The following is a 144179-nucleotide window of genomic DNA, read 5'->3' as shown; positions in this document are numbered from 1 at the left end:
CTGGGACTGTGGGGATGCGGCTACTTCACATACCTGACCCATTTGGATAGTGTGAAGATAAGTGGTGATAATGTTTCATCTGAGAACTCCACAGCACATTACAAACACTATTCCTTGAAACATTTCTATGTAGTATGAAGACGAGTAGTGTTATTGCCCCCACTTGAGAGCTGTAGGAACTGAGTCACAAAGGGGTCACAAAGACCTGTTCAAGGTCATGTGTCCTCAACATGGAGTGGAACCCGAAATGAGCACAATGTTTCTGCTTGTCATCACTGGCAATGAGCTGCCTCAAACTTCCTCTTCAGTCCTCCTTCCTCAAGTCTGGCTATTTGCCAAGTGCTTGAGCTCTTTAGTTCCAGAGCTTTATCTAAACTCAAGGTTTTATTATTAATTACCCTAATCTGCATTAATGCATAATCTGTGGATGACACTGGAGCAAGCAAAGGCGTGATATGTCGAAGAGGAACTACCTGCCTCAGGGTGGCGATGTGAAGTTTCACTGAATTAATTAACATGTGTGAAACATTTAGCAACCCCTAGATGAAAGGGTCTAATATAAAGATACAGGGTCTCCCCATTAATTACAGAAGACAAGAGCAGGTTAACACTGCCTCTACTGCTCAGAAGCATTGCTCTCAACTATCCCTGCTTGGCACTGGGTTCTGACCTTCTTTAGGGTGGCTTTGGGGGGCCCATTGGTCCACCTTCAGAAGAGCCCCCCTTTTGTAAAAAAAAAGCTTTTTGTAAATAGCTTTCTGTTATTCACAAAAATAAAAACTAAAAAGCTCCTTTCTGGAGGTAAGGCAGCTTCCCTTCTGTGAAGCGTATTTTATTCAGCAACTATTATGACAATCCCAGATCATTAAGGACAGTCTACAAAAACAAAAGCCAAAGAGTAAATTCTCAGGCAGAAACTTCATGCCAGTGTACTTAATTTTGAGAACTTCTAACCTGAATTTTTTTTTTTTTGCAGCACCGCAGTATATGTGGGATCTTAGCTCCCTGACCAGGGATCGAACACACGTCCCCTGCATTGGAAGTGTGGAGTCTTAACCACTGGACTGCCAGGGAGTCCCCTAACCTGAAATTTTGAATGTACAAAACAATGCATGTTAAGGTATAACTATTAGGAATCACAGACTGTTACAGCTAGACTGGACCTAAGAAATTACTAAATTACCTTCACTGTTTCTCAGGTGAAGAAAAAGTTCCCGGAAGACTGTATAATGATTTTCCGAGGTCACAGTCTATGAGAGGTGGGCCTCAAATACAGAACTTGTCTTATATAAGGTACTTTACACTGCACCATATTTCTACCCACTTTTTGTAAAGGAATCAGAATAGGATTCTTTGAACAGTCTCTCTAGCATATTTAAAAGAGGATTTCATTTGGAATGTTCGATTTAAATAGAATGTTTGCAGAATCCACTAATTGCGTAAAGTCATAGCCATATCACTGAATTGTAGGGTGTATCCAACTACCTAGGCAAGATAGAGGGGATGTGGACACACCCAATGGAGTAAATATCTGTACTTGGGGAACTGATGGAATTACAGGTGCTAACAAAGTAAGTTCAATCTAGCAGTTGAAGTTTATGGCAATCTTTGCTTACAGCTCAGAAGAGCAGTTGACCAAGAGAAGGGAGGCCATAAGACAGAAGTGTAAGGGACTCTGTGCTTCCAATGCAGGGGGCTTGGGTTCGATCTCTAGTCAGGGAACTAAGATCCCACATGCCGCGTGGCACTGCCAAAAAAAAGAATAAAAGACAGAAGTGGAAACATTTCCAACAAGCAGTTAAGTCCAGCCATGAGGAATATGGGGCAGGTGATATTTGGAAATCCAAACAGGAAGCTGGCTCTGGAGTCTGTCCTCTAGTGGCCAAGCCCAGCCAGAGACTTTGGGCCTGGGGCAGTGTTCCAATTCCGGGTAGGAGCCTGGCAAGAGAAAGGCTAGTCCTTACTACTAGGAAGGACCTGGGGGGTCGAGGCAGGCTGCCAGACAGGAACTCGGGAACAGTAGTACCCACAGGGGATCTTATGTTTGGGAATTAGACAGAAGCCCAATTTGCAGAATCAGGACACTGCCTCCAGTCAGGCTGGTGGGGAGTGTGACTTGGGGCTGAGTGGTGGAGAGTGAGGCTGGGCTGGGTTTGGTACCCCTGCCATGGGATGACCCAGGAACAGGGCTGAGCCTCCTAGTGGGAATCAAGAACAGGTCCTTGCTGGAGATGGAGAGAGAGAGGCAAAACTGGGACTGGCTATTAGGGCTCCCTGCTTACCATCCTCCCTTATGTCCACTTTAGGATGACTTGTACTAGTTATCACTTTGGTCATTCATCAGCAACTAAGACCCTGCACAGACGGGAGGACACTCTCGAGTGGATCAACCAGTGATATGTGGGGAGGGAGAAGAGACTGAAATGAACGCCTCATGAAGTTCAGAGCTTTTATTTGTCCATCTTACATATGTCTTCCAATGCACTAAGCAAATCGGTGATGGAAAGTGTTATTTCCTGATGGGAACATGAGTGGAAATTGGAATGGATGCACTCCCAGTACTCAGACCCGCCCCTCCATAGCATGGCATCAAAGGAGGCTCGCTGAGGTCTTTATCTCTCCCAAACCCTCCACTAACACTGCCCAAGCAACTCAAATTAACTATCTGAGGAAAAAGTGAGTTTTCTATGCAAATGCAACTTTAAAATAAGTCGCCCAGCTTCCAGCTCGATCTCTGTTCTAATACAGGTGTTTGGGGTCTGTCCCTGTCTTGTTGCTGCCCTCCTGTGCAATGCCCCGTGAAACACCACTTTCTTCCCACGTCTGCCACAGGAACGTCCCTGTACCTCTCCTCACAAAGGGAACTGAGTGGCTTTTTCTCCCTTTAGTCTTTCTCTGGCCCCAGGACACTTGTCATTGGCTGCCTGCTTTGTTGTTGCTATGTTTGTTTATATCCCATTCATCCTATAGGGGGCACCTACAAGAGCAGAAGTTCTTTACCAGGGGTGCCTGTTGTTTACCTGGGAACTCTTCTAGACTCCCTGCAGCCTCCCAGCCCAGACCTACCGAATCAGAGTCCCTGGGAGTGGAAGCATCTACACTTTTGGCAAGTAGGGTTATGTTGGGCTTGTACTACTTTTTTTAAAAACGGAAAATAAAAAATAAGGTAGACCTATTGTCATGGCAAGCTGTCTATGATACATAAACTGACAAGTTAAGTTATAGAACACTATGTGGAACTTAATCCTGTTTTTGTAAAAGCAGAAAATATATATATTTGTGTGTGTGATGTGATGTATTCGAAGGTATTTAGTCAAAGAAATCCTTGCACCTGGGATTTTAGCCACTGTTTCCTGTTCTCCTCAGCCACTCACCTCCCAAATCCTTAATGCACTGAAATTAGTTCCAGCCATAGAATCAGACAACTTATATTATGAGTCTACCCTGTAATAGCGATGGAAAATTTGACAAGTTACTGAATTACCTTAAGCTTCAGTTTTTCATCTGTGAAATAGAATGCTACTACTACTCTGTTCTACAGGGTGCTTGTAAGGATAAATAAGATAAAGTATACATGCCCAGTCTAGTGTCAGACAAATTATAAGAATATTTTTAAAGGAAAAATTAGTGGAAGTTGAAGATAACTGTACTTGGGAAATTTTTCTTCCCTAAAAAATTTTTTATATGGAATACATGTATATATAAATACAAAACATATTTATAAATATTATTTGCATATTTATTCCATATACATACATAAAATTGGAAAAAAGACAATTGAATAATTTTATTTTAGCAGGGAAGGGCAAGATAGGGGTACAGGATTAAGAGATACAAACTGCAATGTATAAAGTAGATAAGCAACAAGGATATGTTGCACAGCACAGGAAAATACAGCCATTATTCTGTAATAACTTTAAGTGGAATATAATCTATAAAAATACTGAATCACTATGCTAGACAGCTGAAACTAATAAAATATTGTAAATCAACCATACTTCAATAAGGATAAAAAAATAATAAAATAAAATAATTTTATTAATCTTTCTAAAATAAACACAAACAAATTGATTGTTTGGTTGAAGGATATCAGTCTATTAGGACGAGAGCATTCAGAGCAGGCCAGGCTAAGACAGAGACATCTGAACCCTGGCCACTGGACCTGCCTACCTGGGCCTTGCTGTGGGCACTGCTACCTGTCACCTACAGGCCTGGTCCCAGACTGTGTACTCTGTGACAATAGCTGCATGGCTTTTGGCAGATTGAAGAATCATCCAAATATCCAATTACCTGGGCAAAATACATATGGGAGGGTTAACAAGCTGATAAGAGAAACTCAGCTATGTCCCATGAAATGCATTTGCAGAAACTCATAGAGGTGCTTGAGGAAGCACAAGTGGGTCATCTTCAAATATCTGACTGCTTGTCATACAGGATGAGAATGACACTGATCTAGTGAAGCCAAGGGAAGGACTAGTATTAACAGGGAGAAGCTGCTGCCTAGTGGTTACGAGTTAGGGCTTCAGTCCTCTTGATTGTGGTGATGGTTTCACAGGTATACACTTGACATATTTTATAATTTATATGTGCTCAGTTTACTGTAATCCAATTATACATCAATAAAGTAAAAAGCATATTATCCTTTATGTCCAGTGGTTCGGCTCCAATTATTGCCTTGCCACTTACTATCAGTGTGATCTAAAACAAATTCCTTAACCTCGGGAACTTAAAGATGGCAGAGGAGTAAGACGTGGGGATCACGTTCCTCCCCACAAATACAACAAAAATACATCTACATGTGAAACAACTCCTACAGAACACCTACCGAATGCTGGCAGAAGACCTCAAACTTCCCAAAAGGCAAGAAAATCCCCACATACGTGGGTAGGGCAAAAGAAAAAACAGAGATGAAAGAATAGGGACAGGACCTGAATCTCTGGGAGGGAGCTGTGAAGGAGGAAAGGTTTCCACACACTAGGAAGCCCCTTCACTGGCGGGGACAGGGGGTGGGCAGGAGGAAGCTTCGGAGCCACGGAGGAGAGCACAGCAACAGGGGTGCAGGAGGCAAAGCGGAAAGAATCAGTGCCAACCAGCACTCACCAGCCTAAGAGGCTTGTCTGCTCATCCACCAGGGCAGGTGGGGGCCAGGAGCTGAGGCTCAGGCTTTGAAGGTCGGATCCCAGGGAGAGGACTGGGGTTGGCGGCGTGAACACAGCCTGAAGGGGGCTAGTGTGACACAGCTAGCCGGGAGGGAGTCTGGGAAAAAGTCTGGAGCTGCTGAAGAGGCAAGAGACCATTGTTTTGGAGTATGTGAGGAGAGGGGATTCCTTCCCCATTTGCCCACAGAAGGCAGAGCACTGCCTAAACCAGCTCCAAAGACAGGCGCAAGCCATGGCTATCAGTTCAGACCCCAGAGACAGGCGTGAAACGCTAACACTGCTGCTGCAGCCACCAAGAGTCCTGTGTGCGAGCACAGGTCACTATCCACACCACCCCCTCGCCGTGAGCCTGTGCAGCCTGCCACTGCCAGGGTCCCGTGATCCAGGGACAACTTCCCCAGGAGAACACACGGCGTGCCTCAGGCTGGTGTAACGTCAGGCCGGCCTCTGCCACCGCAGGCTCACCCTGCATTCCAATTATGACTACCATACCCCTCCCTCCCTGTGACCTGAGTGAGCAAGAGCCCCATGACCAGCCACTGCTGTAACCCCCTCCTGTCTGGGCAGGAACAGATGCCTGAGGGTGACCTACACGCAGAGGCGGGCCAAATCCAAAGCTGAACCCCAGGAGCTGTGAGAACAAAGAAGAGAAAGGGAAATTTATTTGTGCAGCCTCAGGAGCAGCGGATTAAATCCCCACAACCAACTTCAGGTACCCTGCATCTGTGGAATACCTGAATAGACAACGAGTCATCCCAAAATTTAGGCAGTGGACTTTGAGAGCACCTGTAGACTTGGGATTTTTTTGCCTGCGGCTGATTTGTTTCTGATTTTTATGTTTATCTTAGTTTCATTTTCAACGCTTGTTATCATTGGTGGATTTGTTTATTGGTTTGGTTGCTCTCTTCTTTTTTTATTATTATTTTTTAGCTTATTATTTTAATAATTTTTTTATTCATTATTTTTGTAATTTTTTTTCCTTTCTTTTTTCCTCCGTTTTCTTCTGAGCCATGTCGCTGACAGGGTCGTGGTGCTCTGGCCTGGTTCAGGCCTGAAACTCTGAGGTGGGAGAGCTGAGTTCAGGACATTGGACCACCAGAAACCTCCCAGCCCCACATAATATCAGTCGACAAGAGCTCTCCCAAAGATCTCTGTCTCAGCGCTAAAACCCAGCTCAACCCAATTGCCAGCAAGCTCTGGTGCTGGACGCCCGATGCCAAACTACTAGCAAGACAGAAACACAACCCCATCCATTAGCAGAGAAGCTGCCTAAATAAGTCCACAGACACCCCAAAACACACCACAAGACACAGCACTGCCCACCAGAAAAACAAGATCCAGCCCCACCCACCAAAACACAGGCACCAGTCCCCTCCACCAGGAAGCTGACACAAGCCACTGAACCAACCTCACCCACTGGGGGCAGACACCAAAAACAACGGGAACTACAAACCTGCAGCCTGCGAAAAGGAGACCCCAAACACAGTAACTTAAACAAAATGAGAAGACAGAGAAATATGCAGCCGATGGATGAACAAAGTAAAAACCCACCAGACCAAACCAGTCTCAGACACCTCTAGGACAACACTAAACGTACCAACATTTGAATTATAGGGGTCCCAGAAGAATAAGAGAAAAAGAAAGGGTCTGAGAAAATATTTGAAGAGATTATAGTTGAAAACTTCCCTAACATGGGAAGGGAAATAGTCAGCCAAGTCCAGGAAGGACAGAGAGTCCGATACAGGATAAATCCAAGGAGAAACACACCAAGACTCATATTAATCAAACTATCAAAAATTAAATACAAAGAAAAAATATTAAAAGCAGCAAGGGAAAAGCAACAATTAACATACAAGGGAATCTGCATAAGGTTAACAGCTGATCTTTCAACAGAAACTCTGAAGCCAGAAGGGAGTGGCAGGACATATTTAAAGTGATGAAAGGGGAAAACCTACAACCAAGATTACTCTACCAAACAAGGATCTCATTCAGATTTGACAGAGAAATTAAAACCTTTACAGACAAGCAAAAGCTAAGAGAATTCAGCACCACCAAACCAGCTTTACAACAAATGCTAAAGCAACTTCTCTAAGCAGGAAACACAAGAGAAGGAAAAGACCTACAAACACAAACCCAAAACAATTAAGAAAATGGGAATAGGAACATACATATCGATAATTACCTTAAATGTAAATGGATTAAATGCTCCAACTAAAATACATAGACTGACTGAATGGATACAAAAACAAGACCCGTATATATGCTGTCTACCAGAGACCCATTTCAGACCTAGGGACACGTACAGGCTGAAACTGAGGGGATGGAAAAAGATATTTCATGCAAATGGAAATCAAAAGAAAGCTGGAGGGCTTCCCTGGTGGCGCAGTGGTTGAGAGTCCGCCTGCCGATGCAGGGGACGTGGGTTCGAGCCCTGGTCTGGGAAGATCCCACATGCCGCAGAGCAGCTGGGCCCATGAGCCATGGCCACTGAGCCTGTGCGTCCGGAGCCTGTGCTCCGCAACGGGAGAGGCCACAACAGTGAGAGGCCCACGTACCTCAAAAAAAAAAAAAAAAAAAAAAAACACAGAAAGCTGGAGTAGCAATTCTCATACCAGACAAAATAGATTTTAAAATAAGGACTATTACAGCAGACAAAAAAGGACACTACATAATGATCATGGGATCAATCCAAGGAGAAGCTATAACAATTGTAAATATTTATGCACCCAACATAGGAGTACTTCAATACATAAGGCAAATGCTAACAGCCATAAAAGGGGAAATCGACAGTAACAAAATAATAGTAGGGGACTTAAACACCCCACTTTCACCAATGGACAGATCGTCCAAAATGAAAATAAACAAGGAAACACAAGCTTTAAATGACACATTAGACAAGATGGACTTAATTGATATTTATAGGACATTCCATCCAAAAGCAACAGAATATGCTTTCTTCTCAAGTGCTCATGGAACTTTCTCCAGGATAGATCACATCTTGGGTCACAAATCAAGCCTTGGTAAATTTAAGAAAAGTGAAATCACATCAAGTATCTTTTCTGACCACAATGCTATGAGACTAGATATCAATGACAGGGAAAAATGTGTAAAAATTACAAACACATGGAGGCTAAACAATACACTACTAAATAACCAAGAGATCACTGAAGAAATCAAAGAAGAAATTAAAAAATACTGAGAAATAAATGACAATGAAAACACAACAACCCAAAACCTATGGGATGCAGCAGAAGCAATTCCAAGAGGGAAGTTTATAGCAATACAATCCTACCTCAAGAAACAAGAAACAGCTCAAATAAATAACCTAACTTTACACCTAAAGCAATTAGAGAAAGAAGAACCGAAAAACCCCAAAGTTAGCAGAAGGAAAGAAATCATAAAGATCAGATCAGAAATAAATGAAAAAGAAATGAAGGAAACAGTAGCAAAGATTAATAAAATAAAAACCTGGTTATTTGAGAAGACAAACAAAATTGATAAATCATTAGCCAGACTCATCAAGAAAAAAAGGGAGAAGACTCAAATCAACAGAATAAGAAATAAAAAAGGAGAAGTAACAACTGGCACTGCAAAATACAAAGGATCATGAGAGATTACTACAAGAAACTATATGCCAATAAAATGGACAACTTGGAAGAAACAGACAAATTCTTAGAAAAGCACAACCTTCTGAGACTGAACCAGGAAGAAACAGAAAATATAAACGACCAATCACAGCACTGAAATAGAACTGTGATTAAAAATCTTCCAACATGGGCTTCTCTGGTGGCTCAGTTGTTAAGAATACGCCTGCCAATGCAGGGGACACGGGTTCAAGCCCTGGTCCAGGAAGATCCCACATGCCGTGGAGCAACTAAGCCCATGCGCCACAACTACTGAGCCTGTGCTCTAGAGTCCACAAGCCACAACTACTGAAACCCACGTGCCTAGAGCACATGCTCCGCAACAAGATAGGCCACCAGAATGTGAAGCCTGAGCACCGCAAGGAAGAGTAGCCCCCACTAGCTGCAACAGGAGAAACTCCACATGCAGCAACAAAGACCCAACACAGCCAAAAAAAATAAAAAGGTGAATTTACTGTATGTAAATTATACTTCAATAAACCTGACTTAAAAAAAAGAAAATTTCCAACAAACAAAAGCCCAGGACCAGATGGCTTCACAGGTGAATTCTATCAAAACATTTAGAGAAGAGCTAACACCTATCCTTCTCAAACTCTTCCAAAATATAGCAGAGGGAGGAACACTCCCAACCTCATTCTATGAGGCCACCATCACCCTGATACCAAAACCAGACAAAGATGTCACAAAAAAAGAAAACTACAGGCCAATGTCACTCATGAACATAAATGCAAATATCCTCAACAAAATACTAGCAAAAAGAATCCAACAGCACAATAAAGGGATCATACACCATGATCAAGTGGGGTTTATCCCAGGAATGCAAGGATTCTTCAATATACATAAATCAATCAATGTGTTATGCCATATTAACAAATTGAAGGAGAAAAACCATACAATAATCTCAATAGATGCAGAAAAAGCTTTCAACAAAATTCAACAGCCATTTATGATAAAAACCCTCCAGAAAGTAGGCATAGAGGGAACTTACCTCAACATAATAAAGGAAAACCCACAGCCAACATCATTCTCAATGGTGAAAAACTGAAGTCATTTCCTTTAAGATCAGGAACAAGACAAGGTTGTCCACTCTCACCACTATTATTCCACATAGTTTTGGAAATCTTAGCCACTGCAATCAGAGAAGAAAAAGAAATAAAAGGGATCTAAATCGGGAAAGAAGAAGTAAAACTGTCACTGTTTGCAGATGACATGATACTATACATAGAAAATCCTAAAAATGCTACCAGAAAACTACTAGAGTTAATCAATGAATTTGATAATGTATCAGGATACAAAATTACTGCACATAAATCTCTTGCATTCCTATACACTAAAAATGAAAGATCAGAAAGAGAAATTAAGGAAACACTCCCATTTACCATTGCAACAAAAAGAATAAAATAGGTAGGAATAAACCTACCTAAGGAGACACAAGAACTGTACTCAGAAAACTGAGAGACACTCATGAAAGAAATTAAAGGTTATAGAAACAGATGGAGAGAAATACCATGTTCTTGGATTGGAAGAATCAACATTGTGAAAATGACTATACTACCCAAAGCAATCTACAGATTCAATGTAATCCCTATCAAACTATCAATGGCATTTTTCACAGAACTAGAACAAAAAATTTCACAAATTGTATGGAAACACAAAAGACCCCAAATAGCCAAAGCAATCTTGAGAAAGAAAAAGGGAGCTGGAGGAATCAGGCTCCCTGGCTTCAGACTATACTACAAAGCTACAGTAAGCAAGACAGTACGGTACTGGCACAGAAACAGAAATATAGATCAATGGAACAGGATGGAAAGCCCAGAGATAAACCTACGCATATATGGTTACCTTATCTTTGATAAAGGAGGCAAGAATACACAATGGAGAAAAGACAGCCTCTTCAGTAAGTAGTGCTGGAAAAGCTGGACAGCTACATGTAAAAGAATGAAATTAGAACACTCCCTAACACCATACACAAAAATAAACTCAAAATGGATTAAAGACCTAAACGTAAGGCCAGACGCTATAAAACTCTTAGAGGAAAACATAGGCAGAACACTCTATGACATAAATCACAGCAAGATCCTTTTTGACCCACCTCCTAGAGAAATGGAAATAAAAACAAAAATAAACAAATGGGACCTAATGAAACTTAAAAGCTTTTGCAGAGCAAAGGAAACCATAAACAAGACGAAAAGACAACCTTCAGAATGGGAGAAAATATTTGCAAACAAAGCAACTGACAAAGGGTTAATCTCCAAAATATACAAGCAGCTCATGCAGCTCAATATCAAAAAAAAAAAAACCAACCCAATCCAAAAATGGCCAGAAGACCTAAATAGACATTTCTCAAAAGAAGATATACAGATTGCCAACAAACACATGAAAGGATGCTCAACATCACTAATCATTTGAGAAATGCAAATCAAAACTACAATGAGGTATCACCTCACACCAGTCAGAATGGCCATCATCAAAAAATCTACAAACAATAAATGCTGGAGAGGGTGTGGAGAAAAGGGAACCCTCTTGCACTGTTGGTGAGAATGTAAATTGATACAGCCACTATGGAGAACAGTATGGAGGTTCCTTAAAAAACTACAAATAGAACTACCATATGACCCAGCAATCCCACTACTGGGCATATACCCTGAGAAAACCATAATTCAAAAAGAGTCATGTACCAAAATGTTCATTGCAGCTCTCTTTACAATAGCCAGGACATGGAAGCAACCTAAATGTCCATCGACAGATGAATGGTTTAAGAAGATGTGGCACATACATATAATGGAATATTACTCAGCCATTAAAGGAAATGAAATTGAGTTATTTTTAGTGAGGTGGATGGACCTAGGGTCTGTCATATAGGGTGAAGTAAGTCAGAAAGAGAAAAACAAATACTGTATGCTAACACATATATATGGAATCTAAAAAAACAAAACAAAAATTGTTCTGAAGAACCTAGGGGCAGGACAGGAATAAAGACACAGACGTAGTGAATGGACTTGAGGACAAGAGGAGGGGGAAGGGTAAGCTGGGACGAAGTGAGAGAGTGGCATGGACATATATACACTACCAAATGTAAAATAGCTAGCTAGTGGGAAGCAGCCACATAGCACAGGGAGATCAGCTCGGTGCTTTGTGTCCACCTTAGAGGGGTGGGATAGAGAGGGTGGATGGAGGTGCAAGAAGGAGGGGATATGGGGATATATGTATACATATAGCTGATTCACTTTGCTATACAGCAGAAACTAACACACCATGTAAAGCAATTATACTCCAATAAAGATGTTAAAAAAAAATTCCTTAACCTCTAATAAATCTCTTGTAGTTGATAAGAAGTCAGGTGAGATAATGCATATAAAGTGCTTAGCACAGAGTCAATGTGGCAAAAATTTGCGTAGGAGCCCCCTAGTGACTTCACAGAAGGCCTTCTGCCAGGCTTAGGAGGGCAGATTCAGGGTGATGGGTTTTCAGGGACTTTGGAAAGGCCATCAGAGAGCACTGCAGAGAGGGGGAAGCCCAACCGACTTTTGTCAGCCTCACTGTATAAAGTGGGCAACCCCAGCTTTTTTTTTTTTTTTTTTTTTTTGGCCATATGGCACGTGGGATCTAGTTTCCTGGCCAAGGATCAAACCTGCACCTCCTGCTTTGGGAGTGCAGAGTCTTAACCCCTGGACCACCAGAGAAGTCCCAACCCCAGCTTTTTAAATGAGCGGAATTCAGAGTCAGATGATCTTGCCAGGATTTTCTTTGCTTTGATCTTTTTAACCCCTATGATAGAATAGATGGTCTCCAGCTTATACCTTCTCCACAACAGAATATTCCATCCCAATCTGGACAGCAGCTGGCCTGCCTCCTTCCTCAAGGCACTGGTGACCCCTGTATTCTGCCCTCAATAATCTGTGGCTGCTCCTGGGTCCACAGCCCCACACTTGATCTGCTGGGGAGCCCAGCCCCAGGAAGACATTAGGCATCACAAGAGCCTTGCATCTCTTTCCCTCTAGCCCCACAATGTCACACACGCATATACACACACATGCACGCACACACACACACACTATCGCAGCGTGAGCCCTGGTCACATTTCCATCAGATACAATGGTGACATTTGCCTCACCATTCCTTTCCATGGTATTTCTCACACCTTTAACCCACTCTTTGGAAGGCCTATTGCTAATTTTTTCAAGTCCCTTATGCCAAAACCCCATCTCTTACCCCAGATGTCATCACAAAGCTTAGAGTTGTGGTTCACAATATTTTCAATTACTATTAAAATATTTAATGACCTGCTTATGTTAAGAATGAAAAGGAGTCTTCTGGAAGATTATTTGTTGATATTTATCAAGTAGAATATATTTTCAACAATCATACCTAACATTCATTGAATGCTTGCCATGTACCAAACACTGTTGTGAGTGGTTTAATTCATCTGATCTTATTTTCCTGACATCAGCTCTCCGGAACACATACTTTTATTATCACCACTTTATTCCAATTCCAGAAATTTTTTCTAAGAGAATAATCTTGCCTATATTCAAAATGTACATATACAAAAATTTATCACAGTATATTTCAAACTGAATATATCCAATACGATGTAATATTATATATCCATGAGATATCAGATTTTTCAGGAATACTTAATAAGATGAAACAGGTAATCAAATATTAAGTGAAAAACAAGATGTAAATTTTTACACCTAACATGAGCCTGATATTATCCATGGATGCGTAGACAAGAAAAAATAAAGGAGAAATACAACAAAAATCTAAGAGTAAATATCTCTAAGTTGGAGGATTCGTTCCTTTATTTGCTTGTCTGTATCGTCTAATTTTCCACAGTAAACACGCTTTAATGTCATAATCAGAAAAAAGTAAATGTTATTAAAAATATTTTTGGCTATAGCATAATTTCTTCAAGTTCTAGTTAACTGCTACTAGAGTCCAAGTCTCTTGCTTGCCCCCAATGAGAACTTTACAGTGTCAACCTCTTTGAGGGGGCCCATCTGCTGCTAGCAGTTAATATCACCAAAGATAAGGAACTAGAAATGTAATGCAAGTTTATTCCATTTACACAGAAGATATCCAAATAAAAAACCTGTGCGCCTCACTTGGTGGCATGAAATTTATCCTCATTAAGGAGCTACCGAAGCTCCTAATCTGCCCAGAGAAATGGAAATTTAGCTACCATGCATTAGGCCTTCTCTTTCCCGCCAGAATATTTCCTTCTTCCAGTATTTTTCATCTCAGTGATGTTCTTTGTTTCTTTCCTCCCCACCAGCCCCTGCCTCTCCAAATCGGATTGGCTCCGGTCCTGTTCAAAGCCTGCCCAGGGTCCTCCAGGAAGGCTCCCCTCCCTCTAATCTTGTGAGCCAGGTCAGGACAGCCCATCTGAGGTTCTGGGTCATGGTGGCTCCCTCAGTTAATTAGGGGCGCCAGAAGGATCACCACTTTCCTTTGACTGCCAGAGAGCTTCAGCAAACAATTGACTCCAAGACAAATTCTTTCTCTGGGGGGAAACAAAAGTAAAGGCAAAATCTTTCATCCAATTGCAGGGAATAATGTATACTCCTCTTCCACTTTAGCCATTATTTCTGGGCATATTGAAAGGAACACGAATCTGTAGTCACCTCAAATCTGGACGTGAGGCCAGGGTCTACTACTAGCTGGGGGAGATTTTTCATGGCTGTGAAGAAAGCTCATCCATAAAATAGGACTAATAACTTTACAGGGCAGTTGGAAGAATAAAATTATACAAAATGTATAGCTAAGTGAACATAGAGCTAGCATCCTGATCTTGGTTTCTAATACCATTCTCCAACAAAGGGGACCAAGGCTCCTTGGGAAATTAAAAAAAAAAAAAAGGCTGATTCCAGGACTAGGGCAGCAAATATGAAAGATGAGCTTGGAGCCTCTTTTAGGGCCAGAAAGGTAGGAAGTGTTCACAAAAACAAAGACAAAAAGAACAATTATGGGGGTATATGAAAAGGGCACTGGAGAAAATGAAAGAGTTCTCAAGGGCCAAAACAGTCTGAGCAACAAAATTTTAAAATTGGATTTGGATTATAACCCAAAGTATAAAATAACTATCCATGAGTCCACACTGATATAAACAAAGGATCGAGTAAATAAATAACTGGGGGAGAAGAGACAAATCTCCTAAGCAGAAGAATCCAAATAATGTATGTAGATACTGCCCCCTCCAGGAGGGTTACGTAACTCCCTACTCCTTAAGGGTGGGCTGCTCATAGGGACTGCCTTCCACAAAGCACCACATGGGAAGGGGTCGAAAGAGAACTTCGCACTGGAGAAGCCTGACCAACACTAGCCCGGCCAGGTGATCAAGGTCAACATCAACAGTCCTAAATCATGGTGCTAGGATGTACCCTTAATGATGAGATAAGAATGGCACTCTACCTCTGTGATATTCTTCTCTCAAACTCATAATACCAGTCTAATGATGAGGAAAAAAAGTTAGCCAGATCCCCATAGACGGATAATGTACGAAATACCTGACCAGTACTCCTCAAAACTACCCAGGTCATCAAAACAAAGAAAGTTTGAGAAACTGTCACAGCCAAGAGGAGCCTAAGGAGACATGACAACTATGTGTAATGTGGTATTCCTGGAACAAATAAAGAACATTTGGTTAAAACTAAGAAAACTTGAATCAATTACAGACTTTAGTTACTAATAATGTGTTCATTAGTTGTGATAAATGTACCATACTAATGCCAGATGTTAACAATAGGGGAAGCTAGGTTTGGGACATATGGGAACTCTATAGGATTTTCACAATTTTCCTGCAAATCTAAAACTATTCTAAAATTAAAAGTTCATTCTTTAAAAAGAAGTGTGAATACAAAGTATTTGTTAGAGTAACTGGAAGCTGCTTATTTTAAATATATATCAGCCCAGCCTTTATCACCTCGTTAAAATAATTGAAGCCACCTTGATGACAATGTCAGGATTTAGATCTAAATTGACGGTATAAACTAGCTTGGATTTTCCCGAAAAATCCTGGTTTAGTGGGATAGCTCTGCCCTCTAGTGGATTAATATTTAATCTATATTTTGTGTCAAAGGAAAGCCTTCACGCTCCAAGTTTGACGTTTCAAAGCCTAGATAAGAGTCACACTATACTCAGAGCCCTTAACCTGTTGGACCGTACCCCACTTTGTTCATATACATAGAACTTTACCCTCCTGAGCGGTCTCTGAAAAAAGGGACATCCACATGAAGGAATCAGCTAATGGGAATGTAAATGGTATGGCTAGGCAGGAGGGCTGTTGGACGATGTGAATAGGAAGATTAAAAATATTTATATACCTTTACCCAGTAATTTCATTTTTGGAAATTGTTCCCCAAAAAGTAATTAAAGTTATAGGAAAAGATTTAAACTGTTAAAAAAAAATGTTTCAGGGGCTTCCGGGAAGATGGCAGAAGAGTAAGACACGGAGATCACCTTCCTCCCCACAGATACACCAGAAATACATCTACACATGGAACAACTCCTACAGAACACCTACTGAACGCTGGCAGAAGACCTCTGACCTCCCAAAAGGCAAGAAACCCCCCACGTACCTGGGTAGGGCAAAAGAAAAAAGAATAAACAGAGACAAAAGGATAGGGACGGGACCTGCACCAGTGTGAGGGAGCTGTGAAGGAGGAAAGTTTCCACACACTAAGAAGCCCCTTCGCGGGCGGAGACTGCGGGTGGCAGAGGGGGGAAGCTTCGGAGCCGCGGAGGAGAGCACAGCAACAGGGGTGCGGAGGGAAAAGCGGAGAGATTCCCGCACAGAGGATCAGGGCCGACCAGCACTCACCAGGCCGAGAGGCTTGTCTGCTCACCCGCTGGGACGGGCGGGGCTGGAAGTTGAGGCTCGGGCTTCGGTCGGAGCGCCGGGAGAGGACTGGGGTTGGCGGCGTGAGCACAGCCTGAAGGGGGTTAGTGCGCCACGGCTAGCCGGGAGGAAGGCCGGGGAAAAGTCTGGACCTGCCGAAGAGGCAAGAGACTTTTTCTTCCCTCTTTGTTTCCTGGTGCGCGAGGGGAGGGGATTAAAAGCGCTGCTTAAAGGAGCTCCAGAGACGGGCGCGAGCCAAGGCTAAAAGCGCGGACCCCAGAGCCGGGCATGAGACGCTAAGGCTGCTGCTGCCGCCACCAAGAAGCCTGTGTGCGAGCACAGGTTACTATCCACATCCCCCTTCCGGGGAGCCTGTGCAGCCCGCCACTGCCAGGGTTCCGGGATCCAGGGACAACTCCCCCGGGAGAACGCACGGCGCGCCTCAGGCTGGTGCAATGTCACGCAGGCCTCTGCAGCCGCAGGCCCGCCCCGCAGTGCGTGCCCCTCCCTCCCCCCTCGGCCTGAGTGAGTCAGAGCCCCCGAATCAGCGGCTCCTTTAACCCCGTCATGCGTGAGCGTAGAACAGACGCCCTCCGGCGACCTACACGCAGAGGCGGGGCCAAATCCAAAGCTGAGCCCCTGGGAGCTGTGAGAACAAAGAAGAGAAAGGGAAATCTCTCCCAGCAGCCTCAGAAGCAGCGGATTAAAGCTCCACAATCAACTTGATGTACCCTGCATCTGTGGAATACATGAATAGACAACGAATCATCCCAAATTAAGAAGCCAGGAGTCGGTGCTCTGCCTCTGAGGTGGGAGAGCCAACTTCAGGACACTGGTCCACAAGAGACCTCCCAGCTCCACATAATATCAAACGGCGAAAATCTCCCAGAGATCTCCATCTTAACACCAGCACACAGCTTCACTCAACGACCAGCGAGCTACGGTGTTGGACATCCTATGCCAAACAACTAGCAAGACAGGAACACAACCCCACCCATTAGCAGAGAGGCTGCCTAAAATCATAATAAGTCCACAGACACCCCAAAGCACACCTCCAGACGTGAACCTGCCCACCAAAAAGACAAGATCCAGCCTCATCCACCAGAACACAGGCACTAGTCCGCTCCACCAGGAAGCCTACACAACCCACTGAACCAACCTTAGCCACTGGGGACAGACACCAAAAACAACGGGAACTATGAACCTGCAGCCTGCAAAAAGGAGACCCCAAACACAGTAAGATAAGCAAAATGAGAAGACAGAAAAACACACAGCAGATGAAGGAGCAAGATAAAAACCCACCAGACCTAACAAATAAAGAGGAAATAGGCAGTCTACCTGAAAAAGAATTCAGAATAATAATAGTTAAAGATGATCCAAAATCTTGGAAATAGAACACACAAAATGCAAGAAACATTTAACAAGGGCCTAGAAGAACTAAAGATGAAGCAAACAATGATGAACAACACAATAAATGAAATTAAAAATACTCTAGATGGGATCAATAGCAGAATAACTGAGGCAGAAGAATGGATAAGTGACCTGGAATATACAATAGTGGAAATAACTACTGCAGAGCAGAATAAAGAAAAAAGAATGAAAAGAACTGAGGACAGTCTCAGAGACCTCTGGGACAACATGAAATGCACTAACATTCGAATTATAAGGGTTCCAGAAGAAGAAGAGAAAAAGAAAGGGACTGAGAAAATATCTGAAGAGATTATAGTTGAAAACTTCCCTAATATGGGAAAGGAAATAGTTAATCAAGTCCAGGAAGCACAGAGGGTCCCATACAGGATAAATCCAAGGAGAAATACGCCAAGACACATATTAATCGAACTGTCAAAAATTAAATACAAAGAAAACATATTAAAAGCAGCAAGGGAAAAACAACAAATAACACACAAGGGAATCCCCATAAGGTTAGCAGCTGATCTTTCAGCAGAAACTCTGTAAGCCAGAAGGGACTGGCAGGACATATTTAAAGTGATGAAGGAGAAAACCTGCAACCAAGATTACTCTACCCAGCAAGGATCTCATTCAGATTTGATGGAGAAATTAAAACCTTTACAGACAAGCAAAAGCTGAGAGAGTTCAGCACCACCAAACCAGCTTTACAACAACTGCTAAAGGAACTTCTCTAAGCAAGAAACACAAGAGAAGGAAAAGACCTACAATAACGAACCCAAAACAATTAAGAAAATGGGAATAGGAACATACATATCGATAATTACCTTAAATGGACTAAATGCTCCCACCAAAAGACACAGATTGGCTGAATGGATACCAAAACAAGACCCATATATTTGCTGTCTACAAGAGACCCACTTCAGACCTAGAGACACATACAGACTGAAAGTAAGGGGATGGAAAAAGATATTTCATGCAAATGGAAACCAAGAGAAAGCTGGAGTAGCAATTCTCATATCAGACAAAATAGACTTCAAACTAAAGACTATTAGAAGAGACAAAGAAGGACACTACACAATGATCAAGGGATCGATCCAAGAAGAATATATAACAATTGTAAATATTTATGCACCCAACATAGGAGCACCTCAATACATAAAGCAAATACTAACAGCCATAAAAGGGGAAATCAACAGTAACACATTCATAGTAGGGAAATTTAACACCCCACTTTCACCAATGGACAGATCATCCAAAATGAAAATAAATAAGGAAACACAAGCTTGAAATGATACATTAAACAAGATGGACTTAACTGATATTTATAGGACATTCCATCCAAAAACAACAGAATACACATTTTTCTCAAGTGCTCATGGAACATTCTCCAGGATAGATCATATCTTGGGTCACAAGTCAAGCCTTGGTAAATTTAAGAAAATTGAAATTGTTTCAAGTATCTTTTCCGACCACAACGCTATGAGACTAGATATCAATTACAGGAAAAGATCCGTAAAAAATACAAACACAGGGAGGCTAAACAACTCACTACTTAATAATGAAGTGGTTACTGAAGAAATCAAAGAGGAAATAAAAAAATACCTAGAAACAAATGACAATGGAGACACGATGACCCAAAATCTATGGGATGCAGCAAAAGCAGTTCTAAGAGGGAAGTTTATAGCAATACAATCCTACCTTAATAAACAGGAAACGTCTCGAATAAACAACATAACGTTGCACCTAAAGCAATTAGAGAAAGAAGAACAAGAAAACCCCAAAGTTAGCAGAAGGAAAGAAATCATAAAAATCAGATCAGAAATAAATGAAAAAGAAATGAAGGAAACGATAGCAAAGATCAATAAAACTAAAAGCTGGTTCTTTGAGAAGATAAACAAAATTGATAAAACATTTGCCAGACTCATCAAGAAAAAATGGGAGAAGACTCAAATCAATAGAATTAGAAATGCAAAAGGAGAAGTAACAACTGACACTGCAGAAATACAAAAGATCATGAGAGATTACTACAAGCAACTCTATGCCAATAAACTGGACAACCTGGAAGAAATCGACAAATTCTTAGAAATGCACAACCTGCCAACACTGAATCAGGAAGAAATAGAAAATATGAACAGACCAATCACAAGCACTGAACTTGAGACTGTGATTAAAAATCTTCCAGCAAACAAAAGCCCAGGACCAGATGGCTTCACAGGCGAATTCTATCAAACATTTAGAGAAGAGCTAACACCTATCCTTCTCAAACTCTTCCAAAATATAGCAGAGGGAGGAACACTCCCAAACTCATTCTACGAGGCCACCATCACCCTGATACCAAAACCAGACAAGGATGTCACAAAGAAAGAAAACTACAGGCCAATATCACTGATGAACATAGATGCAAAAATCCTCAATAAAATACTAGCAAACACTATCCAACAGCACATTAAAAGGATCATACACCATGATCAAGTGGGGTTTATTCCAGGAATGCAAGGATTCTTCAATATATGCAAATCAATCAACGTGATACACCATATTAACAAATTGAAGGAGAAAAACCATATGATCATCTCAATAGATGCAGAGAAAGCTTTCGACAAAATTCAACACCCATTTATGATAAAAAGCCCTGCAGAAAGTAGGCATAGAGGGAACTTTCCTCAACATAATAAACGCCATATATGACAAACCCACAGCCAACATTGTCCTCAATGGTGAAAAACTGAAACCATTTCCACTAAGATCAGGAACAAGACAAGGTTGCCCACTCTCACCACTCTTATTCAACATAGTTTTGGAAGTTTTAGCCACAGCAATCAGAGAAGAAAAAGAAGTAATAGGAATCCAAATTGGAAAACAAGAAGTAAAGCTGTCACTGTTTGCAGAAGACACGATACTATACATAGAGAATCCTAAAGGTGCTACCAGAAAACTTCTAGAGCTAATCAATGAATTTGGTAAAGTAGCAGGATACAAAATTAATGCACAGAAATCTCTGGCATTCCTATACACTAATGATGAAAAATCTGAAAGTGAAATCAAGAAAACACTCCCATTTACCATTGCAACAAAAAGAATAAAATATCTAGGAATAAAGCTACCTAAGGAGACAAAAGACCTGTATGCAGAAAATTATAAGACACTGATGAAAGAAATTAAAGATGATACCAATAGATGGAGAGATATACCATGTTCTTGGATTGGAAGAATCAACACTGTGAACATGACTCTACTACCCAAAGCAATCTACAGATTCAATGCAATCCCTATCAAACTACCACTGGTGTTTTTCACAGAACTAGAACAAAAAATTTCACAATTTGTATGGAAACACAAAAGACCCCGAATAGTCAAAGCAATCTTGAGAATGAAAAACTGAGCTGGAGGAATCAGGCTCCCTGACTTCAGACTATACTACAAAGCTGCAGTAATCAAGACAGTATGGTACTGGCACAAAAACAGAAAGATCAATGGAACAGGATAGAAAGCCCAGAGGTAAACCCACGCACATATGGTCACCTTATCTTTGATAACGGAGGCAGGAATTTACAGTGGATTAGGACAGCCTCTTCAATAAGTGGTGCTGGGCAAACTGGACAGGTACATGTAAAAGTATGAGATTAGATCACTCCTTAACACCATACACAAAAATAAGCTCAAAATGAATTAAAGACCTAAATGTAAGGCCAGAAACTAACAAACTGTTAGAAGAAAACATAGGCAGAACACTCTATGACGTAAATCACAGCAAGATCCTTTTTGACCCACCTCCTAGAGACAGGGAAATAAAAGCAAAAATAAACAAATGGGACCTAATGAAACTTCAAAGCTTTTGCACAGTAAAGGAAATCATAAACAAGACCAAAAGACAACCCTCAGAATGGGAGAAAATATTTGCAAATGAAGCAACTGACAAAGGATTAATCTCCAAAATTTATAAACAGCTCATGCAGGTCAATAACAAAACAACAAATAACCCAATCCAAAAATGGGCAGAAGACCTAAATAGACATTTTCCCAAAGAAGATATACAGCCTGCCAACAGACACATGAAAGAATGCTCAACATCATTAATCATTAGAGAAATGCAAATCAAAACTACAATGAGATATCATCTCACACCAGTCAGAATGGCCATCATCAAAAAATCTAGAAACAATAAATGCTGGAGAGGGTGTGGAGAAAAGGGAACCCTCTTGCACTGTTGGTGGGAATGTAAGTTGATACAGCCACTGTGGGGAACAGTATGGAGGTTCCTTAAAAAACTACAAATAGAGCTACCATATGACCCAGCAATCCCACTACTGGGCATATACCCTGAGAAAACCATAATTCAAAAAGAGTCATGTACCAAAATGTTCATTGCAGCTCTATTTACAATCGCCCAGAGATAGAAACAACCTAAGTGTCCATCACCAGATGAATCGATAAAGAAGATGTGGCACATATATACAATGGAATATTACTCAGCCATAAAAAGAAACGAAATTGAGCTATTCGTAATGAGGTGGATAGACCTAGAGTCTGTCATACAGAGTGAAGTAAGTCAGAAAGAGAAAGACAAATACTGTATGCTAACACATATATATGGAATTTAAGAAAAAAAATGTCATGAAGAACCTAGAAATAAGACAGGAATAAAGACACAGACCTTCTAGAGAATGGACTTGAGGATATGGCGAGGTGGAAAGGTGAGCTGTGACAAAGCGCGAGAGAGGCATGGACATATATACACTACCAAACGTAAGGTAGATAGCTAGTGGGAAGCAGCCGCATAGCACAGGGAGATCAGCTCGGTGCTTTGTGTCCGCCTGGAGGGGTGGGAGAGAGGGAGACTCAAGAGGGAAGAGATATGGGAACATATGTATATGTATAACTGATTCACTTTGTTATAAAGCAGAAACTAACACACCATTGTAAAGCAATTATATTCCAATAAAGATGGAAAAAAATGTTTCATAAAACAGTAAAAAATTAGAAACAAAGTACGTATCTAACAATCAGGGAATTATGGACAGAAGGAAGGAAGGAAAGAAGGGTAGAAGAAATGAAGAAATGGAGGAAAGAAGGAAGGGGAAGGAAAACTATACCCATACAATGGATTTGTTATGCAGTCAGTAAAAACATGTCCAGGAATATTTAATGACATGGTTAAACTGCTCATGATACAATGTTTAGTAAAACTCTATAAGAGGGTGATCAAATCTTTAGGGAATAACGTAGATGACCATATATACACATACACACGTAAACGACAATAATATTTCTTAGTTCACAGCGTGCAGAAAATGTAACTTTATTTTTTTAATATCTCAACTTAATTTTTCTTTTATTCCCTCATTTTGCCTGATGACAGGAAATGAATCTAGTCAACTGAGAGGTAGCTAAGTCACCCTGGGATATTCCCAAGTACTTTGTATTTAAACAATCAGTTAAGCGTTTCCCCCTTCCCTCTTACTTCCGTTAGATTCCATTCCCCGGTGTGTATCACAGAGTGTTGGTGTCACAGAGTGCAGAAAGACTAGCCTTTCGCTGTCCTCTGTCCCTCACGGGCATCAGCTGAGTCATCATTTGTTTACTTGGTCGTCTGCATTTACTAGGCTTGCCTCCGTTGAGATACCTGTGGCTCCACCACGGTTTGTACCCCAGCCTCCTCTCAGCCCTTCTCCACACTTTGGGGCACATGAAACTCTAGGGTATTTTCCCAAGCCTCCTGGGTCACAGGCAACGTGGGGTCCCTGATTAGGCTTTTCCTGCTTCATCCACTTCTCCGCGACTTCTGTGACATGTCAGTACGCAGGACTTCTGTGTCAATGTCACTGTCCCTTCAGATTTCCCCAGGAGTCAGGATCCAGGTCCCTGCTTGAGGTCCCCAGCAGCACTGCTCTGAAATATCTATCAATTCACAACGTATGGGAGTGTCTCCGGGACCTACACCACACCGAACTCAATCATACTTCCCAAATCTCTCCTTCCTCAGCTGTGCAATGTTTAGCAAATCCATGATAAAGTGGATTTGAAAACTGGATCTTACATCATTCATTCTTCCAAAGTCTATTATTTATAAAATGAAATTTAGCTTTTGTACACAAAAGTCAGACTTTAAGACTCAGAAATCCTTTTTGTCTAAGTAAAGTATTTTCTGGGAATTTCAAGTCTATTTTGAAAACTTAAGTACTGATAATTGTCTCATTTCTTTCTCTTTGCTTTCCTATTGTAACCTTACGCTGAGTGCCCATAGAGAAGTTTTGCTGGTGACTGAACAATTGAAGAAAGGATGGGAGTAAAAAGGAATGAATATATGTACACATAGACAAACATATATGCGTGCACATAAGCATACATATTTATATAAAGAATAGAAAAATCAATTCAACAGAAGGTTTTAGTGGTTGTCTATACATTTTCCCCCATATTTCCTAAATGCCTAGAAGGATCATGTTTCATATCATCAGAAAAAGAAAACGATATATAAAAATAAATCAGCGAGCAAGGTCTCTGAAGCCCATCATCACCACCCACAGTGAAGGAGGTAGAGGAAGGGACCCAAGCCTTCTGCTGGCCTCACTCAAGAATCTCCTCTCCCCAATCTCTGTGTTACATGATCTTTGACGCTATTGACCACTCTCTTCTTGAAACCCTCTCCTTTCCTCGGCTTTCAGAGCACCAAGCTCTTTTAGCTCTTTTCCTAGTTCTCTCATCTATCTAAAACCTAGACCTCAAGTCTGAGTCTGATGCTGTAATAAGATGAGACATTTGCGGGTCCTGGGAGGGAAATAGGGTAATTTGCATGAAGGAGTAATGTCAAAATTTGTGGCCAGAGGATTTACAATGGTAATAAAGATGATGACACATTTTCTTGAATCTGACAGGCTCTGTGACTACTTTGACAGATATGGCAGAAGTGACACTGAGGGCTTTAAAACACTGGCAGCTTCCATTTCTGTCAGGAGGAGCTCTTTCTTTAGGAGCCCTGAGCCACAACGAGAAAAGTGAACTAGTCTGAGAATAGATACTCTGCTGCAAGGAGCCCAAACTAACCACAGAGTATGCCATTTGGAGAGAGATAGTATGAAATGGTGGTTATTTTAAGCCACTAAATTTTGGGTAGTTTTTATGCTGTAATGGATAATTAGAACAGATTCCCCCCAATAAAAGGGACTAATACTACTGTAGCTCACTAGGAGAAGCTATAGTAAGAATTATCTTCATAACATGTTCCAGAATTTCTGTGAGGGAGGGGACTTTTTTGTTTAGGAAAATACCTTGATAAGCCAGTTAGGACTAGAAGGTGAGAACCTAAAGGGATGAGTTGGTACAGAGAGATAAAAAGATATAACTAAACCACTTTGAATTGAAAATTGCCAGGAATTTGGAGGCAGGGAAGAGCAATAGAGAAGTACACAGTGTTAAGGGAAGAGAAACAGAAGAGGGGCAAGTAATGTGGCCGGAATTTAGAACCCAAGTTGCAGAAATGACTGAAAGACTTTAAATACATGAGCATCTAAGAAATTTGATTTGGTTCCATATTTGTGATGAAAATCTCTCCATTTCTGCAGAACTTCCATCAAATGTGCTACCAGTATTAGATACCTTTTGTTACATTTTTTTTAAAAAATGGTGGAAATTGAGAAAAATGTCTGAGTGCCACACTCAGGCAGATTTGGTGAGAACAGAGACAACAGGGACCAGTTCCTACACTGAATTACTTTAGGATAGTGGTTCCCAACAGGGAGTGATTTTGCCCCCCAGGGAACATTTAGTATTGTCCGGAGACACTTGGAATTGTCATGGCTGGGGACAAGGCAGTCATGACATTCAGACTGACATTGGGTGGGCAGATTCTGGGGATGCTGCCAAAAATTCCTACAATGTACTAGACAGCCACCCACAATAAAGAACTGTCCTGCCTAAAATGTCAATAGTCCCAGGGTGGACAAATCCTGATTTAGGGGACACAAAAGTTCTGAGTCAGATGTGTCCGTGAGAACCCGAGTCTCCCACGGAGTTTATAGAAACCTTGGAGAAGATGTTAGACTTTCTACAATCCATGGAATATAATTTGAATCAGTCTTACCTAAATTTTCAGGGCAGGATTGTTCTATTCAACATCTGGGTTATGGCATCAAATGAGAAAACTGAATTAGTTATGGTTCTTATTTGCAAGTAACAGAAACTAACTCTGGGGAAATTGAGCAGGAAAGGAATGTATCGAGCAATAGTGAGCAGCTCATAGAATCTCTAGAAGAGCCTGGGAACATGGCTTGTTCTTTTCTGAAAAGCATACTGCAGAGCCGGTCCGTGGAAACAGTGGGGCTCTCATCACTGGCACAGACACTGCTGGAATGAAGGAAGTATGAATGTACTAGAAATTATGATAGGATGGAATTTTCAAAAGAAGAAGGGAAAAAGAAACAACAAAGAAGTTTATTTTAAAAATATATAAATGTCTTTCAGCCTTAACATTTAAAAAATGAAAACTCAGGCATTTGGGTTTAAAGCTTCTTTGCCATCTTTGACCCCATAATCACAATCCAAGTCAGAACACATTTGGATAATTACACTTCCTCCTAACCGGCTCTCTGCTTTCAGTCTCCCACCTTTAACTAATCTTACTCTCCACTGGAAGGTTAACCTCCATAGAGCACCATTTGGATCATGGTGCTTTCCCACAAAGAAATTACACGTAAGTCCTTTCGCCAAAATAAAAATATCCAAATATAATTTGACATCTTCAAAACACTCTGTGATCTCCTCTAAACCTACTTTTCAGTTTTCTCTTCCATTACTCTTCCAAGCAAATGGTTTGCAAATTGAGCCCTTACTATACCATACATATCCAAATTACTGTGTGACCTGGAGAAAATTAACATATTTCTCTGAACTCATAAGAATAGAACATGGAAATCATATAGTCTACACTGCTCATTGGTAGAATAGTACATGGAAGTCATATGGTCTTCACTGCTCATTGGTAGCACTGGTAGCTGTAAACCTAGTGTCCTGAGATAACTGGAGGGTAAGCACTAAAGCACAGTCTTTCTCATGTCTTTTTGGCTGATGCAGTGGGATTAATTTCCAAGTCCAACCCTTTATCAAACAGATCTCGGAGATGCAACCCAGCATGTAGAAGGCTTGTAGAATTTTAGTCTCTCTACATAGAGTGTATATTTTAATGGAGCAGGTATGAATCTCAGACTGTAAACTTAGCTGTGTGATAAATATTGCCTTTCTTTAAATCAACTGAATTTTAACTCTGAGCCCTCATTTAGCTGGTGTCTGGGAAATTCAACCTCTGCCAATACGGTGGTTCTCCTGTTAGGGAGAATAAAATTAGGTTACTCTCCCATTATGGAGAATAAAATAAAAGTAGGGGGACTTCCCTGGTGGTCCAGTGGGTAAGTCTCCACACTCCTAATGCAGGGGGCCAGGATTCAATCCCTGGTCGGGGAACTAGATCCCACACGCACACTGCAACTAAGAGTCCGCATGCCGCAACTAAAATATCCCGCATGCCACAATTAAAAGATCCCACATGCTGCAGTGAAGATCCCACGTGCCACAACTAAGACCCAGTGCAGCCAAAATAAATAAAAAATAAATAAATGTTTTTTAAAATAAATAAATAAAATAAAAGTAGGTTTCATGGTGTTTTAGAAACAGATGGCCATAAGAAGTAATCTAAAACTGTAAGTTCAATGGAAATATAGATAGTAATACTTAAATAGAAGAAAATATCTCATTCTTAGAGAATAATAACGTTGTTATTGTTATAGCTAATGCTTATAACGGGAGAGACAGGCAGTCAGAATAACTGTCCACCTTCTCTGTAGTTCTCAGCTTTACTGGTGGTTATATTGGCTGCAGGACTAAGGTTCTGGCCAATAGAATGTGGGCAGAAGTGAACTTTGACCCTATTGACCACTAGTGGTCACACTCTCCAGTCATTTCTAGCCCTTAAAAGTCATACCAGACAATCCTCCACGCTCACCAAAGTGACCTTGAAGGTCACATGTTTCAGATGGTATAGGCTCAGGCGGGAAGCACCCTGGGTGTCCAAGTCAGCTGACTTCAGGAGAGACACCCACCCCAACCAGTGCACATCAGACTGCCGTGTGAGAAGGGAATAACTCTATTGTGATTAAGTCCTTGAAATGTGGGAGTTTACCTTCTAGAGAAGCCTATCCCATCCTATCTCAACTAATAGAATTATTAAGTGCTTACTATGTACCAGGCACTGTTTTAAATGCTTCATGTGTATTAACTCATTTTGTGATGAGTTAGACATATTAACAGGTATTGTAACGTCATGGTAGTAGAATGATGCAGAAGTACAAATCTAAAATGGCCATTGACCTCCATATTCATCACACACATCCTTACAGTATTTCTTCCCCCATCCTTTCTGCTGATCTAAATCTCACCCATCCCCAAGGAGGGAAAAAAATAGCAAGCTGGGTAGAGTAAAGGAAACAAAGGCAGAAGAGGTTCTAATTTGTGTTTCTTTAATACAAATAGGTCAATCTAATCCTGCTTGTTAAGAACTTCTTGGGGGTTGTGCATGCCTGTCATCTCTCCTCCTGGTGTACCCCTGTAAATGAATCACTGTGTGCACATTCTTTTTGCCTTCTCTAAATGCAAGCACCATTGCTGCTAAAGTGGCTCTCCAGACTGGGAGACGGTGGATCTCACTCTTCTGGTGGTGTTTGTAAACCAGATCAGGATTATAGCAGTTGTAGCGGGCTGCTGTGTCAACTGCTCATCTTGGCCCTTCCCACTACAAAGGAAACTAAGACCACCCAAGGTATGAGGGAGTGAGGAGGCTGTCAACAGCAAGAAGGATGTGAGAGCTAGCTCCTCTTCAAGGCACACAGTTCAATCTTCTCCTGCTGAGGAGGTTGCCAGCAAGCTGGAAAGGCATCTGGTGCAGATACTACAAGAATGGATTACCATGCAGTGTTACTTAAAGGCAAGTAAATGTTTTATATCTTGAACAGGCCACACTTGGGTATAGGGTGGTGGTAGAGGACATGTTATTGATCTAAAAGGGAAGCAAGGAGGAAATGTACCAAATTGTAGAGAAAAATACATCTAAGCAGGGGTAAGAAATCTCAGAACCTGAGGAGTGGAGAAAGGGATATTCTGCAGGCTTTGGACATGACATTGGGCCAAAAGAGGACATGGTCAGGGACTTCCCTGGTGGCGTAGTGGTTAAGAATCCACCTGCCAATGCAGGGGACGTGGAGTTCGATCCCTGGTCCAGGAAGATCCAACATGCCGTGGAGCAACTAAGCCCGTGCACCACAACTACTGAGCCTGTGCTCTAGAGCCTGTGAGCCACAACTACTGAGGCTGCATGGCACAACTACAGAAGCCCATGCGCCTAGAGCCCATGCTCCACAACAAAGAGAAGCCACAGCAATGAGAAGCCCGCGCACCGCAACAAAGAATAGCCCCCACTCGCCGCAACTAGAGAAAGCCCATGACCAGCAACAAAGACCCAACACGGCCAAAAATAAATAAATAAATTTATTTAAAAAAAGAGGACATGGCCATATAAGTGGTCAGAGATATAGGAAACTTCAAAACAAAGAAAAAAACTAAATGGCACAAGTTTTCAATTATGGAAAGGTAGAAGAAGAGAAGTAGTGTGTTACTCAAGCATATATGTGCACACCAGTGTTGTCCTGGGAAATGTTTAGCCACTAGCTCTACCAAAAAAGTATGCATCCATATGCATAGTATCATTATAAACTTTACTAGGAATAAGTGCTTGATTATCTTGATTACTATCAATACTAAAGAACTTACTATCAATTACTAAAGATACTAAAGAAGTTGCTCACATCACTGGCCTATGAGTTTACATCTGACATGAATATAAGGTGATACTCTCTATACATTAACAAGTAAGAGAAATGTGAAGCAACAAAGACGTATGTCAGAACTTGAATCATCCATGATGATGTTCAAGACATCTTTCATGAATCAGATAACAGATTTTTAAATACTGGAAGAATATTTCCTCAATGTTCTGTGCTATTCACAATGGAACAGGCACAGATACAACACACTTTTAAATTGAGCCTACAGTATTACCATTTCTCCATCACTTTCTTAAGACTAAACAGTCAACAAAATAATAAATCAAGCCTTGATTGGTAGAGTTTGCTGATTTCTGTGGTGGTAGTAGTAGATTTTTTATTAGGGGTAAACTAATTACAGACTACCAACAAGGTGTCACTGAATGCAGAGTTGGGAAGAGATACATAGTAGCACACTATTATATAGTATTTCCACCAGACGGATGTAGTAGACATAATAAATAACTATACGTGTAGAAAATAGTTCTGTACAATTAATGGTCATAGGTAATTTCTGGAGTTCACCCAAATCTCTAGTCTTCATGATCCTTTTGAATCTGATGGATCTGCTATTTCTGATCATGCTTAGGTGGAATTTTACAGCAGCTGAGACCCCTCAGAGGTCGTAATCTCTCCCAAGTACAGGACAGGTAGTTAGGGGAGAACATTCTCCTCTGTCTGGCCTCTAGGATCTCTACCCTCCAACTTTTGCTTCAATTCTAGGAATCTCTACTGTCCAACTTTTGCTTTTCCAAGGCCCTTTCTCTACTCCAGGCCTCCTCGCAAAATCCTAACACTGGACTTAAGCTTTCATAGAAAGCTTTCACCAGGAGAGCCTTTGAATTCCCCATACTTCCTTCCTCCTAATATATGTGAGGCAAGGAAATTACAAAAGCTGCCTGCCTTTTCAATGGCAGAAGGGAAATAGAAGTCTGGGAAAAACAGTATAAGTTCAATTTTGGGAAAAACAGTATAAATTCAATTTTCAAAAATGTATTCCACCTCACAGTTTGTCCAACTAAAGCAAGGCTTCAGTTTGAATATCTACAAGGGAGCCACATTTTCTCAGCCAGTAAGGTCTATATTTGACTATCCGTCCTTGGTGCAGTTTATTTCTAATTAATTACTAAAATACCTGTGAAAATGCAACAAAAATATGAAAATTTATAACAGTGACAAAAAAACACAAACCTTTAGCCAGAATTCTGGAGGAATAACCACTAAGTACAAGGTATATGCAGCAGAATTAGAGATTTTAGTCATTGGTTAATACATAATTTGTGATAGAAAACAAAGTAAACCCGCTGGCCTAGAAGAGCAAGGAAGAAAACACAGAATGAAGCCTGTGAAAAAAAAAATTATAGAAAAGAATGTACGGAGATATATGTAAGGAGGGAGCATGGTGCCTAGCACATTTGATGAGTGTCCACTGGTGATAGTAATCACAACAGCACAACAGTTGTAATAGAAAATCCAGAGGAAATCATATCCATGATTTTACTGTCTATGAGTTTATTTACTATAGGGACAAGAAAAAAATTTAGACAATAATTTTGCATCTTTAAGATAATGAAAAAACTTGGCCTCTAAGGTACAGGCAGAGAAAGCAATAAAGATAAGTGAGGGAAATATAACAAGATTTACAGGGCAGAAGAATATTAAAAAAAGTACTTAGAAGGCAGGAAAGGCAGCAGTACCACTGCAGAAAATGACATTTGTGGACATGGAATGCAAATTTGAGATTTCTTTTTAGACAGCAGGAAAAAATGACAAATGTATAAAAATCATTAAAAATAAGAAAATGATAAATATGAAAACAAAGATTAGAAGTACAATTTTAAAACTACAGCTATTCCCAGGTGTGGCTGGGTGGGATAAACTTGATACTTCAGACACACACACACACACCCCTTAGTATCAGAGAGATCGGTCAAAAGAATTTAAATGGAGCTGTCTGGTAGGCAGGATAATGCCTCCCACAAAGAAGTCTACATCCTAATACCTGGAACTTGTGAATATGGCAAAGGGGAATTAAGGATGCAGTTGAAATTAAGGTAGTTAATCATTTGACTTTAAAATAGGAAGATAATTCTAGATTACATGGGTGGGACCAATGTAATCACAAGGGTCCCTAAATGTGGAAGAGGGAGAAGAGTTAGTGTCAGAGTGATGCTCTGTTAGGAAGATTCAGGCAGCTACTGCTGGCTTTAAAGGCAGAAATGAGCCAGGGCCAAGGAATGTGGGCAGCCGCTAAAAGCTGGAAAAGGCAAAACCAACAGGCAAAACGGATTCTTCCCTAGATCCCCCAGAAAGAATCCAGCACTATAGACATTTTGTTTTTAGCCCAGTGAGACCCATTTCTTACTTCTGACCTCCAGAATTGTTTGGAGTAATTTATTACAGCAGCCATAGGAAACTAATACAGCTGGAATAACTTCTACACAGCACATAGGCTATTTGCCTTTCATAGTCATTCTCTGCTCCTCATTTTTACACTGATGAGACTGCCTGTCAAATGCATTTCATTTCCCTTCTTGTATTATTTTTACAAGAATCATATGATACAGTTTAAAACATTTATAATGAAAAATTTTAAACACATACAAAGTGAACAGAAAATTATATAAATGAATTGTGTGTATATATAAGGACTCATACCCACGACACAGCTTCCACAATTATCAACATTTTGTTATTCTTGTTGCATCTAATCTCCCTGCTTCAACCTTCCTCACTCAATTATTTTTTACAGATTTATGCAAAATGTAAATGTATGTATCTGAAATTTGAAATGCACAAATCTTAGCTGTACATTTTGATAAATGGATACATCCAGGTCATCTAGACTCCTATCATATGAACATTTCCATTTCCCTAGAAAGTACCCCAATGTTCCTTTCCCACTCTCAACACCCATTTTCCATGTTCTAGAACATCACATGAATGAAACATCCTCTTTTGAGTTCAGCATGTCTGTTAGACTCATTCATGTTGTTACCTGTATCGATAATTCATTCCTGTTTGTTGTTGAGTAGTATTTCCTTGTATAAATTTGCTTATCCATTTTCTTGTTGATGAACATTTGGTTTGGTTCCAGTTCTTGGCTATTGTAAATAAAGCTGCTGGGACATTTTTGTACAAGCCTTTTTTGCATACATGTGTTTTTATTTCTCTTAGATAAATCCCTAAGAGTGGAATTGTTGGACAAAAGGGGAGGTGTATGTTTAGCTTTGTAAGAAACTGTCAAATATTTTTCCAAAGTGGTTGTACCACTTTACATACCCATCAGCAGTGCCTGAGAGTTCATCAAACTTGGTATTGTCATTCTTTTTCATTTTAGCAGCATAATGGAGATATATTGGTATCTTGTGGTTTTAATTTGCATTTCCCTGATGACTAATAACGTTGTGCACTTCACTTATGTGTTCCTTGGTTATTTATATATATCTTCCTTTGTTCAGTGTTTGTTTGAATTTTTTTTGCCCATTTTTAATTGGGTTGTGCCTTAGTCAATTAGGGCTGCTATAACAAAATGCCATAAACTGGGTAGCTTATAAGAACAGAAATTCATTTTTCATTGTTCTGGAGGCTGGACAGTCCAAGATCAAGGTGCCAGCTTGGTCTATTTCTAGTCGGTGAGATCCTCCAACCTCTGCCTCCATCTTCACATTGCCTACTCCTCTGTGTGTACCTGTGACATCTTCCTCTTGTAAGGATACATGTACTGGCATTTAGGGCCCACCTGGATAATCTAAGATATTGTACTATTCACATCTCAAGATCCTTAATATAACATCTGCAAAGACCCTTTTTCCAAATAAGGTAACAATTACAAGTTTCAAGGATTAGGACCTGATATCTGCACAAGAGTTTTTGCAAATATATAGCAACACAATTATTTTTTTATATTCACCTTGTATTCTGAGACCCTTCTTACCTCATTAATTATATCTAGTGGCTTATTTTTTCTTATTGATTTCTTAAGGTTTTCAATGTGAACAATCATTTGAAAATGTTATGCCTTATATTTCTTTTTCTTGCATTATTTCACTGCATGTAATACCTTTAGTCTTAAAATATAAACATTATAAAATAATGTGGATTTAATCATTTGTAAACAATTTCAAGTTCTTGCACAGTTTTCCAAAGGTTAATTGATTCAGTTTGGGACTTCCCTGGAGGTCCAATGGTTCAGACTCCACGCTTCCACTGCAGGGGAATTAAGATCCCGCATGCAGCAGCCAAGAAATAAAAAGGTTTTTTAAAAAGTGATTCAGTTTCACCTTTATAAGGACAATTCTCAAATCTGTATTGCAAGCCTTACCTCCTTCTGGAATTCCAGGACTTGATTTCTAAGAGCCTCATAGATTTTTCAACCTAGGTAATTCATTAATGCCTCAGCATTAATCATCAATCCAAAACCAGCATTATCATATCTCCACTCCAAATTAGCTTCCCTATATCTGTGGCTGTCACTAGCACTGTTGATTCACTACAGCTTGAAATACTAGTCATCTTTGATTCCTGTCCCTAGTTTCTGCATTTAGTTTTCCATTGCTTTAAATATTTAAAAATATCCTTTTAAATGATCTCTCACCTCTACCCCCATTGCTGTACTTAGCTCAGACCCCTCACACTTGACTTTCTCATCTAGCCTTCCCAACCTTCAATCTCTCTCTTTACAAATTCATCCTTTTCTGTTTTTTTTTTTTCCCCAGAATTATCTTCCTTAAGCCCACTTGATTAAGCTATAGTTCTGCCCTGTAGCAGAACTTCCACCCCTTACTAGGTCCTCAGTATGTACTCAATCATTGTTTACCTTTGTAAACATTATTTACCTTTTTAGGTATGTGCCTCCCTAGCCAGACCATGGTTACTTGAGAGCAGGGCTGGGTTTTACTCTTTTTAAAAAATCTATCCATGTACATATGTGTGTGTGTGTGGCTGTGTGTGTGTGTGTGTGTGTGTATATATATATATATATATATATATATATATAAAATCCAAATGAGGATTTTTAGGAAATCATTTATAATGTTTGTTGACGAGGATTATGACATGCTTTTCTGAAGGGTGGGAAGAGTCTGATAACCCTGATGGTGCAGCTATGTGTGACTTAGCTAGTTTCCCTCTCCAGGAAACCACAGAGGAAAAGTGCAATGTCAGGGAACTTGGGCATCTCCCAGGAAGAACTTGGCAAAAACTTCTATTGTAAAAATTTTAATACAAAACTTAAGAAAACAAAGGCAAATATTTCAGTTTCCATTAATATCTCCCTTTCTGAAGATCCCTGATTCTCTGAAAAATGTCTTTTTGCAGGTAAATATATTAATAAATGTTTTGGGATTTTTAACTGGTGCACTGCTCAATTTCCATCTGAACCTGAGAGTTTAAAATAGTAAAATTATTTCATGACTACTGAACCAGAAAAACATTTTTAACATCTATTTCCTTAAGTAAATAATACACATGTTAACAAATTCAGAGTATAAAAGGATTTACAGTGAAAGCAAGTCTCCTTTCCCCTCACGACTCACCATCAAGTCCTTCCTCAGACCCTTACTGAAAAGGAAAAAGAGTCCTCCTGTGTCTACTCTTGATACTCTCTGAATCCTCTGCTTTATTTCTGACACTTCTAGTCACCAAAAGTCAGTGAGGGTGGTGGGGATTGGGATGGTTCCCTCACATCAAGCAATTTTCAGATTCTCCAGACACCGGCTGGGTGTTCTATAATTTAATTCAATTGTGACACTATCTACTTGGAGATAGCATCAGATCCTACAGGTTAGGGGCTCAGCCCCACAAGACTGGTTCCCTACCCCCTCACTTCAGATCCAATCACAAGTCCAGGTTGTTACTGTTACCAAACAAAATTTGGGTCCACTTGCCTGCAGTGCAACAAAGCCAATCTACTGACGCCAGGTTCTGGTGAAGGAAAGTATAGCATTTATTTGCAGGGTGCCAAGCAAGGAGAACAGGCAGCTCATGCTTAAAAGACCCAAACTCCCTGATGGCTTCCAGGAAGGTTTTTAAAAGCAACATCTGGGTTGAGGGTTGCAGCTCGTGAACTTTAATCTGATTGCTGGTGAGGTAACAGGATGAAGTTTCAGGAATCTTATTCATCATCCTTCTGGTTGCAACCAGTCTGGGGTTCACTGCTTGTGGTCAGCATGTAGTTCCCATTCTCCACCTGGGTGAGGGTCTTAGTTTCTGCAGAACAACTCAAAGATATGCATCAGATGGTTATGTGTATCCCTTGAGGATGAAATATGACTCTGTTTTATCACTGAACTATTTGCTTTTCCTTTGTTTCTGTATTCCCTCACTTCCCTAATTAGTAATTGCTTGAGTCTGCAAAGTAGAACTCAGAGAAGGCCGGGAGACTAAAGCCTTTTTCTATAAACAAGAAACAGGGGCACAGAGAGGCTTTTGTACCCAGGAGGGCCTCATTGGGTTAGGTGTTAAATCTAGGTTTGGTATCATGGGATTTAGCATAAGTGACACTGTTTGGGGCCTGTGGTTTTTCTCTTTAACAGCAACTAGTTCAATATTATTTTTAAAACACCAAATAGTCTAACACAAGCCAAACAAAACAGGTCAGGGGGATGAATTTGGACCAATGGTGGCATTTTGATTACACAATATTCTGCCCCTTTATTCTCATGTGATACTATATATTGGAAATTGTTCCTTATCAGGACAAAGAGATCTAACTCATAGACTTTCATGGCTAGTATGAATATAATTTATTTAACTATTTCTATTTCTGGCTATTTTTCTTGTTAAATTAATTAAACAAAAAGGTCATTAGACGAGATGGTTCTAATGTCTTGGCAGTGTCGAGGAGGAAGAAATTTTCCTCTACCCTTCTAGCTTCTTCTGTCTGGCCTTGAAATGGAGCAGGATGCTGTGGGGTCCTCCTGGTACAAAAGCCTTTCTATATCCCCCATTTCTTGTTTGTAGGAAAAAAGCTTCAGCCTCCTAGACCTTCCCTGAGTTCCAAAGGGCAGGTTCAAACAGTTTCTAATTAGGGAAGGAAGGGAATGCAGAAACAAAGAAGGAGCAATCAAGAGACAAGAGTGCAGCCATAAAGCAAGGTCCTGGTTCCTCCTCAAGGAATATATATAACTTTGAGTTCTTCTGTAGAAACTAAGGCCCCCACTCAGGTGGAGACTGGTAACTACAGGCTGAGTACAAGATTCCTGGAACAGGGTCCTGTTACCTCACCACCAACCAATCAGAAAAAAGTCATATATCCTGCAGCCTTCATCCTAATCTTGTTTATAAAATTCTTCCCCCCAAACCATCTGGGAGTTTGGGTTTTCTGAGCACAGGCTGCCCATTCTCCTTTCATGGCCCTTTCAAGAAACCTTTCTCTACTCCAAACCTCTAGGTTTGTTTGGCATCACTGTGTGTTGGGCATGTGAACTTGTGCTCAGCAATAGTCTAATAATTAAGTTGACATGAGACAGATAAATAGGAGACAATCAAACAACAGTTCAATAACATGTATACATGGGAGAGACCCGGAAAAACTGTGAATCGCCAAAATGACTGAAGCCTTACCTTAAATATCAGTACCATCCTCAGCTAAAGACAAAAGAAGATGTTGGGGATAGGGGCTTGGGACTTCAAAGGGGAGAAAGGACATTCACATGGAATTGGAAAAGTAAATATTTCCTAAATAAATGCTGGGCCATTCAGAGACAATTGGATGGAGAGTGGATTCTGATCACTAAGAGTTTCCCCCACTGCACTTAGTCCATATCTTTTACAGATATCTCTGGTGATAGCTCTATTCCTACAACAGGCCCTCTATCTAAATTCCTTAGGCAGCTAAGGGGGAGGTAAAAAGAAAGACTTCCTGAGTCCTCTGTTTCTTAAAAATAATCAACTTAAATTAACCTCATGCCAAACAGACACATTTTGTGGTGGCAAATTTTGTTCCCCTATAGCAGCCTACTAAGCAAAACAAAACCTAAGCCTCAAGGTTAAGAAATCAAAACCTAAAACAACCAATCAGAACAAGGTTAAGAAATCAAAACCTAAAACAACCAATCAGAAACAGCCAACTAGGCTTTCCCAAATAAGGTAACCACTTAAACTGCAGCCAACCAAATAATTTCCTTTCTTCACTTCTGTGTCTTCTCCATAAAAGTGTCAATGGATGGATCACTTCTAACCAATACTAGCTTTGTTACCGAATCCAATCTCACTCTGCTCGCCACACGACAGGCCAATAAATTGGGAGATGAGGTGTTGACGCAAGGAATAACGACTTTATTCGAAAAGCTGGCAGGCTGAGAAGATGGCGGACTAGGGTCCCCAAAAACCGTCTTATCGGGGTCTGGATGCCAGTCTCTTTTATAGAATCAGAGAGGGAGAGGCGGTGAGGAAGTAAAGTAAAAAGGGCCAAGAGTCTTGCAAAACATCTCCTCCCATGGCCTGCATAGAGGCAGGGTATGTTAATTTCTTCTTTCCTGCAGCCATTCACAGGTGGGCAGGGTCAGATTGTCTCCCTGTGAGCTGAACAAAGGAAGGCACTTCAGTTTAACATTCAGGCACAGGGGCAGGGTTCCCTGAGGCAGGCCATTATGTATGGTTATAATAACAAAACCAATGAAAAGTAAAGGTCAAAGAAACAGATCCAGCATGGAGTCAAAATTGGCTCTTCCCTGTTACAGCTTGGTACTGCTTGATTTGAATAATTTTTGATCCAAGTAAACCTTTAAAATTTTTATTGAGTCAGTTTATCTTTTAATGATGTTGATTCCGATCTTTTGCTACTTCATGCAATGCAGAAAGAAACAGCATGTATACATCTTTGCATGACTTGTAAGCAGATGAGGTAGAGGGTCTGGAGAAAGAAAACTACGTATGGCTTTCATGGCATTAGAGAAGGCATTTTGGGCCAAAGCCATTGTGTGATCTCAGCCTGGCCACAATGCTTGTCCTCAGGTCTCAGTAATTAATGATCTTAAGGGAACAAAAGAATGCAGAAACAAACAACTGTTACCAGGCAAGAGAAGTAACAATAGCAAAGAGAATGTATCAGTTGTAAAGACTCCCAGTTCTGCTTCTCTGGTAAAGATTAGCCTGAAGCCTCAACCACCAGATCAACTGGCACCTAAGGGATGATGATGTTGACCTTTTCTGACCTGTGTGACTCCAATCAACTCAAGCTTGTACTCTGTTGACTGCCCAAACCCTTCATAAACATGCACGTTCCCTTAGCTTACAACTTCCCAAATTTTGCTGTTGGAGGAATCACTGCTTTGGGAGATTCCCAGTTTTCTCCTCACTTGCTGCAAGGAATAAATCCTTCCTTCTCCTGAACTTTGGCTTAGTTGTGTCTTTTGGCTTGACACCCACCAAGAGGAGAACCCAGTTTTTCGGAGAACAGATTCAGTAGGCTAAATACCTAGACATAGAATCACAAAACAAGGACTTTGTAAGATGTAAAGATAACCCATATATGAAAGGAGTTGCCATTATTTGGTTTCCACTTTTTTTCCCATAAAACAACTGGAATTAACAGGAACAAAGGAATTTTTGCATAAGTCTACAATCCTGGGAAAACCTACATTTTGTACAGATCAGTATAGCAAGTTACCATTTGTACTTGCCATTAAAACAGTCACCACACTAAATATAATAAAGAAAATCCCAGAGTCCTTCATTTGGGAAGTTTACTACCATAGGCTGGGGCTATATTTGGTGTTACTGTGAATGGATGCACACTGTCTTATGAGTCTGATGATTACGGGAAAGGAATTTTGTGTGTAGCATGTGCCGGGGGTGGAGTTCTTAAAATGAAGCGGGCATACCCAGCCCTCTGATATTGGGCCACTAATTAATTGACTTCACTACCTTCCACAGGCCACATCCCTTGTATGGGTCCGTTTCCACATAAAACATAAAATGATAAGAGTTGGAATGGGAAAAGCGTATTTAAAGTCATAGAACTGACTTAGACTACTTAGATAATGAAGACAGAGAAGAGAAGGGGTCCAGGATCTCAAGAGATCCTACGTTTAGAGGCTGGGAGGAGGAAATGGCAAAGGAGACTGGGGAGTAGCAGGTCCTTGAGAAAAGGTGAATGTGATGTCCCGAAAGCCAGGAGAGGGAAGACGATTAAGGAGTGTGCTAAGATCCAATATTCTGAGCTGAACGCGGAGCGGTCCAGTGACCACTGGCAATATGGAATTGTTGGAGGCTTTGACAACAGCAATTTCAACAAATTAGTGCGATTAAAAGCCAGATGAAAGCCGGTTAAGGAGTAAATGAACAAAATCATTTTTGACGCCTTTATAAACTGCACAAGCTCGTCCCAAGCCCTTAGGTCTCCTAATTCATGACCCCTCTTAGATCTGACCTTCAGAGATTCTAAAGCATTTAACTTGTCCAGTACTTCTCCAGCCTCCGGAGACTGCTCTAAGAATATGAAAGTACTTCGTAAACAAAGAGGCCAAACAAAGGAGCAGGGCAAAGGGGCAGCCGTGGGTTTTCATTACTCTGTTCTATTACTCTATCCCTGTACTGCACTCATTTTGTATTCCCTAGTTTCCTCTATGCTCCTGCAATACCAAATTTTCCAAATGGTAGCCACCCAGTAAGAATTTATCACTCCGTATTTCTCGCCCTTCAGCCCCTGCCCCACACCTCGACCCCTCCCCTCCCCAAGTCTTTAACCAGAGAGGCACGAATTCACCATTCCACTCTGGAAACAAAAAGGGAGGGGCGGGGCGGGGCGGGGCGGGAAGAGGGGAGGGGAGGGGAAAATACTGCGGTTCCTACAGAGGCTTTGAGCGCATGCGTGAGTCCTCCCCCGGACCGTTTGTGCTGCCCTCCTAGGAAGAGGGGTGGGGTGGAGGTTTGCCTGATGGACCGAGTACGGGTGCCGAGCAGGCTCTCACGGAAGTCCATTCGCTATTGGGAGGTCCGCAGTGGCTGCTCTGTGCCCTTGTTGCCGAGTGCCTCTTCTTCGGTCATTCCTGGAGTAGGAGCCGGACTGGGGCTGACACCGGGGCTCCCCCCGGCCGCCTCGGCGCCTGTGTGACCTCCTCGCTGGCGGGATGTGGCGACTACGCCGGGCTGCCGTGGCCTGGTAAGTGCGGGCTCCGACCTGGCCCCGTTATTTCCGGGGCCTCCAGAAAACGAGGTTGTCCCATCACGACATACAGAATGTGCAGGTAACTCTCAGGCCAAGCAGAGAGCAGTTGGAGGATTCCGGGATATTTTTGAGGACCCGGAGTGACAGGAGCCCTGACTAGGCTTACCTAGGTACTGGCCCCTGTCTGTGTTCCCATGCCCCTCGGAAGATTCTGGGCGCTTTTCAGTCTTGGCCTTTTCTATTGTCCTTTTGTGCCTGCCCCTTTCACCCTTCTGTCCTCGCTGTTATCTCTGTCTCTGGTGGCTTCTTGTTTCTGTCCGGGCTCTATGACTCTAACCATGTGTCACCCTTGCCGCGTCTCTTAATTCTCACTGTCTTTGGCTTCTGCCTCCATGCCAGCTTACATTGCTTTTGCAGGTACCTGAGCTCCTCTCTCGGGGTGAAGGGGACTTTGCCTCTTTCCTTAGTACGCTGAGTGAACATGATTTGGAGTCAGATCTGGAGCGGTGACGCATACATGTAGTGTCAGGGATGGTGATTAGAGATATTCTCTAAATAGCAGCTTTTTTCAGTGTTTAGGAAGGGAGACTTGCTTTTTGGATGTGAGGTGGTGAATGTAGCACCACCTTTCTAATCACTGTGTTATTGTTGCCCTGGTCTGTGTTAATCCTAAACCGAAAATCATAGAAGTATTTACATTTCTATGGGTTACTATGTGCATTTTAATGAAATTAAATTTGACTTTAATCTTTATACGTAGCTGTGTTCTAGTATCCTTAGATATCTTCAGGTTTAACTCATTGTTGCAGGCATTTGATGAGAAGTAACATACATCAAGCAAGGTTGGAAAAACTTGGTTTTCCTGAATTAACTCAGTCTCTAAACACCTGTCTTGAATTTTTTTGGGAACGTTTTTAAGTGGTGTAATTTATAGTATTTATAAGAGAGGGGATCCATTTGTTTTGTGAAGGTTAATTTGAATCTAAATTTAGAACTGAATGGCATACAGTAGTTGAAGTTTCAGTCAATTAGAATAATTGAATAAGTTACTTCTAATGTCATGGAATTTTAATTTCTGAGTAAATCCACAGCCCTTGGTACTGAACTAAGTTATTCACACCCTTTTTATTTCTACTCCTCAGTATTTACTGGGGAAATATATCTAATTTTCTTTAAATAAGAAAAGACTTTGCAGAAAATAGCGTACTTTGTTGGAGCAATTAAGATATGTAGGAAAAACTTTAAAAATTGTGTTTCCAACCAACTAATTATCAACTGATAATTGTTTATTCAATTGGATGCTGTCGGCTAAATTGTTTCTAGAGTTACTCTTGACTCTGTAGTCATGACTTAAAATGTCTTACGTTGACAGCACAGTTTAGCTGCCTGCAGAAGTAGAGATGCGTAAGGTCAGATGCCCCAAGTTCTGGAGTTTGTCCTTTGATGTAGTTCCTATGCATGTTATGAAGGAGTACATTTAAATTCTTACTCTTTAATAAATAAACATTCTTTGACATATATATCTAAATATGTGCTCATAGACATGTCAGAAGACCAATGGCCAACATTTATTTAGGTGCAATAAATATTTGCATAAACTTGTTGAAAAAATAATAACATGCTAGGAAACAGTACATAGATTAGAAGGAGATGATGGATGAGTGTGAATAGATGATTTCTGGGGTTGGGGTCGGGGAGCCTTGTTTTGCATCACATTTGATTTTTAGTTTGGTCTAATATATAGAAGTATATATTCAAATTCCTTTTCCACCATTCACTAGTCATTCTACCTTAGGCAAGACACAGTTTAAAAAAAGCAAGTTGGTCAAATAAGGATACTTACCTTACTGGGTTTGTCTGAGAGTTAACAGTAGCATTTGTGTAAACGTCTGACATAATGCCTGGCAGTTAGGTACCCCTTTCCCCTCACTGTGCTTCTTCACAGCATTATTTCAATGTTCCTTGATTCCTTTTCCTTAAGATATTTCTACTCCCGTGTAAATAAATGAATTAAAAATTTATTCTTTAGTATGGGGCCTGGCCCATAGTAAGCACTATGACGGTGTGTTGAATAAGATAATCAGGCGTATGTTTGCTGGTAGGAGACTTTCATTCTCTGCCAGGAAGGACAGGAGGGAAGAGTTCAGATAGTAGCATGTGCATTTAGATTCTTTTCTCTTTGGGGTATTCCCCCACCTTCTTTCTTTCTTTTTCTGGGGAGCCAGGTACATGAGGTGCTAATAATTTTTCCTTAATTTCCATTCCTGGACCATCTCAGGATTGTGAAACATAGATGAGAGAGCAAAGAATAGATGTTATAAGCTACTGGAACTTCCGTGCTTAAAAGTAAAAGTTTACACGCCTTTTTTTGTATAGGTGCATCCATAATTCACACTTATTTTCATACCACCATTTTAGCCTAACATTACATGAAATCTTTTCATATATCTACATGGTCTTCATATTTATCACTATAATGGCTATACACAGTATTCTCAGTATTCTCTTTTGTTTATGTACCATAGTTTATAAATTTATGTTCTTAATATTAGATATTTAAGTGGTAACATTTTTTGCTATTACAGCACATCTTTTCTTCCAGTTTTACTGAGCTATAATTGACATACAGTACTGTATAGGTTTAAGGTGTATAGCATAGTGATTTGACTTATATACATCATGAAATGATGACCATAGTAAGTTTAGTGAACAGCCGTCGTCTCATATAGACACAAAATTAAAGAAATAGAAAAAAATATTTTTTGTGATGAGAATTCTCAGGATTTACTGTCTTAACTTTCATATATAACATACAGCCTGTTAATTGTATTTATCATGTTGTACATTACAGTCTTAGTATTTATTTATCTTAGAACTCTAAATTTGTACCTTTTGACTGCCTTCATTCAGTTCCCCCTTCTGCCACCCCCTTCCTCTGGTAACCACAAATCTGATCTCTTTTCTATGTGTGTTTGTTTGTTTTTGAAGTATAATTGACCTACAACACTGTGTTAGTTCCTATTACACAACATGGTGATTTGGTATTTCTATACCATTTCAAAATGATTACCATGATGAGTTTAGTTCGGATATGTCACTATACAAAGATATTTTGTTTTCAACTTTACTGACAGCAAATAACTGTCAGTAGTTAATAAAATAAGTCTCTACCTTTTTTGATTTCAGTTTTGATTTCTTGGACCAGGATCATAGCCCACATATAGTAAATTAGGGGACAGGCTCTGGAGTCCCACTGCCTAGGTTTGAATCCTTCCTTTACTCCTTATGTCAATGGGGACTTCAGCAACTTACTTATGTCTGTCCGCCTTTTCCTCGTTGGTAAAATGGGGACGATACTAGTACTTTTATCATAGGATTATCAGCAGGATCAGATGAGTTAGCTCCTGCTGCAGCAGTGCCTGGCACACAGTAAATGGTTAGTAACTGTGGGCTATCGTAAGACACAGTGTGATTGGTCGTGTGTGCCTGTGTGTTTTCCCTTTTGCATATTGCTCTTTTATATCGTTTCCTTTGCATTGTTTCCCCATCTGATCTTTCCTCCACACCTATTTTTCTTTCAGTGAGGTCTGCCAGTCCTTAGTGAAACACAGCTCTGGAACAAAAGGAAGCTTACCACTACAAAAACTGCATCTGGTTTCACGAAGTATTTATCATTCGCATCATCCTATCTTAAAGCTTCAAAGACCCCACTTCAGGACCTCATTTCAGCAGTTCTCCTCCCTAACTAACCTTCCTTTACGTAAACTGAAACTTTCTCCAATTAAATATGGCTACCAGCCCCACAGAAATTTTTGGCCAGCGAGATTAGCTGCAAGACTCTTAAAACTTCGGTATCTCATACTCGGATCTGCTGTTGGGGGTGGCTATACAGCCAAAAAGGTGAGGTTAACTTTCCTACTGCTTTTCCAGTTATTCCAGCATGATTGTTTTAAAGTTTCTTAGCATATGTCGTTTTTCTTTAGTGCAGTAGAATGTAATTAGATGTTTAAACATTTATTGTGTGTCTCTATTATGTGCTAAATTGTTTTAATGGTGCTAATAGGAAAATGCTCTCTGAATCTTAGTTATTATAAGAGATGAAAATGGCCTAATGGAAGGAGCACTGGTCTGGGAGTAAGAACATTTAGGTTTGATTTTCAGCTTTGCCATTTAGTAGCACAGGCAGGGAAGTAAGTGGCATGCTCATGCAACTACTTTGTGGCAGCTCTGGGACCAAAGGCGGGGTATCCTGATGCGTGGTCTGTCTTCCTTGTATTCCTCGGTGTTGTTTAAAGCCAAATCATGAAACCCATTTGAAATAGGTGTACATTTTGAATTTTTCCATTTTCTGTATTTAGTAAAGGAGCATTTACATGTTTTATATGCTTGTCTGCTAATTTACTTTTTGAAGAGCAGAGGCCACTTTGTTTCTAAAAATTCTGAACATAATACATTGCTCTTAGTAGCTTAGCATGTTTTAACAAAATTAATTTAAATAGTTTTTTAAAATATTTTATATGGCATTCAGATCATTTGATTGGCATACTTTCTTATCTTTCAGACTTTTGATCAGTGGAAAGACATGATACCTGACCTTAGTGACTATAAATGGATTGTGCCTGACATTGTATGGGAGATTGATGAGTATATCGATTTGGGTTTGTATCAACATTAAAATACTTTTCTTGGTTGTATCTTTAGGAAAGAGAAATAGTTGTATTGAGATAGCTCCTTAACTCTAAGTTTAAGGTTGTAGCAGTTTTGTTTTTTTTTTTTGACATCTTTATTGAAGTATAATTGCTTTACAGTGGTCTGTTAGTTTCTGCTGTATAACAAAGTGAATCCGCTATACATATACATATATCCCCATATCCCCTCCCTCTTGTGCTTCCCTCCCACCCTCCCTATCCCACCCCTCTAGGTGGTCGCAAACCACCGAGCTGATCTCCCTGTGCTATGCAGCTGCTTCCCACTAGCTATCTATTTTACATTTGGTAGTGTATATATGTCAGTGCTACTCTCTCACGTCGTCCCAGCTTACCCTTCCCCCTCCCCGTGTCCTCAAGTCCATTCTCTACGTCTGCGTCTTTATTCCTGTCCTGCCCCTAGGTTCATTAGAACCTTTTTTTTTTTTGATTCCATATATATGTGTTAGCATATGGTATATGTTTTTCTCTTTCTGACTTAATTCACTGTGTATGACAGACTCTAGGTCCATCCACCTCACTACAAATAACTAGTTTTGTTTCTTTTTATGGCTGAGTAATATTCCATTGTGTATATGTGCCACATCTTTATCCATTCATCTGTCGATGGACACTTAGGTTGCTTCCATGTCCTGGCTATTGTAAATAGTGCTGCAATGAACATTTTGGTACATGACTCTTTTTGAATTATGGTTTTCTCTGGGTATATGCCCAGTAGTGGGATTGCTGGGTCATATGGTAATTCTATTTGTAGTTTTTTAAGGAACCTCCATACTGTTCTCCATAGTGGCTATATCAATTTACATTCCCACCAACAGTGCAGGAGGGTTCCCTTTTCTCCACACCCTCTCCAGCATTTATTGTTTGTAGATTTTTTTTTTATACAGCAGGTTCTTATTAGTTATCCATTTTATACGCGTTAGTTTATATATGTCAATCCCAGTCTCCCAATTTATCACACCACGATGTTTGTAGATTTTTTGATGATGGCCGGTTGTAGCAGTTTTATTTTAATGATAAAAGTAATAGAATAGCAGAAAAAAAATTGGTAAGAAAAATCGTCCACTAGTTCATCAGTTTAACACAGCTGCCACTATCCTTAGGGATCAGTTTCTTTTAATTGTACCTATTTTGTGTATGTGGTTAATATTTTACTTTCCTTTTTAAGAATTATATAGTCATAGTGAACATACACTTTGCTATCTTGTCTTTTGCTACCTAACACATTTGTCAGCATTTTCTACTCTGCCGAGCAGCCTTCTTGAATATCATTTTCAATGTTGTATGATGTTACCCAGAACAGATGCACTGTGCTTCACCTAACTAGCTCCCTTTGATTGAGTACCTTGGTTACCTCTACTTTTTGTAACCAGATTCCTTAAAAGCCTGCTAGTGTCCAGAGTAATTTCTCCTGTTAGTCTTTCATTGTTCCCTTTTTCAAATAATAGATAGATGAGAAGAAAAGTATATTTGGTAGTTATGATTGCCAGTAACTCATGGTGATCTTTAGAAAAAGATTTTTTTTCTGATGAAATTATTTTCGTCAGGTCTCTTTTTTAAGACTTTGTGTAGACATTTTTTAGACTTTAGCTTAGGTGTATATGGGGGTGGATTTGATCTCTGCATGCACTATTCACAGCACTGTCTTAAAGATAAAATTGTTGCATTGACAAAGATATTTACAGGAAAAGCACTCCTTCAAATTATTTTTCTAACGTTTATGAGAAGAGCTTTTAATGGTATGCATTCACTAATCCCACGTTGTAGTGACTGCAAGCCTGGGTTCTGAAGCTAGACTGTCTAGGCTTAAACGTGACTCCCCCACTTTGCTGTATGTGCAGGTCCTGTTACTTAACCTCTGTGCCCCATTCCTCGTCTGTAAAATGTGGTTGATGAGAACTGTTTTGTAGCATTGACGTGAAGGTTAAACAAGTTAGTGCTTTTATAGCACTTAGAATAAGACCTAATACATATTCTTATTTTGAGAAACTTTGTGTTTTATCTTCTCCAGAGAAAATTAGAAAAGCCCTTCCTAATTCAGAAGACACTGTAAAGTTGTACCAAACTTTGACAAAATTGTTGAGTATTTGTAAACAAAAGTAAATACTTGATAACTTTATAAATAAAGCTAGCAATAATAAAGTAATAGCTTATCTTGAGTTCAGAGACAGTTTTTCTGAAGTGGTAACAAGTGTAAGTCTTCCTAGGGAATACAAAAGGAGAGAGAAAAGTAATGGAATTCTGTTCTTAAACTTGAACTGGGATTTCATCACTTTTTTTTGAATTCAGGTCAGGTGCTACAAAGGATCTTTCTTTTTTCTTTGATTCATTGCCTTTCTGCTGTGACTTCCTCCCAAAAAATACTTCTGTTTCCAATCCAGTGTTAACATTTATACAGTGTTTCTGTCTCAAGGCATTTAACTTATAAATCAAAGATAACCCTCTAAACCGTATGTTTGGTGAGTCTTTTTTAAAAATTTTTCATGGCTTGTAGAAGATCATCAGAATAACACATTGTTTCAGATATACGTAGCAGTTATAGTTGGAATAGGGAGAAAAATGGAAAAAAACATTTAAGTTTATATATAATTATTAAAATTGTATGAATGTTTCAATAGTCAAATTCTTATTTTGAGACTATTTCTTTTCTCTTCTCCAGAGAAAATTAGAAAAGCCCTTCCTGATTCAGAGGACCTTGCAAAATTGGCACCTGACTTTGACAAGATTGTTGAAAGCCTCAGCTTATTGAAGGACTTTTTCACCACAGGTAAGGAAGGACGTGTGTTTGATCTCATTTAAAATGTCGGGAAACACAGAGGAAAAATACTTAAAATGTATTCATTTGTTTATTTCCATCTTTTATTTATTTATTATTTTAAATTAACATTTTTTAAAATAAATTTATTTATTTTGTTTATTTATTTTTAGCTGCATTGGGTCTTCATTGCTGCACGTGGGCTTTCTCTAGTTGCGGCGAGCGGGGGCTACTCTTCCTTGCGGCAGGCGGGCTTTTCATTGCGGTGGCTTCTTTTGTTGCGGAGCATGGGCTCTAGGCACACGGGCTTCAGTAGTTGTGGTACGTGGGCTCAGTACTTGTGGCTCGCAGGCTCTAGAGTGTAGGCTCAGTAGTTGTGGCTCACGGGCTTAGTTGCTCCGCGGCATGTGAGATCTTCCCGGATCAGGGCTCGAACCTTTGTCACCTGCATTGGTAGGCAGATTCTCAGCCACTGCACCACCAGGGAAGTCCCTATTTCCATCTTTTAAATGAAAATATTTAGTACAAATAAAAGCCAGGTTTTTGATAAAAGGGTAAACACGAAGTTTTTTTGCTCTGTGGTTTTACTAGTTTTTTAATTTATTTTTATTTTTTGGCAGTGCCATGCGGCACACGGGATCTTAGTTCCCTGACCAGGGTTCAAACCTGTGCCCCCTGCAGTGGAAGCACAGAGTCTTAACCACTGGACCACCAGGGAAGTCCCCGTGGTTTTAATTTTTGTTTGGCCCAAGAAAATGAAAATTTGCAAGAACTTAAACATGCTTGGCTTTAGTCAGTGAGGGAAAAATAAATCACTTGTTCTTGACAAGTAGATGACACTTCCTATGTGTTTGCTGTTCATAATTGGTTAGAGCCGATTTGGTGATTTTAAAACAAATTTAATTATAACGGACCATAATGAGTAGAATTTACTAAGGCTAGTCCTGGTGTATTTGCCCAATTCTGCCCTATCATGATATAAATCTGAGGTCTCAGACATCTTTGTTTGCTCATTGTTAAATTTTACATTTCTATTTCCCCCTTTGCTGATTTTTCACAGGTCACAAATTGGTTAGTGAAGTCATAGAAGCTTCTGACCCACTTCTCTTGTTAGGTGTGTAAACAGATATTTTTGCTGATCTTAACATGCCTTTTAAATGCATCTAATAAACTAGCTGCAAATAAAATTGCAGACCAAATTTATAATATTGCTTATGCTAAATTTTAAAATGTCAGAATTATATTGGGCAAATTCATTATCCTTTAGGTGGAAATAATAAAATAACTTTTTTGTGGTAAAACTAAAATTCCTAAATATGTGTCTATATTATAAGATTAAAGCTATTAAAAAGAAAGTTTGGTTAACCAAAATATTTTCTTGAACCTGATGTGTTTGTTTCTGATAATTGAAATGAAAGTCATTTTAATTTGTCTCATCTTGACAAATGTCTCATGTCACAGTTGACATTTTTAATTTAATTTTTTTACTGTATATGGCCTGTAATGGCAGTAGTGTATGGCTGAACTGTAAGTACTCTCATGTAAAATAATCCTTATCAAAGATTGCCTTATTTTTTATTGCAATTTTCAGTGATATTTTAAGAAATCAGTTAAACATGTCCTATAATGGTTTTGAAAATTTTTTTCTTAGCTTACCACTGTGTTCCTTAAAATAAGAATAGCTTTCCAAAAAGTGATTTTTGCTCTAAAAATCCTTTTATCTCTCAACCGACTAAACATAATTTGGAATTTAGTTTAGGCTATTGACTTCACTGGAATATTTAAAGGACTGCATATTTATCTTTAAGGTTCACCTGGAGAAACGGCATTTAGAGCGACAGATCCCGGGTCTGAAAGTGACAAGCCTTATAGAAAGGTACGTATAAAGGAGCATTCTTCACGTAGATAGTCTTGAAAGATTTTTTAAAGTTTTTACCTACCCTGGAAGATCTGAAAATGGTAGCATCCGAGAAGCAAACATAAAAGCATCCAGTGGAGATATTGTTATTATTCTTGGTACAAAATGCAAGGTATTATTCAACAGTTCTGGAAATATAATTGGAGAAGCCAGTTTCCCTCAAATATGTCTGTGAAATATTAGTTTCCAGGGTTGTCCCCAACAAAGGGTTTTGTTGTTAAGTATGTGTGGGGGAAAGCTGGTATAAATAAAGCAAGCAGGCTTCTTTTCTTTTCCCTAGGATTTCTCAGACCTTAATATATGCATGTGCATTGTGAATCTCTAAGAGAAGTCAAAGTGTGCAGGGTTTTCCAGATTTATTTAGCAACAAAACCCTTCTTCCATGAAATACCTTCTAGGGACTAATGTTTCATGGTATACAGTTAGGGGAAATATTAAGGGAACAGCAAGTTTGTTACTAAGGGATAAATAGACTTCTGTTACATTGCTAGTCAACAAAATTATGTATGGGGTTATTTAGGATATGTTAATTTCAATTCATGCATTAAAACCCGTATGAAACTTTTAGGAGAATTGCTGATGTAGAATAACGTGCATTTTTGTGTATTTATATTAATATGTTAGCCTGATATTGTCTTACTCTTCATTTTTTTCGTCTTTTGAAATTGGCAAGATAACTGATTCCTTGGAAGTTTTTTTTTTTTTAATAATAACCTAGATAAATAAATATCTGGAAAAAATACTCCATGAACATTTAAAAATTCAATATGAACATTTAAAAATTAAATGATGAAGGTTATTATGGTTTTAAATCATTGAGGTAAATAATTTTATGTTTTTTGGGGAAGCAGGAAGAAAGTAATTCCTATGTGTAGATTTCCATCTTGTTTCCTGTCCTTCAACTTTGAGCTTTTTACATGATATTCCAAGTTTTAATTATATTTCAAAAGATTTTTTTTCTTTTGTCTTTTAACTTGATCTTTTGGAGAAAACATTTTTCAAAATGTATGTGTATACGTGTGTGTGTTTGCCTTTTAACTTGATCATTTTTGATACCTTTTCCACTGGCATTATTTTAACCAAGGGATACCCTTGACTATACATGCTACTGGAAAGAAACATTTGAATAGAAATTAGCCTATGATGCACAGCTTATTTTGAGCCAAGCCCTTGGCCCTTAATGCAGATAGACTTAATGTGCAGAGAAAAGCTAATCTAACTGGGGAGAAGGAACCCCTGTTACAAGTATGGTAGTATGGTTTTTGAGCGACAGGATTTCTTGTTGCCTAGATCAGTTAAGGGAGGCTTGCATCTCTGTTCTTTTCTGATATGGCCTAGGATTGTTTTGGTAAATGAGAATCCTGTTTAGGGCCTGACAGATAATTCCCTTAAAATCCTGCTAAGGTGATAAATGAGTAGTAACTGATAAATGATCAAGAGCTCTGCAGTATAGAAGAAACAAGAGAACTGATCTCTGGGAATTTATATTTACAGATTTTATTTTATACAGTAGACATGAGAGCAAATTTATTGCTTTATTTTATAATTTACTTTGCTTGAAGATAAGTGCTGTTGTAGACTGTTTCTTTTTAACTTTTCCATAATTTATGGTGATTATCTTGCCCATTAAAAATGCACCAATTATTTCCAACTGTTTGTTATAAATTAAGCTGTTTTCATTATAGGTTAAATCAGATAGTATTAAATGCTAGTATAAATGTTTACTATACAGAAAAAGTATTTTCAACCTCAACTAGTGGTTTTAAATTTTATTAATATGCAGCATTATGTTTTCAAGGCTTGACTGTTACCTGTGATATTTGAAAATAATGAACTACTCAGACAAGATGCAGATAACTGATTGTAAGAGACTTGTCTGTAAATTGGTGGTTGAATGTAAGCATGGAAAGGGAGACCTTAGCAGAAGCCTTTTTGAAATTATTCTAAAGCATCAAATTTGAAAATTTGGGCAATAATCAGAGGTGGTAGGATGGCATCCAGAGTTCAGGTGATACCTTTTTGATTGGTTCAGTCTGGTGTTTGAGAGCCCCAAGATTTAAAATGGTGTTCATGCCTTAGCTTAATGATTGTTGGGTTTATACCAAAGTTTCTGGCTAGACTTCTATTAGAAATGTAAAAGTAAATGTGAATCAGATTTTTTTAAATGTAGTAATAAATTAAAAACATTTCGACTAGAAGTAAAAAGAAAACTTGTTCTTTCTAATAAGAGAACACATCTGGAAAAGTGCTGGCAAGTAGAGGGACAATCAGGAACCTTTCTAAGTCAACTGAAGTGAAAGTGACAGGGAGTTGCAGGAACACAGATGCCAGATTGACTTGAGTCAGGCAGAATGAACCACACAATAGACAGATTACCTGTGGTTCCCAGTCTGGGGTCACTGGACTTTTAGGTGTTCTGGAAAGTTGTGATTGAGGTCTTCAAAAAGTCAAAAAGCATCTGTTCCCACATAATGCTACACAGGCTAACTAAACCTCAAGTTTCTTTGATTTTGCCTGTACTTATATCCGTTCAGTTTGTGGACAGTAATGTTTATCAAAAGTTCTTCTACGTATTTTTGATAAATAAAAAATGGAAAAATACTGAAACCACATTTTAGTAAATGCTTTTAGTTAGTCAGAAATTTTTAAACTTGTGTTCACTATAGAAAAATATTAGAAAGAGCCCTTAGTGTGACCTGAATAATATTCTTGAGACCTGGAGACCTTTAGAACTACCTGAAGACAAATTCGGAATTGGAGTGGCAAGCCTTTTTTAGTGAATTAATGGACTCACCTGGTTTGTAAGTCAGTAGATTTCTGTATCTCAGTCATAGTATATATAGGCGACAGGACCACTTAGTGTATCTCCTTTTTTTAGATTCAGTAACATTGTTGTGTTCTAGTGAAAATTAATTTGCTAAATGAGACATTATCTGTGCTTTTGTTCTATCATGTTTCTGATGGCTCATAAACATCTCATAGAAGTAAGGAATATGGTCATTCTGAAGGGTACAAGCCCATTTATAATTTATAGAAAATATTTGAAGTCCAAATCATAAAAAGTATTGTTACTCTTTTAAAAATAATCATTAAATAGTAATTATCTTCCTTTCCACATTACTGTAATTCTTATTTGTGTGGCTTTACTTATTTTATACCTACCCTCTGAAATATCTCTCTTCCCTTTTCTCTGCCTAATTTCCACTCATCCTGAAAGCCCAGTTCATTTGTCACCTCTGTGAAGCCTTCCGTAACCATTTTAGTCCCAATAATTATTCTCTTAACAATTTAAAACATTTCACAGATGAAACACTATTTACTTTGGCTTTCATTCTTACTGTTTAATAGGCTATTTCTATCACAAAATCTCTGTTCTCAGAGCGCCTAGGATAATGCTGAACTCTTAACACAATTCATCAGTTGATTTAACTCAGTAAAAGTCTGATTTAAAGTAAGCAAATTTGATTAATGCTAACAAGAGTGGGCCCAAAGATTTTATGTAATGTGTCTTTTTGCTCTGATTACCTTTGAGTTTCTCCTGGCCTTCAATATTTGACAACTATTGAGGAGAGCAAGAATGTGAAGGTAGCACTTATACTCGGAATTCTGAGTTGTAACAAAGCAGTGTTGCTTAAGTAGGACTTAACATTTCTGGGATTCCTCATGCAACAAATAATGTAAACTGTGGCAAAATGAAATTCTCACAACCAGCACCATCAAGTAGCCGCAGATTCAGGAAACTTAGGTTTCCTAAGCAGCTAACAATTGGCAACTATACTTGGTTAGATACTTGTTTTATTCCTTAATAATAAGCATATTGCCTTTTTATGTCATTTAAAAAACATTAAATATATACTGTGTACATAACACTATTTTTAGATAATAATTTAGAACAAAGGGGATTTGGTAGAAATTGTATTATCGATAAAAACTATTGGTAATAGACTGATTTGTTCATCTCTTGAAATTAATTATTTGTAGAAATTGTCCAAATAGGATGCGATATTTCTCAGTTGGAGCAAATTAAATAATTCAAGTAGAAAGACATACTTCTTTCTGATATCCAATAATAAACATATTTTAGTTGGCTGTAAATATCTTGAGCTGAATTATATATTACTGGGAGGGACGAAAATAGGAAAATAGATCTTTTTAGCTAATGAAATAGCAGAATTATTCAAACTTTGAAAAGTAGTTTAGTGCCTAGGAATATTTTTTAAGTGGAAGGGGAAAGAAGTCTTCACTTTCACGAAGTTCTTTTCTGGACCCAAGTTACTTTTAAAACTAATAAAACGGGTTGGCAAGCTTTTCCTTAGAGGCCAGATGGTAAATATTTTAGGTTTGCAAGCCCTGTGGTCTCTAGGACTACTCAGGTAGCCCACTGTACTTTGTCAACTCCTTCTCTAAAGAGTAATTTACATTTGCCCTCCGAAATATTGCAGTTTTACCATTTTCCTTATTTAAATGTAAATTGAACGTGAAGGGTCAAAGGCACTTTGAAAATAGTGAGACTGTAGAGCTAACAGGTATCAGGTGTAGACTTTGGAGTCACACTGCCTGTGTTCAGACTCTGTCCTTCCTGTTTTCTGAGCTCTGTGACCTTGGATAAGTTCCTTAGCTTCTCTGAGTTTCTGGTTTCCTCTTCAGTAATAGGGGGAACCCTACCTGATAAGGGTTATTGTGAGCATTTCGTAAAGCCCTTTAGCACAAGATCTTGGCACATGATAAAACTAAATGAATATTAATGTAATGATAATAATAATGATTATTATCATCTAACACTTAGAATTATTCCATGAGTTAGCATATTAACATTATTTGATTAATTTCCTCCCCTTTTCTTAATTCCTGTTGAATCTGTTCTGGGGATTGTGATAAGTGGGAAAATGGACTGTAGGGTTGATGTGTAGCTTATTTACAGAATAGGCAATTTTTAGGAAACCCAATTTGGATTTTGTGCTGTAAACTGTGTGCGTTTTTAGGTAAAAGTAGGTTATCATTTAATTCATTCAAGCAACAGACATGGGCCAAGCCCTATCCTAGGTGCTGGCCGTAACACATCTGAAGTGTCAGGCCTTATTCTGTGTGTTAGGTATAAAAACAAACAAGGTATGGGCCCTTTAGAATACTGTTAAAAATATAGTATTGGGTTGGCCAAAAAGTTCGTTCGGGTTTTTCCATATCTTACAGAAAAACCCAAACAAACTTTTTGGCCACCCCAATATTTTATTTTATTTTTTTGGCCATGCCTCCCGGGTTGTGGGATCTTAGTTCCCCAACCAAGGATCGAACCCAGGGCCCCAGCAGTGAGAGCGCCAAGTGCCAACCACTGGACTGCCAGGGAATTCCCAAAAATATAGCATTTTAAATGTATTCACATAAGAATGAGTCATAATTTCAAGATTTTAAAAAATATTTTCTAACAAGCTTATCAACTTCTAGAGGTATTTGCAGCATTTTCAGTTGACATTTTGGTTTCTGGAGTTATCACTGATTTTCTTGGTCTGACGTTATACTTTTTTAAAAACCCGAGAACACTGTACATGAAATATGGGACTATGAGAACTGCAGCGTCAAATTGACAGTAACCAGGAGATGTTTAGAGAGTATTCATCTGTGGTTGTTTACAATAACTATTGTTAAAGATCACAATTAGTACATTTTTAATGTAATATATATCATTTAAAAAACAATTATGTGCTGTTTCTTGAGAGAAGAATGTCTGAACTTGGGAAAATATTTATTGAGTAAAAGTGTTCTGTTCATGTAAGGAGGCATGAACAAATGCCTCATCTTGCACAGGAGGCACACACATTTATCCCTTCCTTATACCACAAGCTTTAGCTTTAAAAGCTAATCCAGCTGTGCTTAGGGTGAGATTTGATGCCTAAAGTTGGATAATGGTAACCTTTTTTAGTATAGTGTATATAGCTTTTTCTGTGTCTAATTCTTGTTTTCTTTGTACTTTTTTTAGGAGGTAGCAGTTAATTTCAACTACCTTCACATAAAAGTGCTTCAGTAACAGACTTGGAAGGAAAGTGAGGTGTCACTAGAAAGAGAGGGTGTTTTTCTTGTAATAGATATTAGATATTTACCATACACTTTGTATGTACATATAAACAGTGGATTAGGGAGGGGTGTTTAAGCTATGAATAAACAAGAATCCTGTGCCGGATAGACCAGCACAGTTAAGAAATGTGGAATATTTTCTCACTGCTTTAGCATTTTATAACTTATACTGCTGGGTATTATGTTAATTAAAGCACAGGTACACTCATGTGTAAGCCAACGTGGGAAGCCATCTTTAAAAGGGAACTGTTTTGAGAAATCTAAACACTTGGATGAGTAGAAGAAGTGATTGTGATAAATGACTAAATGAATAAAAATGAGTTGGATTACTTTTCTTTCTGCTTGATGAAAGGCAGTGATACAAAAAATGAAAAAAAAGGACATAAAAAATTATGGGAATGATGAGGGTAGTGAGTTGGCATTGCATTTCTTTGATAGATTTATCAATGACCATAAAAGTGTTTATTTAAAAGATACATGTTAAAAGATAACCGCAGGTTTTTATAAATAGATTTTGTACTATTGAATTTGGAAACAAATGTTGAAAGTTTAGTTATGTTACTTGCCACTTTGATGTTCTCTTACTTTTCATGAAGAATTATCAACTAGTTTCATCCTTTGATTTATATAGTAAGTCAACCAGTTTCATTATGTTGGTATAACTTAATGTATTAAAACTAAGAATCAAACAAAATAAAAATCCCCCTAATTGTTTGCTAATATTTCCTTTAATTTAAAGTGCTTTACTGTAATACAGCTTTTCTATTTGTATTTATTTCTTTCCTGGTAAACTTTTTTATTTATATAAATCTTTGGATTATATAAACTAAGTTATTAAGCCTCCAGGTGAGTCTACTAATTAAAATTTGAATGTAACGTTAACCAAGATTTCATTTTAAGAAACTTTATAATTGTACTATACAAAATAAAATATTTTTGGCAGTTATTTTATAAAGCTGTGAAGCTATTTGAAACTCCTAATGAGTGTTAGTTTTCCTAATTCTTTTTATTATTATAACTTGGTAAAAATTGTTCTCCCAGGTAAACTATTCTTGTACAAATTAAAGAGTGACCTCATTCATTGGAACTTTGCCTTTTTAGGGTTTCTAATTGAGAAAATATAAGGTTCCTGGCATTGTCAATTGCTAGTTGTTTTTTCTCCTACATTTCTTGAGGTTGATTATCTAATAGACAGCAATTAAAAACACTGTACAGAAAATGACATGTATTTTCGTTTCATGTCACAAGTGAATACATTGCATCAGATGAACATTTCATGATTATTAAATGGAATGAATTTTAAGCATAGAAATGATGATTATTTTGTGCATAGGTCCAAACTGGGTTTTGTTTCATTTTTATTTTCATAGTAACTACATTATCTCCATATCTTAATTATTTTATTGAGCTTGTGCTTTAGTAATTGATATATCCTTGGTTATATTCTCAGAGGCCATTTTTATTTAATGTCAAAACAGCTTATAAAAAGTGAAAATTCAGTCAAACTACTTATTTGATGTTGTATAAAGCTAAAACAGTACCTCAAACATTATTTTTTAATTTGCAAAAAAAAAAAACCCTTAGATTTTAATCAAATAAGATTCTGTGCGTAGACATGTAAAATTATGAATTAATGTAAAACCTTGATTAACTTGATGCTCAAAACGACGTTTTGAGGGATCTTTATTTATTTACTTTTTGGCCACGCCATGTGGCATATGGGATCTTAGTTCCTGGACCAGGGGTCAAACCCACGCCCCCTGCAGTGGGAGCTTGGAGTCTTAACCACTGGACCTCCAGGGAAGTCCCTTGAGGGGTCTTTAATTGAAGACATCAGATGTCAAGGAAAACTTAAGAATAATAATTTAGTAAGTGATTAAGCTATTATGTATTCTCTATTTAGTCTTATGAAACTTATGGTTGAGAATTAGAAGATTCAGACCTTTGAAATCAACACTGTTCAAAACTCAGTTTTGTTTTTTCCCCCATATGTATCAAGTCAGGAGCGTACACTAGTTCGTATTGGCAATTCAAAAATAAGGGTTGAAGTATTTGTTTTCTCAGCTTTTCTGTTACTAGGACATTTAGTTAACTATAGTGCCACCTTCCTTGAGCATTCCAGTTAGTCTCGGTTTTACTGTATGTTGATATTATATATCTGGCTCGTTTTATTCAGCAGTCACTTATTGCATTTTCCTTTTCACTTATTAAACTATGCTGTTTTATATTTCTGAGACATAATTTTACTGAGGAGAAAAATGGAAATGTAGTACAGAACCCAGTTATATAGTGGCTCTAAAGGTACATAACTGAGTTTCCATTTTTGTTATAAGCTATCCATTCTTCTCTGACTTACATCTGTTCCTTTCTTGTGCCCTTTGGTTTAACATTGTTCTCCTCCCCAATTTTCCTCTTCTCCTCGTTGTAAACTCATGGCAGGGTCTGCTTGGTGAGCTCATTCTCTTACAACAGCAAATTCAAGAGCATGAAGAGGAAGCGCGCAGAGCCGCAGGCCAATATAGCACGAGCCATGCCCAACAGAAGCGCAAGGTGATGGATGGTTTAAGGGGGCTACTGATACGTTCACACTAATCAGCCATTTCTACCAGGATCGTGTCACCGTAATCCGTTCATGGACTCCAATTATGAGAAATTATTTTTGACAAAGTAAAAATACGAAAGATAATAGAGATATGCAACTTTTCTAGAGTAGGTAAATCCAAAATATTAAACATAGGAATTTATTTTCTGAAAATTAGATTATCTGTGAGGGTTCATGGATTTGTACTTAGATAAGAATTACGAATTGCAGCTTACTTGGTCCAGTTATTGAGTCACCTTAAATTTGTAGCCAACTTGTCTATTCTCCAAGTTTTCATTTGTAAAATGAAAAGGGTTACTGTGAATGACCATGTTAAATTAAAGAATGAAATGTATTTGTTTTAGTTAAAATGAATCAGCAGAGAATTCTTATTTCTTACAGAAGGAAACTATTTTGACTTAACTTTGGGGCAAAGTTATTCTTAGATACTTTGATAAATTTGTACAAAGATTTTCCACATTTATTAATAAAGTCAGCACAGATTTTCACCTTGTCTACTGCAGGATTGAACATTGGAAATTTGATATGATTCTGGTCAATAAAGAACAGATTCTGATAAAACTCAGCATAACAGTATACAAATGTTTGGTTATAGGAGCAACCAAGGAATCCTTAAAGATATACTTTTGGCTGTTAGATGATCCTATAGTATAGATCCCAAGGTTAATGTTCTAAAGAGACTAGAGTCAAATGAACTGTATGTAATGATTTTAAAATTATACTCTAGGATCTTGAAATCAGCTATTTGTGTTACATATATTAGATAAAAAAATTTTGGAGTTAGGTGCAAATCTTACTCAGGAAAAAAGATTCAGTCATATAATTAGCTTCCTGTAGGTTCTGATATTGAAATCAACCAATATTATAGATAATTAGTGGAATAATTCTGCTGGCTAACCCTGTCGCATTTGGTGGTGGTTAATACTTGAGAATACTCATCATAGTTTTCATTTATTTTTTCAGTATCACTACCTGGCTTTTCTCAATTCCATGGCTGTGGAATCAACTCCTGTATGTTGTTTAGCTTTCAGTGAATGAATAACATAGGTAGAAATAGAGAACAAGTTATTTTCCTACTTGTGTTAAACCAAGGGAGGACTTATTTTGGCTGCGTTGGGTCTTCGTTGCTGTGCGCGGGTTTTCTCTAGTTGTGGTGAGCGGAGACTACTCTTCACTGCGGTGTGCAGGCTTCTCTTGTTGCAGAGCACAGGCTCTATGTGTGCGGGCTCAGTAGTTGCAGCACCCGGGCCCTAGAGTGCATGGGCTTCAGTAGTTGCAGTGCGTGGGCTCAGTAGTTGCGGTGCGTGGGCCCTAGGGTGTGCAGGCTTCAGTAGTTGTGGTGCGTGGGCTCAGTAGTTGTGGCTCACGGGCTCTAGAGAGCAGGCCCAGTAGTTGTGGCACACGGGCTTAGTTGCTCCGCAGCATGTGGGATCCTCCCAGACCAGGGATTGAACCTCTGTCCCCTGAATTGGCAGGCAGATTCTTAACCACTGTGCCACCAGGGAAGTCTCAAGGGAGGGCTTACTTTAAATGGTGCTTTAGCATTCTCTGTTCCTCATGCTGTTGAGAGTACCATTTAAATATTGTAACAAGTTGGATGCTTAGGCTAAGCCCTCTGTTCCTTAGCTTTGTTACAGAAAGAAGGAGAGGGAGCTACTGTGTTTTGGTACGTTAGTTAGGAATATGAATATAACTCTAGTTACTAGTAGTTCTTGTTTTTTTCATAATGGTAAAATAATTTGCAATGAGTCCCATAGATCTGCTATTTTAAGATTCTAAGATACAGTTGAAGATTATTGATGTGCTGTTGAATCTGATGATTTAAGCAATATCAGTAGTGAATATTGTTTATTTTCTACACTGCCAAGGGTTAATGTTCATTTGGGGCCAACTTCACTAGCCTTTTTTCAGGCTTACGGTTATTCTTCCTATTCCTAATATTTATTGGATTATCCATGTAACCCTTTTATTCCTCACTTTACACATTTGTAAAAGAGCTACTGGCAGGACTGTACCTCCATCTGTTTTGTTTATTAAGGCATACTTAGTAGAGCACGAAACAGGGCTTGTTCCTGCCCACTTTGCAGTTACCTTGTATGAAAGTAAATGAGACTAAAAACAATTTATGCTCCTCTATAATAATATCATTCCTTTTACTGTCCTTAAAGATGGTTTCCTTACTGTATCTTCCCCTTTATTCCCCCTATAGTTAGTACACAGATGACTTTTCAGCCCTACATTGTCATAATGACCAAAATCCTAATTTGATGAGATTTTTATCATTCTAAGCATTTGAGGTTTGCTTGAGGTACAAAGCCACAGCTACTTTTTGTTGCTTTTTGACCATTATTTCTTATTACACCTTGAAAATATAAGTAGGCCTTCATTATTTATATCTTATTAGTAGCAGCTAATAGATTTACCCTGTATCATCTGAGCAAAGGAGCTCATGCAGAGACAGCAGATTAAGACTGCCATTGATAGGTTTGCCTCCTGTGAATGTGTACACATACATAAAAATTTTTACGAGTCTTATGCATTTCTGTATTTCAGAATGTCCAGAATTGCTTAGTAGGAAGAAATACTTAAAATTTAAAAATCAGGCTTGGTTTTGTGAGGAGCTAGTAAAGGTTTTTCTCTTTCAGCTTTAGCTTGTTTCTGCAGAGGGTTCCGCTCTTTCTGAAACATCAATTTTACAGCCCTGGAATTGTAGAAAAGCTCTGGTTTCAAGACTATTGATACCCATTTCTGTCAGGGTGAGTTTTAAATTAATTTCATAATGAAAACTAAATATATTAAACAGTAGGACAAGAACTTACTGTAAGTAGCTGAATTTTACCAGTAAAGTGCATCAAAATAAAATATACCCAGGTTGCTAGTTAAGACCTCAAATAAATGATAGACTAACAATAGCATGTACTTGTCTCTTAAGAAAATATGTAAAAGTATCTTATCATTAATCTTTAATATTTATTTTGTGAACCTAAATGTTTTGATTTTATTTCCTAGAAAATATTAGGTCTAATTCTTGATTCCACCATCACGTGTCTTTTATATAATAACATTAATCTTTTAATTTAACATTAAACTAAGCAGATAGGAAGTGTATTGGTAAAACTGCATGAGTTGTTCCTAACAGTCATGCCAGAAGGGCACATGATAAATTTAAATATTCCTAAGAATCCAAATTTATGAAAATCTTAACAGTCATTGTACTAAATACTAATATTAGCACAAAGATTGTATTTGTAATGTTCTAATAACCTTATACCATTTTAACTCTTTATATATCCTTTTTATTTTACCAAATTATCAAGGTAACCTTTTATAGTCCTTGGCTTATAGTAAACATTCTAACTTTGTGTAATTGTATTAGTTTCTTAATTATTGCCCCAGATATAGAGAAATGTCGGATTTTCTACTGTAATTTATATTACATGAAATCATTAAATAGTCACATCTAAAACTAAAACAGTTTATACTAATATTGTTTATACATTTCATACTAATTTAACTGCATTAGATGAATAGTTAATGGAACAGAGTAAATCAGAGAAACTTTCAAAATGAATTGGGAATATAATCTGCATAACAAAATTTTTATGACCATACTATCACAATATGATGGCATGCCATTTGGTCAAAATATGGAATTATTTATTTCTTCACTGGCCTTTAAGATTTTGTTCTTTGGGTTGTGGGCTCCTCCCCAATGTGCTTGTTTCCTCACATTTTAGGAGACGATTAATAATTCTTGTCCATTTTACAAACACATAGTCAAATGAAAAACACTTATATCCACAAGTTTCTGGCGAAGTTTGTTTTATATTATCGTTTTTCTAATTACCAAACCAAATTTAGAATTTTTAGACATAGGCTTTTTAGGAAAAAATGATACATACCTATCATTTCTAACAAGTATTGTCATTTTTATTTAAAAGAATTTTGAGGGGGCTTCCCTGGTGGCGCAGTGGTTAAGTGTCCGTCTGCCGATGCAGGGGACATGGGTTCGTGTCCCTGTCCGGGAAGATCCCACATGCTGCGGAGCGGCTGGGCCCGTGAGCCATGGCCGCTGGGCCTGCGCGTCTGGAGCCTGTGCTCCGCAATGGGAGAGGCCACAACAGTGAGAGGCCTGTGTACTGCAAAAAAAAAAAAACAAAAAAAAAAGAATTTTGAGGGAAATTTTGATAAATTATTTGGAAATAGGAATTAAACTCTCAAAATAACTTTATTGCATGGATGAAAGTTATTAACGTCTACCTCAATAAACAAATCATTTAGAATGTTTTCATATATATTTGCTACCATGATGTCTTGACTGCTTAAATAGCCAATGAATAAAGATGAATAAAGATTTACATGAATTTTAACTTGATTTTTGTCTCCTGTGGAATAAAATCATCTCTAAAAAGTTTGAGTATCAGAAATTAGATAATTATTTTGAAAGACTGAGAATGACAACTTCGGCATCTCACCAGGGAGTCAAAGTACAGTTACATGTATTTGTCATAAATGACATCATTTTAATTACAGTTGATTATTGTGTTTTATATTTGGAATTGTGACTACTTTAAAGCCTGTTATAAAGTTTTTTGTTGTTTTGAATATTTTATCTTAGAAATATTAGCATTAATAACAATTCGGAGTAGTTTCCCCAATACCTGTGGATTTTATCCTACTTTTGTTTTATGTTGAAATCAATTTTAGTTGCTTTACTCAACTTCATTGCTCCTGATGCATTCGCTTTATTATGGGTTAGCAGATCTTGCATTGGAACTGAATTTAAAAACAAGCATCTGGCTCCACTTAAAGCTCTGAAAATGCAAGTTGTTCTTTGCATTTATTAAACGCTTTCCTACTTACAGAATAGAAATGGATAGTGTTTGCTTAAAGATACACTATGACCAGTGAACTTTTCAGTAGCTGTAAATGATAACATGTGTCTGACTTCCCGAAACATTTCTGTAAGGATATTATTGCCTTATTTGTCCAAGCATCCAAGTCCCTGTGCTTGAGTACAAAATAACCTATCAAGAATATAGTAACCGTATGTGCTGCTTTCTTATTTTTCTAACAAGCCAACCATATATGACTAGAATGGCAATAGGAAGACGGTTGCTTTTTAAGGTTTTCACTTAATATAAAATTTTGATGAGCTATTTTTATTAATGAATAAGATATTTTTACTTAAATAAGCATTTGATTTAAAATTTGCTTTGACTAAATATCCATATAAAGCCAGTAGTTTTCACTCTTAAAAATGCTTTTTTAAAAACATTAACTTACTGTATATTCTATATAAACCTAATTCTACTCAAATAAAATTATTTATTTTAAACATTTAGGTGTCAGACAAAGAGAAAATAGACCAACTTCAAGAAGAGCTTCTGCATACCCAGGTAATTCTGATGAGTAAAAAGAACCAGAAAGTTTTTCTTAAACTCTAAGTTTGGTGGTATGGAAATTTATCTTTTTAACAAAGCAAAATTTAGAGTGGCTTAATGATAGAACCTTATTATTATAAGTAGATGCTCCGCAAAATGCAAAAACTAATTGAGAAGGAATAATGAAGGAACTTGATAAGTTTAATTAACTAATTTATGAAGTGACCTGTCCTTATATAAATCTATGTTTGCAATTTTACATTGATAGGCTAATTAAGTAACAGTTAAAGAAATTGGAGTTGAGTCTACCACAGTTCTTCTCTGAAGCCCAAAGCCAATCAGATAATAACCTTTCCAAAGGTATTTTTAACACTACTATGAAAAGTTATTCTCTTATAATTGATGATAACAATTATCATTAAAGACTTTTTCTGTGCAATGTAATTGAGTAGGTAACATTCTAGTGAAAAATTGCCCCATCACCCACTCTGTCTTTAGTTATTCTATGTAGATACAATGACATGCAATAATTAAGAATAAATTAAAAAGACTTATTGGGTCTCTCTTTTTAGGGGAAAAAAATACAAGGACAATCTAGATGAAATTAGGAACTAGTATATTTTGAGTCCCAGGTTTTCTTAATATCTATGCATTATTCTTACACTTGACTATATGTTAGAATAGCGTGTGCTCTGAGCAGCACTGTATATATTTGTTATGGCTTCCCAGCCAGGTGATTACAATCTACAGCCAGGGATTAAGAATCGTTGGCCTCAGAATGTGGTCTCTGCAGCATTAGCATCAGTGATGTCCTTTGGGAACTTGTTTGAAATGCAGATTATTGGTCCCATCCCATCTGCACTGAGTGGGAAGCTCTGGGTGTAGAACTGAGCAATCTTTGTTCTTAAAAACCCTGAAGTGATTCTGATGAATTCTTAAGTTTGAGAATTACTGGTCTAGACGTCTTTGCAGGATGACCCAGCAGCACATCTCTGTAGGAAGACTGCAGATTGGCACCTGTACTAAAGAGTGTTTCCAGCCCCAGAAAATGTAGACCCCATAATTGATTCCATATTTACCAGGAAGTGAGCCAGTGGAAATCCTACCACCCCTATATATACACCTATTGATATCAACCCTTCAATTTGTACAGTTGTTGTCAGCTGCTAGGCATTGACAAACACTTGATGGAGAGTTCATGATGTAATAATAGCGTTATCTATATCAGTAGTGTCCAGTAGAAATATAATGCAAGCCATGCACTTTAAAATTTTTACATTAAAATAAGGGTGAAAAGAAATAGGTAGAGGGCTTCCCTGGTGGCGCAGTGGTTGAGAGTCCGCCTGCCGATGCAGGGGACACGGGTTCGTGCCCCGGTCCAGGAAGATCCCACATGCCGCGGAGCAACTAAGCCCGTGAGCCATGGCCGCTGAGCCTGCGCGTCCGGAGCCTGTGCTCGGCAACGGGAGAGGCCACAACAGTGAGAGGCTCGCGTACCGCAAAAAAAACAAAACAAAAAGAAATAGGTAGAATTTTGATGTTAATAATAAATTTAACCCAGCAGATCTAAAATAATATCATTTAAACATCTAATTAGTATAAGAAATATTAATGTGGTGTTTATGTATTTTTACTGAATTATAGAAATCTGCTGTGTATTTTATACTTAACTCATCTCCATTCAGGCTAGCCACACTTCAGGTGCTCAGTACCTGCATGTGGCTAGTGGCTACCATCCATATTAGACAGCACAGATCTAATTCTTAGATAACTACCAGTATTTTGTTATATATACTATTACTACAGATAGATGAACAAATTCTGTAAAAATATATTTTTATAATAGAATCTAGCCTGTAGTTCTACCTGTCTCATACTATTACATAATATTTTCTTTAATTTGGCTTAAGCTGGACATTCTCTGAGGATAGAGCCATGATCTCTTGTTATTTACTGTATGCTTGGAAGATTATAACAACCTAACATTTTCTAAGAAATATTTTCCATTATAAGGGTCATGTTATTGTAAGTTGGACATAAACATCCAGTTGGTTATAGGAAAGAGTAATTCTTAATAGTTTTCTGAACATTGTTAATGTTTAGAGAAGAAATAATAGTGTACAGAGAAGACCAATTAGAAAAGGATCACATTTATTCTAGAAGAACATTGTATAGCCAAGCATCTACTTTGACAAAAAAGCCTGTCTAAATGTATTAGTTTTCTTTAAATTGTTCTTATATCAATATTTTAAAAATTAATGTGTAATTTCTGGCCACAGAAACTTACCAAAACTTGGAAGAGTTTGACCCCTCAACTCAGACCTGTATTCAAAACTCTGTGACCTTAGATAGGCTACCAAGCATCCCTGACCTCTGATTCCTAATCTGTATAACCTTTGCCTCACTTGAAGGCTTACGGGAGTTAATGCAGGTCAGTCAGTAAAGGGCCTGTCACATACTGAATAGTCAGGTACTGTTAGCTATTTTTATTTTATATCATTTTTATAAAATAATATGGGGGATGGGGAGAGTTTGAATTTTTGTCAAATGTCCCTTTAATGAAGACTTAAAATTTTGTTGTAATAGGAAATATTGCTTCATAGAGGATACTTAAGAACTTCCTTCTTCAACTCCTTTCATTTTTAGTATTTTTAATAATTTCTTCAACATAAACAGCAAACTTTTCCAAACAAAATTCCAATTGAAATAGAAAACTATAATGAAGCTCATTATTTGAGATAATATTCATAATTTATTTGTTCAACATTTTCATAGATGACTTTTAAATGAAATAATTCATTTTAAGTAGGCAGGAGATACTGCTTCAGGATCTTGGAAGATTTTAATTTACACTTAATGTTATTTTTTAACCCATCTCTTTCTTACAAAGTTATGTGTATTATTTTGTTGCAGTTAAAGTACCAGAGAATCTTGGAACGGCTAGAAAAGGAGAACAAAGAATTGAGAAAATTAGTATTACAGAAAGATGACAAAGGCATCCATCATAGAAAGCTTAAGGTACTTTAAGTTTGTCTTAATTTGTTCGCTCTCAGAACTTTACCACTTCACATTGTGTGTTGATCAATACCGGTTTTTAAGGAACTGCAAAGGGTTCTATCATCCTTTTATTTCTAACCTGATACGCTTAGGGGATAGAGAGGTCTCTTCCTACGTTAAGACTTTTCACAAATTATAATCTTCAAACATTTATTTTATACTATATCCATAAATTTTCATACTTTCAAGAGTCATTTCTTGTGAATCAGTTTATTTTTTCTGAAATATTTAGTTTATCTCTAGGTTTACTTAATTTATACAGCTATAAAACCAGCAGTGTAAGTTGATAGAAAGTTACATATGTCTTATTTTCATTGCCTTACTTGTATTGCCACTCAATGAAGAGGCCACTTCCACCAGTTTTACAATAGTTAATGTTTTCTTCTGGAAGGTTCCTTAGACATTTTAAAGTATTTTTGAAAAAGCATGCTGGTATTGTTATCATCAGCACATTGGTAATTACCATTATCAGTTAGTTAAATCTTATTATTCCCCACTAAACCAACCTTTATGTGCTAAATGAAATTGAAGTAATTCTTTTAACTTAAATGTCATATAAGTAAACAGAATATGTACGTAGCAAAACTGCAGTAAATCATGGCACATTCATTTTGTAGCCAAGGTCCAAAGATACATAGCCCTAGTTTAACCAGCACGTATTAATAGTTGTGACTCCAAATTACGACTGCATAAAACAAATAAATAGCATGGCTTTATTTATAAGTCAGCACATGGCAGATGGAAAAAACCACATCCAAGTGTTAATATATATTGAGAATTATATATATCAACACTGAGAAATTGTATTTTCTCTCATAAAATGAAATGGTAATGAAAATTTCGAAAAGTTTTTTGTTTATTTTTAGGTGGAGGGGATAACAGTTGCTTTCCTTTTAATTATTTCTAGGTGCTGAGAGATGAAAGGCAGTGTAGACCCTCATTTTGTTCCTACTTTGGCACTGAAACTTACCTTTAATTATTAAATGCTTGATAGTAACCTTTTTCCCAGGCCTGTGTATATGTTCAATCATTCCTCAAATACTTGAAGCTTATAATTTTCCAGGCACCGTGTTCGATACTGTTTTTACTGAGATGTCTGCCCCTGGTGCTCTCACATTTTAGTCTGCCCAGTTATCAGTGTACACTAATCATTCATACTGATTTAACAGTAATCTTGGTGATTCTTTCTCTACTTTACCAGTTCTTCAGTCTCTCTTTCTCTCCCACTCTGACGCATACACCAAACATTCCTTTCAGTTGGTCACCTGACCCCTTATTGGGCGTTTTTTGGTGTTAATGGTCTTCCTTTGTTGGGCACTTAATGTTAGCTCTTCAATATTAAACAATAACCTTCTTCTTTTGCCATTTAATTAGAAGGTTCGGAAATCATGAATTAATATACTGTGTTAAATCACTGTCTCTTTAAAATAAATTTGATAAGAACATATGGAATTTTATTCTGTATTGTTTTACATTTACTAGGAATATTTATTTGCATAGCTAGGAAAGGCAATACAATTATGGAAACATTTTGAATGTATCAGCTCTTTTATCGACACATCTGTGGTTTTTTAAAAATGTTTTCACTATTTTATATTATTAATTTCTTGAATTTTATAGAAATCTTTGATTGACATGTACTCTGAAGTTCTTGATGTTCTGTCCGATTATGATGCCAGTTATAATACACAAGATCATCTTCCAAGGGTAAGTAAAAAATTAGTACACAGTGAACTTGCCCATTAGCAAAAAGGCACTGTAGTTTTTTAAAAAGTTACATACATAATACATACACATATGTATAGACATAGACAGACATAAAATTTTCTGTATAATATTCATGTGTTCTAGGTGATGCCCTAAGCATTGAATATTGTTTGACTCTTTATTTTGGTCCATTGGTTTACGTATATTTATGCATAATAAAGTAAGGCTTTCAGATATTTGGCATTAGGTATTCATGATATCCATGATATTAAAATACCTGAATGGTGGATAAGATTAGGTACATGAGTGAAATTTAACCATATAGAATTGAAAATGTCTTTGTAAAGAGTAAACTAGCTATGGAAAAGATTTGTGGAATATTAATGTTAATGTGGTTTTAAAACTAGTGGTTTAAATTAGCATAAGTTTTTAATAAAAATTTGGCTGTAAATAATGGATCCAGTTAATGTTTTGCTGTTTATGTTTTCAATACACATGAATGTATGAACCATCATTTTTTTCTGGATGATATTTTAAAATCATTTAATTGTGGATAATTTTTAAGACTAAAACTTCTCAGCAGCATTCCAAATCTATTAAATTTAAGTTGGTATCAAAAGATATGAATATGTGGTATTTATTTTGTCATAAGGTTGTTGTGGTTGGAGATCAAAGTGCTGGAAAAACTAGTGTGTTGGAAATGATTGCTCAAGCACGAATATTCCCTAGAGGGTCTGGGGAGATGATGACGCGTTCTCCGGTTAAGGTAAGAAAACAGGCCCTCTGGATTAATAGACTTACTGTGGTGGTCATTTTGTAATGTATTTAAATGTTGAAGCACTATGTTATACACTGAAACTAACATAATATTGTTTGTCAACTCTACTTCAGTTAAAAAGGAAAATAGGCCAAATGAAGTTCCTCAGAAAAGTAGTCACTTTAATGAATTTTGTCCATTGTGTTAAAATGAAGAATTCTGACAAAAGAAATAATTGATATGTAGCATTTGGAATTATTGCTAGTGTAGAAATCAGTAGGCGACATCCCTCAGGCATGAACAAAGATCAGGAGTTTTTCTTGCTGTAATGTAGACACAAGGATGTGTGTGTACGTTTTAACTCAGCTGATGGATGGAGTAGGTATAGAGTGATTGGAGAAATGGAAAATTGAAGTCACCAAGAATGAAGGCTAGAATAGTGGTAGAAAGTGAGACAATGAGGCTGATGCTGAAGTCTTGCAGAATTGAGGTCTGTTTATAATTACAACAGGCAGTCTAGTGTGATTCAGACAGTGCATTATTTGGGGTCTGGCTGTGATTTCAACCATGTTGTGTAAAACTAGTTTCTTTTTCATTGCTTTGTGTTATTGTGTGAATATACCACACTTTATAGATCTGTTTTATTGTTGATGGGCATTTGGAATATTACAAATTTAGGGGGAAAAGAATGAACTGACTATATCATGATCTGTAATTAACTGTAAAAAATATTGTGAACCTACCTTTTACATTGTAACCAGCACCCTAATTGTAGTGGCTGTGGCTGATACTATATTTTAGGAAGGAGTTCACTTTCTTCCAACAGGCAGATATCATGGACAGATTTCCTTGGAACAGACAAGGCTGTTCTCTTTTCAGTTTGTCATTACTTCACTAGTATTTACCAGGACTTCTCCTCCTTCATGGACTCTAAAACTCCAGATTTTTGTCTCCCCTTGAAGAGTGAAATTGCCAAAATCTTGACTTAACATTTTAACTTCTTTTTAACAGCTTCTTTGTTCCTTAATGTGCAAATGCCTTAAAGGGAAATTGTGCATAGAATGTAGGGCTCAGTTTTTGGAGATTTATTTCTGCTGTCCATTTTTCTCAGAGAGTTTGGCATCTTAGATGGTGGCTGCTTGATAGCCCTGGAATCCGATTTTGTCTCTTCAACACAGTGAGACGGCTACAAGTTTTAAACTTCTCTTTCAGGCCACCATGTGCCACAAATCAGCAAATGCCCTGAGGGGAAATAGCTGCAGGAATATACCCATCCAGATCCTTTGGGGTCCTGGACTCAGTCCAGGCTGCTCTGATGTCTTCAAACAGCTAGGTTTTATTTGTTATCCTCTGTATGCTTAGCTAATCTTAGTAGACAGAATTGTTTTTTAAAAGTGAAATCGAATCATTATAGAGAAGCTTGAAAAGTTACAACTGAAAAGTTAAGGAATGTGAAGTTTAGAAGTTCTCATGAAACCACTGACTGTTGACATATAAGTTGTTAGAGAATTTCTTGCTCAAATGTCACTCCTTGGGTGAAGGCTGCCTTAGTTCCCCTTAGTACTGCTCTCCTCTGTGGCATCCTAGGTTTTGCTACACAGACCTATTCTCTCTGTATATTTCTCCCAGTATATAATGAGGCCTAAACCAGTTACAGTCAATTCTTCGAGTTCCCCCATCTGCAGTGCCTGACACAGTTGGCGCTCAATAAATAGATGTTGAATAAATGAATTGTCCTTTACCTAAATGTACCTTTGAAGTGAAATGCAAGATTTCCTTTTAGTTTTTCAAGTTTTGAGATTGATGGCTTTCTGCTTGGTACTCTGTATAATGTTGACTGGAAAATGAGAACCATATAAGTGCTGTGGGAATTAATAGGAATTGTAAATACAGTCTTCTCAATTTTCTGTTAATTTCAGGTGACTCTCAGTGAAGGCCCTCACCACGTGGCCTTGTTTAAAGATAGTTCTCGGGAGTTTGATCTTACCAAAGAGGAAGATGTAAGTAGAATTTGTATGAGGTTTATGTATGTAACTTTTTATAACATGTGTAAACTTACAAAAGACAACTAAATGGAATATTTAACTGAAGATTTCCTTAGGATTTTGTTGCTTTCCATTGATAGCTTGCAGCATTAAGACATGAAATAGAACTCCGAATGAGAAAAAACGTGAAAGAAGGCTGTACTGTTAGCCCTGAGGTAAGTGTTGCAATTCATTTCAACAATGTTTTATGGAAATCCAATGTTTATGGTTTGAAATCATGGTGTTAGCATTGATGTTTAGATTGCAGCTGTTCCAAGATAGTTAGTCTTTTCTTTTTCTTTTAATATTCCAAAGAATATTGTTTTGTGGATAATTTTCTATGATAATTACTGTTACGGTCAGAAAAAGCATAATTTTTTTCTGAGCTGCATATCTGAATGGATGAGATACAGAATTTTCAAAATATGTGTCACCAAAAAATTCCTAACAAGCTGCTTCCCAAAATTAGTCTTTTGGTTTTTGGATTTTTTTTCCCTGCACAGACCATATCCTTAAATGTAAAGGGCCCTGGACTACAGAGGATGGTGCTTGTTGACCTACCAGGTGTGATTAATGTAAGTATCTACAAAATGTGTGTTTTATCTTATTCCTATTGTGAAAGACATTTATAATGACATTTAAAACCTTTTTCTTCAAGACGGTGACATCAGGCATGGCTCCTGACACAAAAGAAACTATTTTCAGTATCAGCAAAGCTTATATGCAGAATCCTAATGCTATCATACTATGTATTCAAGGTAAGTCTTACTGAAAGATTTTAATTGCACTAATATTCTTCCTTACTTAGCAATCAAAGCTTTGTTCTACATATGCATGTTACATAAACATACAAAATAAATGTTTTGTCATCTCCTCTTACTTGTTCATTTTATTAGTAAATAGAATTGAAGTTGGTGATATTTTGATAAATTTCACTGTGTAGGCATCATAGACATTTTTATTGGCTAGAATGTCTTTTCATAACTAAGATAAAATATTAAGAAAATTTTCTTACTATAATGTAGACACAAGGATGTAGCCTGTTGAAGTTTTTAAAACCTACTTTGTAACCATTACAGTGTCTTATTTATTTATTTATTTATTTATTTATTTATTTATTTATTTATTTATTTATTTATTTATTTATTTATGGCTGCGTTGGGTCTTTGTTGCTGCGCGTGGGCTTTCTCTTTTGGCAAGTGCGGGCTACTCTTCCTTGCGGTGCGTGGGCTTCTCATTGTGGTGGCTTCTCTTGTTACAGAGCATGGGCTCTAGGCCTGCGGGCTTCAGTAGCTATGACACATGGGCCCAGTAGTTGTGGCTCGCGGGCTCTAGAGCACAGGCTCAGTATTTGTGGCGCACGGGCTTACTTGCTCCTTGGCATGTGGGATCTTCCCGGACCAGGGCTTGAACCCGTGTTCCCTGCACTGGCAGGTGGATTCTTAACCACTGTGCCAGCAGGGAAGCCCTACAATGTCATTTTTCAATTTTTTTTCAGATGGATCTGTGGATGCTGAACGCAGCATTGTTACCGACTTGGTCAGTCAAATGGATCCTCATGGAAGAAGGACAATATTTGTTTTGACCAAAGTAGACCTGGCAGAGAAAAATGTGGCTAGTCCTAGCAGGGTGAGGGCACGTTCTTTATACAAGCTCCAGTTATGACAGGGACTGGTTGGGGGAGTAAAAAATTTCGTTGTGAAATACAAGTAGTAATGGGATTTTTCTTGGTTCTCATTAAAAACAAAGTATTGTATAGTTATAGTAAATTACTTAAGTGCAATATCCAGGTATAAGTGAAATTCCACAACTGTAATCAGTTTGCTTCAAATACTTAAAACTGCTAATGTTGCATACTCTAATTTAATTTAAATTTTGTATGTTGACATACAGTCATTAACCTCATTTGTAGTATTTTTTGTTATAGTTTAAACTTTTTTTTTAGTTGATGTTCATTAATTAATGTAAAACTAGTGACAGTTTAAATTCCTTTTGGGCCTTACTTATTTTATTTTGTCCTGTCTTTTTAAAATTTTTTTATGATTTATGTATTTTTTTCAGATAAACATTACGTTTCTTAACTGATGAAAGACTGTGAGGCAGATTTTCATAATAGAGAAGGCATTGGATGGGGTGTCAAGGCTCAGCATTCTTATCCATGCTCTACCACCAACCAGCTGCATGTCCTTGGGCAAATCTTGTTACTTTTCTGCATCCAGTCAGTGCACCATCCAACCTGTTAGTCTAGTTGATCTCTAGGTCATTTTCATTTCTGAGATTCTGTGACTTCTATTCATGGTATTCAGTGTCCCTTCTCTCCTCCTCCCTTAACAAGGAAAGAATTTTATTTCAAGGTATGATTGTGTGTAAGATTTATTAGGACATGCTCTCTACTTAATTATGAAGGCATAAAAAAGTGGGTAAAAGTGGGTAAAAGTGCACAATCTGTAGCCAGATTGCTTGGTTTCACATCTGCTCTACTGTTTGCTAGTTGTGTAACCTTAGGTAAGTTGTTTTACTTTTTCAGTGCTTTAGGCTTTCTCATCTGTTGGAAATGAAGATATTAATGGTACTGTCTCATAGGTAATGAAAATTTATTGAGTTAAATATCCATCGTAAAGTGGTTGAAATAGTGCTTTGCACAAAAGTGTTATGTAAATGGTGGCTATCATCTGTTGTTATTATATCTTCACCCCCCATGGAACAACTTCAGATATAAGTACCCATCCCTCTGGCTACTGCTTAGAATTTCTCTTTTTCCCACCCGAAACTCTGTAGGACTATGCCTCTGTGATGGGGTTCCCAAGGCAGACCACCCCTAGGCTCCCTGATTCCGTAGGACTCACAGGACTCAGTACATAGTCATACTTCCACCTAAGATTTTATTACAATGATGGGATGCAAAGCAAAATTACAAAATGAGAAGGTGCAGAAGGTGATATCTGAAGGAAACCAAGCTCAAGTTTCCAAGAGTTCTTTCCTAGAAGAGTCATACAGGAAATGCTTAATCCTGCCAGCAACAAGTTACTCATTAGAGACACAGCACCTAAGGTTTTTATCGGGGGCTGTTCATGTAGCCACCCTCAAGTACCAAGATTCCAGACGCCCAAAGGAAAGCAGATGCTCAGCATAAACCACATGGATTGCACAATGAGCCACTGTTATTTAGGGAAAGTTTTATATCAGTGTAGGGAATTGTTTACCAGTTAAGTTCCCAGATGCCAGCCAAGGACAGGCAGGCCTTTCTGAGGACAGCAATCTCAGGCCTGCTGTGTTAACTCTTTTCTGTACAGCCTCGGTGACCTTAGCTTAGCCTTGTTTTTAAGGGTAAGGCCTGCCCTTGGCAGTATTGGTCCTGATAGGGAGGAGGGGAGAAGTGAGGTAGAAGCAAATTTCTGTGCTTCCTTCCCATTTCCCATCATTCCTTTCATTTTTCTCCTCTTCTTTAGGATAATGAGTTTGCATTTCCTTTGAATACAGTTGAAGCTTGTATCAGTCTTTTTTTATACCAAAGATTCAGCATTAGCTTAGAAATGTAACTTGTCTTAGAGGAGGGATTCTTATCTCAGTATTAATCTTAATGAGCTTCTGGGAGTAGGAACTCTTTTATGTTATGTGTGAATGATAGATCTCTGTGCAAATGTGCATTTTTCTGGAGACAGAGTCTGTAGTTTTTATTTCTTTTAGAAAAGGAGTTTTGACCCTAAAAGAGTTGAGAACCACTGGATCCAAATTTTTTTTTTATAGAGTTAAAAAAGAAAAAAAAAAAAGACTGTCCAACTTTGTTAGAATTTAGATATTGGGGAAATAATAATAGAAGCTACTATTATTGTGTGCTTCTGCATGCCTGGCACTGTGTTAAGTATCATATAACCTTTTCAACTACCAGTTTGAAAAAGTTAAGTAGCTTACTTAAGGCCACACACCTAGTAAGTGCCAGAGAAGAAATTCAAACTAAGGCCTGACTCCAAAGCTCTATATGTCATTCCAAGTTCTAATTTCGGTACTTAAGTTTTAACAATACATTTTTAATATAACAAAACTAAATGTATTTAATTTTTTCCTCAAAGAGCAATTGAAATGCCTTTCAGTACTTTTGTACAGACATATATAGCAATTGAAATACATTTCAGGACTTTTGTACAGACATATATTTACCCAAACATATACATATATAGCATTATTAAATTTGCTTTCTAAATAGCATGTTATGCTTTAAAAATTATGTCAACTTAACATCTGTTTATTTTTCCCACTTTTGAAAATAGATTCAGCAGATAATTGAAGGAAAACTCTTCCCAATGAAAGCTCTAGGTTATTTTGCTGTTGTAACAGGAAAAGGTATGCAAAGACAGATTATTATAGTGTTTTGTTGTTTTCAAATAATAAAAATGAATTTTATTAGTGAGAACTTTACCATCATCTCTCCCTAGGAAACAACTCTGAAAGCATTGAAGCTATAAGAGACTATGAAGAAGAATTTTTTCAGAATTCAAAACTCCTAAAGTAGGTATCTTGTTTAAATATTTAAAGAATTTATAGTGAGGGAGTAACTTCAGCTGTTTTCATTTAAAAGTTTGTTTTATAGCTATCAGTTTAACATTGAATTTCCAGAACTGAATTCCCAAATAGCGATCTGTATTTAATAAGCAAGTCCTCAAGCTACTCTGACAGAATTGGGAGCAGTTTGTCACACAGTACAGTACATGCTGTTGTAATAAATTGCCCCTTGGCATATGGGCATTGGAGACCACACTGACACCACTTAAGTTGTTTTACTTATAAGGTGATTTTTTAAAATCAACACTTATATGTTTAAATGCGTGTACACATTTCTCTTACAGTATTGGGGAAAGTTGGAGTGAGGGGTGGGAGTGTGAAAGGGGTGTCCTTAAATAGATATTGACAGAAATTAACAGAAAATAAGATACTGACAGAAAAGCAATGAGGAAAAGCTAAAGGGCAACTGAATTTTAAAACATTATAACATGTAGAGAGTCTCTTGAACTGGAAGAGTGCGTTTGCCTCTATATTAGTATAGTAAGTCAGGGTCGTCTTTTCACACGTAGTCTTGAGAATTGTCTGTTGGGTTGGGAGCTGGCAAGTGGGTAGAACTATGCTATCCAATATAGTTGTCACTAGCCTTGTGTGCTTGTTTAAATTTATTTATTTATTTTTGGCTGTGTTGGGTCTTTGTTGCTGCACACGTGTTTTCTCTAGTTTCAGCAGGCAGTGGCTACTCTTTGTTGCAGTGCACGGGCTTCTCATTGCAGTGGTTTCTCTTGTTGCGGAGCACGGGCTCTAGGTGGCGTGGGCTTCAGTAGTTGTGGCTCTCGGGCTCTAGAGCACAGGCTCAGTAGTTGTGGCTCATGGGCTTAGTTGCTCTGCGGCGTGTGGGATCCTCCCACACTGGGGCTCGAACCCATGTCCCCTACACTGACAGGCAGACTCTTAACCACTGTACCACCAGGGAAGTCTCTAAATTTAAATTAGTTAGCATTAAATAGAAGGAAAATGTGAGTTCCTCAGTCACACTAGCCACACATTTCAAGGGGTCAATAACCCCATGTGACTAGTAGCTACCATATTGGACAGCACGGGTATAGATTACTTTCCTCATCACAGAAAGTTCATTGGACCGCCCTAGTATAAAATGATTTAAGTGGCTATTCTCATTATGTTATAACAAGCACATTCTCAAACTTGGTGATAGTATTGTCCTTTCTGCCACTTTAATATACTTTAGCTCTGGTTATTGTTTTGTAGGACAAGCATGCTAAAGGCACACCAAGTGACTACAAGAAATCTCAGCCTTGCTGTTTCGGACTGCTTTTGGAAAATGGTACGAGAGTCAGTTGAACAACAGGCCGACAGTTTCAAAGGTAAGTTGGGTTTTTAAAATAAACTCTCAAATTTAGATATTTTATTAGCTGGCAGTCTTGGGCATCCATCAGATTCTTTACTTCCTTTGCTTTAACAGTTGCTTTTCATTCATTTACTATAAGATAGTATGTAGGAAAAGGAAAACTACAAATCTTCAGTTGTATGAGAGCAGGATTTTTCTTTTCAGGGGAAACATTGCTAGGAGAACATTACAAAATTTAAATAGAAAGTTTGCAGTAGTGTTTGGGAGAAAGAACCTAGTATAACTATAGAGAACTCAGATTCTGCCTTTTTAGAGGAAAGAGAGGAAATGTGTTGGGAAGCAGAGCAGACAGTGTACTTTCAGCTACGTTGTACTGGTTCCTGAATACCATGCTTTCTGGTTCCATGGCTTTGCTTGCTTCCGTAGTTTCATTTGGTGAGAGTATATCCTCCGCCCATTTTCTCATTAGGAAGGCCTACCTATTTATCCCATTAGTCCCTCAGCAACCTTGTAAGTGTCATTCTCATCTTACAGAAGAGCAAACTGAGGCAGAGAATAATTTACCTAAGTAACACACCCAGCATCAAACAGTAATAGATAATAGACCCAGGGTTTGAATGGGGTTCAAAATCAGGATTGAGTTGGTGGTATGACTTCAGAGTCCCATGCTCTTAGCAGCTGTACTAAATTGTGTCAGCTGTGTGCTTTGTGGATTGAAAATGGAGAAACAAAAGTCAAAGGGATTAGTTTGGAAAACTGTTGTAATAATGCTATTCTGAGATATTGAGAGCCCAGAGTACTCAGGAGCTATCTGTGCACACTCAGAAATTCAGTTAATATAGCAGATATGTGAGAGATAGCCTTTAACCACTGCATCTGGAACTGAAGCGAATCCTCAAGCTTGAGCATTTTTCCTTCTTCCTCAGCAACACGTTTTAACCTTGAAACTGAGTGGAAGAATAACTATCCTCGCCTGCGAGAACTTGACCGGGTAATATTTATGTACCTCATGTATTCTGTAGATATCTAATTTAGTATTGTGCTCTAACAAAATTTATGTTGACAAGCAAAATCTGGTAAGCTAAATTGTTTTGGTTTTAACCATGATTACTAATTTAGAGTTGCAAGAATACATTTCCACAAACAGTTGTCACTTTTACAAATAACTTAAATTATTTATTACATAATAAAAAAAGTAATTAGGGATCATAGGATATCCAAACAAGTATTCAAAATCTTTTTCTGAAAAGGTGAAGAATAGTCTTTCAAGGTCTTATAAATTAACATATTTATGTAATGTAAACTTAAAAATTATATATCAGCTTTTTAACCTTTTCACTGTTTATACTCTAAGTTAATAGGTCTTAAGTATTGGTTTTCCTTGATTATAAAATGCCATCAGTAGTAATACACTAAATTAATGTGCGCTGGTAACTTTCACATAATGTTTGTTACGTAAAAAACTTATCTGAACAAATGTTCCGTGAAAAACTGCATTCAGAGTTGAATAAGGTAGACGTGTGTCAGTGTCTTTGTCCTTATCTGGATATTGGCATTCCTAAAGAAAGAGACTAGAAGAGAAGAGCGTTACTTGTTGGTCAGGCATGCTTCAAATCTAAGTCCAGCCAGTAGCTTGTCAGAGGCCTTCCTTTTAGTTATCTCTGAAAATCATGGCAGGGCAAATTGACTGTCTTATGAAAATCTTACTTACGTGTATCTATATTGCCTAGGACGAACTGTTTGAAAAAGCTAAAAATGAAATCCTCGATGAAGTTATCAGTCTGAGCCAGGTTACACCAAAACATTGGTGAGTATTTGACCTTTTCTCAAAGACTTTACTATGTGAATTATAATGGAATACTAAAACTTAGATTGATAAAGCAATGATTTATTGTAGCCTTGGCCTGTCCCCCCAAACACTTAGTAAATAGGCAAGAACATAAAGGTATGTTTTTTTGCAAAATCTAACCACTATCCTAGTCTAACCAATTAAATATTTTAAGTATAATGAATTATGTATTTATTCTGTATGTCTGAGAAGAGATATTCCGAAAGATAACTTTCTCCATGCTCTTTTTTTTTTTTTTTTTTTTGCGGTACGCGGGCCTCTCACTGTTGTGGCCTCTCCCGTTGCGGAGCACAGGCTCCGGACGCGCAGGCTCAGTGGCCATGGCTCAACGGGCCCAGCCGCTCCGCGGCATGTGGGATCTTCCCGGACCGGGGCATGAACCCGTGTCCCCTATATCGGCAGGCGGACTCTCAACCACTGCGCCACCAGGGAAGCCCTCTCATGCGCTTTTGAAATCTTCATTCATCTTAGGTTTTTCCTTATCTTATACTTAATAAATACATAATTTTGATTTCTATAAAATCATTTAGGTAAAAGTTTTATCAAATTGTGCTTTAGCTAAGTATCAAACAGTCTAACAAAACCGGTTGCTCTTGTTGGATTACACGTAGAGAACAAAACTACAGAGAAAATTGATTTGTAAACGGAGAAGAGTATATTACTTTCAAATTCTCACATCTGCATAAGAACACTGGTGCTTTTGTAATATGTGTCTGATATGTTTTGTACAAATCACATTTGAAATTGAATCCTATTTGAGATTTTTTTTTTAAATAGCAGGTAAATGCATTCTTTTGAAAAATACTCATGCAAATCGCTTTTAGGACCAGGTGTCACCTTCAATTTATGTTTTATGTAAATATTGGCACTCTTAAATATGTTGGAATGGCAGTAACCAAAATAGTTTCCATGTACCTCAAGCAAGCTATGTATAAATAGCTTAAATTTAAAATTTTTATAATCATATTTTAATTAACAAGTCCCTTATATAAAAATTATCTTTATAATGAAGTCTGTAGTATTTTAAGAATTTATTATGCTTGGAGCAGAACTGCCATTTATTATGAATAGTTTCTGTAACTCTTATATTTGCTCAGTTGAAGATTATCAAAATGGAACTTAGACAGTAGTGTCCAGTCCTTAAGTTTGTATTCAGTACTACTAGTTTCCTTATGTTGGTGCCCTTTCTTCCTCAGTAGTGAACCCTTTTCTCTCTTCAAGTAGTCAAAATTTGCCTATTTTTAATCTCTCTCCTTATTGAAAAAAGAATTCTGATCTTATCTGTATTTGTTGATTGATTAATCATATATATATATATATATATATATATATACAAAAAAAACTTGTTATCATTAGTATTTTAAGCCAGTTCTATGGCTTTCTATAAGTCATCCAGCTTTTGAAGTTTGCAAGAGATATGTGTGTGTGTATATATGTATGTATGTGTATAGTATATACATATACACATACACACAGAATGAATAGTACTACTTACTAGGTTGTATGAAGATAATGTACAGAAAAAGTGATTTGTAAACTATGATAACTCATAATGCTATTTATGGGAGAAAAATGTGGTGCCTCTCTGAATTTCTGGCATCATCAAATGGAATGGTTAGTTTTGTTTGGACAGAGCAAGTCTGAAATCAAAGTGTACCTACACTTAAGCAAGCCTTGAAGATAAATCTAATTTACTTAACACACGGGTGGTGAAGGGAATTTGTGAAGGGACAAGAAACCTATATTGCCAGATTGCCTATTGAGAAGACAAGGGAGAGAACTAGGACATCTGGCTGCTAGAGATTTATTCTTTGAGCTGCTGGATCTTTTCATCACCGCTCCTCCACCTCCGCCGCACCCTTTTTCCCCTGACGCTGTAGCTTAACACAAACATAGATCAAAATAGCAGGTCCTAATCTTAGCTGTTTGTGCCACATTGATTTCAACTGCATTGCACCCAAAATGTTTTATTTTTGTGACACAGTTGATGTTGTATCAGGTAGTATCTTTTTGCTGCTTAATGCCTTATGTGACATTTTAGGATACACCTCTAAGATGTTTATAATTATTTAAGTCACAGGACTGTTTGATCTGTATTTATAATCTGGAAACACTGTTACAAGCATTTTGTCATTCTATACTTCAGTCATATTTTAAGAAAGTTATTGGAGGTTTAGATTTGACATATGATTCATTAGAGTAAGAAATAGGCTCTCAGCGCTTTCACACAATATACTTGATCTTTAGGAGTCGATTACGGACACTAAGCAGGAGATAGTTATTTTATCCTTATTTAGAAGGATAGCTGGCAGAATTTCTAGAAATACACTTAAAAATGGTATTGCAGTATACATACAATTTTTGGTGAAAAGTATTAAGTTTATTTTGTTGAAGTTAAAAGAATGAAAGGAACATGGGAATGCACAGTTAAGTACCCTCAGATGTAAGGAATCAAGAAAGATTTCTTATAATTTGAGATTTAAAGAGTGAATAGATGCTAGGTAAAGGCAGTGACCAGAATATTGCAGAGGCCAAGAGGTGAGAGCAAGAAAAGTGACACAGGTAACTGAAGACAGGTACCTATGGCTTTAGCATAGAAGGAGGCAAGAGGAAGAAGATGAAACGGTGGCTATAAGCAAGATATCGATGATTAAGGGCCTTAGAAACCATGTTTAGAAGCTTGAAATTTATCCCACAACCAGTGAGGGCCAATGAAGAAGTTTAGGCAGATTTGCAGTTTAAAAAGATTTTTGTAGTAGGGAAAGTGGAATACAGATGGAGAAAACTGAGCAAGGAGACAGTTGACTGTTGAAATAATCTAGACCAGAAGAGATAGTGGCTTGAACTTGAATAGTGGTTGTGTAGGTGGAGAAGAGGAGACATTTTTGAGATATTTGAGAGGTTACCTAGAGGATAGAATTGACAGGATTTAGTGATTGGATGTGTAGGTAATGGAGAAGAGGAGTCATTTAAACACTGAGTACATCTATATCCAGTAATTATATTGCTAGGGCTCTATTGAAATGAATATATTTTTGACGAAGATGAACACATAAGAATCTTCACCATGGTTTTGTTTATAAGTGTAAAAAATTGAAAACTTGTGTTTTTATTTGTAATTACATAATATTTGATTTATCCATAGAGTGGATTACTATGCAGCCATTGAAAAATGTAGGATGTCAACATGGAAAACTATGTACAATATACTTTAATATTATAGTTATTAAACAGTATGTGTAATATCACCTGTGTAAACACACACAAATAGTAATGTAGGCATTGAATATTTTTAATGATAAATTAAGCTGTGAATAGTGGTCATTTAGTGAAAGAGACATTATGGAGGACTTCTTTTTCTGTATTGGTTTTAAATTATATGGAGTAAGTCCTCTGCTTTAAAAGAAGAAATTTTTATTTTGAAAAAAAATTTAATTAAAAGGGCATATAGGTAAAGTTCAGGAGATAAAGGGGGTGATAAATAGAACTATAATGGTAGTTGTATTTTATGTATTAGTGGTATTTATCCCTGGACGATGGCAAAACTTAGAGAAGAAGTCTACAATCACCTAGAATATATACTGGGGGAACTGGTCGATGTGAGTAGAGGACTAATGGTCTGGAAGAGAGATTGTGGGGTAAGGAGAACATCCACTTCCTGACTCTGAAGCACATTCAGCTAATGAGCAGCTTCCAGGCAGCAGAATTTGAGGACAGTTACTGCCTGTAAGAGAGGGTCAGGAAAGGTTTGAAGATGCAAGGAAAAGGGAAAGAATGAGAATATAAAATGGTTTGTTTGTTATGGAACAAGGTATTGGAGGCACAATAAAAGTTATTGTGATGGAGGGGAGCAGGGGGAGTCTGGACAGAGGACAGCAGCTTAGTGATGAAAGGGCAAGTGAGCTGGGTAAGGATAAGTGACAGCAGCCACCTTTGGTGGATTGGGAAGCTGCAGCCTCCTTTGAGAAAGTTACCTAAGGCTTGTCAGAATTTGGTGGTGTGGAATTTTGTTATGATCTCCTTGAAAGGGTGTCTGGGTTGTACAGTCCTGTCCCATAGACTCCTAGGAAGAGATTAACAGACCATGTCTGTTCTGAGGCAGGAGCAGCAAAAGGCCTTCGTGATCAGAGGCTGTATCCTGATTTTTTGTTCATCTTTCAGATATCTTGAGTTTGTGTTTAAAATTGTCTGAATAGATGGCCCTGACAAACTTCTTTTCTTCCGCCTTGCTCTTAAAATTCTCCCATTATCTGTTATTAATGCCGTGACTAAATGGACTTTGTCCTTTGATCCTCAGTGGTGTATTCTCTCCGCATATTCTTTCTGTCTCTCTTTCCTTCTTTCCTTCCTTCCTCCCTTCTTTCCTTCCTTTTGTTTTTATTGAAATATAGTTGACATACAATATTATGTTAGTTTCAGTGCACTACATAGTGTTTTTTTAACATCTTTATTAGAGTATAATTGCTTTACAATGACGTGTCAGTTTCTGCTTTATAACAAAGTGAATCAGTTATACATATACATATGTCACCATATCTCTTCCCTCTTGCATCTCCCTCCCTCCTACCCTCCCTATCCCACCCCTCTAGGTGGTCACAAACCACCGAGCTGATCTCCCTGTGCTATGTGGCCGCTTCCCACTAGCTATCTGTTTTACGTATGGTAGTGTATATATGTCCATGCCACTCTCTCACTTTGTCCCAGCTTACCCTTCCCTCTCCCTGTATCCTCAAGTACATTCTCTAGTAGGTCTGCATCTTTATTCCCGTCTTGCTCCTAGGTTCTCCTGATCATTTTCTTTTTTTTTTTTTAGATTCCATATATATATGTTAGCATACGGTATTTGTTTTTCTCTTTCTGACTTACTTCACTCTGTATGACAGTCTCTAGGTCCATCCACCTCACTACAAATAACTCAATTTCGTTTCTTTTTATGGTTGAGTAATATTCCATTGTATATATGTGCCACATCTTCTTTATCCATTCATCCGATGATGGACACTTAGGTTGTTTCCATCTCCTGGCTATTGTAAATAGAGCTGCAATGAACATTTTGGTACATGACTCTTTTTGAATTATGGTTTTCTCAGGGTATATGCCCAGTAGTGGGATTGCGGGGTCGTATGGTACTCCTGTTTTGAGTTTTTTGAGGAAATTCCATACTGTTCTCCATAGTGGTTGTATCAATTTACATTCCCACCAACAGTGCAAGAGGGTTCCCTTTTCTCCACACCCTATCCAGCATTTATTGTTTGTAGATTTTTTGATGGTGGCCATTCTGACTGGTGTGAGATGATATCTCATTGTAGTTTTGATTTGCATTTCTCTAATGATTAATGATGTTGAGCATTCTTTCATGTGTTTGTTGGCAGCAATCTGTATATCTTCTTTGGAGAAATGTCTATTTAGGTCTTCTGCCCATTTTTGGATTGGGTTGTTTGTTTTTTTGTTATTGAGCTGCATGAGCTGCTTATATATTTTGGAGATTAATCCTTTGTCAGTTGCTTCATTTGCAAATATTTTCTCCCATTCTGAGGGTTGTCTTTTGGTCTTGTTTATGGTTTCCTTTGCTGTGCAAAAGGCTTTGAAGATTCATTAGGTCCCATTTGTTTATTTTTGTTTTTATTTCCATTTCTCTAGGAGGGGGGTCAAAAAGGATCTTGCTGTGATTTATGTCATAGGGTGTCCTGCCTATGTTTTCCTCTAACAGTTTGTTAGTTTCTGGCCTTACATTTAGGTCTTTAATCCATTTTGAGCTTATTTTTGTGTATGGTGTTAGGGAGTGTTCTAATCTCATACTTTTACATGTACCTGTCCAGTTTTCCCAGCACCACTTACTGAAGAGGCTGTCCTTTCTCCACTGTACATTCCTGCCTCCTTTATCAAAGATAAGGTGACCATATGTGCGTGGGTTTTTCTCTGGGCTTTCTGTCCTGTTCCATTGATCTATCTTTCTGTTTTTGTGCCAGTACCATACTGTCTTGATTACTGTAGCTTTGTAGTATAGTCTGAAGTCAGGGAACCTGATTCCTCCAGCTCCGTTTTTCTTTCTCAAGATTGCTTTGGCTATTTGGGGTCTTTTGTGTTTCCATACAAATTGTGAAATTTTTTGTTTTAGTTCTGTGAAAAATGCCAGTGGTAGTTTGATAGGGATTGCATTGAATCTGTAGATTGCTTTGGGTAGTAGAGTCATTTTCACAGTGTTGATTGTTCCAATCCAAGAACATGGTATATCTCTCCATCTATTTGTATCATCTTTAATTTCTTTCATCAGTGTCTTATAATTTTCTGCATATAGGTCTTTTGTCTCCTTAGGTAGCTTTATTCCTAGATATTTTATTCTTTTTGTTGCAGTGGTAAATGGGAGTGTTTTCTTAATTGCACTTTCACATTTTTCATCATTAGTGTGTAGGAATGCAAGATGTTTCTGTGCATTAACTTTGTATCCTGCTACTTTACCAAATTCATTGATTAGTCCTAGTAGTTTTCTGGTGGCATCTTTACGATTCTCTATGTATAGAATCATGTCATCTGCAAACAGTGACAGTTTTACTTTTTCTTTTCCAATTTGTATTCCTTTTATTTCATTTTCTACTCTGATTACTGTGGCTAGCACTTCCAAAACTATGTTGAATAATAGTGGTGAGAGTGGACATCCTTGTCTTGTTCCTGATCTTAGAAGAAATGCTTTCAGTTTTTCACCATTGAGAATGATGTTTGCTTTGGGTTTGTTGTATATGGCCTTTATTATGTTGAGGTAGGTTCCCTCTATGCCCACTTTCTGGAGAGCTTTTATCATAAATCGGTGTTGAATTTTGTCAAAAGCTTTTTCTGCATCTGTTGAGATGATCATATGGTTTTCTCCTTCAGTTTGTTAATATGGTGTTTCATGTTGATTGATTTGCGTATATTGAAGAATCCTTGCATTCCTGGGATAAACCCCACTTGCTCATGGTGTATGATCCTATTAATGTGCTGTTGGATAGTGTTTGCTAGTATTTTGTTGAGGATTTTTGCATCTATGTTCATCAGTGATATTGGCCTGTAGTTTTCTTTCTTTGTGACATCTTTATCTGGTTTTGGTATCAGAGTTATGGTGGCCTCATAGAATGAGTTTGGAAGTGTTCCTACCTCTGCTATATTTGGAAGAGTTTGAGAAGGATAGGTGTTAGCTCTTCTCTAAATGTTTGATAGAATTCGCCTGTGAAGCCATCTGGTCCTGGGCTTTTGTTTGTTGGAAGATTTTTAATCACAGTTTCAATTTCAGTGCTTGTGATTGGTCTGTTCATACTTTCTGTTTCTTCCTGCTTCAGTCTCAGCAGGTTGTGCATTTCTAAGAATTTGTCTATTTTTTCCAGGTTGTCCATTTTATTGCCATAGAGTTGCTTGTGGTAATCTCTCATGATCCTTTGTATTTCTGCAGTGTCAGTTGTTACTTCTCCTTTTGCATTTCTAATTCTTTTGATTTGAGTCTTCTCTCCTGGCTAATGGTTTATCAATTTTGTTTATCTTCTCATAGAACCAGCTTTTAGTCTTATTGATCTTTGCTATCTTTTCCTTCATTTCTTTTTCATTTATTTCTGATCTGATCTTTATGATCTCTTTCCTTCTGCTAACTTTGGGGTTTTTTGGTTCTTCTTTCTCTAATTGCTTTAGGTGTAAGGTTAGGTTGTTTATTTGAGATGTTTCTTGTTTCTTAAGGTAGGCTTGTATAGCTATGAACTTCCCTCTTAGAACTGCTTTTGCTGCATCCCGTAGGTTTTGGGTCATTGTGTTTTCATTGTCATTTGTTTCTAGGTATGTTTTGATTTCCTCTTTCATTTCTTCATTGATCTCTTGGCTATTAAGTAGTGTGTTGTTTAGCCTCCATGTGTTTGTATTTCTTACAGATTTTTTCCTGTAATTGATATGTAGTCTCATAGCACTGTGGTTGGAAAAGATACTTGGTACGATTTCAATTTTCTTAAATTTACCAAGGCTTGATTTGTGACCCAAGATGTGATCTATCCTGGAGAATGTTCCATGAGCACTTGAGAAGAGTGTGTATTGTTTTTGGATGGAATGTCCTATAAATATCAATTAAGTCCATCTTGTTTAATGTATCATTTAAAGCTTGTGTTTCCTTATTTTCATTTTAGATGATCTGTGCATTGGTGAATGTGGGGTGTTAAAGTCCCCTACTCTAATTGTGTTACTGTCGATTTCCCCTTTTATGGCTGTTAGTATTTGCCTTATGTATTGAGGTGCTCCTATGTTGAGTGCATAAATATTTACAATTGTTACATCTTCTTCTTGGATTGATCCCTTGACCATTATGTATTGTCCTTCTTTGTCTCTTGTAATACTCTTTATTTTAACGTCTCTTTTGTCTGATATAAGAATTGCTACGCCAGCTTTCTTTTGATTTCCATTTGCATGGAATATCTTTTTCCATCCCCTCACTTTCAGTCTGTATGTGTCCCTAGGTCTGAAGTGGGTCTCTTGTAGACAGCATATATACGGGTCTTGTTTTTGTATCCATTCAGCCAGTGTATGTCTTTTGGTTGGAGCATTTAATGCGTTTACATTTAAGGTAACTATCGATATGCATGTTCCTATTACCATTTTCTTAATTGTTTTGTGTTTGTTATTGTAGGTCTTTTCCTTCTCTTGTGTTTCCTGCCTAGAGAAGGTCCTTCAGCATTTGTTGTAAAGCTGGTTTGGTGGTGCTGAAGTCTCTCAGCTTTTGCTTGTCTGTAGAGCTTTTAATTTCTCTGTCAAATCTGAATGAGATTCTTGCTGAGTAGAGTAATCTTGGTTGTAGGTTTTTCTCTTTCATCACTTTAAATATGTCCTGCCACTCCCTTCTGGCTTGCAGAGTTTCTGCTGAAAGATCAGCTGTTGACCTTATGCGGATTCCCCTGTGGGTTACTTGTTGTTTTTCCCTTGCTGCTTTTAATATGTTTTCTTTGTATTTAATTTTTGATAGTTTGATTAATATGTGTCTTGGCCTATTTCTCCTTGGATTTATCCTGTATGGGACTCTCTGTGCTTCCTGGGCTTGATTAACTATTTCCTTTCCCATATTAGGGAAGTTTTCAACTATAATCTCTTCAAATACTTTCTGAGTCCCTTTCTTTATCTCTTCTTCTTCTGGGACCCCTATAATTCGAATGTTGGTGCGTTTAATGGTGTCCCAGAGGTCGCTGAGAGTGTCCTCAATTCTTTTCATTCTTTTTTCTTTATTCTGCTCTGCAGTAGTTATTTCCAGTATTTTATCTTCCAGGTCACGTATTGGTTCTTCTGCCTCAGTTATTCTGCTATTGATCTCTTCGAGAGAATTTTTAATTTCATTTATTGTGTTGTTCATCATTGTTTGTGTGCTCTTTAGTTCTTCTAGTTCCTTGTTAAACGTTTCTTGTATTTTCTCCATTCTATTTCCAGGATTTTGGATCATCTTTACTATCATTATTCTGAATTCTTTTTCAGGTAGACTGCCTGTTTCCTCTTCATTTGTTAGGTCTGGTGGGTTTTTATCTTGCTCCTTCATCTGCTGTGTGTTTCTCATTTTGCTTAACTTACTGTGTTTGGGGTATTCTTTTTGCAGGCTGCAGGTTCGTAGTTCCCATTGTTTTTGGTGTCTGTCCCCAGTGGCTAAGGTTGGTTCAGTGGGTTGTGTAGGCTTCCTGGTGGAGGGGACTGGTGCCTGTGTTCTGGTGGATGAGGCTGGATCTTGTCTTTCTGGTGGGCAGGTCCATGTCTGGTGGTGTGTTTTGGGGTGTCTGTAGCCTTATTATGATTTTAGGCAGCCTCTGTGCTAATGGATAGAGTTGTGTTCCTATCTTGCTAGTTGTTTGGCATAGAGTGTCCAGCACTGTAACTTGCTGGTCGTTGAGTGGAACTGGTCTTGGCTTTGAGATGGAGATCTCTGGGAGATTTTCACTGTTTGATATTATGTGGAGCTGGGAGGTCTCTTGTGGACCAGTGTCCTGAACTTGGCTCTCCCACCTCAGTGGCACAGCCCTGATGCCTAGCTGGAGCACCAAAGAGCCTGTCCTCCATACAGCTCAGAATAAAAGGGAGAAAAAATAGAAAGAAAGAAGAAGATAAAATAAAATAAAGTAAAATAAAGTTATTAAAAAAAATTATTAAGAAAAAACGTTTTCTTAAGTAATTAAAAAAAACAAACGGACAGACAGAACCCTAGGACAAATGGTAAAAGCAAAGCTGTACAGACAAAATCACACACAGAAGCAGACACATACACCCTCACAAAAATGGAAAACGGGAAAAAATATATATATATCGTTGCCCCCAAAGTCCACCTCCTCAATTTGGGATGATTTGTTGCCTATTCAGGTATTCTACAGATGCAGGGTACATCAAGTTGATTGTGGAGATTTAATCCGCTGCTCCTGAGGCTGCTGGGAGAGATTTCCTTTTCTCTTCTTTGTTCCCACAGCTCCCGGCGTTCAGCTTTGGATTTGGCCCCGCCTCTGCGTGTAGGTCGCCTGAGGCCGTCTGTTCTTCACTCAGACAGGACGGGGTTAACGGAGCAGCTGCTTCAGGGGCTCTGGCTCACTTAGGCTGGGGGTGGGGGGCGGGTGGGGAAGGGGCACGGAGTGTGGGGCGAGCCTGCGGTGGCAGAGGCCGGCCTGACGTTATACCAGCCTGAGGCGCGCCGTGTGTTCTCCCGGGGAAGTTGTCCCTGGGCCCCAGTACCCTGGCAGTGGCGGGCTGCACAGGCTCCCAGGAGGGGAGGTGTGGATAGTGAGCTGTGCTCGCACACAGGCTTCTTGGTGGCGGCAGCAGCAGCCTTGGCGTCTCACGCCCGTCTCTGGGGTCTGCGCTGATAGCCGTGGCTCGTGCCCGTCTCTGGAGCTTCTTTAAGTAGCGCTCTGAATCCTCTCTCCTCGCGCACCAGGAAACAGGGAAGAAAAAGTCTCTTGCCTCTTCAGCAGGTCCAGACTTTTCCCCGGCCTTCCTCCCGGCTAGCCGTGGCGCACTAACCCCCTGCAGGCTATGTTCACGCCGCCACCCCAGTCCTCTCCCAGTCCTCTCCCGGCGCTCTGACTGAAGCCGGAGCCTCAACTCCCAGCCCCGCCCGCCCCGGCGGGTGAGCAGACAAGCCTCTCGGGCTGGTGAGTGCTGGTCGGCTCTGATCCTCTGTGCGGGAATCTCTCCACTTTGCCCTCCGCACCCCTGTTGCTGCGCTCTCCTCCGTGGCTCCGAAGCTTACCCCCCTCCGCCACCCTCAGTCTCCGCCCACCAAGGGGCTTCTTAGTGTGTGGAAACCTTTCCTCCTTCACAGCTCCCTCCCACTGGTGCAGGTCCCGTCCCTATTCTTTTGTCTCTGATTTTTCTTTTTTCGTTTGCCCTACCCAGGTACATAGGGAGTTTCTTGCCTTTTGGGAGGTCTGAGGTCTTCTGACAGCGTTCAGTAGGTGTTCTGTAGGAGTTGTTCCACATATAGATGTGTTTCTGATGTATTTGTGGGGAGGAACGTGATCTCCACATCTTACTCTTCCGCCATCTTGAAGCTCCTCCTCTACATAGTGATTTGACAATTGCATACATTATGGAAGGGTCATCACGATAAGTCTAGTAACCATCTGTCCCCATACAAAGTTATTACAGTATTATTGGTCATGTTCTTCATGCTGTATGTTACATCCCATGACTTATTTATTTTACAACTGTATGTTTGTACCTCTGTCTTCTTCACGTGTTTTGTCCTCCCTCCCATACTCTTGTTTTCTGGTTTTAAGGGAAAAAAGACCTGAAAATTAGCAAGGGAAGACCTGCAGCTAAGCTCATTGACTCAATAGACTTAATTTTACACAAAATATTGAGTGAGTATGAGTCAACTTGCCTGGCAGGAATTGTTGGCTCTCCTCACCCAAGAAAAGTGCAGTTTGGCTTTTGGACAGAATGGGGGTGTTTCTGTTGCCCTGAGCTTTGCAACTGCATCCTAAAAGATGAGGTTACTCCTAAGACTGATCATTTGATAAACACGGTGTTTTTGTATGTTTTAGCACTGTGTAGCAGTAAAGATTAGTTTGGGAGAAGCCAAATATTTTCTAGAGATTTCAAAGTTTTTCTTGATTGAAGTAGTTTTCTTTATTCTATTTAGAGAACCATATTCTTGTAAGATGTCTTTTAAAAGGTGGAATTTTCAGCTTGATCATTCATCCTTTATGTTATCATGAAATGTTGAACAATTTTACCTAGCAATATCCCGTAATGTCTCTTTGCTTTGTGCTGTGGTCTGATAAATTGTTAAAATCATACCAAGAAGTTTACAGTCTTGGACTCTACTTCACAGTCAACACATATAAAGTATGTATTAATATTAGGTAAATGAACACATAAAAAGATACTTGGAATTATTAGTCATTAGGGAAATGCAAATTAAAACCATAATGAGATACCACTGTAAACCTATTACAGTGACATAAATGAAAATGACTAATCATACCAAATGTTGGCAAGATGTAGAGGATCTAGAACTCTCATACTCCTCTGGTGAGAATGTCAAATGGTTCAACCAATTTGGAAAACATTTTGGCAGTATCTTATAAAGTTAAATATATAATTACTATATGATACAGCCATTCCACTCCTAGATATTTGCCCAAGAGGCACAAGAGCCTATGTCATACAAAGACTTGTACTTGAATGCTCATAGCAGCTTTATTTGTGATAGCCTGCAACTGGAAACAGCCCAAATGTCCGTCAGCAGGTGAATAAGTAAACAGATTTATGCAATGGAATATTACTCAGCAAAAAAGGAAATGAAATATTAATATACACACAACATGGATGAATCTCAAAGTAATTATGCTGATGAAAGAGGACAGAGAAAATAAGAATACATGCTACATGACTGCATTTATATTAAATTGTAGAAAATAAACTAAGCTGTAGTGACAGAAAGTAGATCCAGTGGTTACAACTTTTGAGGACGATGAATAAGTTCATTATCTTGATTGCGGTGATACATAGGCATGTACATATATCAAAACTTTAAATATGTACAATTTATTGTAAGTTGATACTTCAATAAAGCTGTTTATAAAGGCTTAATATTTGAATTTGGTGTTCTTGGAACTTTTTTTTTTTAATTTCAGGGAGGAAATCCTTCAGCAGTCTTTGTGGGAAAGAGTATCAACTCATGTGATTGAGAACATCTATCTTCCAGCTGCACAGACCATGAATTCTGGAACTTTTAATACGACAGTGGATATCAAGCTTAAACAGTGGACTGATAAGCAGCTTCCTAATAAAGCAGTCGAGGTTAGGATATAATTTAATTAAATGGGTAAGAAGCATTATGTGAAGGGATTAGGAGCTGGGAATTTTAGGTTTTATTCCTATCACAGCCACTATCTTTCTCTTTGGTCCTTATGCTTCTTTTATTCTTTATTCCTAATCTCTGTATTGGGATTAACCTTAATGCTCCTACCAGTTACTACTGTCAAAAAAATTTACTAATTGGTATGGTGTTGGTCTGAGGGTACTGGTTCTCCTTCCAAAGGTAGCATTTAACAAAACTGGCAAAATTTGTTTGAATGTGAAATATTTTTAACTTCTTCTGTAGTTAGAGATTCCATAAGGAAAATGTTTAATGGATGAAACATTTTATTTGTTGATTTTATGCAGGGCTCAATTTTACTTAAATAATTATTTCCTTAGTTAGGACCCTGCCAGAAGGTTAGACTAGGAATTGTAAGCAAGTACCTTAGAAAAAGCATTTCTGATACCCATGTATCTTGGCTCTACCACTTTGTAGCTATGCGATCCTTGGGCTGTTTGCTTAATAACCTTCCTGTTTTCTCATTTATAAAATAAGGATGAAAGTGTTGCCTACATCATAAATTGTTGTGAGGAGTCAAGGAGTTAACATATGTAGAATACTTAGACAGTATCTGCTCCATAGTAACCATTTGGTAAATGCCAGCTGCTATTATGATGATTATGAGCATCATCCAAGTTGATCTTGCCAGGCACATTACTCTGAAGAATGATTGTTGTAGATAAGAGCCAGTGTGTCCTTTGCTTCGTTGTGAAGTTGTTCACAAAATTAGAATCCGTGTTAAAAATAATTTGGGGGGCTTCCCTTGTGGCTCAGTGGTTGAGAGTCCGCCTGCCGATGCAGGGGACATGGGTTCGTGCCCTGGTCTGGGAGGATCCCACATGCCACGGAGTGGCTGGGCCCGTGGGCCATGGCCGCTGAGCCTACGCGTCCGGAGCCTGTGCTCCGCAACGGGAGAGGCCACAACAGTGAGAGGCCCGTGTACTGCAAAAAAAAAAAAAAAAAAAAATTTGTTTTTCATACCTACCTTAGAAACAAAATGTCAGTGTCTAATTATTCAGGTGTATTTTACCCCTTTCCTATCCTTCCAGTCCTTGCTTCTTTATCTCTGTTCTCAATTTCCTCAAGTCTCTTTTTCTAAGAACTCTTACAGCCACTGTATCTAAGCTCCGTGTTGCTGACCCCTGGTCTCGACACATTTCCCCCTAAAGTAATCAGAGAGCTGCTGCCACTTCTCCTCACTACTGGCTCTAACATTTTTCTGGACCCTGTCCCATGATAGCATATTTTCATATCCTAAGTTTCAAGCAGCAGAAGTAATCATAAAAATGGCAAGTGATTCTGTCTTTTGCTACTTTCTCCCTTCACACATAGGTGTGGTAGAAAGATGTGAACCTGCTGAAGGTCAGGAAACAGATTTTAATACCTCACTCTATATTCTTGGACAGTCACCTTTCTTTATGCCATAATTTCTTAATGTTTAAAACGAAGGGGGCTAGATATAAAATACAATATTAACTAGCCCATTTAGTCCTAAGTAGGTTTAGTTCTTAATTGATTTTGACACTGTGCTCTCCTTTCACTGTTCAGATAATTGGGAATTAGCAATAGTACAAGGCTGAATAATACTCACCTGTGTTCAAAAGTACTGACACATTACCTCATATATTTGCATAAGGGCAAAGATGTGTAAAAACAAAGTCATTAAGAAATTTTAAACTTTTTGCAGTATGGAAGAGGCAGGCAAACTCAGATGTTGTAGAGAGTGAAGTAAATAAGTAAGTGAACCGAGTCTGGTGGCTGATGTGGCCTGCATGCCTTCTCTGAAAGGACAGGCAGCTCCTGTTTAGCTCCAGCGGCGAAGGTGTGCAGGAACATGGGCCCAGTGTTGCCAGGTGGTTCAAGTGAGGCTGGAAACATGGATTTTATAGGAAGTCTCTCAGTTTTTAAATGTTGGTTACTATTTTTTTTTTAAATTTGAGATGCTGTGTATGTGTAGCGAAACATGTCAGGAGGCCAAGTCTATTCCACCAGCTACCAGTATGAGCTCTTGAGGGCAGAGTTTATATTTGCTGTACCTTTTTTTAAAAATGTGATTTCATATGTATTTTCTGATTAACTGATTTATCACATCTACTTGGCTTAAATTCATGTGTTTATTTTTCTTGTTACACATTAAATGAAAGTATGCAATATAGGTGCAGCTTTTTTCTTTTAAATCATTCTAGGTTGCTTGGGAGACCCTACAAGAAGAATTTTCCCGCTTCATGACAGAACCGAAAGGAAAAGAGCATGATGACATATTTGATAAACTTAAAGAGGCTGTTAAGGAAGAAACTATTAAACGCCACAAGTGGAATGATTTTGCAGAGGACAGCTTGGTATGTCGTTTGTATATTAGGGTGCCAGCCTCATTTTTTTACATAATTTCTCAAATTGATATTCTTTTATAGAATATTTTTATATGACTATTTAAATTAGGTTCTGAATTGAAAATAAGGAAAGAAATAGATTTACGAAATATAATCGGTCTTTTGACGTTTTTCTGCCCTTCTAAAATCGCCCTCTGCTATTTCTTTCTTGGCTATCATTTCAGAAGAAAATCAAACCTTGCAGTAAACAGGTTTCTATAAACTTCCACAGAATTTACATGGGCCTGAACTATGGATAGCTGCTTCTCATTTTACCCTCAGTGGTAAAAAGAATTAGATGCATTGGTTTTCAGTGGAGTTGAGTCAAAATGTTAGATTCCTAAAATCATAATGCTAACTACCATGTGTTGGATGCTTACAAGGTACCAGAAACTCTATGTATTTTGTAAGCATTGTTTTATTTTGTTCTTAAGCAGTTCTATTGTTGTCATTGGCAAAGCTGGGATACGAGTCCCATTGTTGTAAAGCCTGGCTCCTGACCTTCATCACCTGATAAATCTTTTGTTACGTAGAATGTTCTCATCACCTAATCAAACCTTTTTTAACCACCCACTCTGTCCAGACAGTTATGGGAGGAACTGTTAAAGATAAGACTGAGCAGTTTTCTAAGAATGCATATTTCACTGTGGGCTGATCGTAATTATAGGGTTTTTTTTTTAAAGAAATATTTGTCTTCATATTTGAAAACCATATCCATTCTTGTTAAATGCCTTAATAAGATTGGCTTACTGAGAGAGAGTGGTGCCGTTTTCATTCATTCATTAATTCAAAAGCTATAAGATTTGGAAACCAATTTTCTTAAAATAAGTAACTAACATTTACTTATGATTGTCTAGACCTCTTAAGCTTCCTTCCATTACATTTTCCATTGGTGTTAACAGTGAGATAATGGTTATTGCTTTTTTTTTTTCTCCTCTCCTTTTAGAAAATGCTAACACATAGGTCATATGGCAAAAAGAAGCAGTAGAGATGATCTGAATCATTAGCTCCTGAATACCAGGGTTCTAGGGTGTAATTTTATGTAGTTAAATATGTAATTCTCTACACACCCCCCAACCCCCAGCTATCTTCTCAATAGTGAGCTCATTTAATTTGGGCTAGGAGAAAATCTCCACTGTTTTATTTTTTAGACAGAAAGCTGACAAATAAGCAGGCAGATAATAGGACCCTCTGCATTTGTGTGGGAGGGACATACTTTTATGTTGTTGTAGATACATCTGCTAGTTTGGATATTTTCTGAGCTGTCAATTAGAATTAAAATTACTAAAATGACAAGATATCCATCAAAATAGCTGTTTTTCTTTCCTTGTTGTTTCAGAGGGTTATTCAGCACAATGCTTTAGAAGATCGGTCCATATCTGATAAACAGCAATGGGATGCAGCTATTTACTTTATGGAAGAGGCTCTTCAGGCTCGTCTCAAGGATAGTAAGTAGGGACATGGGTTATTGAGTTTTGAGTATTCTCAGTGGATAAAGAGTCATCTAACTTTAGTGAACATTGGTTTAAAAAAAAAAATCTAACATCTCAAGTTCCTTGTCAGTACTATTCTAGTTGAATATTATTTGTGCAATTTTTTGGTCAACTGCTTGTAACTATTAAAAATGTTAAATTGAAAAAAAAGTGTTAAATTGGACACATGATATTTATATGTACTTATATTCTAAAAAGCTGAAATTCAGACTATTTTAGTGTTTGCTACTATACTTATGGGAACTTTATAAGCAATTATACTTTTCATAGATTCTAAACATATATAATTAAATGCTTTCTTATATATGTACCATATCAATTATACAGTTTTATTCTTTATTTCAACTGACTTCATATTGACACAGTGTTTTTGAAGTGGTTAAGAAAGCAACATAGTATTAGTTATAATTTATGTACCTGGTAAGTGATAAAATTCCTGATAAATAAAAAAAATTTTTTTTTAAATTTTTCTAGCTGAAAATGCAATTGAAAATATGGTAGGTCCAGATTGGAAAAAGAGGTGGTTATACTGGAAGAATCGAACCCAAGAACAGGTAAAAACAAACAAATCTTTGGCATTTTAATTCAGGCATTAAAATATAACCTCTGAATGCCTCTAAGCCAAACTTAATAATTTCAAATATTTTATATCAGCCTTTCTAAAAGAAAATAAATCTTTAGAAAAAACAGTAAACTACAAAAGAAAGTCTAAAAAAATATGAGGTAGCTGTTTTTATTAAAAAGAGTGGTTGATTACTTTGTTCAAGTGCCTATTTGAGGTAAAATGAAGACTAAATTTATAAACAGAAGAAAAAATGACAGGGACTTCAGAGGATGTAGAATGAATGTGATTAGAATAAAAGATATAATGTCTTTTTAAAACCTTATTCTATTATTATCACTGGATTTTTCTGTTAGTTGTCTATTTAAACTATTTTATCCTTTTGCATTTTTTGCTCCTATGTTCACAAAATAAGCGTAAAAATTCAGACAGGAAGTAGAATTATAGAATTCATATTATAAACATTTAATGATCACTTTAAAAGAACAAAATGGTAAAGGCAAGTATAAATAACTTTACAAATGAATAAATAGAGGGAAAATGTGTAATCATTAAAATCCTCCCCCCCTTCCCCCCACCTGTTTTTATTCTTTCCTTGTTGTTATGGCTTCTTTTCTTATTAGCATTGAGTCTTACACAACCATCTCTTTCTTATGTTAATTCCTTAAATAAAAGGTGGTAAATAGACTATAAAATCAAAATACATAGATGAAGGAAGTAATGAATAAGAAAAAAAGGTGGCATCTAATTTACTTTCCTTTCTTCCTTCCTTGAATCCATGTAATTAGAGAAATGAGACCATCAGATGTGTGTGTATTGAGAGAGCAGATAAAGAGAATGAAAAATTACCAAATGACATATCATTCCTATTCTTTTTTATTTTTTTTGTTTTTATTTTAAATACAGAGTTAATTATATAATCAACACCCTATGTTTTTCTGGTTTTATGCATTTCTTGTTTCGTAAGATATCTATCAGATATAAGTCCCAGTTTGTCTTAAAATAGTGAAGGGACAGTCTTCCTCTTCTATTTTTTTTTCTGATATGATTTTTGTGGGAAAATGAGTCACTCAGAGACTGAAAAGAAGCTGAAGAAATGGACAGAGTTAGTGGTTGGGTCATGCGTGTATTCAGAGTACATCAGTTATCTCTGCTATACACATGGGCTGTGAGGAGGCGGTCTTTCAGAACAGAATTCCTAGGGGACTCATCAGAGATTTCTGACTTTGAGACAGGTAGAGGCATTGATTAGAAAGAACTGGTGTAAGGCAGATAACTCCAAAGAAAAATGGTGTCTGACCTTTAAGGCTTAGTGAAATTAGGCCTAATTAGGTCTAGAACAATCAGTGATGGCAGAACTTGCCTCAGCAACTAGTAGTAAATATGCTTTGGCCAAACACTCAGAGAGGAGTGATTCCTGGTTGTAAGTTACTTTCTCAGGAACTTGAACCCATAGGAAATCCCTTCAAGAGAAGCAGAGGAATTAGTTTTACTGTCAGTGCAAGGATCTGTAGCCTAGAAGAGGAATTTGGAAACCCTTCAGAGAAGAGCTTCTCCTAGGGCTATCAGGGCAGCATGTGTAAGACTCAGTCTGACTGTAAAACAAACAGAGGCCATAGTTTGAAGTGTAGAGGGGAGGGACAGGAGAACTGCTGGGGAGGTGTTTGTATACGCAGGTTTTGTTTTCTCTGTCAAAGCAAAGCGTCATGTCAGACTCACCGACTCAAGCTCTCCTCTAACCTCTCTAACCCTCCCACTCCCAGTTGAAAACCACTGGTCTAGACTTCATACCTGGAGTTTTCAGTGAGAAACAGATTCTAGAAGTTGAGAATATCCCTAGGTCCCACACTGCAAGTTTAGATAGATAGCTGTGTAACAGTTCCTTTTCTTTTTGAGTTGGCAGGATTTAGCAGGAAAAGAAACTTAAGATTGTCCTTTGCTAAAGATGAGAAATCCATGTTCTGAAAACTATATTTTGCTTTTATATTGTTACTTTTTCCTAATCTTCTGGGGAAAAACCATTCCTTTGAAACATTTTCACTTTGAGCTAAACTAATGGAAATCTTGGTCAGGATAGATGGGAGAGTGGTGTTCTCCTGAACAGCCAGCATGGTGGGAACAGGGGGACAGGTGGAAGTGAAACAGGGCAGGAGGAGTGGGAGAATAGAGTTGGAATTTTCCTTCCTGTCTCAGACCAAATAGCAGAAGTTTAAGGAAACTGAAGTTTCTCTTTATTAAATTTCTTCTAATGTTTTCAGAGAATATTATTTAGTAGTTCCATTTACAAGCCCTTTATTTGTGTTTCAGTGTTATTTTTATATAAATACTCAGATTCCGTAGCTTGGTACAGTTTCGGCCAAAGTGCTATGGTAGTAACTTGTTTAGAGTAGTGAATTTGAAGCTAGTTTCCTGTACCGTGCAGTTTTGAAAGAAGGATGGAAAAAAATGAAAAGATAAAGTTAATTTGACACCGTACTGAGTCTTGCTTTCAGACTTACCACTAGTGTGTATGCTTTCCTCATTTGGTGAAGAGATTGTAAACAGTTATAGAGAAGAGAGTGGAAGTGAATTTAAGAATGTTGGGCACCTCACAGAAGCAATCTAAGAACGATTTCAATGAAAAGACTTTTTAAAAAAATCAGACTGAATTTTGTATTTATCAGAAAAGGAGCATGTCAACAGGCACAGGGCCTTACAGTCATCCAGTTCTTAGATATGAGGCATTTATAGAACATTATCTCTTCCCATGTATATAGGGCACTTTTTCCTAGATTGAAAACATACCCTAAGGTCAAGAAAGGATGTACATAGTAAGGTGCCTGATCCTGTGACTTGGACAGTAAAACATCTCAGCCAAAGTATCGATAAAGTATAGCAAATAGGGCTAATCCCCTTCCCCCCTTGCCCCCTCACATGTCCAGGTTGTTTTGCATTCATAAGCCGGGGTACTCTGGTTTTCCCTGTTTGTTGTGGTTGAGCTTGTGTCACCAGTCGTGCAAAAGTAATATATTTATTAAAATTGGGACTCTGTTTTTATAATTATGCCAAATCATGAACCATCTAAACACAGTCCTCTTTTAAACATTTCAAAGTGTGTTCACAATGAAACCAAGAATGAACTGGAGAAGATGTTGAAATGTAATGAGGAGCACCCAGCTTATCTTGCAAGTGATGAGATAACTACAGTCCGAAAGAACCTTGAATCCCGAGGAGTAGAAGTAGACCCAAGCTTGGTAATAAACTGCTGAAAAGCATGAACTTGCTTCCTTAGTCTTTGTTTCTTGTAGTAAAATGTTACTACTTCTAATGTATTACTTAGATATTTAAGTGCTTAATTGTACTTTGATCCTGTGTACTTTTGCTGACAAAAAGAACTTGGTCATTTTGAGTGTGGAAACAGTTGAAATTTTATTCTCAGTGTTGCTTTAAGTATAATGCTTTAATTTGTAAATGGGGAACTTGAGACTTAGAAAAGGGAAGTTCTCTGGGCAAATTCAGCAGTAAGTTCTGGGAAAAGGGGAGAGACCCCACCGAGATCTCTGCACTACGTTACGCTGTTTCAGATTACAGAATGAAATTTTTGCTTAAATATGGCTCACTTAATATGTATGTTTTTTCAGTCAAATGTATCTTAATCAGGTATGAGTAAATTGGATAATACCTTTGGGTTCTATCTCATTTTCTTTCTTCATAATAAATATGAGGATATATAATTATAGTTTAGGCTACTTTTGCTTACCTTCATGATGCTTATTTGGAGAAAAATTTAAAAAAACAATTGTGTTTCTGGGCCTGTGTTCCCTAGTTAGTTAGGGTGTAAGGGATCAAAGCTTCATTTTAACATTAGCTTAAATTGGCTTAAGGGAACCCCATTTAGAAAAGTAATTCTAGTGAGGAAAACAATCATTTAAGAAGTTTCAGGGCCATGCATAGATTCTTGTAAAGATTTATTTGCTATTTATGTTTCTGCACTTGAGAAATGAGTATACTTAATTTAAAATCCACCAGAGGTCAGAACAAGAAAAGAAAACTGATGAAAAGAAACAGTTAAAGCTGCTATACATCTCATTGTTTATAAATTGAAAATGAAATTAAAACTAATGATTACATGAAATTATTAGTTGAATATAGATTTCATTTACCCACATTGGTCCTAGCTCTTACTAACAGTAAATTCTGTTCGGTTGGATACTTTTGAACTTTATAAGTGGTTAATACAATAGGAGGGACTTTATCCATATCTTAGGATATGAATTGGCTGTATATCTTACTTTCTGTGAGCGAGAAAGTATCAGATTTTTTCCAAGAGAAACTATGGTCACTGCATTTTGTGAAGCTATAAAATAGGTAGCAAAGTACTGTGATAAGAATAGTGGATAGACTAGATGTCAGGAGATGTGAATTCCAGTACACTTCCATTCTATTAGCTAGTAATACTGCCTTTAGTTATTGGTATAATCTCAGCCCCCTTTTCTCATCTGTCAAATGGTGATGATGATGCTTGTTCTACTTTCTCAACATTATTTTTGTTGTGCTTGAAAAAGGACAATGGTGTGGAAGACCTCTGAACACCCTAACAGACTCTATAGTAATAAAGTGGTGGGGGTCATATTGCTGAGGGAACAATGAAATTTCATAACGAGAAAGGAAATGTTGTTGGGTTGATGGACATGGTCTGAGACCAGCTTCCTAGTCTGACTCTGACCTCTGACAAGGCTCACCACCTCTTTTTGTCTTGGACACCTTACCTCTAACTAGAGGAAGATAATCTCCACCCTCTCTACTCTACAAGATGATTAATAATAATGCTTGTTAGAAACACTGCAAATATTGAAGTATATAGACTGGTAAGGAGTCAGAGTACTAGTGGTCTAATCTTTACCTTGAAAAAAAATTTTTTAATGGATATAGAAGGTTGACAGAATAACAACATTGCCATTGGTTTTAATTAACTTTTTTATAAGTAAACTTTGTATATGACTTTTCAGAATGTGTTTGATCAACCTGGAGAGCATACAGTAACTCTTTGGTCTCTTTTCTTTTTATTATTTTAGATCAAGGATACTTGGCACCAAGTTTATAGAAGACATTTCTTAAAAACAGCTCTAAACCATTGTAACCTTTGTCGAAGAGGCTTCTATTACTACCAGAGGCATTTTGTAGATTCTGAGGTAAGGTTTCCAAAAACAAAGAGAAATGTTTTTTAGTGATAGTTGTTTAATTGCTTAAAAGTAAGCTTGAGGTTTAGCATTAACTTTTAAGTCTTTTGATCTTCTGAAAAAAAGTATGCGTAATTTATAGAGTGACCTAACTCTTATTTTTTCAAAGATATTTACCACTTTTGTAGTGATTACATTTTACATACATATCATCCCAGTGCATATTAGATCGTGTGCATATAATAGGCACTACAATATGTTTTAAAGATTTTTTTAAGAATTAACTTTATGTTAGAAAATAATACTTTACCATTATAGAAAGTAAATGGAATAAATAAATGTTAAGAAAAACAACCATGCAAAAGGAAACAATATTTTATAATCCCCTGACCTAGAAGTACTTTTAGTTAACATTTTTATGTATATCCGTTCACCTCTTTCTATACATGTTGTATGTATGTGTGTGTAGATATATAACATAACCATTTATTTGCATAATGGAAATAATAATGCACTACATTTTTTATCATGCTTTTCCCCCATATTATAATTCTTTATATCATGAAAATCTATTTTTTTGTTTTTGAATTTTTTTCTATTTATTTTTTTTATACAGCATGTTCTTATTAGTTACCAATTTTATTCATATTAGTGTATATATGTCAATCCCAATCTCCCAATTCATCCCACCACCACCACCCCTCTCCCTGCTTTCCCCCCTTGGTGTCCATATGTTTGTTCACTACATCAGTGTCTCTGTTTCTGCCTTGCAAACCAGTTCATCTGTACCATTTTTCTAGATTCCACATATATGCATTAATATACAACATTTGTTTTTCTCTTTCTGACTTACTTCACTCTGTATGACAGTCTCTAGGTCTATCCACGTCTCTACAAATGACCCAGTTTCGTTCCTTTTTATGGCTGAGTAATATTCCATTGTATATATGTACATTTTCTTTATCCATTCATCTTTCGATGGGCATTTAGGTTGCTTCCATAGCTGGCTATTGTAAAGAGTGCTGCAGTGAACATTGGGGTGCATGTGTCCTTTTGAATTATGGTTTTCTCTGTGTATATGCCCAGTAGTGGGATTGCTGGGTCATATGGTAATTCTGTTTTTAGTTTTTTAAGGAACCTCCATACTGTTCTCCATAGTGGCTGTATCAATTTACATTCCCACCTACAGTGCAAGAGGGTTCCCTTTTCTCCACACCCTCTCCAGCATTTGTTGTTTGTAGATTTTCTGATGATGCCCATTCTAACCAGTGTGAGGTGATACCTCAGTGTAGTTTTGATTTCCATTTCTCTAATAATTAGTGATGTTGAGCAGCTTTTCATGTGCCTTTTGGGCATCTGTATGTCGTCTTTGGAGAAATGTCTACTTAGGTCTTCTGCCCATTTCTGGATTGGGTTGTTTGTTTTTTTAATATTGAGCTGCATGAGCTGTTTATATATTTTGGAGATTAACGCTTTCTCCATTGATTCATTTGCAAATGTTTTCTCCCATTCTGAGGGTTATCTTTTCGTCTTGTTTACAGTTTCCTTGCTGTGCAAAAGCTTTTAAGTTTCATTAGGTCCCATTTGTTTATTTTTGTTTTTATTTCCACTACTCTAGGAGGTGAGTCAAAAAAGATCTCGCTGTGATTTATATCAAAGAGTGTTCTTCCTAGGCTTTCCTGTAAGAGTTTTATAGTACCTGGTCTTACATTTAGGTCTTTAATCCATTTTGAGTTTATTTTTGTGTGTGGTGTTAGGGAGTGTTCTAATTTTATTCTTTTACATATAGCTGTCCAATTTTCCCAGCACCACTTATTGAAGAGACTGTCTTTTCTCCATTGTATATCCTTGCCTCCTTTGTCATAGATTAGTTGATTATAGGTGCGTGGATTTATCTCTGGGCTTTCTATCCTGTTCTATTGATCTATATTTCTGTTTTTGTGCCAGTACCATATTGTCTCGATTACTGTAGCTTTGTAGTATAGTCTGAAGTCAGGGAGCCTGATTCCTCCAGCTCCATTTTTCTTTCTCAAGATTGTTTTGGCTATTCAGGGTCTTTTGTGTTTCCATACAAATTGTGAAATTTTTTGTTCTAGTTCTGTGAAGAATGCCATTGGTAGTTGGATAGCGATTGCACTGAATCTGTAGATTGCTTTGGGTAGTATAGTCATTTTCACAATGTTGATTCTTCCAATCCAAGAACATGGTATATCTCTCCATCTGTTTGTATCTTCTTTAATTTCTTTCATCACTGTCTTATAGATTTCTGCATACAGGTCTTTTGTCTCCTTAGGTAGGCTTATTCCTAGATATTTAATTCTTTTTGCTGCAATGGTTAATGGGAGTGTTTCCCTAATTTCTGTTTTGGATTTTTCATCTTTATTGTATAGGAAAGCAAGAGATTTCTGTGCCTTAATTTTGTATCCTGCAACTTCACCAAATTCATTGATTAGCTCTAGTAGTTTTCTGGTGGCATCTTTAGGATTCTCTATGTATAGTATCATGTCATCTGCAAACAGTGGCAGTTTTACTTCTTCTTTTCCAATTTGTATTCCTTTTATTTCTTTTTCTTCTCTGATTACTGTGGCTAGGACTTCCAAAACTATGTGGAATAATAGTGGTGAGAGTGGACATCCTTGTCTTGTTCCCGATCTTAGAGGAAATGCTTTCAGTTTTTCACCATTGAGAATGATGTTTGCTTTGGGTTTGTCATATATGGCGTTTATTATGTTGAGATAGGTTCCCTCTGTGCCCACTGTCTGGAGAGTTTTCATCATGAATGGGTGTTGAATTTTGTCAAAAGCTTTTTCTGCATCTAGTGAGATGATCATATGGTTTTTATTCTTCAGTTTGTTAATATGGTGTATCACATTGATTGATTTGCATATTTTGAAGAATCCTTGCATCCCTGGGATAAATTGCACTTCATCATGCTGTATGACCCTTTCAGTGTGTTGCTAGATTCTGTTTGCTAGGATTTTGTTGAGGATTTTTTAATCTAAATTCATCAGTGATATTGGTCTGTAATTTTCTTTTTTTGTAGTATCTTTGTCTGGTTTTGGCATCAGGGTGATGGTGGCCTTGTAGAATGAGTTTGGGAGTGTTCTTCCTCTGTTCCAATTTTTTGGAAGAGTTTGAGAAGGATGGGTGTTAGCTCTTCTAAATGTTTGATAGAAATCACCTGTGAAGCCATATGGTCCTGGGCTTTTATTTGTTGGGAGATTTTTAATCACGGTTTCATTACTTGTGATTGGTCTGTTCATATTTTCTATTTCTTCCTGGTTCAGCCTTGGAAGGTTATACCTTTCTAAGAATTTGTCCATTTCTTCCAGGTTGTCCATTTTACTGGCATACAGTTGCTTGTAGTAGTCTCTTAGGATGCTTTGTATATCTGCAGTGTCTGTTGTAACTTCTCCTTTTTCATTTTTAATTTTACTGATTTGAGTCCTCTTCCTCTTTTTCTGGATGCATCTGGCTAAAGGTTTATCAATTTTGTTTATCTTTTCAAAGAACCAGCTTTAGTTTTATTGATCTTTGCTATTGTTTTCTTGTTTTTATTTCATTTATTTCTACTCTCATGTTTATTATTTCTTTCCTTCTACTAACTTTGGGTTTTGTTTGTTCTCTCTCCAGTTCCTTTAGGTGTAACTTTAGGTTGTTTGTTTGAGATTTTTCTTTTTTCTTGAGGTAGGATTGTATTGCTATAAACTTCCCTCTTAGAACTGCTTTTGCTGCATCGCATAGGTTTTGGTTTGTCGTGTTTTCATTGTCATTTGTCTCTAGGTGTTTTTTGATCTCCTCTTTGATTTCTTCTGTGATCTCTTGGTTATTTAGTAACATATTTTTTAACCTCCATGTGTTTGTGTCTTTTACATTTTTTCCCCTGTAATTTATTTCTAATCTCATAGCATTGTGGTCGGAAAAAATGCTTGATATGATTTCAGTTTTCTTGAATTTACCACGGCTTGATTTGTGACCCAGGATGTGATCTGTCCTGGAGAATGTTCCATGTGCACTTGAGAAGAAAGTGTAATCTGCTGTTTTTAGATGGAATGTCCTATAAATAGCCATTAAATCTATCTGGTCTGTTGTGTCATTTAAAGCTTGTGTTTCCTTTTTAATTTTCTGTTTGGATGATGTGCCCATTGGTGTAAGTAAGGTGTTGAAGTCCCCCACTATTGTGTTCCTGTTGATTTCCTCTTTTATAGCTGTTAGCATTTGCCTTATGTATTGAGGTGCTCCTATGTTGGATGCATATATATTTATAATTGTTATATCTTCTTGGATTGATCCCTTGATCATATGTAGTGTCCTTCCTTGTCTCTTGTAACTTTCTTTATTTTAAAGTCTATTTTATCTGATAAGAGTATTGCTACTCCAGCTTTCTTTTGATTTCCATTTACATGGAATATCTTTTTCCATCCCCTCACTTTCAGTCTGTATGTGTCCCTAGTTTGAAGTGGGTCTCTTGTCGACAGCATATATATGGGTTTTATTTTTGTATCCATTCAGTGAACCTGTGTCTTTTGGTTGGAGCATTTAATCCATTCACATTTAAGGTAATTATCAATATGTATGTTCCTATTACCATTATGTTAATTGTTTTGGGTTTGTTTTTGCAGGTCCTTCTCTTGTGTTTCCCACTTAGAGAAGTTCCTTTAGCATGTGTTGTAGAGCTGGTTTTGTGGTGCTGAATTCTCTTAGCTTTTGCTTGTCTAAAGCTTTTGATTTCTCTGTCAAATCTGAATGAGATCCCTGCCGGGTAGAGTGATCTTGGTTGTAGGTTCTTCCCTTGCATCACTTTAAATATATCGTGCCACTGCCTTCTGGCCTACAGAGTTTCTGCTGAGAAATCAGCTGACAAACTTACGGGAATTCCCTTGTATGTTGTTTGTTGCTTTTCCCTTGTTGCATTTAATATTTTTTCATTATCTTTTGTCAACTTGATTACTAAGTTTCTTGCATGTTCCTCCTTTGGCTTATCCTGCCTGGGACTCTCTGAGCTTCCTGAACTTAGGTGACTATTTCCTTTCCCATGTAGGGAAGTTTTCAGCAGTTATCTCTTCAGATATTTTCTCAGGTCCTTTCTTTCTCTCTTCTCCTTCTGGCACCCTATGATGAGAATGTTGGTGTGTTTAATGTTGTCCCAGAGGTCTCTTAGGCTGTCTTTCTTTCTTTTCATTCTTTTTTCTTTATTGTGTTCCACAGCAGTGAATTCCACTATTTTGTCTTCCAGGTCACTTATCTGTTTTTCTGCCTCAGTTATTCTGCTATTGAGTCCTTCTAGGGTATTATTCATTTCACTTATTGTATTGTTCATCTCTGTTTGTTCTTTAATTCTTCTAGGTCTTTGTTAAACATTTCTTGCATCTTCTTGATCTTTGCCTCCATTCTTTTTCCGAGGTCCTGGATCATCTTCACTCTCATTATTCTGAATTCTTTTTCTGGAAGGTTGCCTATCTCCACTTCATTTAATTGTTTTCCTGGGGTTTTATTTTGTTCCTTCATCTGGTACATAGTCCTCTGCCTTTTCATTTTGTCTGTCTTTCTGTGAATGTGGTTTACATTCCACAGGCTGCAGGATTATAGTTCTTGTTTCTGGTGTCTGCCCTTTGGTGGATGAGGCTATCTAAGAGGCTTGTGCAAGCTTCCTCCGTGAAAATCTTGCTTTAAATAATTCTTTAAAAGAACTGTAGAAAGTTGTTAGAATGGACAACTGCACTTTAATGTCACATTTTACAAAGTAACCCCTAGGTGGCGGTAAACTAATGTATTTTGAGCTTTTCCATACAAGGATAAGTGCTTTTTAAAGTGTCCTTCTGAAAGAGCTCTGTTAATCAGCGATCTTATTTGAGACCCCTAAAATGTTTTTCTTTTGCATTTTCAGCAGCTTAAAAGAAATTTGTGTTTAAATGTGCCCGTGTAAAAATTGGCAAGTTGTTTGCATAATTTTCATTGTTAGTAAGACCTCTCTATTGAATAAGCTTTCTTTCTTTTCTTTCTTTCTCTTTCTTTCTTGCTTTCTTGCTTTTTCCCTTTCTTGCTTTCAAAAAGGAATATGCTATTTTTTTAATTGAAATATAGTTGATTTACTATTTTATATTTGTTTCAGGTATACAGAATAGTGATTCAATATTTTTATAGATTATACTCCATTTAAAGTTATTGTAAAATATTGGCTGTATTTCCCTGTACTGTACAGTATATCCTTGTAGCTTATTTATTTTATACATAGTTGTTTGTACTACTTAATCTCCTACCCCTGTTTTACTCCTCACCCAGAGGATAAGCTTTTTTAAAACATCGTTAATGTATTTGCATATGCAGCTGAATTTCAAAAATGGCTTGAGTGTACACTCAAAGAACAGAGCTTAGCTTAAGGGCATATTTAAGATAACATGATTGTTAGTTGAACTAAATGCTAAGTAAGGATATATTCTGTGAACTTCTGCTTGTATATAGCATAACGAAATTCTCTACTTCCCAAGTTTACTTGATTTGTCATTGGAATCAAAACAAAGCTATGTAGCTGTGGTGCAAATAAAACCCAAATCATGTAGAACTTTGTGGTTCCTGTGCAGAAAAAATGCAGTAGGTCCTATCTACAAGAGGAATATATGTATTAGGTAAATCTGATTATTTTTTATTAAAGCAGAGGCTGTAGGTACTGATTTCAGGAATTTTATGTGTTCATGATTGTGGTTTTCATTTTTAAGTTTGCATCTGGTAATCTTTATTACCTAATATTTCAGTTGGAATGCAATGATGTTGTCCTGTTTTGGCGAATACAGCGAATGCTTGCTATCACTGCAAATACTTTAAGACAGCAACTTACAAACACTGAAGGTAAGCCACAGAAGGAGCACTTTCTAATTTGACATGAAAAATAACAGTAATAACATTTCATTTTAAATGGATGGATGCCAAAACATTTCCTGAATATTAGATTTATTAGAAGACCAAAAATTATAATTTGCCTTTAAAATAGTAATGAAAATAAACCATAATTGAAAAAGATGGGAGGTAAACATACCAGGAGTCTTTCTTCATTACACAAAAACTCTGTTAGGAAAGGACTCCTAAGCATCACTTAGGTTTTTTGGGGAATCTGTACTTCCATTAAAATGTTAGGGCTTAAGAATAGGACTTTCTCTGAGGATATGTGTTAGTTTCATGTTGATAAAAGTACTGCATAACAGGTAGATATTCTCCCTATAACTGAGAAGTCTGAACTTAACAATAGATTTATCGTGATGAGAAAAATAAGAACTTGCTCTCCATATATTGTTAGCTTTATCATCCTTGTGCCTTCATAAAAATCATGCTTCTCATATTTCTTTATTTGCTTTAAACAGTCAGGCGACTAGAGAAAAATGTTAAAGAGGTACTGGAAGATTTTGCTGAAGATAGTGAGAAGAAGGTGAAATTGCTTACTGGTAAACGAGCTCAACTGGCTGAAGACCTCAGTAAGTAATCCTTCCTGCCCTCCATCTCACTGCCTTTTCACCTTCCGCACGTCCATTTATTTCTCCATCTCATTTTAAACTTATAGAAAAGTACGTACAAAGAGCTTTTTCCCCCTGAACTGTTTGAAAGTTGCTGACCTGAAGTTCCCTCAGTTCCAAGTACTTTAACGTGTGTTTTTTAGAAACAAGAATTTTCTCCTAGCAACCATCAAAATCGGGATGTTAATAACACTGATAAATTACTACATCTAATTTTCAGACTCCATGCAAGCTTCACCTGTTGTCCTAATATTGTCCTTCCACACAAGATGTTCCATATTTATCTTGTGCTTTCCCTGACCAAGCTTCCCTTTTTGGAGAATGAGATTTAGAAATCAAGAACTAGGAACCAGATATGTTCATCATTATTGAAATATCACTGTTCCCAGACCCACTTGGTGGAGCGAAGGAACAAATACCATGTGTGTGCGTGCGCATATATACACATATTTACCTCTGTATTTCTAATCATATGTATATATCTGTATTGAAAACCATAAGTTGACACCGGTGCTTTCCATTTTAATCTAATAATACCGAGTTCATTCTCATTTTTTCCTTTTCCTTATTTGTAATTCCTTTTTCTGACAGTGATAAATCTGGCTCTACGTATCTTTAATATATTTCCTTATTTTGATCAGTCCTCTTATATGTAACCAAACTTGCTACTGTCCCCTTCATTGCACAAATGTCCTTCTCACCCAGCTCGGTTCTTATCGCCCAACTCCAGGCCACTACCACAATACCTTACCCTGTGTTGACACCCTTTCCACCTCATCTAGGCTCTGACATTCTGTGCCAGGTTGCCCTTCCTAATGGAGTCCTTTATACTGAGCTCATGCTCTGACACTGCCAGGCATCTCTCTCTCTCATTCTTCCTACCCCCTGCCCGGCTACACAAGGACTCTTCCTCACCTGAAGCCCAACCGTGCTTTTGTAGAGATACTGTTTTCATCCTGCTATGCTATGGCCTCCTGCACTGACTCTCCTCCTACACGATCCTCTCCTCACTGCTGGGCAGGTCACGAACACCCTCTTACACCTGGTCTGGCTTTAACACCTATACCAGGGTGATACGGCTCCCCACCTTCAGCCCCCAACCTAGCTGGGCCCTGTTAGTCACTTTGTCACTTTGTTTTTGGGGGCTTTGGGGGGGCGCGGAGGGACATTTGGTTTTTCTTTGAATGCTAGTGAATTCCTAGCTTTAAGATGTTTGGATTGCCTATTAAGATTTACTTAGATACTTGAGAACCCAAGGAAATCAGTGAGAAGTTAATATTATTAAATAAAAATAAAAATACTGGTGGTTAGTGCTTCTGTCTGAGTTTACCTTGTTACAAGTTTCCCTTATTTCAACTTCATGAAACAGTATTTTTTTCTTTCAATGTAAACTTAAATTTACTATCTATGAATTTTCTGATATCCAGAAGGTAGCACATGCTCAACCAAAAGCAGTTCTTCACATTTGAAAACAGTTTCTAAGCTGAATGTTTAGCACTACAATACAACCCCTAGAACATCCAAGTGAAACCAAGCAGCGCCTTCCTGTCTTCTGCTGTGTGCCAGAGCAGCGTGTTCTCCTCCACTGCCTGTCCTCTCTTTCTCTCTCCTCCCTACTATCTCAGCTTCCTATTTCTTTCTCTTTTCCTTTTCCTTCTTTCTTTAGGTAATCTTTTTTTGAAACGTATCTCACTTTAACTTTTATTTCCATCTTCTGTTGCTATTCTTCCAGTTTTTTCATGCTGCCTTGGTGGTGTAGTTAAGTCTGTGCTAACTCATAGAAGGCCTGTGCTTAAATCTGAACTACCATGTACTAGCTGTGTTATCTTAGGCAGGGTATCTTCCACAGCCTTAGCTTCTTTGTAAGAATGATACTATAATAGTTTTTTTTTTTTACAGGGTTGGTAGGGGAATTGGTTCAAAAAAACATTTGGAAGTTTCTGGTTCATAATTTCATGCTAAATTAGTACTGTTACAGGAAGAGATGTGTCAGTATCACAGTGTATACAGATCTATTTCTTTTGTATCCCTCGAGACATAGTTATCAGACAGTGAAATACTTCCATGTGTTTTACCAGCATATACATTTTTAAGCGATGAGAAAATATGTCTTTTCTCATGTTTTATAATAGAGTCTTGTGTAACCCCATCATTTTCTACTCCCAATTTGATTGTTTAAGGAAAGTGTATTGCTAACACAAATTTGTGCACTGTCAAGCCAAGTCTTATGTTTTCCTGAGAAAGTACTCATATGACTCCCTTGAAATGATTTACTACTTTTGTATATATATAATTATTGTCGTGTTAATGTACCAAATAATGTCCTTGGAAGCAAGTGTTTGACCAGTGACTCAGCCTGATCAGTCACACTAAAGGAGATGAGCCATGACTTTGTCCATTAGTTGAAAAAAAATCTTGAGAGTACCTTTTCCTTACTGTTTATGTTCAGTCTAACACTTGCGAATATGGTCATGGATACTTTCAGCCAGTAAACTGTCACAGTTTAATGGTTACTACTGTCTTACACAGATCAAAGTTCCTAGTATAGCATATTCAATTAGAATATGGTAAGTCGGTTAATGAAATTTAGAGAAAGGGAGTCAGAGTTTTTGTTGGTTTGTTTTTACTACAGTTTCAAAATGGTACAGGGTAGATTATTGTAGAGATTGGTAGAAGTTTGATGCATCATATATTTTGCCAGTTTTAAACGTGCCCAATTTCAGATCATTTCACCACTTTACTTTGGGGATTCTTTGACTGGTTGTCCTTTAAGATGAGTACATAAGTAGTATGGTATTCTCTCATATTCTGGAGAAAATACACCATGTTCAATATTGAAGTGAAGCCACAAGCTAGAGTTAGGAAGATGAAAGAAATGAAAGAAGAGCTTGCCTCTTCTAGTTCTGGGAGCCTTATGAGATGAGGAGGCATACAAGGAACCAGGACTCTGGAGATGCAGTGGATTCCATAGGTGGAGCAGGGGAAGGTCAGGAGGAACCTGGGACATCTTAGGATATAGAAAGTAAGGAAGTAGTTGAAGGATGATAGGGACAGGTCAACAAGATACAGAAGCCAATGTGCAGAGGTTCCTGTTGGCCAGAACTAGGACAGTTTGGGCATCAATATAAATAAGGACAGTTATAAACTATAATCCATTGAATGAAACAGGAGTCCATAAATTGATAATTATATAAGTAAATGAATAAAATCAGTGATGAGGAATGGGATGTTTGTATAATCACACAAACTATCTCCATGCAAAATAATTGAAAAGGAAAAAAGAGTAACTTTAAAGTGGGGAAGCCTGGTAATAACCACCTTAATCAAGTGGTCACAGTAATATTATCAGTAGTAGTCAAATCAGAACTGTGTGCCACCTTATAGAATGCAGTGAGAAGAACCCAGCGTCACTTCTATGATTTTCTTACCTTCAATGTATAACTTAAATTCAATCATAAGGATACATCAGAAAAACCCCAATTAAAGCACAGTCTACAAAATAACTGGCTTGTAATCTTTAAAATGTATCAAGATCATGAGAGACAAGGGAAGACTGAGGAACTGTTCCAGGTTGAGGGAGACTAAAGAACAAGAAAACAAAATACAATGCATGATCCTGAACTAGGTCTTTTTGCTCTAAAGGACGTTCATGGGACAGTTGGTGGGAATCTAAGGGTTACATGGTAGTAATACTTCACTGTTAATTTTTAAACCTTGTTAGATTGGGATTATTTAGGAAAATATCCTTATTTGTAGCTACTACACAGAATATTTGGGGCTTGTGGGGCATAATGACAGTAAATGATTCAGGAAAAATGTTCTTTGTAGTATTCTTACAACTGTTGCCTAAGTCTGAGAAAAGGGTAAAAAAGTATTTAATTTTGTTTTTATAGCTGACAATGGATCAGGGATCATATGAAAATAATTTAGAGATAATGAGACTTTTGAAAACATGACCTCTGAAGATGTTGAAAGACTGGGTTGCCTCATGGACGGTTTAGTAAAATACATAGCTAATCTTTCCACCTTATTCCTTTTTTGCATTGTCTAGTCATACTCAGAACTGTCTGGTGTTTAAATATGTTCACTATGACCTTGATGAAATTCTTCTGATTTTATAGTGAATTTTATCTCAAAGGATTTTTTATAGATACTTAAATACAGCATTAATTTAGTTAAAATCTATTTGGATTCCCAGCATAGTTTTTAATAATGTGTCCAATGTATTTACTGAAACAGACCGCAATTTTAAAACGCTTTCTTTGAAGAGGAAAAAATTGGCATGTTACAGCTCAATTTAAAATGTTTCTTTCTATAATGATCTGCTTATGATTTATAAGATGTATTTTATGATTGTCATTATATAAAATAAGTAATAGTGCTCACATCTCACAGACTTTTTTTTGGAGTTTATTCTCCATCCCAGCCTGGAAACTGAGTGTCTGGACACTGGTAACAACTGCTAGTAATGTTGCTAAACTGAGTTTCATCAGAACAGCATGGGATTCTTTTATTGTTTGCTCTGTAAATATCGTATCAACCTAGCTTACTGTGAGTTTTTGGACCTTGATATCAGTTGCGTGGGGTTTAGAGCTTAGGTTTCTTTTTTAACTCTTGTTCACTATTTCCTGTGTACATAATCAAAGAATCGCTGATACCCAGGAATTAAAGGCGTATTACTGATCATTTAGATTGTTCTCTTCTTATTTTACAATAAATTCCTTTTCATTTTTGTATCGAAACTTGAATCTATTTATGAATATAAACTAATATTTGAATAAATTTCCTGTGCCAGATATTAGGTTATGTGTTTAACATGCAGTCTCATAGGTATAGTCATTTTTCTCATGTTATAGAAAAAGAAACGGCAGCCTAAGAAACACACAGATAGTAACCGGTGAAGCCAAGATTTGAGCCCAGGTCTTTTAACTACTCTGCTGAACTAATTTGAGAAGAAAACCCCAAGGTGTTAGACAATATAATTATATAAAATGGCCTTCTGTATTTGGAGGCTCCCATAGTTAACAGTGTCCTTTACGGAGAGGGTCAAAAAAGACATACATGTTAGTTATGACCGTGATAATCATCATGATCCTTATCATCCTCTGTACTTCGTACACTAAAAAAATTTTGCAGCTTAAACTTTCAAACAATATGAAAACTTTGATAGCATTAGAACATCTGGGTAAGAGAACACAGAAGTGTAAATGAAGCCAGTAAACAGATGGAAGGAAGTTAATTTTCTTTATGTGACTTGTTAAATTGTCTTGAAGTACACTCAGTTGAATTCCGCGATAGGTAAGTAGTATCAAAGTTGTCCAAAGTTCAGACACAGCTTTTCAGTGTGGTGTGTTTGTACTTAGAGACTTAAAATCCAGCTGTAACAGATACAGAATCTTTACTTGAGCATATGGCTGTTATTCTAAGTTGAGGCTTTTTGTCGAACTTGTCTGGGAGTGTTGAAATGTTTTATAATAAACTTCAGTGTATTTCTTCATATTTCTTGTACTTTACATGAAGAGAAGATATGCTTCAGTCAAAACGAATGTTTCATATTTACATCTATACATGAAGAGAAGACATGCTTCAGTCAAAACCGAATATTTCATATTTACATCTATCTCATTTACTAATGAAATATGAAAACAGTCTTAAACCTTTTTACTTGGGCTACCATTACACAGGCTTATTTTAATGGTAATAGTTTGATGTCCTCAATGTTAAAAACAGTGTAGCTTAAAGAGGCTGGTAAATTAGAATTTTCCAATATCCGCAGCTTTTTTTCTCCCGTGGTTAATTTGCTCTGCTGACTCTCTACACGAGGTGGCAACAGCTGGCCTTTTTACTAGAGGTCCGGGGATTAGAGAAGCAGCCTCAGCAGCATGCTCGGCCTCTTGCCTCTGTTGACTGTTCTTTATTGTTTGATGCCTGAGCATCTCCCAGACAGCCGGCAATTGTTTCTTGAAACTAAAGTTTGTTTCTCTTGGCAATATACAATGCTGGTGGGGCTTGTCTTTGTGTCTCCTTACTTTCCCAGTCTCCTCTTATCCTCCATCCTATGCTTTCTCTTGATAATTAGAATGGAGGAAAGATACAGGCTTTCTATCTTAGTGTGCAGGAGATTCAGTTTTGATGCTAAAAACTTAGAAATATAGATGACAGATGGAAATTTCTTTTTTCTCTGAGCTACCAGGTAGTAACAAATTATTTTTATAATGAAAATTTTGTTTGTTCTTCATAATAAACGTACTAGTGCATTTTTTAAATTATGGTTATAAAAAGGGAGTAGAGGCAGAATGATCCAGTACTACCATTTTATAAGCTAAGATCAGAAGAGAAATGCACCTTAGCTGCTTAAGTTTAAGAAGTACCTTTGGGCTTCCCTGGTGGCGCAGTGGTTGAGAGTCCGCCTGCCGATGCAGGGCACACGGGTTCGTGCCCCGGCCCGGGAAGATCCCACATGCAGCAGAGTGGCTAGGCCCGTGAGCCATGGCCGCTGAGCCTGTGCGTCCGGAGCCTGTGCTCCGCAACGGGAGAGGCCACAACAGTGAGAGACCTGCGTACCGCAAAAAAAAAAAAAAAAAAAAAAAGAAGTACCTTCATTATCTCTGAAATATAATTCTAGTTTATAAGAGAGTTAAGAAATGTCTTCATGCCATGTTAAAACTTGGATTAAAAAGTAGTCAGAAAATATCTAGATGGGAGAAACTTCAGCAAGAATAATTTTGTTGTTCTTTATTTAGGAAAGAAAAATAGCAAGATACTCTTGAATTTAATTTTCATTGGCTCCTCCACATTCCTAAACTTCTGCCGTACTTGCGGAATCCTTGAGGGCCTTTATGGATGAAACCCGTGGCCACGAAGTAGTGTGAGACTGAAAATCATCCTAGAAAGATTATTGTACTCAGAATCTGAAACTTAAAACTGTAGAAAAGAGAAGTCATGTGTTTAAACTATTTCTCCCGAGGTAGGGCTACGGCATGCATATTTTGCCAAGTCTCCACAGGTGATTGTTGCCACACACCGCCACCACCCACTCTGCCCCCGCACCAGTTCTCTGGAGAGTTCTTCATGCTTACAGCGGCACAGTCTGTTATTTTTATTAATGGGCATGAAATCAACATGTATCTTCTTTTAGTAGAGTCTGATAAATCATGTGACTATTGAAAATTCATTATTTGAACTATTATCTATAGTAGCATGTTCATTTGTTTCTGTAGACATAACCAAAGAAAATGAATTTTAAAGAGATTTAAAGGAGGAGAGGGTAGCATTGAGTTGTAGAATTCTAGGTACCTAGGCAACTGTAAAAACCATAATCTCTATGGCATCATTTATACCTACATACTGTGATTGTGGTTTTTGGCCAGTAATTACAGGCACTCAGTACTGCTTTCTCATCTCTCCTGGCTTCTAGCACATTTTAAGCAGCCTTTCCCTCTTTGTCTCTTTTTTTCTTATGTCTCACTGTGCCTTCTTATACATCATTATTATCTCTTGGTCCTGAGCTAGTGTTTTTCCTCCTCCCTGCTTATTTAACTTCCTTCAGTGGTTAAAAACCTTACTGAGGTACTGCCAGTGTTGTTTAATTGAGCAGAAGGCAGGCTTCCCACTATAGACAACTGTAGATCAACCAAAATAACCAATTTAAGAAAAAAAATTTTTCATGTCTATAATGATTGATCTATTCTGCCAAAGCCGTTTGCTTCTTTCATAAATTCACCATATTTTGTATGTCATATTGAATGTGTTTGCTGAATGTCGGATCATGACGTTTTAATACCGGCTCTTCATTACCCCCTTCTCTTAACTTAAAAAAGAGGGAGAAGAAAGCTTTCTTCCACTCTGTCTCACCAGAAAACTGCCACCTCATTTCTCTTAAGAGCAGCTCGCATTTGCTACATTCACCCCTATACCCACACATTCCTTTGCTAGTATCTTGCGACTAGCTTTCATCCCTAGCAGAACCACTTCTTACTTCTTTCTAGGTCACCAGTGATGTCCTAATCCCCGGTCCACCCAGTTCACCGAAAACACTCATTTTTGTGTGTGTGTTTATTAGGAATTTTTAAGTCGATTGGAAGATTTTTATTCTATTTGACATTTATGCACTTTCTGGAATGGTTAGTAGAAGAGTATATTTGAAAAATGGGAAGATTAGAATGTTTCTTTTCTTCACTGCAGAATAAATAGCTTTCTGTTTTGTTTTTTTTTTTTTTTTGCGGTACACGGGCCTCTCACTGCCACGGCCTCTCCCGTTGCGGAGCACAGGCTCCAGACACGCAGGTTCAGTGGCCATGGCTCATGGGCCCAGCCGCTCTGCGACATGTGGGATCCTCCAGGACCGGGGCACGAACCCGTGTCCCCTGCATCGGCAGGCGGACTCTCAACGACTGCGCCACCAGGGAAGCCCTAGCTTTCTGTTTTATGTTATCAGTGTTTGAGCTCTTTAAGGTATCTTCTCAGGGTTAAAGTGATTGAATTTTTAACTTCTGCCTTTGTGGAATATTTTTCCTAGTAAGGTGAAATTGACAAAGCAGCTAAGGAAGAGAGTGAAGGATTATTTTTACCTTGAGTCTGCAGAGATGAAGTAGACTCTGCCTTTGTGTTGTAGTCCAAAAAAGGGAGAGAGAGTGAGTTGACACAGAGAATAAAGTAATCCTCAGGGAGAGTCCTGTGTGTTAGGAGTAGTTATTTACATGCGCAATTCCACACGATGAGTCCGAGTTGTGTGCTTTCCAGGTTATTGATGAGAAAATTCAGACTCAAAATGGGGCTTTTACAATCAAGCACATTTTTCATGCCCTAAGTCTGTCTTTTAAAGACAACATTGACGGATATTGATAAACTGGTACAAGATTAAAAGGATATTTACTTCTCTGTAATCTTTTACAGGCTACTGTTATTCAGTGCTTTACTAGCAAGTATATTCTTTTTGCTTTAAACTCACATTTTAACTGATTAAAAGTGAGAATAAAGATAGGAAAGGGCTGTTCAGTAATTTATGGATTGAATTTTTTGTTGATCATTTTAAAGTGGTTTCTATTTATGTGTTATGTATTATGTGCTTGTGTGTACGTGATTATGTATAAAAAAGACAGTGCACATTTTTAAAGCTAGAAATGAGGCTGTTTTTCCCTTGTTATTAATGCTTACTCCTCCCTCAGTGAGACTTTAGGATGAAATAATATCTTTACGTTTTGGATTAAACTTTGATTTGTTTTATTTTTTAAATTATGTATTCTCTCCATTCTAAGATGGAAAAAGATGGAATCTAGTTATTGAAAACTAAATCGAACTGCAAAACAATCCATTGATCTGTGGAACAGTATATTAAAAAATAAACAAGATATGAATACATTTTTTAAAAAAGAGAGAACTGCCTTGAAGGACAAATTGATGCACACTGACCTGGTAACCTCTGTGAAAGAGGGTTCTCAGGATAGTTGCAGGAGGGGTTGAGGACAAAAGAAATTTTCATTTCTTTACCATTTTATACATTTCTAAACTGTTTCTTTTTCCAAATGAGCATAATTCAAAATTACCTTAGAAATTTCATATTCTTAATTATCACATTCATAGAAATGATTAAGCTGATTCATGATATGATCAATTTTAAAAGTGACTGATATCTTCCCAAATAACCTCTTGGTAATTGTGACACCAAGAGACATTTCATGGGGCCACATAGTAATTGGTTATCATCGTATCATCCTTTGTGGTTGGGGATTCACTTTGAATTCTTCCTATTTCTAGTAACTGCCCCTCCTGGATCTGTCACCTGTGAATGAATTGAAATCTTTCTTGAACTGGTGAAGTTCTCACACTTGTGCAGCCCATTAAAGATAATAGATTTTCTCTGCTTCGTCGTTACCTACTGTGTATGGAATTAGTCCATTTTAATTTCTCTTAGAAGGACTTTTTCAGTCTGTTCCTTAGTTTTAATCTTTTGAGTTAGATCTTTTTTCTGGGCCAAGGAATTCAGGTCTTTTTTTAGTCTCTCCTTTTATTGGTACCACTTCATATTCTGTGTCATGTGTACCTGTCTTCACCCAGTACAACTACCAGAATTTTAGGTGTTTTTGTTTTAATCTTTTTTATCACAAAGCTAGTGCATATGCATTGTATAAAGTTAGAAGATATAGATGGCAGAATTTTTTAAACTATTACCACTGCTGAGATATAACCACTGTAACACTGTATTCTAACAAAATTTTTAATGGGATCTTAGGGACATAATTTCTGTTACACTTCTGGAACACATTTTTCATGAAGAAATCTTGGGTTGGCTTCCTCTTATACCCCAAATCTTCAATTTGTTGTCATTGCTCCTATTTCTGGTTTCTCATCTATCAGAGTAGCCTCAGTTTCTCTTCCTTTTCTTCATACAAACTTATTTCAAAAAGATTCCCTGAGAGGAATAAGCAGCATTAGTAAAAATAAAACCTATGGTACCCATTGCTTTAAATAGGTCAGGGATTCCAGAGGCTATATAGTAACAAAACATGTACTAAAAATCACTCTGCTTTTAAAGTTCATCTCCACCTGTATTCAGGACCCTGGCACTTCCTATATGTACTTGTACCTTCATTATGTCTCTCTTTCTTCAAAGATGCTGAAATCATTCCTATCTTAAAATTGCTAGATTGATTCTTCTGTGCACTCCAGCTGCTTTTGATCATGATTCTCTTTTACACAGGAAAACTTATTTTCCCTTAATAAACTTATTTATTTATTTTTGTCTGCGTTGGGTCTTTGTTGCTGCGCACAGGCTTTTCTCTAGTTGCAGCGAGTGGATGCTACTCTTTGTTGCAGTGCGTGGGCTTCTCATTGTGGTGGCTTCTCTTGTTGCGCAGCAGGGGCTCTAGGCGTGCAGGCTTCAGTAGTTGTGGCACACGGGCTCAGTAGTTATGGCTCGCAGGCTCTAGAGTGCAGGCTCAGTAGTTGTGGCGCATGGGCGTAGTTGCTCCGCGGCATGTGGGATCTTCCTGGACCAGGGATCGAAGCCATGTCACCTGCGTTGGCAGGTGGATTCTTAACCACTGCACCACCTGGGAAGTCTACAGGAAAACTTTTGAATGTTTGGCTGCTGCCTCTACTTTAAACCGTCCACTCTCTTCTTAACTTTGTAATCTTTTATTCTCACTTCTACTGAGATTGCTGACAATCAGGAAAGCAATGAGCCAGGCAAGCATTAGGAATAGAAAGTATTCTCATGTAACTGCATCATTTGGTACTTTGGAATCCAAATTAAATCCTGTTTGGAACTCTATATATGTGCTTTAAATTTGTATAGAGCTTTGCACTTTACACCATGTGTTGTGTTTTTCTTCTAAAGGCGTATAAGGCTTGTAAGTTATTATCCCCATCGTTCAGATGGGGAAGTTGATGTTCACTAAGGGAAATGATTTAGCCAGTTACATGAATATTTATGGCAAAGCTGGGGCTAACAACATGTGTCAGAGATAGTATCTTTTTAGATTTGTTTTGGGATTCTGTTCATTTTTAGTCTGGGTTTGTGCTATTGGTGACTGTAGATAACCAAGTTCATATAGTTTGGCTTCCTTTTTTATATTATTTTCAATGTGTTATTTTTAGAGCCTACTCTCCTAGTTCAACTAATCATTAACTCGAGAACAATGAGTTTGTCTCCTAAAGAAATGTGTAATGGTTTCATTCTTCAAAAAAGATAACCCAGGCTTATCCATCTATGCATTCTTATTGCTATTTCAATTTTATTTCTTTTCTGTAGAAAAAAAGAAATTGTGATTTATAATTTAAAGGTGATTTTCTAAATTACTGAATGCATGAAATTAATTCTGAAGCTGCATTTATGTCTTTGAGCCTTATTCTGCCTTATGGAACCAATATCAGTAATGATATCAATTTATAGGGTTATAGTGAGAAATAACTGAAAACATGAAATCAGCCTAAAAAAACACAAATGCCTATTAGTTCTCCTTATGATAAGATTAATAATACTTTGTCCTTATGTAGCATCTTATTTAAGAGATATAATTGGGGCTTCCCTGGTGGCGCAGTGGTTGAGAGTCCATCTGCCGATGCAGGGGACACGGGTTCGTGCCCCAGTCTGGGAAGATCCCACATGCCGCGGAGCCATGGCCGCTGAGCCTGCGCGTCCAGAGCCTGTGCTCCGCAACGGGAGAGGCCACAACAGTGAGAGGCCTGCGTACCGGAAAAAAAAAAAAAGAGAGAGAGAGATATAATTGTATTCCATTTTTGTTTTTCATCTCACTTAATTCATAACTTTATTAAAGTCTGCAATTTTTAATTCCATACTTTTTTCTATAAACTTTCAGTTTGGCTCATAAATCAGAATTACATTCTCCCTTCTTGTATTATTTTCTTTTACTTTTAAAATTACATTAATGAGCTGACTGTTTAAGAATCATTCTCATGATTCATTCATCTGTTACACCTCCTCTTTAAAATTTCAGCACTGAAGGTCTTTTGACAAACCAATATTTATAACAGTTTGACAGCAGGATGAGGAACAGCGTTTGTCTTTGTAACAGCTTGAAGAAAGACCCTTTCCAGGACCCAGTCATGCAGTTACAATCTTGACCTCTTTCTTATGCTGGGAACATACATACAGCGGCACCTCCCATGTGTTTTCTTGTCCCATTGACTGTCCATTCACTTCCCATCTGTTTTGCAGTCTTAAAGGAACAGAAAGGGCCCTCTTCTTATAAATCTGTCTTTTCAGGTGATAAATGATGTCCTGTCTCTTTAAGGGCTGCCTGGGTGGTTTTCCTTCTCTTAAAATGTTCCAATTTCCCTCCTAACAAAATTCAGAGTAAAATATGCTTTTAAGAAGAGGAAAATAGAAAAGAAAAAAATGATGAATTATTTTAAAACCTTAATTGTTTGGGACTGAATATTTTACTGGTCACTATGCTAACGCTTTTTTAGCTTTCCCGATTACTTACCTATATCATAGTTTTTAAATTGTAGTGATATTTAGGTTTTTTTATGGGGAGAAAAAGAAATGTATTCATTTTGAAATAGCGTATTTACTTAAACTTTTTTGAGAAAAAAATGTATCATTAATGAGTTACCACATAAAATAACTTAAATATTTTTTCATCATGATATGAGTTGATAGATGTAATGAATATGGAATATTTTATGTACTGGATACAGAATGAAATAATTCACAGGAGACAATTATAATCTTACGGTAGAATCTATCTAACATTCACATTTAAAAAGACGATCGTGAATCCCATAAAACTGTATGATTTTTTTCTTTTGCTGAAAATAATGACTTTAAGTATAGATTTTTATATCATTGAGTTTTCCGAGAATTGAGCAGAAATAAAAATAATTTATTTTTTTCTCTCATGTAGGGATTATTCATAGAAGGTTAAATGTGACAAATATTGTCCTCCCAAAATGTTCTTAAATTACTGATTTAAAAAGTATTACCAGTATAAAAAGATTATTTTTAGAATATTATAGTATATTATATGAATCAGCTACCTAGTGGTATATCTTCTACAAACTAGCTTGTTAGTTTAATTCCCTGCCTTATTCCCCAAACATTTTGAGGCAGATCTACCCTGTGCAAAAAGTAAAAATACTTGAGTGGAAAAATTGGGTGGAAGGGAAGAGAAAATCCAGGCAAGTGAAATAATGTGAAATTTGGGATAAGACTGGTGCTCAAGGGTTCTGCGTACTTTGCTATAAGCAAGCTGCATATCTGGCCCTGAGCTTCCTAGTAGTGTTACCGAACTGAACTCTGGTCCACTCGCCCTATGCACAACAAAGCCAATCAACTGGCACTGGGCTGTGGTGAAGGAAAGTACAGCATTTATTGTAGGACCCCAAGGAAGAGCAGGCAGCTCATGCTCAAAAGACCTGAACTCCGTGCTGGCTTTCAGGAACGGTTTTTAAAGGCAACCATTAAGTGTGAAGTTCACAGGGTGCCTGATCAGCTCGTGGGCATTCTTCTGATTGGCTGGTGGTGAGGTAACAGGATGATGTTTAGGGAATCTCAGTCATCAACTTTCCAGTTCCAAGCAGTCTGGGGTCTACTTGCTTGCCGACAGCATGTAGTCACCTTCCTCCACTGGGTGTGGCGTCTTAGTTTCCACAGAACAACAAGATATGCGTCAGATTGTCATCTACATCCCTTCAAGAGGAACTAGGAGTCCAGTGACTCTGTTCTAATCGTTAACTGCTTGAGTCTGCTCTTTGGAACTCAGGGAAGGTCAAACAAGAAACAGGGGACATGGAGGGCCTTGTACCTGGGGAATGCTCCGCGAGGTCCTGCTCGGTTTCAGTCCCCTCTTTTCTTTGCTACTTCTCAATCTTCAGGGGGACAGGGACGGGACAAGAAAAGGGATAAAGGTTCGGGTAGAGAGGTTAATCATAAGCCCTGCACGGGAACTTTGTTTTAGGGGGAGTTGGTTTCAGTAGCTGATGCAAAATGGAAAACAGAGTTGATTACATGATTTATGGTAGCTCTCAGACAACAGCACAGCAGTTGCTTAGTTGAAGCATAGATATACCTGGTACACACACCTGAGAGAAAAGTCACTAGTCCTCATAAGAGGAACACTGAGTTATATGATATACTGAATCAAATGACTGCACATAATCATGAATTTCATGGGGCTCTTTATTGTAACATTCCTCAGTGTAGGCCAGTAACAAGCAATTCTGGACAAAATCAGAATGATGCCATCTAAATAAATAGCTATTTGGTTTGGCTTATCTAAAGATGAAATATATAGCATCTAGAGAAATAGATGAATTGTATATCCCCCATACAGTTTTCCATAAATGTGATTTCTTCTTGCAACTGAGCCTTTTAATAAGTATCAGGTAGCAGAGAAAGTTCAAGATTTTACACTGATTGACACTGACAAGCGCCTGGAATGGTGTGACTGTTGGTTAAGGGCAGGTCCATAAGAATTAATAGCTGAGATGAAATTAGGGTTGCCATCTATTTATGAAAGTTTAAGGGCCTAACCAATATAAAGGCCTGGGTATAAAGCTACTCTTTGTTCATCCATACTAAAGTCTTTTGGAGAATAGGCTTCAAAATTCAAGAAAGTATTTTTTAAGAGGTTTTGATTAGCCAGAAAGGAGCCTGGTAGAAATGCTCAATTAAAGTTGTTTTTAAAATTTAGGCTGAATTTATCCACAAGTCACTTTGAGTTGTTTATACATTCAGCAGACATAAATTATAATTTACTTCACAGACTTTATTATGGCAGCTTTCTTTCTAAATCATATTGTTTTGGGGTCTGAAATAGCAAATTTTTAAAATAATCATCTTTAATGTTTGGATTAAGCATTGGTTAAGTCAGATCACTCACCAATAAATAAATGAATGAGCAATGAATGAATATTCATGGGCATCTATTACATAGCAAGTGCTGTAGCACTTGCTGAGTGATTTTAAATGACAGGCTTTTTTGTAAGTAGGTAATTCATACAAACAGTCACACGTTGATTCCTGGGGGAAGAAAAACAGTATAAAACTGATCTTTCTAAAATGAATTCTGTAACCCTATGAGAATAATATTATCACTTGTGGTTGCATTTTTTACTAGGAGCTTAACATCAAATAAAAAGATACTAAAGAACAAAGAAAAGACCATTTATAAGTTTTAAAAGGTACAATTAAAACATGATCAGTTAGAATAGTACATTTCAGTCCTAAATTTTAAAGTAATATGGGCTTTTTTTAGACTGATTCCCTCATTTTAGAGATAAAGAAACTAGCACCGTGATCTGTCTACGGTTGTAAGATTAAAGGCAAAACCAGGACTAGAAACTTAGTTCCCCTGATCACGTTATCGTATACCTGTTAATACATTATGTTCTCATCTTGATAAAAAGTCATATGAAATAACTACTCCATTGATTGTTAGGGGCATTAGACCAGGGATTCCTAACATTTTTTTTTCATCAAACACTCCTTTCATTATTGTATACTCTTGTAAAGTCCATGTTTTATAAGATTTGTCTACAATGCACATAGTTTTAGTTTGAAACATAAAATTGCAATTATATCTTTAATCAGCCTAAATAACTAATTGTTACAAGAGTAGATGTAATTCTGGCCCAAACAAAGATATCCATTTGAACTTTTGAAACAATGGAAATAACCCAGAGAACTCTTATTTCCACCTCACAGACTCCTGGAAGTCTGGGACCCCACCCAGCTTTACAATTACTGTCCAAGTCTCAAACAGCTTTCCAGGACATAGGAAACGATGCCTCCTTCTTCTCTAACAATCAAAAGTATACTGTTTGTCTTCATTAATGAGTCTGTTTAAAAATAATCATACCTATTTGTAGGGAAGAAACACTACAGGGCCAAGATTCAGAAGATAAGTGTTAGATTTAGCTATACATCTTTGACTTCGTATCTCTTTGGCTCTTCCTTTCAACTGTAAGAGGTGTACATCTTTTCTTGTGCCAAGTCTAAGATTTCGACTGTAGTTTTGAGACTCTTGAATCTGGTCTATTATTCACTTTTTTTTGTTGTTGGTTTTCTTTGCTTGTTTCCCTAGATGATTCCTTTAAATACTGAATTTCTAAAGAGCACTTACAGTGTAATTGTCTAATGAAAAGCAAGCCTGTTTAGGAGCAACATATATAACATAATAAGAAGTGTTCCTTCTTTTAGTGAACAGCTCTTTATAGCAAAATCTCACCTACAAGGTGTCCTCAAGCTTGGTACAAAATGTGTATGCAGTATGTTATGAGGCAGTTCTGTTAAGGTACATTTGGATCTTTGGATGTGTGGTTTGTTTAAAATACACTGCATTAGTAAGTTTGCAGCTCGTTTCTTTATGCTTTCTCTAAAAAGATCAAAAGCTGTAAAAGGTTTATTTCAGTTCACGTGTTAGTGTTTTGTGTGTGATTCTTTGTTTCTGTTCTAAACTGTTATTAACCACTGAAGTGAACCTTCTCCCGGGTTTGGCCTTTTGGTATTCACAGTGTATTCAAATCCTAATTACAGATTAGTCTATATTTGAGACTTTTAGAGCAAGTATCAGAAGTCTCAAAAAAAAAAATGAGAGTAGCAGTATCATTTCATGTGGAGATAAAGAGACCCAAAACATGAATGAGTGTCAAGTCATCCGAAGAAAAGAAAAAAGAGAAGGAACTTCATTCACTGAGACTGACGGTTTATGAGTTGGGGATTATGGGAATATTCATGACTCAATCAAGAAGCACAATGAATTGATGTTTGAAATTGTTCATCTTTTAAGTAAACATTGGACAAATGGAAAGTAGACTCAGTATTCACTACATGTGGAATTGGCTATTTCAGTGTAACAAAAATAGCAGTTTGTTAATCCCTTCCTGAGTTGGTTTAGTTTATCAAGTAAATCACAAATTTATAAGAATTCTAACTATATAAATATTTATTGCAAATATTTAATAGAAAAAGGAGTTTGCTCTATAATTAGCCATGCTAATATATACACATTTTTCTGTGGGAAAGTAAGTTCTAATGGTGAAAAAATTAAATACCATAATATTTGGGGATTTGAAAACACTGTAATAGTGAGACATTAATTTGGAAGGATCAGAAAGTGTTAAGTGTTAGTTGCTAACATTCCAATTTGATTTTTACACATAACTCAGTTTTCTGTGCAGCCAGGAGGCATAGTTGGTATACAAGACAGTGCTGGAACCTTACATCAGAATTTAAAATGAATGAATTCAAATATGGAAAATAATGCTGCTATATTATTTGTAACATAGCTTCCTTGCAAAGCATGAAATCATGCTTGTGTGTGCTTGTGTAGTCAGCATATTTTAGCCTTCTTAAGGTGCAATAATTAAGTTGTCCCTCACCCCACCCCCTATTCCCCACCCCGCCCCCACAAAATGCTATTGTGTTCTAAGACCTGAGTATTCTCTGTTCCTTGGTGCTTTATGTGGTTCGGGTGACCCACCAGCTTTCCTTGATCTTCATTGTCAGTGTATACCCTGCCTCCTGTTCTCAGACTTGCTCTAGCTCTTGTGATCCTGGCATAACATCCAGGAAGCATGTTAAGTGCTTTTTTTCCTTTCTTGATAACCTACAGCCCTCATTTTCCATGTCATACTTTTGGGAACTTCATTTATCAAATATTTATTGAGCATATATAGCGAGTCAGACATTGTTGTAGACACTGAAGATGCTAAACGTTTTGGGGCCAGTTTCCTACTCTTATATTGTTCTCCAAGGGTCTCTCCAAGTGTGTATAGATCTAGTCTCCTCAAGAGGTAATAATATTCATCCGAGTATGGTAGCATAGTATACATTTTTTAGACATTTCTAGGCACAGAACTACTTAGGAGGTGCTCAGTAACTATCTCACTCCCTAATTTTTATCAAAATGTCTTATCTTACATAAAAGGTAAAACTTTCACCAAATACATTTGAAATAATAGCATTTGTTTTGTTACCATTTAGAGTCTGCATATGGTAGCAGATCTAGTATGTGTTTCTTAATTGGAGGAGTGTGGACAAGGCTAACTCTCCAGGCTTAATGTCCTCACCTTTGGCAGTGAAACCTGCTGGGTTGTATGAGGACCAAATGAAATGTGGGATCTGACATCACGCAAAACATAATAGACACTTACAGACTTAGAGAGAGGTAGAAAGTAAGCAAGGAATTCTTCTCAAAGGCAGGGTATAATGTGTGTCCCCAGGTCACTCCATTAAGTACATTGTATAAGTGAAGGAATGAATGAAGAAATGTGTTTTTCAATTTAGTATTAAAAGGATACATTTATCACAACTATTCTTTTTTCTTTTAACATTTACTTCCATCCTCTTCTCTCCTCTCCTCTCCCCGCATTACTTCCTAGTAACTTACTAATGTTTTTTGTGTCATTCTTGAGGTTTCAGTACAGTGTCCTGATATTCCGATTGTAAAATATTTTGTATAAAAGCTTTTTAAAGGGAAATTTGGTAATTTTTTATTCTGTGGTTTTCATATTTAAATTAATTAGTTTTTTTTAACTTTCATTTACATAAAACATCACTTATCTCTAATTTTAGAAGAATTTGAATTTGATTCAGATTCCACAGTTAGGCACATGCATCAGAGTGGCTCTTGGCTTCTTTCAATACAAATAGATCTTGCTCTGAACAGTGTCTTGTGAGGGATGCTACTGTATCACTCACTCACAGATAGTCTGTCCAGCTGAACATAGAGGTCATTGACAGGGCAAAAGGATGGGTAGAGCTGGCCGTTCAGCTGCCTGATTGTACTCTGATCATGGAGCAGATAGAATGATTTCCTTTCTTCATACAGTACAGTTTCCCCAAGTAGAAATAGTTCTCGGTCTAATGTTAGAGAGCTGCTAAGGCTCTGAACACTTGTTTTAGATTTCCATGTTTTGTGCTATTTAAGCTAGGTGATTTTTTAAAGACCCCATCCATTTCCAAAATTTTGAGACAGTTTAGAAAACTTTTTTCCACCTGTTTCCCAATCCCCTTTAAAAATTCTTCAACTGATGACCTATAGTATCTGGAATTCTCTAAATGTTCAATGAAGAAAATAGGTGAACTCTTTCTAAGCAACTACATGAAATAATTTTTAAAATAAGAAATGTGGCCTTATTTTGAGAAAGGAAGTATGTTTACTGGTTTGACTGCTAGTTTAAAAACAAAAAAAAAACAAAACAGACTACCAAAAAGTACAAACTAAACTTCCAAGAGTTTAATTTTTTATATATAAGGAGTTACTCCTGCCTTTGTGATAACTAAAATCATATTTTCCCAGTAAATAATTTGATTAAAACAATAGGGGATCCCCCTCCCCTTGCTTTTTTTGGTGTGTGTTAGTCTCGGTCTAATATCAAGAAATAGAAGTGCTGAATTACTGGAAAAAGAAGATGAAGACATTACATTCTTTATATGCAACCCTGGTAGGCTGTGTTGAGTTCCTGCAATGCTAATAAGAATTAACAAAAAGGATAGTTCTTTTTATTGGCTACTCATCACAAATGCTGTCTCACTGTTAAAAAGGGATACTTATATCTTCAATTGCAGATTATTTATTTTTAAATGATACAATTTGTATCTTTTAAAAGATAGAAATGTTGTAAATCAACTATACTTCAATTTTTAAAAAAATCTGAAAAAGAATATAAACATCATGAGAGTGAGAATATTGTCTTATTCAGGCTTTGCACTATGCAGCCATTCAGTGACTGCCAACAAATAAAGTATGCATGAAGTTCTGGGTGGGGGGAAATATAAATGTTGACTATTAATACCTCTTACATGTTTTTTTCTCTAAGATATAAAGTAGAATGCTTTGCAGTTTTGCCTCTAGATCACCAGCTTTGAACCAGTCATTTCACTTTAATTGATAATTCCCACCAACATGTTAAATTGTGTTAACAGGACAAAAATATTTGTTACCATGCTTACTATAACCTGTATTTTAAAATGGGAACTGCATGATTAGGTTAGTGAAGTAGAATAAATCATGACTTCTGTTTTTAATATTAAGAGATAGGCGTGTGTCCTGTGAATAATTTACATTTTGAAGGAAATTTTTATATTTCAGAGAGAAATTGTAGATTTTATTTGAACATCTATAAACATGAAAACCTAAAATCAAATAAAATAATGTAAATCTGTCATCAGTGGTTCTGGTGTTTTTAAACTTTCCTTTCCTCATTCACAGCAAGCAAAGTACGTTTTTATTTTTTAAAGTGTTATTTCCTTTTTCATGTTTGTTGAAAATATTTCGTACAATTTCTTTTGCCGTTCAATTTTAGGACATTTTGACATATAAAGGGTACATTTTAATGTCATATTGGTTGATCTTTGTAACTCTTCCCATTACTTCATACTTAGAAAGTCATTTCCCAGTTGAAGGCCAGTTATATACTCACCTGTATTCTCTTCTAATTTTAAAAAATGGTTTCATTATTGTATATTTTCCTCTGTTCCAGATAATGCTAACTGTGAGTCCTTGGTTAGACTCCAGAGAATCTGACAACTCCTTAAAATTCTATACATAATGGTATATTTATCTATACTTGCATTTTTCTGTGTAAGGATCCACAGCTTGTATTAAATCCTCAAAGGTATCTGTCACAAACCCCCACCCACGCTCCTCCCCTTCCAAAAATTTAGACGCTCTTGCTATTACATAATCTGTTCGAACTTTATTTGGCTATAAGATGGAGTGTGGTGCTAAGGTAATTTTCCCCCCTTTTCCCAAGTCATTAAAGTATCCCAAACCATTTATCTTCTATGATTGGTGATGCCTTTGAAAAATAAATTTGTTTTTAACTAATTTATTATCTCTTTTTATCTCCACAGAGAAAGTTAGAGAAATTCAAGAAAAACTTGATGCTTTTATTGAAGCTCTTCATCAGGAGAAATAAATTGTAATAAGTGAGTAAAAAACTTCTTACTGCGTTGGTAATGACTAAACACAAAATTTATATTTTAGACTTATTTTAATAATCATTCTATTTAACTATATCCAACTTGTTCCTTAATAATAATCTTAATGTAATTAAATAATTTAAAAGGGAGGAATTTCTGAAACTAGATTCTAAATTTTGTATGTATGATGTTCCTTTGAATAACTTGATTGCCTTGTGGCTAGACTAAAAATATCCTCTAGAACTCTTTGAACAGAAGAAAGGTCAATAAAGCTAAGATATTTCATAGTGTGCAGGTGGCTCATAGAGTTTCTGTATGTGAAGAATTGAGCTTTAGCTCTCATTGTTTTATTTCTCATTGTTCATATTCAATGGATAATTGTGTATATGTTCACTTGCAAAGCTTTTTATTTGTCTTGACTAAAAATTTTAACAATTGTTCTTAATCTTATTCTCAACGTTTAAAAACGTTTAAATAAACCATTTTTCAATTTAAAGTAACTTAGATAGCTGTAGAATTTAGGACTCTTCTGAATATATGGGCTCTTGTTTAATTCTGTAGTCTGGCATTATAAGCAGTTCCCAATAAAATATTGTATATTGGAAGACTTCTCTTAATAGCAGAGTTAATTGTTAATTATTGCTGAAGAATTATAATTAGTAAATCTTTTATAGAAGAAGTTGAGAAAGGGAAAATGCTATAATTAAGACCTTATCATTAATTTGAAATATTTAATTACTCACTTTATCTGTGAGCCTTACACTATAGGCAGCCTGCAACACAGTCAGAAGTGAAAGTAGAAATGTGAAAGATTCATTCTCTCCCTAGATGCATTCTGTTCAGAAAAGGCCCTTAAATCAGACTACCTACTTTCTTGTAGTGTAGGGGCGATATATTTGAGAAAGCAAGCTAGAAAGGGAAGCACAGATCAGACCAACATCATTCAGAACAGTATACCAGCAATGAATGAGAGAGGAAGGAGTTAAAAGCTTTAGAATAATGCTTTGTTACTTTGTTTGTCTCTTGCATAAGTTAAGACTGGTGTATGGGTGTATACAAAAATATATCTAGAAACTAAATATCAATCATCTAACTCATACCAAACATAATTCAGTGTTTTTAAGTGTCTGTGTTTGTAAATGTTTTATACAACTTCAATGTATGAAAATTTTCTTTTAAAACCATAAAGTGTTACAATGTCTTCCTCATCATCATAATTACTATCAGTAGTTAACGTTAGGAACATTTTGAGAGTCTTCTGGATTTGGAGATTCTCTTCATAAACACCAGTTTACTTGATGTCTTTGTTTACACATATGGTTTTTTGGGGGGAAAATTCACAGAAACCCCATTAAAAATATAAGGTATGTTTCTGTCTTTTCAATGAAATAAGGTAGCCCACAGCCAACCAGTGTTTTACGGAACAGTCATTGTCACTTCCCTAAGCTGATCAGTGTGACATCTGGAGTTACTGTTGCTGCTGGGAACATGCCTTTTGCTGCCAGAGTGTCTGCCTCAGTTGCAGGCCAGGGCAGTCCTATGAGGCCGGCTGTGTACAGGAAAATAGTCCCAACTTTCTTTGTTCCCTGCTTGTCTCTACTCTCTATGCCACGAACTGTTACATATATCTGTGAATTGGACAGATACATATTTGTATCCTGCAAATCCATTTAAAAGAATAAATCTGGTAAAATTGTAGCCTTGCTTCATTCTGACCATTTAATAAAAGTTACCAAGCATCTTAAAGAATACTTTCGCAATGACAGTTTTAAGATGCATGGAGTTACTCAGCCTGATCGTTTTCAGTAACCAATTCTGATACTTGCTGAAGATGAAGTCCAATATTTGAATCATACATCATGTTTGATAAAAATTATTTTATATTCTGGTGGTGGATATTTTAAATTTAATAAAACTAGCAAACTTAGGCAGTTAAGCTTCAACATTTTTATGATCATGCAGTCGTAAAATTTACTTAGAAATTTTACATTTGTCTCCCTAGACCTAAATTTATCAATGAAAATTCTGTTTATTTTTACAGACCTCCTACTCATAATATAATCACCTCTGCACACATCTGAAGAAAGAAAACTCCAGAGCCTTTTGTCCTGCCTTTTTTTTCTTCTGCTATTCCACCTTTCTAAACATAAAATAAAGTCATGGAATAAAAATATTTTATGCGTGTTAGAGGCACTTTAACCATCAGCTGCCTTTTCAATGGAAAAACAGTGGAAATGGCATTAACATTGTATTGTATTTTTTTGTATTAAAGTGACAAATTGGGATAATTTAACTTGGTATGGCCAGTAGGCTCAGTCCTTGAAGATAAGAAGCTCGCTCTCCTGCTTGTTGTCTGATTTGTAGTGGCACTAGTTCAACTAACTCATTAGCTGATGTTACTCCATGTCAGTTTCTTTTCCAGAAGAAGAATGCTAGGTGTTTTGAAATAAAACTGATGGCAATTTTCTAAAGGCTATCAGTTGTATATAAATTGATATATACTCAACAACCTGCTGAGTTGTTGTCTGTATCTGTAATGTTCTATATCCAGAAACTATTTGACCATGATAATTCAGTTTATATTCATCTCATGAAAGAAAGCGAGTTGACAGAAAAACCCCTCAAATAGGTTAATTTGTATTACAATTCCATGTACATTCAGTGAAAGATTTCAACCCTTCATTGACAGCTTAGAAGTTGCTGTAGAAGCTAAGTGAGTAGCAGCTTACCTATTTGATTCAGTTGATGTTTTTGTACTCTCTCTACCCATTTGAAATTCATTCATTTTGGATGTTGTACACTTGGGCTAGGCTTTCTTGTTAACAGTGTTTTTTTTACCATTTGATAGAGCTGTTTGTTTGTGACATAGGATAGGAAAGATTAAGAATAATCAATTGACTAATTTCATTTAGACTAATTTCAACTATTGTCAAACATTTCAGCTAGGCCTCAGGAAAAAAGCCTTCTTTCATAAGACTGTATTTTAAATAGAAATTATTTCAACAATTAGAATAGTGTTGACCATCCACCTCTTCACAGAATGTTTAAAGAGAAATATAAAGTTTAATTCATTGCAGTTCAATTACAATAATATCCTCACGTCATTTTCATTTTTTTATATAATTTTTTTTTATTGGCTAAAGGACTTTAAAGCAAAGAAAATAGGCCATTTTTTACTTTAAATGTCTTTCTCATTTAACTCTGCTCTTTACTGCCATTTCATTAAGGCTTTATTATTCTAATAAAAATGCCCATTGTGTGACAGTTTTTATTTTACAGTTTACTTAATTCTACAGTTTTCTTGAAATTATGTTTTGGTAACAGTTCCCTTGCCACCCCACATTTTTTTTTTTTTTTAATTTAACATCTACATTCTTTATTGTGATCTCTGTCAAGATCTGACACTTAACATGGAAGGTTAAAGTATACCACAAAATATTTCCGAAATTGAGAATTCAGGAAATATTTGTTTTAAACTGGTTGGTAAGAAAAGTAGATCCAGTTCTAAGCAGCTGGTAGCAGTATACTTTATTTGGGAGCTGAGTAGTCAAGGACGTTGCTGTATCCTTCAGACCTAGGGATAGTAGGTGAATGGAAAGGGAGTAGAGCTCCCCGGTGCTCTGTGCAAAGGTTAGGAAATGACCTTACCGGTTCACTACCTCTAACCAGTGTTGGCCAGTGGGTAAACACCCTCACGGAAGCAAACATCATGCAATGATTAATATTTTTGCAGTTATAAAACACAACCACTTTATAACTACAAATCTATTTCTAAAGAGAAAAAGAAATAGGACCATGTTTATTTCTGTGAGCTATGGATAGGGAAGAATGCCCTCAGCTGTATTTCTACAGATTGCCCCCAAGCAAAAAGGCTGATGTTAAGTCAGTACTACTATTGCATCTCTTTGTATAAATTTAAGAAAGGTGTGGGGGAGGGAGGATGGATGTCTCCATTTCTTTGAGATCAGTCTTTGTAATTTAAATATATAAATAGATAATACAAATATTATTTAAAATCCCACATTAGAGTCCAGATGTTCCCCGTCCTCCTCAGTAGTCCATCTTCTTTCGTGGGTCATACATTTTTTTCCTTTATGGCTAGTCTCACACTAAGCGTGCTTCCCTCCCCACCCAGAAGCCAGGTATTCATTAAATGCAGATGTTATTAAAAGAAAAAAATAAGATTCAGGTTCTCAACAGTAAGCCCTGTGCATTGTATCTGTAGTTCAGAACTTACAAATGATTCAGGTACCAACAAATCGCTACACAGAAGTATACAAATTTAACAAATAAAAACAAACTCAATATACAGAAGTTAAAGCCTAACCAGACCAGGAATCATTTGTTTTTCATGTCAGGATTTGCAAAGAATAGAATGAACAAAGCTCTGCATGGAAGACTGAACAACTGTAAATAGATTATATCTAAAATTTACTCGTCCGGGTATCAATTTACAAAATCAAACTGTGTAGGCAAATCATGACAGGAAACAAGCGGTTCTTGCAGCTTCACGGTTGAATTATAGTTCAGCTGAGCTTTAGTTATAGGCGGAGCAATCAGCCTTTCTTAGCGGCTTAATTATATTCTCTTTTCTTTGTATTATCCCCGCTTTCCAGGCTTTACTCCAGCAGACTCCTTCCCACAAATTATTTAGCCTCCAGATGCAAATGAATAGTGTAAAAGTATGTAGGGAACATTGCGAGAGTGGTGTTTCCTGACCTTATAATTTGGGAATTTTACACATGGATAAGATTCAGAGTGTAGGTTTAAAAGGTCAATCCCTTAACTAGTTAATAATTTTATTTTTTATTTATTTTGGAGGTATTTATCTGCGAAAAAATTATAATGGTGTTTTAGTTTACCAATAAAGGGGATCAAAGTAATTGTTTTTTAAATTTCAGTTCTCTAAGCTGGTATATGCTATAGTTTCAGGAACTTTAGCAGCATAAGAAATGTGCTCATAAATATGCTTACCTTTTGAATAATCATGGCTTTGTGTTTAAATGTTTAAAACTTAACCTTGTTTTTACTTGTGCACTATGACTGAACTCGTATTATTTTTTAAAACCTTCACACTATATGTAGATATTACTGCAATTTATATTTTGCCTGTGCTTGATCTAAGGTCATTTGTATAGATGAGTAATTAAAGATACTGAAATCATGTTATAATTCTCTTATTGGAGAACAGTTTTTAAGTTGTCTCTGTTTTAACGAGGGAGAGAGATACTGAAATCATGTTATAATTCTCTCATTGGAGAACAGTTTTTAAGTTGTCTCTGTTTTAACGAGGGAGAGAGAGAGAAACCTGTGCACCTAGGGAAATAATTTGACGTCACAGTATAACCAAATGCATGGTCTCACAAGCCTCTTAAATGTAGCTCTTTTTTGAATGCTTGAATTTCACATGCCTCCCATTGCACAGTTGTAATTTACGGTCTAACAATGCTCTTTTTCATGTCTTCATACTTGTCAATACATTTTGGTATTTTCTTTGGTAAAATATATCTTTTAAGTGTTTTAAATTGCATTTTGCTGCCATGGCCACCATTTTCTTTCTTTCTCTTTTTAAATTTATTTATTTTTGGCTGCATTGTGTCTTCGTTGCTGCGCGTGGGCTTTCTCTAGTTGTGGCGAGCAGGGGCTGCTTTTCATCGTGGTGCGCGGTCTTCCCATTGTGGTGGCTTCTGTTGTTGTGGAGCACAGGCTCTAGGCGCAAGGGCTTCAGTAGTTGTGGCTCGTGGGCTCTAGAGCGCAGGCTCAGTAGTTGTGGCTCACGGGCTTCGTTGCTCCGCAGCATGTGGGATCTTCCCGGACCAGGGATTGAACCCCTGTCTTCTGCAGATTCTTAACCACTGCACCCCCAGGGAAGTCCATGGCCACCATTTTCATTAATGATGCTAACATGTTCAGTCATATATGAGGCTTACTAACAAGTCATCGTTAAGTCTTAGAACTGAAAGGAACCTTAAAGATCACTTAATTCCATCTACCACCTGATTATGAGCTCCCATTTTTTATTTTATAATTCTTCCCAGAACTTTGCTCATAAATGATGCTTATTAAAGATTTGGTGATCACTAGATGTGTAAAATAAGGCAGAGCATGGGTGTGTCTTCTCCAGGATTCATGTGGTTGGCTAAAATCAAAACCAGGAAAAGACTGTAAAGTCATGATTGCTTCCATAAGTGGTAGACAATAGCTGGAGTGTGGTATATCTCTGGTGAATAGGTGTCAAGACAATCTTTGACTTCCTTTAGAAGGTTTATAAGGAAGAACATATTTCAGTCATATGAGCAGTTATTTCACTTGTCAGCGTTAACAGACCAATCCTAGTTTGAGGCCCCCAAACTAGTTGCATTTTAAATTGTTTTCATCCTTTGTGCACTTCAAGTTCAAAATCTTCATGGGTCAAGAAAGTTTGAAGAATTTACTTCCTGAAGATTTAATAGGGTAATTTATGTGTTTTCTTCTAATACTTTCAGCTGAAGAATTAATATCTTTGTCCAAGTGAAGTAGCTACCATGTGCTTGTAAATAATACAGATGCATTATTTAATTATATTACAAAATGTGTTTTAAAATAATAATTATTGTTTCAATAAAATTTAAACAATAAAATACCCAATCTGTGATAACTAAGTCATAATTTCTGCACATATTAGACTAAGCTGATAGAGGTAGAAAACGTAAAAGAGTTAAGACAGGTACTCCAGAAGTTGTCAAAGATCGCAAAGCAGAACAGTGCCAGGACAGCTTAAATGTGAGTGATCTTTAGCCCGAAGAAGACAGTTTTATAAAATAAGGGTAAGAAAAACATACATCATAAGGCATTGGGTTAAATATGTATCTTGAAATGAGAGTTGTTCCCAGCTTGACAATGAGAGAGTGTATATGATCACCCTCTGAAAGCCTTCTTGTGTGTTTTGTTCGCATTCTATAGGATCAGTGTTAAGGTTCATTTGGGGTCAGGTCACTGATAGGGGGTAACTATAGCTTTTAAATGTTTTTAATCAGTTCCTTATTCTTTGTGGTAAAGGATTCTTATTATTTGTTTTGTTTTGTTTTTAATTAATTAACCCAGGTGTAGCCTGGTTCCTATCCAAGTATTTGAGAAAATGCAAAAAGTCTTTAAAAATATATATATATATAGGCCATAGACCTCACTGAAGATCCAGTGAAACTGTCAGCAGCCTCCACAGAGGCATATCTTATGGTTGTGTTAAGAATACAAGTTTCACTCCTTAGAGTTCAAAGCAGAATGTCCGTTCTGCTACTTACTCTTGAAGTAACTAAATCATAGCAACAACATGGAAATTCGAATTTTATCCACTTGTCAAAAAATATGTTCATGGTGTACGTGATCTAACACTTGCCAGAAGCTTGTGAGACCTCTAACATTTGTGAGAAAGTATGTAGGGAATAGGTTAACTCCACCTTCTTGCTTTGATAAAGTTTATCTGAGAATTAGGCCAAATCATCAGAAAGCAGTACTACATGGACTACTTACCTTTACCGACTTCTTAATTTATCTAGTATTATGCCCTTGGCTTTCGCAGACAAATACTGTATGATGCACCTATTTGACAAAATACACAGTAGCTTTTGCAGTAGTAAAATCTAATGACATGTCTCTGTTATCACTTGAGTTCTTTAAAGTAAGGAGTGCTAGATAATTCAGTGCCAGCAGAGTTTCCCACTACAGACAAACGCATATGGTGCTTCCCTTCTGTCAAAGAGAACTCAAGACTTCACCTGTTTCTTTGCTTCAGCTACCAGGAAATATTGAAATTAATATACCTCTTAAGGGATGAACCTATCCATTTCTCTGCTCCCTTAGTTTGTGTTCCATTTTTGTTTTTAATCTCTCTTTTCCATACATCTTAACACAGAAGTCGTCATGAGTCATTAACGAAATGCCATACTTACTATTTCTCCATTAAAAACTGTATTTGTCTAGAGGGCTTAAGTCAAAAGTCCTCACACTTGCAGCCAATGATGCTCCAAGTGGTACACAACCAATTCCTCTGATCACAGGAGTTTTGACCTGCTCCGTTTCCGACCTGAGCCGCTCCACCCCTTCTTAGGCAACCTGGTGGTCCCCCACTCCCGGGAGGTCACCATACAGATGCCGAACTTAGTGCAGACACCCGATTGGCACAGCGCACTACAGCGCGGAACTCATGGGATCAAGCGATCCTCCTGCCCTCAGCCTCCCAAGTAGCTGGGACTGCCGGCACGCGCCACCACACCTGGCTCACAGCCAGTCCCTCTGGGTGCCGAATGTATATCATTTTTGTCTACCATCAACGTATATGTAGTGAAAACCAGGAGTCACCTATACCTTAACACAGCACAGCACAGCACACGCCCAGTAATGATGGTGAACCCGCTTCCCCACCGCCAGGAGCAGCGCTAATGCGAGGGGGCGGTGTTTGATGTGTTTTGGGAGAAAAGGTGCACAGCCATTGCAGGGGTGGCTGCACACCCTGAGTAAGAGCCTGTATAAAGGTCTTAGCGGGACTCAGGACACAGTGTACTGTCGCTGGCCATGAGCCTTTGGGGATCTATCTAGAGACCCCCCTGAAACCTTTTTAATGGTCAGTATCCTATCTTGCCAAGGATTAATCCTGTGAAACGTTTTTGACTTTCCTTTTAAATTTTGAAGAAAGGAACTGAAATCTAGAGCAAAGGAGCCAGTATATCTTATGTTATGCATCCATTATCATGGGCAGTATTATTTCCATTTTTATAGATGAGAAAATAAGCTCAGAAAAGTTAAATAACCAAGGTCATTCCAGTGACTAGCAGAGTCTAAATTGGAAAACAAATCTGGCTACAAGCCTATGCACTTTCTAAAACGTGCTCTCTCTCAAATATACTTTTAGGAAAATGAATTTATTTATAAAATTATGAGTATATTAGGGCACTGATATACCTAGAAAGTGCAAGTTGAGCTAACTTTACAGAAATGCCCTAGGATGGTTTTCCCTAATTATATGAGACTTCTGTTGCACCACAAGAATAGAAACCCCTGCAGAGATGGTTTCCTACCGGGCCCTGGGGGACAAGGTGATACTGAGATTAAGGAGTTTCTAATCTCAGGTCTACCCCAGACCTTAGGAGTGAAAATGAATACTCTGCAATTTTCCCTTAACATGTTAATCATGTTAATTTTCCCATTTTACCTCTACAGATTCTCTGATTCTTTTTGAGTTAGCCCAACTGTTAAGATGCAGAATTATTTTTACTCCAGTTTTCAAAACCTTGATTGAATATTTTATTTTCCCCAATTTTGACTACCTTTTGATTTCTAATAAATTTAGCACTTGAAAGGAAAGCTATTAACAGAAGCCTTTAGAATCTCTAAGTTTATTTTCAGGAATATCATTTATATTCTTTATTTAATTTTCTTGCCCTGAGAGTTTCTAGTTTCCCAGGACCATTAGGATAGGAATAGGTAATAAATACTTCCCTGCCAACATTCTCGTGAGTTCCTCTAGTCCAGTATCAGATCCCCCCTAGTATGAGTGCCTAGTTGAATATCCCTGCCCTCTGCTGCTTCTGCCATACCGAAGGCTCTCAGCAAGAGCACGAAGCCACGCCCATTTTCATACATTCAGATTTCTCTTTTTAAATATCTGAGACACTTACATTCTTACTAATTATACTAATTGCTAAATCAGGATCCTGAGACTGTGGGCCCATTCACGTCAAAAGCACTATGTTTTGTCACCGTAGCGGTGGACGGGGCATTAGGATCTCGTTCTCTGGGACAGGCGCCCGGGTTGGTGTGGTTCGCCAGCTGTGTACCCTATGATTGGCTGGGCTTTTGATGTGCAGATACTACAAGTTGGTCACCAACTTGTGTACAATGGGCCTGTTCTGGTTCATGTGAAAATCAACATCCTTTTTTTGTGTTCCCGGGTGACAGGATGCTACAATACTATTAGCATTTGCAAAGAGTGCGCTCTGTCCAAGGGTGTAACCACAGATCGTGTGCTGCTCAGTTTGTGTTTCTCTATTATGTGAGAGACACAAAGAAGCTGAAGGCTGGCAAAGGCCTGTCAGATCTTGTAATGTAGCGCTCGACCCCCAAACTCCACTTGGCCTCCGAGGGTCTCTTGTTCCCGGTCCCACCCCTTCCCCTGAATGGGCTCTGAGGTAGGTAAATGAATTCAGGGGCCTGGTAGGCGGGGGATTCCTTTCTGACCTCATTCCTGTACCATTTGTTTGTGGGCTTGTAGGGGGAGAGGAGGACATTTTGGAATCCTTTGTGTCAAATAATTTTTTTGCAGGTTGGGGAGTTAATGGTAACTTTGTCTGAAGCCACTGGAGCAGAAAGCCTCCACGGCCGAGGCGTGGCATGCTCACCCTCAAAACTACAAGATGAGAATGTGGAAATAAGGAAATTTCCATGGCAGATGGATACACGGCACGTCTGCATGTTCAGCATCTGGTGGTGGGCAGCTTCCATCTTCCCGTATGAGACAGAGCACTTCTTCCTTTAAAAATAGCTTCCTCTTTCTGAGTTACCGTGGCTTTTATACCGATGCCTATAGTTTGGATAATCTTTTGTGTTACCAGTTATATATATATATATATATATATATATATATATATATATATATATACTGAAACATTTTTAAAACCTTCTACCATCTAGCTAACTGTACAGAGTATGGTGTGATTTCTAGAGGAGTTATATCATTTTTTTACCCTTGGACTTGCTTTGCTTATCTAGAAAGTGAATTATAGTTTTAGAACAATGATAGCTCTTGTTTTGTTATTAAAAAAAAAAAGAAAGAAAGAAAGAAGAGACCCAGAGAGAAGAAGCAATTTGTTCAATTAGTGGTCGAGCTAGAACCCTTGCCTCCTGACTCCCAGGGAAGTATTGTTTCTGTTCCATGAAGATTTAAATCAGGGGCCACAAATGTAATGCCTCAGTCATTTGTGTTTTTTCTGTTTTTTTTTTTTTTTTTTTGCGGTACGCGGGCCTCTCACTGTTGTGGCCTCTCCCGTTGCGGAGCACAGGCTCCGGACGCGCAGGCTCAGTGCCATGGCTCACGGGCCCAGCCGCTCCGCGGCATGTGGGATCTTCCCGGACCGGGGCACGAACCCGTGTCCCCTGCATCGGCAGGCGGACTCTCAACCACTGCACCACCGGGGAAGCCCATGCCTCAGTCATTTGTAAAAGAAGTTGGGGATCCGGATAATCATATGAAACCTCCTGCCTTTTAAATATTAGCAGCTGATTTTAAGAATCTTTTAAACAGTGTGTGAGTCAGACAGAAACATCTGTAACACACTGCCCACCCATGGGTCACCGTTTGAAACCTGATTTAAACGGTAACTTTCTGCTCACCTCTGGCCTCCATGGATTTGAGTGACAGTATTACTAGGGCTTCTGCAAATAATATGATTTCTGCTCATTCTTAGAGATGCATAGATTTTTAGCTTCATTTATATACCTAGAGCTCTAGCTTCACTAATGATGAGGCTGGACTGAAGGGAAAATTTTACCGTATGTAAACTCTGGCTCAGAGAGGCTGCCTGAAGTTCCGAGGCTGGCTTGTTGGTCAAGTCTTTCTGGGATTCCAGGAAGGTTTGAGTGCAGAGCCTGGAACAAAGGGCAGGTATTGGATGGGCCGGCCGTGTGCTAACAGCCTCTTCCCTCACCTCCTCAACTCTCCTGCCATGGCGGTTCCTTTTCATATTGTGAGCTGCTTGGCAAAACTGGGGGTATGTTCATAAAGGGAGAACAGGATGCCCTACTTCTGGCACATCGGGCAAGTCCTCGCTAAGGGAAAACCCCAATTGAATGAGATGCACATACTTACATAAAAGTCTTTTGCTCTAAACATCAAAGTTTTTCAAGTTCTGAAGGCCACCCTGGTGAACCTCAGCCAGGGAAAATGGCACTTGTCGTGCTAGTTTTTCATAGTTTAAGTGAATTCTGAGTATACAGAGCACATTTATTTATTTTTTTAAAATTTTTTTTTTTTTTTTGCGGTACACAGGCCTCTCACTGCCGTGGCCTCTCCCGCCGCGGGGCACAGGCTCCAGACGCACAGGCCCAGCGGCCATGGCTCACGGGCCCAGCTGCTCCGCGGCATGTGGGATCCTCCCGGACTGGGGCACGAACCCGTGTCCCCTGCATCGGCAGGTGGACCCTCAACCACTGCGCCACCAGGGAAGCCCCCAGAGCACATTTATTTTTAAGGTTTATTGAGGAGGAGGTAGCCCAGAATTTTGGTAATTATTTTGTATTTGCGGTGCAGCTTGAATAAAATCAGCTCACTAACTAAAGGGTGCTTTTTTCAAAAAGGAGAGTCTATTGTGTAAGTGTGTGTGTGTTTATCCTGGATTTGTAACCAAGAATTCATCGCTGTTTCCAGAAAAAGAAATCTAGTTGTAGAAACTCTACCAGGAGGAAGGCCACTGCTGAGAAGGGCAAGGCCCTGACAAGCACACACATACAGGGTTTGAAACCTATGTGTTTATCTACAGGAGAGCAAAGGCAGAGCACAGGCCATGAAGCCAAAGGGCCATGCTTCTAATCATGCTCTGCGTCCATGTGATGAGTGACCTTATCAGAGCCCCTTCCTCTTCCAGGATGGTCTCAAAGTTCCTAC

At 37.6% G+C, this 144179-nt stretch overlaps 1 protein-coding gene and 1 non-coding gene across 7 annotated transcripts; one reads left to right on the top strand and one right to left on the bottom strand.

Annotated features, from left to right (window-relative positions):
• The first annotated feature begins 40775 nt into the window (after nt 1-40775).
• OPA1 (OPA1 mitochondrial dynamin like GTPase) lies at nt 40776-133718 on the top strand. 6 transcript variants are annotated; one of them, XM_022569412.3, is made up of 31 exons: nt 40776-41027; nt 44615-44933; nt 45595-45691; nt 48399-48506; nt 49555-49608; nt 50303-50370; nt 58921-59031; nt 64429-64482; nt 67381-67485; nt 69145-69231; nt 69884-69997; nt 71908-71988; nt 72114-72188; nt 72516-72587; nt 72671-72770; nt 73511-73641; nt 76281-76353; nt 76446-76518; nt 77779-77894; nt 78805-78869; nt 79609-79685; nt 92837-93002; nt 95250-95402; nt 96772-96880; nt 97400-97479; nt 100580-100720; nt 102542-102658; nt 109399-109492; nt 110002-110112; nt 131477-131551; nt 133587-133718. In XM_022569412.3, the coding sequence occupies exons 1-30, from the start codon at nt 40996-40998 to the stop codon at nt 131539-131541; spliced, it is 3048 nt and encodes a 1015-aa protein (XP_022425120.1). In that variant the 5' UTR covers nt 40776-40995; the 3' UTR covers nt 131542-131551; nt 133587-133718. The 6 variants fall into 6 exon arrangements, with proteins under 6 accessions (XP_022425120.1, XP_022425152.1, XP_022425126.1 ...); XM_089910671.1 differs by lacking the exon at nt 40776-41027 and adding an exon at nt 41033-41112; XM_022569444.3 differs by lacking the exon at nt 44615-44933.
• Nucleotides 133719-139502: 5784 nt separating this feature from the next.
• On the bottom strand, nt 139503-139801 carry LOC149749359 (signal recognition particle RNA). The gene has a single exon (XR_016393157.1).
• Nucleotides 139802-144179: the final 4378 nt, after the last annotated feature.

This window comes from Delphinapterus leucas, chromosome 4 (assembly GCF_059928025.1).
Source record: "Delphinapterus leucas isolate spDelLeu-1000000601 "Yukka" chromosome 4, BTC_Dleu_Yukka2, whole genome shotgun sequence".
Classification (NCBI taxonomy): Eukaryota; Metazoa; Chordata; class Mammalia; order Artiodactyla; family Monodontidae; genus Delphinapterus; species Delphinapterus leucas.
Note: the sequence above shows the minus strand (reverse complement) of the source record. Positions and strands in the feature narration are given on the sequence as shown.

What these genes read in the sequence shown, in the direction of transcription:
- OPA1 (XM_022569412.3), top strand. Translation starts at nt 40,996, where the DNA reads ATGTGGCGACTACGCCGGGCTGCCGTGGCCTG. An exon ending in GTGACAAGCCTTATAGAAAG is followed by an intron (nt 50,371 to 58,920) that starts GTACGTATAAAG and finishes AACTCATGGCAG; the next exon opens with GGTCTGCTTGGTGAGCTCAT. An exon ending in ACCTACCAGGTGTGATTAAT is followed by an intron (nt 72,588 to 72,670) that starts GTAAGTATCTAC and finishes TTTTTCTTCAAG; the next exon opens with ACGGTGACATCAGGCATGGC.